At 45.7% G+C, this 143,052-nt stretch overlaps 4 protein-coding genes across 5 annotated transcripts; 2 read left to right on the top strand and 2 right to left on the bottom strand.

Annotated features, from left to right (window-relative positions):
• Positions 1 to 22,715: 22,715 nt before the first annotated feature.
• Positions 22,716 to 33,489, bottom strand: CHCHD4 (coiled-coil-helix-coiled-coil-helix domain containing 4). Its single transcript, XM_077763712.1, has 3 exons — positions 33,295 to 33,489; positions 26,380 to 26,478; positions 22,716 to 23,837 (listed from the first exon to the last, which is right to left on the bottom strand). Exons 1-3 carry the CDS (start codon positions 33,314 to 33,316, stop codon positions 23,539 to 23,541), a joined length of 420 nt encoding a protein of 139 aa, XP_077619838.1. The 5' UTR covers positions 33,317 to 33,489; the 3' UTR covers positions 22,716 to 23,538.
• Positions 33,490 to 33,698: 209 nt separating this feature from the next.
• On the top strand, positions 33,699 to 50,129 carry TMEM43 (transmembrane protein 43). The gene is made up of 12 exons (XM_077763732.1): positions 33,699 to 33,868; positions 38,116 to 38,265; positions 39,189 to 39,323; positions 39,933 to 40,027; positions 41,041 to 41,090; positions 41,359 to 41,428; positions 42,239 to 42,309; positions 43,168 to 43,289; positions 43,565 to 43,639; positions 44,154 to 44,255; positions 46,845 to 46,962; positions 48,255 to 50,129. Exons 1-12 carry the CDS (start codon positions 33,857 to 33,859, stop codon positions 48,455 to 48,457), a joined length of 1,203 nt encoding a protein of 400 aa, XP_077619858.1. The 5' UTR covers positions 33,699 to 33,856; the 3' UTR covers positions 48,458 to 50,129.
• A 1,156-nt stretch (positions 50,130 to 51,285) lies between these two features.
• Positions 51,286 to 82,344, bottom strand: XPC (XPC complex subunit, DNA damage recognition and repair factor). Of its 2 annotated transcripts, XM_077763731.1 has the most exons (17): positions 82,130 to 82,343; positions 78,119 to 78,311; positions 75,668 to 75,786; positions 72,661 to 72,784; positions 71,564 to 71,648; positions 69,916 to 70,073; positions 69,313 to 69,433; positions 66,519 to 66,608; positions 65,271 to 65,388; positions 64,504 to 64,883; positions 58,674 to 58,834; positions 55,741 to 55,822; positions 55,107 to 55,241; positions 54,856 to 55,025; positions 54,319 to 54,412; positions 53,310 to 53,399; positions 51,290 to 52,241 (listed from the first exon to the last, which is right to left on the bottom strand). In XM_077763731.1, exons 1-17 carry the CDS (start codon positions 82,230 to 82,232, stop codon positions 52,026 to 52,028), a joined length of 2,439 nt encoding a protein of 812 aa, XP_077619857.1. In that variant the 5' UTR covers positions 82,233 to 82,343; the 3' UTR covers positions 51,290 to 52,025. The 2 variants fall into 2 exon arrangements, with proteins under 2 accessions (XP_077619856.1, XP_077619857.1); XM_077763730.1 differs by having other exon boundaries at positions 51,286 to 52,241; positions 64,504 to 65,388; positions 82,130 to 82,344.
• Positions 82,345 to 82,495: 151 nt separating this feature from the next.
• Positions 82,496 to 95,587, top strand: LSM3 (LSM3 homolog, U6 small nuclear RNA and mRNA degradation associated). The gene is made up of 4 exons (XM_077763711.1): positions 82,496 to 82,560; positions 84,470 to 84,580; positions 87,719 to 87,814; positions 95,202 to 95,587. Exons 1-4 carry the CDS (start codon positions 82,540 to 82,542, stop codon positions 95,280 to 95,282), a joined length of 309 nt encoding a protein of 102 aa, XP_077619837.1. The 5' UTR covers positions 82,496 to 82,539; the 3' UTR covers positions 95,283 to 95,587.
• The last annotated feature ends 47,465 nt before the right edge of the window (positions 95,588 to 143,052 follow it).

Genomic DNA, 143,052 nt, shown 5'->3' with positions numbered 1-143,052 from the left:
CTAGGATTTTTATGGTTTTGGATCTCAGATTTACGTCTTTAATCCATTGTGAGTTAATTTTTATGTATGGTGTAAGAGAGTGGTCCAGTTTCAATCAGGACTGCATTACATGTGTAGATTTCTTTGGGTTGTATAGACATTTTAACAATATTTGTTCCTCTAATCCATGAGGATGGAATGTCTTTCCATTTCTTTGTGCCATCTTCAATTTGTGTCATCAGTGTTTTATAGTTTTCAGAGTACAGGTCTTTCACCTCTTTGGTTAGGTGTACTCCTAGGTATCTTATTGTTTTTGGTGCAATTGTAAATTATAATGATTCCTTAATTTCTCTTTTTGCTGCTTTATTATTTGTGTATAGAAATGCAACAGCTTTATGTATATTGATTTGTATCCTGCAACTTTACTGAATTTCTTATCAGTTCTAGCAGTTTTTTGGTGGAGTCTTTCAGGTTTTTATATAAGTATCATGTCATCTGCAGTTAGTGAAAATTTGACTTCTTCCTTGCTGATTTGGATGTCTTTTATTTCTTTGTATTGTATGATTGCTGGGGCTAGGACTTCCAGTACTATGCTAAATAGCAACGGTAAGAGTGGGCATCCCTGTCTTCTTTCTGACGGTAGAAGAAAAGCTCTCTGTTTTTTCCCATTAAAGATGCTATTAGTTATGTGTCTTTTGAATTTGGCTTTTATGATGTTGAGGTATGTTCTATCTATACCTACTTTGTTGAGGGCTATTATCAAGAATGGATGCTGTACTTTGTCAAATGCTCTTTCTGCATCTATTGAAAAGATTATATGGTTCTCATCCTTTCTTTTACTAATGTGATGTATCATGTTGATTGATTTGCAAATATTGAGCTACCTTTGCAACCCATGAATAAAGCCCACTTGATTATGGTGAATGGGTCTTTTAATATACTGTTGGATTCAATTTGCTAGTTTCTAATGAGAATTTTTGCATCCATGTTCATGAGGGATACTGGCCTGTAGTTCTCTTTGTTAGTGGGGGTCTTTGTCTGGTTTTGGAATGAAGGTAATGTTGGCCTCTTAGAATGCATTTGGAAGTTTTCCTTCCATTTATATTTTTTCAAACAGTTTGAGAAGAATAGATATTAACTCTTCTTTTAATGTCTGGTAGAATTCTACTGGGAAGCCATCTGGCCACTCTGACCGGTGTGACGTGGTATCTCAGAGTGGTTTTGAGTGACATTGAGCATTATTTTGTGTGTCTGTTTGCCATATGGATGTCCTCTTTGGAGAAGTGTCAGTTCATGTCTTCTGCCCATTTCTTCACTGGGTTATTTGTTTTTTGTGTGTTGAGTTTGGTAAGTTCTTTATAGATTTTGGATAGTAGCCCATTATCTGATGTGTCATTTGCAAATCTCTTTTTCCATTCTGTCGGTTGCCTTTTAGCTTTGTTGATTGTTTCCTTTGCAGTGCAGAAGCTTTTAATCTTGATGAGGTCCCAATAGTTCACTTTTGCTTTTAATTCCCTTGGCTTTGGAGATGTGTCGAGCAAGAAATTTCTGCAGCTGAGGTCAAAGAGGTTGTTGCCTCTTTTCTCCTCTAGGGTTTTGATGGTTTCTTGTCTCACATTTAGATCTTTCATCCATTTTGAGTTTATTGTTGTGTATGGTGTAAGAAAGTGGTCTAGTTTCATTCTTGTGCATGTTGCTGTCCAGTTCTCCCAGCATCATTTGCTAAAGAGACTATCTTTTTTCCATTGGATGCTCTTTCCTGCTTTGTCAAAGATTCATTGGCTATACATTTGCGGCTCCACTTCTGGGTTCTCTATTCTCTTCCATTGGTCTATGTGTCTGTTTTTGTGCCAATACCATACTGTCTTGATGATGACAGCCTTGTAGTACAGGCTAAAGTCTGGGATTATTATGCCTCCCACTTTGGTTTCCTTCTTTGGTAGTACTTTGGCTATTCGGGGTCTTTTGAGGCTGTTTATAAATTTTAGGATTGTTTGTTCTAGCTTTGAGAAGGATGCCAGTGCAATTTTGATAGGTATTGCATTGAATGTTTAGATTGCTTTGGGTAGTATTGCCATGTTAGCAATATTTATTCTTCCAATCCATGAGCATGGAATGTTTCTCCATTTCTTTGTGTCTCCAATTTTCTTTATAAATTTTCTCTAGTTTTGAGCATACAGATCTTTTATATCTTTGGTTAGGTTTATTCCTAGGTATTTTGTGGTTTTTGGTGCAATTGTGAATGGGATCAGTTTCTTGATTTCTCTTTCTGTTGCTTCATTATCGGTGTATAAAAATTCAACCAATTTCTGTATGTTGATTTTGTACCCTGCGACTTTGCTGAATTCATGGATCAGTTCTAGTATGCTTCTGGTGGAGTCTGTCGGGTCTTCCATGTAGAGTATCATGCCGTCTGCGAAAAGTGAAAGCTTGACTTCATCTTTGCCAATTCTGTTGCCTTTTATTTCATTTTGTTGTCTGATTGCTGATGCTAGGACTTCCAGCACTATGTTAAACAACAGTGGTGAAAGTGGCCATCCCTGTCGTGCTCCTTATCTCAGGGGGAAAGTCTCAGTTTTTCCCCATTGAGGATGATATTAGCTGTGGGCTTTTCATAAATGGCTTTTATGATGCTTAAGTAAGTTCCTTCTATCCCAACTTTTTTGAGGGTTTTTATTGAGAAAGGATGCTGTATTTTGTCAAATGCTTTTCCTGCATCTATTGACAGGATCATATAGTTCTTATCCTTTCTTTTGTTAATGTGATGTATCACATTGATTGATTTATGAATATTAAACCAACCCTCCACCCCAGAAATGAATCCCACTTGATCATGCTGGATAATTCTTTTTATATGCTGTCAAATTCAATTTGCTAGTATCTTGTTGAGGATTTTTGCATCCATATTCATCAGGGATATTGGCCTGTAGTTCTCTCTTTTTGCTGGGTCTCTGTCTGGTTTGGGAATCAAACTGGCTTCATAGAATGAGTCTGGAAGTTTTCCTTTCATTTCTGTTTTTTGGGACAGTTTGAAAAGAATGGTATTAACTCTGATTTAAATGTCTGTTAGAATTCCCCAGTGAAGCTATCTGGTTAGGGCTCTTATTTATTGGGAGATTTTGGATAACTGATTCAATCTAGTTAGACCCAATCTAGTTATGGATCTGTTCAGATTTTCTGTCTCTTCCTGTTTGAGTTTTGGTAGTGTGTGTGTTTAGGGATTTGTCCATTTCTTCTAGGTTGTCCAGTTTGTTGGCATATAATTTTTCATAGTATTCCCTGATAATTGCTTGTATTTCTGAGGGATTGGTTGTAATAAATCCATTTTCATTCATGATTTTCTCTATTTGGGTGATTAACCTCTTCTTTTTGAGAAGCCTGGCTAGAGGTTTATCAATTTTGTTTATTTTTTCAAAAAACCGACTCTTGGTTTCATTGATCTGTTCAAATACTTTTTTGGATTCTATATTGTTTATTTTTGCCTTGATCTTTATTATTTCTCTTCTGCTAGGTTTGGCGTGCTCTTGCTGCTCTGCTTCTAGTTCCTTTAGGTGTGCTATTAGATTTTGAATTTGTGCTTATTCTAGTTTCTTGAGATAGGCCGGGATTGCAATGTATTTTCCTCTTAGGACTGCCTTTGCTGCATCCCATAGAGTTTGGATTGTTGTATTTTTATTTTCATTTGTTTCCATATATTTTTTAATTTCTTCTCTAATTGCCTGGTTGACCCATTTGTTCTTTAGTAGAGTGTTCTTTAATCTCCATGTTTTTGGGGGTTTTCCAGACTTTTTCCTGTGGTTGATTTCAAGTTTCATAGCATTGTGATCTGAAAGTGTGCATGGTATGATCTCAATTCTTTTATATTTATTGAGGGTCACTTTGTGACCCAGTATGTGGTCTATCTTGGAGAATGTGCCATGTGCACTCGAGAAGAAAGTGAATTCCATAGCTTCAGGATGTAGAGTTCTAAATATATCTGTCAAGTCCATCTGGTCCAATGTGTCATTCAAGTCCATTGTTTCTTTAGTAATTTTCTGTCTAGTTGATCTATCCATTGCTGTAAGTGGAGTATTAAAATCCTCTGCAATTATCACATTCTTATCAATAAGATTGTTTATGTTTGTGATTAATTGTTTCGTATATTTGGGTGCTTCTGAATTCGGTGCATAGACATTTATAATTGTTAGCTCTTCCTGATGGATAGACCCTGTAATTATTATATAATGCCCTTCTTCATCTCTTGTTACAGCCTTTACTTTAAAGTCTAGTTTGTCTGATATAAGTCAGGAAATTGTAGTGCCAGGACTTTTAAATCTGTTTGGAGAAAAATCAGAAGAAAAAATAGTTTTCCAAAGTATAGAACTCAGAAAGCCTAGAGCCCTTCATCACGAACACTAGACTGTCAGTCCTGGTAAGCCCACCAGTCCTGTCTGTGAATCTGTTTTCCAGTCAACCAAATAAGGAAACAAAAGCAACGTCTGGCTTTCTTGCTAAATAGTTTTCACTTTGTCTTTAACACTAGTCTTTGTTACTTACTAATAAGAAAGTATAATTGATGCATATTTGTTCACCATAAGTGCATAAGATACAGATTGGGAGAAATATTCTAAAACCTATGAACAGATATCAGAGCCAGATGTGGTTCACCTGGTCCTAAATTCTGCCCCCACCTAAATGGGTTCTGGCACATCCATTATCAATGAAAAGGGAAAGCATATTTTACAATGAATTATATATAAAAAGTAATAGTTTATTTCTCCTTCTCCTTGCCAGTTTCCATGAGATTGTATTCATATGTCCTAGACACCAGACAGAAAAGTCACTCACTTTATTTTATTTTTAGTGTAATTACAGACTCATTGTCACTGTCCTCTTTAAAAAATTCTTGTTAGAATTGCAAGCTTAAGTACTGACATCATTAATGTGAAATTTTTGAAATTAAAGCTATGACAAGGGAGGTCTCCATAAGCAAATACTTCTGGATATTTTTGGAATCTAGGATTAAACTCCTTTTTAAGGTGAGTGTATAAAAAATTCCTCATTTCTTTGTAAACAATTAGAGGTCATTTTGTTTGTATTAATTTATTTTTAATTACACAAAGTACTAAAAAGTACATTAAAAATTAATAGCTCTAATTGTTTTCTGAAGACAAAACAAGCAGCCATTAGTATATTTAATTAAAACTTGGAGTTAAAACTTACCATCCAATCTGATGAATGTCAGTGTGAATACAAATTGGCAGTGTTTTAGTCAAAATAACTAGATATACAACATGTACTTAAGAATGGACAGCAAGTAAATGAAATACATTTTATTCTGAGATATAAATGGGTACCTAAAGTTAATTATTTCACATTTAAAAAACCAACAAATTTTTAATAATATTTCCCAGTGCATGGCAGAGAAAACTGTCCTCTGAGCCATGGGAGGTGGTTAGAGCTGGATGGTTCACCAGAGGCTACCAGAAACTTCACTATCATTAGACCCAATTTGCCTGCTTCCACCACCTGCCTATGACCCTGCCCGGGCACTGATTCTGAGTCTGGGGAACAAAGAGGCACTTACCTGGGTGGACACGTAGGTCGATCTGTGCACATCAGGAGAATCTGCACAATTTAAAGGTGAGGATGTCATTAGCTCATCTCTCCACAGGCCTGTAATTTTCATGTCTGTAGAAAGGTGACAGGGACAGGCTGGGGAGAGTACCATGGTGTCCCCAGTGGGAGCATTTTACCTGTCTCTTCAGTTTACTTGATTCTCTCCTGGAAAATAACAACCCGAGAAGAGCTGAGCTCAAGACTTTTCTAATCACTTCCCTTGCCACATCTGCATGGAGGGATCAGAAGGGTCATGATCATGGTGACAATACTAATGGGATCAAATTAATACAATCCCATTTCAGACTTTGTAATGCCACTACGCCGGTGAGGGAGTCTTGGTGCCTATATGAGTTCAGTGTGACTCTGAGCATCCTTCCTCTACAGTGTGTGCTGGACACCCTCATCTTTAGGTCAGTTCTCAAATGGAGTGCACGCTTTCCAGGTTTTATAGTCATGTATGCCATGATTTCCAAGTTCACATCTCCCTCCAAGCTCTCTTTCAGGTTAAATAAGATATAAAATACTCCAGATATAAAATATACCTGCCAGGTGAAGGCAGAAAAACCATTTGGAGCCAGTTTCTTTTCATTTTCGCCCTTAGAGTGGCCTTAAATGTGATATAAATGTGTACCCCTGCACACTGGTGGCCCCAGCCCTTTCTGAGATAGGACGCAAATGTGTGCAAAGAGCTAGGAACCTTTGGCATTTCATGACTCATACTGGGAAATCTAATCTTTGAGCCTCCAGGGCACCAAATGAGCAGCACATCATAATGGACCAGTGTGGTGCTGACTAAAAGGATTTCCCCAGCAACAGAGGAATCAAATGTCAACACTCCATGAAAGGAAGAATGTCACATATCGTCATATTGAACAACTCTCAACTTTTGTTTTTATTACATTCATTAGGAAGGGAAGCTGAAAGACAAAATTTCTACCCATTCAAAGAAATAAAGAGAAATTAAAGATAAATTTCCTGTTTTAAATGATCAGGAAAATAAATGATTACATGTCTAACTAGACTATTGACTACTAGGAATATTGGCTTAATAAAAAGTGCTACAGGGGCGCCTGGGTGGCTTAGTCGGTTAAGCGTCCGACTTTTGCTTAGGTCATGATCTCGCGGTTCGTGGGTTCAAGCCCCGCATCGGGCTCTGTGCTGACTGCCAGCTCAGTGCCTGGAGCCTATTTCAGAGCCTGTATCTCCCTCTCTCTCTGACCCTCCCCTGCTCACGCTGTCTCTCTCTCTCTCTCCTAGAAATAAATAAAAATATTAAAAAAAAAAAAGTGCTACAAATCATTGTGTTCCTTGTGGGCCAGGAATCGACTTTCTACATGGAAAGTAGAACTTCTACAGGCCACAGAGTAGCTGTCATACATTTCACAATTTGAGTAATTTTCAATTGTTGATTACCTATATAAAATATAGTCTCCGTATCTCAAGGATAAGGCTGTGATACCTGAATATATTTTCTATATAAACATCTTTTCTAGTTAACCATAGATTCCCATGCAGTTGTAAAAGTTAATACAGAGGGATCCCATGCACGATTTATCCAGATTCTCCCAATGGTCACATCTAGCAAATTATAGGACATTACAACCACGGTATTGGCGTTGACTCTGTCAAGATACAGAAAATTTTCATCACCACAGGGATCCCTCATGTGGCTATTTTATAGCCAAACTCATTTACCTTCTGCCCCCACACACTCCTTAACCTCGGGAATCACTAATCTGTGCTCCATTTCTCAAACTTTCTCATTTCAAAAGTGTTAATAGAAAGTGAGTCTTCTCGGGGCACCTGGGTGGCTCAGTTGGTTAAGCATCTAACTTCGCTCAGGTCGTCATCTCACTGCCTGTGAGTTCAAGCCCCATGTCGGCCCCTGGGCTGACAGCTTAGACACTGGAGCCTGCTTCAGGGTCTGTCTCCTTCTCTCTCTCTCCCTCCCCGGTTCTCTCTCATCTCTGTCTCTCTCTCTCAAAAATAAATAAACATTAAAAAACTTAAAAAAAAAAAGATTCACTGTCTCCCTCTGCCTCTCTCCCCTGNCGTTCCTCTTCTCCTAGTCATGTGTCATTTGTGTATTTCACAGAGGGGTTATCTGGCCTTCCTTCACCATGCCCATTGTTTTTCTGTATTTCTGTCACGGGTTTGGCATTGATTTCGTGAGCATTATGTCAAGGACACAGACTCCCATTACCTCTGGCTTCCATTAGAAATGCATACTGATAGGGGCACCTGCTCAGTCGGTTGAACATCAGACTTTGGCTCAGGTCATGATCTCATGGTTCGTGAGTTCAAGCCCCTACATCCGGCTCTCTGTGGTCAGCACGGAGCCCCCTTCAGATCCTCTGTCCCCTTCTTTCTCTACCACTCACATGCTCATGCTGTCTCTCTCAAAAATGAATAAACATTAAAAAATTGCATATTGATAAAATTATATGGTTATAGTAGATATTTAGAATAATTTATTCCATCATTCTTACTATTCACATGGAGATTCTGAGGGGAAATATGACTATATGTTCACTGCACATATTATATATAATATGCATATACATACATTATATATAATGTATAATGTGTGTATATGTATATATAAAACTCTCTCAAGCCAAAGTTAGGTGGTGATAAATAATGAATCAATTCTGTAGTGCTTCATATATGTCACACATTTTCTAAATGCTTTTCATATAGGGGCACCTGGGTGGCTCAGTTGGTTAAGTGTCTGACTTCAGCTCAGGTCATGATCTCACAGTTTGTGAGTTCAAGCCCTGCATCGGGCTCTGTGCTGACAGATCAGAGCCTGGACCCTGCTTTGGATTCTGGGTCTCCCTCTCTCTCTCTGCCCCTCCCCCGTTCATGTAAATAAACATTTAAAAAATTTTAAAGATTTTAAATGCTTTTCATATACTGACCTATACATTCCTTCAACAGTGCTATGATGAAGGTACTGTTACTTGTGATGTTAACTGAGACAAAAGTAGTTAACTGAGCAGATAATGTTCACCCAGCTGGTCAGGGGTGGAATCTGGGTTTAAACAAAGGCCATGTGGTTCTAGGGTACAAACTACTAAATCCTCCACGACTCTGCACTTCTATAAATAAACAGGGAGAACGGTCCTGTTGGGACTGCTTACTCGGAAGGAAGATTCTTATTTCCCCTTGTCCAAAACTTGCATCAACAAGCTTTAGAGAACAATTGTTATGTAAGCGGCAGTGTTCCAGGTGCTGTGGGTCCAAAGACAAAGAAGACAGCATCTCTGCCCTTGAGGAATTTGCAGGACAGATAGAAAAGTAAACAGAAGCTCTCCGTTTAGTAGGGTAATGTGTGCTGTAAAGGAGAGGCTGGGCAGGCTCACAGAGCAGGGTGTGAGGTTAGTGCCACCGTGAGGTGAAGGGGAGATCTGCAAAAATGATTGCCTGGGAGGAATGAGTGTTTGAGGTGACCCTCAAATGCTTGAATAAGAGCAAGTCGTATAGAATTATTTTGGTTAAAATGATGATCCTAGAGATTGAAAATGTGTATGTGATGATTCACAGAATGTCAGTGAAAGCGCTACTGTCACAGAGTCTCTTGTTTTTCCTTCCAGAAATAACATTATTTGCTTTAACATTCCCATGAAGATGAACAGACGTTCCGGTTATGTTTTACCCTCAAGCTGGTATCGAGGTCTCAGAAAGCATCTTACTTCTTTTCCTCCACATTTCAGCTTTCCTTGTGGGACCCAAGGCCAGGCTCACTGACCCGACTATTACCTACTTAGCTATAATAGTTATTAATGGTATTCCTCACCATGGGGTTCGTGTCTGCAGACATTTAGGGGACACGGAATATCCAAAGTGACTTCAAATGTGAAGTGACTGTCTTCCTGAACAAGGTACCGAGGGGACTCTCCATTTGTACCACCTGCCTCTTGAGTGTGCCTCAGGCCATCACCTTCATCCTCAGCACCTCCTGCTTCACCAAATTCAAACTTCAGTCTCCAAATCCCATCCTGTGTTTCTTTCTCCTCTTATGGGTCCTGAACATACCCATCTGTAGCAGCCTGCTCCTCCGTACTGTGGCCATGCCCAGTGAGACCCAGGCTAGTCTTCGGCTCCTCACTGAGCGCTGTCCCTTTTGTCCCATGAGCTGCCTCCACAGGGGCTGTTTTTCATGCTGATGGCATTCAGAGAGACCTTCAGGGGTCATATGGTCCCATCAAGTGGATGCATGATCATTCTCTGACGCAGACATAAGCGGCAGACGTAGAATCTTCACAGCAAGAGTCTCTCTCCAAGAAGCTTTCCAGAAGAAAGGACCACTCAGATGATTCTGCTGTTGGGGAGTTGTTTTGTGATCATACACTGTGTGGACTTCATAATTTCATTTTCCATGGACAGGACATGGATAAATGGCCCAATCCTGGTATATATGCAGATGCTCGTGGCCAGAGGCTGGCCAGTCCTTCGGTGCTAATCACTGCTGAAACAAATAAAAATTATGCAAAGCATGTGGGAGAGAAAAGGTCGGTGTTTAACAAAACAGCAATACTAATATCTTAAAGAAAAAGGTTTCCACTCTCATTAGAACAAGCTTATATTTCACAGAATTATCTCTCTGAAAAAAAGTGATTAAATATGGGATTATAAATTTTCTGTCATAACATGGGAATCTTAATACATATATATGGCTATAAAGCACACTGTAAATAATTTTGGCACTTTTTTGAGGATTAAGTTGTCTTCATGAAAATTATTTTTAGGAAAGATTGTTTCTTTTTCTTTTCAGGAAAATTCCCTCCACTCTTGGTAGTTTTCATTTCTTGTATTAAAATATTCTATATTTTCACTAAAATGTACCTACATTCCTTTTCTACATTCATATTGTGTCTTAATATGCTATTGCTATATGTATCTTATTGAGCCTCAATCCATGTATGTGATTATCCTCTCTGGGAAGTTCTATGTCTTCATTGCTTCAGATACTTGTCCTTTTCCCTACTCATGATTTGTGAAGTTCCAATTCAGTGTGCATTAAACCTTATTGTTTTATTCTCTGTATCCCCTAATATTTTTCATATTTTCCATCTCTACACTCTATGAACTATACCCTGAACAAGCTCTTCAGTCCAGTATTCTAGTCTACTAATTCTCTGTTCAGGTGTGTTTAAACTGCTGTTTCACACATCCATTAATAGTGTATTATATTTAGTTTATTTATTTTTTGTTCCTAAGAGTTTTATTTTAATCTGCCTGGTAGTATTTTATAGTTACATATTTTGTTCATATTTTATTAACTTTTATATGTCCTTAAGCATTTTTAAATGTTTTATTCTACCTAATAAACAATATCTGATATCCATGCAAATATAATTCCACTTAGTTCTTGAGGGCTATTCTTAGCATTTTTAAAATTTAAATTATAGTTTTATATTTGGCAACGTGTAATTCATAGGGAAACTGAACATCTTAGTTGAGATATACTTATCCAGAGAGCATTTAAATTTTCTTCCTCCAATATATGGAAAAAAGTCTGGGGAATTTTCAGGTTCATCTGTTTAGATTTTTCTGGACTCTATACATGGGGATAAATTTGAACCCCAAGCCAACATGAAAGCAAGATTTTGTTCCCAAAAAGAAGCCAATGAAGTGGCTGAGTAATTTCATTGTTAAATTCCTTTACGAGATTCTCTTAGCTCAAATTTTTGCTAAACGGCAATCCTTCTGAAGCCAGGCTTCATGTAGGAGTCCTTCTTCCTCCTTTCTGCCTTATGTGGATTCGTGATATTGTCTCCTGTCTCTGCATAGCTGTTGAGATCCATGTTTCCAGGTTCAGTAAATGACTCAAGAGGAACCCCAGCTTCTCAATTTCAGGTCCCTCTTCATTTTAGCCCCCTGAGGATTTCCCATACTATTTTGTAAACTGTTCTACATTTTTTGAAACGTTGCTTTATACATGGCTGATAAAATTTTAGGAGTGGAAAGTTCTTCTGTATTTCTAGTCTGTTAAATTACCAGAGGAACCACTACTTGCATATGAAAGAAAAACTTTTTAGACTAATTATATAATACTTTGTTAGGCCATAGTATCTCATGAGAAATATCAATTTTGTGATGTCCTTACAAATGTTCTAAAGTAAATTCCAAGGGATCTCTGTTTCCATTTTTATTTCTTAATTTGGGAAATAATATGTTAAAGAATAATAATTATTATTATATTAAATAGAATTAACCCTATTAAAACCACCTCTCAGCCTATAAAAGAAAATAGGAGTCTATTCATATATTTGAATGTATCTTTCTCTAAATGCATTGAACCAAAAAACAAAAAACAAACAAAATAAAATTTTAAAACCAAAAAGCTTCTCCCAAATGAATTGCTATCTTGATTATTATAATTATTTCCTTGCTTTTCATTTTAAAGTTGTTGCCACATATGTATATGAATATATCATTAAGATATTTAGTTCCCTTCACAGCTTATATATGTAAATAATTCTTGATGATGTCCCAAGAGTTCATTATGCTTTTGTTTCCCTGACTCTGGTGATGTGTCTAGTAAGAAGTTGCTCTGGCCAAGGTCAAAGAGGTTGCCGCCTATGTTCTCCTCTAGGATTTTGATGGTTACCTGTCTCACATTTAGGTATTTCATCCATTTTGAACTTATTTTTTGTGTGTGGTGTAAGAAGTGGTCCAGGTTCATTTTTCTGCATGTTGCTGTCCAGTTTTCCCAGCACCATTTGTTGAAGAGACTGTCTTTTTTTCTATTGGATACTTCTTTTCTGCTTTGTCAAGATTAGTTGACCCTATAGTTGTGGGTCAATTTCTGGGTTTTCTATTATGCTCCTTTGATCTAAGTGTCTGTTTTTGTGTCAGTACCATATTGCCTTGATGACTATGGCTTCATAATATGGCTTGAAGTCTGAAATTGTGATGTCTCCAGCTTTGCTTTTCTTTCTCAAGATTGCTGTAGATAATTCTATATTCATTTTTGGTGGTTGGTTCCTCTGCTAAGTCTTCTGTTTTGAGAATATCCTTGATACATGAAGCTATAGTTCATCAGTATTTCCAGAGAATGGCATCATATGAATATAACAAAATGTCTTTATCCTATCTCCTGACCATGTGCATGTAACAAGTCTCCTCTGAATATTACTCTAGGTGTTTCCTGGTCACATATGTAATATTTTCTCTAGGGTGTATACCATTGAAAGAATTTGCTTATTCCTAAATTATGCCTGTGTTTATCTATATTAGTTTATACTAAATTGTTTTTCAAATTGTTCTAGACATTTACTTCCTGCACTTGCAGTGTGTAAGAGTTTTCATTCTAGCCAACACTATGATCAATGTTTAAAAATTCTCCAATCTGGTGAAGAAATTGTACTTTATTTTATTTTTAACTTTGTATTTCCTTGATTAATAATGAGGACAAATATATTTTCAAATGCACATTTAAGATTCTTGTTTCTTTTTCTCTGAATAGTCTGTTCATATCTTTTGCCCATTTTCCTATTGGATTGTTTGTAGTTTTATTATTAGGAGTCCATTTGGTATTCTGTATATTAATCACTTGCCAGTTACATATACTACAAATATTTTTTCCCAGCTTGCAGCTTGTTTTTTACCCTGTTCATGGTATCTTTCTCCAACTTTTAAGCTTCTTATTATATAAACCAAAATAAAAGGGATAGTCATATATCGGCTATGTACTCATTACCCTACTCCAGAAATCATCAATTCATGACTAATCTCACTTCATTTATACCCACTACTTTCCCATCTTATGCTGAAACAAGTATCATTGATAAGTTACTTCATCAGGGGCACTGGGATGGCTCAGTCTGTTAAGTGTCCAACTTTGGCTGAGGTCATGATCTCATGGTTCATGAGTTCGAGCCCTGCATCAGTCCCCACACTGGCAGTATAGATCCTGCTTGGAATTCTCGTTCTCTTCTCTCTGTCCCTCCCTTGCTCACACTTTCTCTCTCAAAATAAATAAGTAGATAAATAAATAAATAAATAAATAGTTTACTTCATCAGTAAAAGTCAATGTTTCCATTCAATATAGGAATTTTCCCTTTTAAACATAATCACATTTATCACACCCAAAAATTTAACATTAATTAGATATATCATAAAGTATCAAATGGTCGTATTTTCCAGATTGTTGTATATATTTCCAACTTGTCTGTTTGAATCTGGCCCAGAGTAAAGCACCTACATTGTGACTGACTGATAATGCCTTTTAAAAGGGTGTCCATACATCCCTAGCAAGTAGTCTGGGACACTTTTGGTTTTCATCTTTTATTTTGTTTCCTAGCACTATCCAAAGTGACTAAAGAGTTATTTTTGTATCCTTATGAATTCATAGACTTAAACATATTTAATGTATTTTAATATATTACATTTTTCTATCCTTCCTGATGATCAAACTATCCTGTCTCTGGTATATAGAAGTCTATTTATTTTGGTTTCTGGGTCCTTTGACATGACCCTCATAGTATTTGATAGCATAGCATCCACACTTCTTTGCATAAGAAGTTCCAAGTTCATCTACTTTTCCTGCCCCAGACTTGCAGTCAGTCATTTCACCAAGAAGCCTTGGGTCCATTTAGTAAAAATGGTTTTGTACGGACCACAGTCCGGGTGCTAGAAAAATTCAATACTACTGGGTTTGTAATTTTTTCAAAGCATTCTTTATCAAAAAACAAAAAAAAAATCTTCTTAAAAATACATATGAGTTTATACTGACAATTCAAATTCAAATTAGAACTAAGGGTTTTCGGAGTGCCTGGGTGGCTCAGTCAGTTAAGCGTCTGACTCTTAATTTTGGCTTAGGTCAAGATCTCACAGTCATGAGACAAAGCCCCGCATCAGGCTCCAAGCTGAGTGGGGAGCCTGCTTAAGATTCTCTCTCTCTCTGCCCCTCCCCGACTCGTGTGTGTGAGCAAGTGCTCTCCCTTTCTCTCTCTCTAAAAACAAACAAACAAGAACTAAGGATTTTCATTATATTTTATCAATTTATATCTTTATTTCTTTCTGATATTACACCATCCTTTCTGATTTTGTTTATATTTCACATTTTCTATAATGTTTAAAAGTTGATAAAAGATACCATAAACAGGGTCAAAAAACAAAAAAACAAAACAAAACAAGTTGCAAACCAGGAGAAGATATTTGTAGGACATATAATTGACCAAGAATTAATACTTCTCAAAATTTCCAAAATTCCTAGTTCTCAAAGGCACAAACATCATTTCTCATTTGCATTATCCTACATCACAATCTTGCCATTTACAGTATGACTAGTTACATCATGAAGTCAGAAAGGCAAGGAAGGGATTTTCTACCTTTCTGGTTCCACCATGAGAATCCAAGAGCTGCTCTTGGCTGTAGCCAGTCTACTCCTGTCTGAGGAGCTCTGAGCTATGTCACCCTCCTTTGGATTATTTCTCTGAGCTACATGCCTTGATATTGTAATTTGTAGAACCTGATAATTCATCTGTTTCCTTGCATTTCTTTCTTAATTCCTGACTCATTCTAAATATATGTCTTTCTCAACCTTTCATATTATTTTACTTCTGTATGTATTCATCTAAAAATATTCTTGGGGTGCCTGGGTGGCTCAGTTGGTTAAGCATCTGACTCTTGATCTCAGCTCAAGTCTCAGGGTTGTGAGTTCGAGCCCAGTATGTGCTCCATGCTGGGTGAAGGTGGAGCCTACTTAAAACTATATACTGTATATATATTCTTGAGCCCTTAATATGACCCAGCTATTTCCAAGGCTTTCAAAGGTAAATGTTTTCATTTTTATTTTTTAACAGCTTTATTGGGGTATAATTAATATACAAAAGCCACATGTATTTAATGGGTTTGAACATATGCAGTCCCCTGTAGAGACAGGATTAATTTGTGAACAAAACATATGCAGTCACTGGCCTCATAAAGCTCACAGCCTAACAGAGGAGCCAGACATTAATAAAATATTCACACAAATAAATATAAAAGATAAATTTGAATGCCATGAAGTACAGATGCAATATTTAAAGGACAGAGTATGTCAAAGGTATTATAGGAATTTTGAGCTATGGCCTATGAAGATTAGAAATATGTGTAGAAGTGTAGAATGAACATTCCAGAAAGCACGTTGCTCATGTAGCTAGACACAGCACCTAGAAATAGATGATTTGAAGAGGGGACCATAGGTGGTGTCATTTTGTAGGAATTAAAAGTGAGTCAGAGACTAGAGTAGGTACCTACAGGTGGAAGGCATCTCAGCTACTCACTGAAAAATGATCCTTCTCCATTTCTCACACCATGTAATTCTGCAGAGTTGACTCGAGCAATGGATTCATGACGAATATCATCTGTAAATAGGTCAAAGCCAGAAAGTCAATCTCATCTACACTGACCTATTGGTAGATAACCATGTGAACCATGACAAGCCTATCAGGGAAATGAGAACTTTGTGTTCAGTTCTGAAAAAGACATTATTTCTTCTTTCATCCAGACGTACCTCTAACAAGGGTGTAGGAATTGTACCAGCTGCCCCGATCTGAAGCCTGATTCTCAAGCCAATACAGAGGCACCAAGACCTCCAAACCCACCAAGAAAAAACAGGAAACAAAAATTCTGCAAGTGGATTCTATATGTAGTCATGAAAGGGGCCTACCTTTTGCCTCAGGTTCCCAGATCTGTGCACTCCAGCTTTGAGGTAAGCAGCTCTGTTTATTGAAGATACAACACTGTGTGTGGCAACATCCCAAACCCATAAGGTTTGGATGTTCACAAATGGTTGTGCTGGGAGAAGATCTGTGGGCAGGGAAGTCAAATCCATGCTCAGATCATGTCTACCCCAGTGAATAAGGTAGCACCTTCCCTCCCCTCTCCCACCCACCATGATAGGAGAGGTCCAATACAGTCAGCCTGTCGCCATGGAATATTTTCATATCAAAGACCCAATGTCAACCTCTACTGCTGGAAGGTTGGGCGCACTGCAGAGGTGGTAGCCAGATCGGCCTTGGTGAGCAGAATGTCCTGATGTTTACTCCACGCAGAGCCGTCTCTCCTGCCATAGCCATTCTGTGCATGGTCACAATGAATATGGAGGAGGCTGGGCAAGAAGCTGAGTAACATCCACAGGATTATGATTATGGAGAATTCCCTCTGATGTAGCTGCCTCTGCTGGGCATTTGCGTGATGATGACTGTCTTCATAGTCTGCCTACCCCGTGAGATTGATCCTCATACCACCGCCCCAACTCCACGACCGCAACCTACTAGCCAACAACTTTTCAAGTCTGTTTTTTCCAAGGCCTTGATCAGCAGAGGCAAATTCTTAGCCACTGCCCACGAATCACTGTAGATCTGTGTATATCAGGCCACCTCTCCTTCACACAAGGTGTCCAATAAGATGTCCCACACAAGTTCTGTCCACTAGGGGTGCTTCTTTTCAGTACTCTTGTTTCAGAGACCATCCAACTGACCACTGCAGCTGGTGCTGGCAAATCCTGGAGATTGGTCTATAAATCAGGTCCTGAATTTTTTTTCCTTTACTCTTGGCTGGTCATAGGGAAACTTCCCCCATGAGGCTGTAGGTGTGAACTGAGGGAGAGAAGGTAAAGGAGTAGGAGAGGGAACCATGATTAACTGAGCTCCCAGTCCATGAACTTCACTTGTGTGTTTCAGAACTGCTTTGGCCCAAACTTTTATATGTCAAATCAACTTATACTTATTTCATATGCAATTTTGTGATTCACTGAATCACATTATACCTAATTCATAAGAAGTTCAGTTTACTTGTTCCATGACCAGGGATCTAGTCTCTTGCAGTGTTCATAGAAAGCAGAAACAACTTTTATTTTTTCAATTTTATTGTTAATTTATGTTTTAAGTGATCTCCACACCCAGTGTGGGGCTTGAATTCACAACCCCGAGATCAAGAGTCACACACTCCACCAACTAAGCCAGCCAGGCACTTCCAGGAGCAACTTTTAAAGTGGAAAGTGGTGGACAGCAGAAAAGGAGAAAGGTGGGGTGCCTGGGTGGCTCAGTTGGTTAAGTATCTGACTTTAGCTCAGGTCATGATCTCATGGTTTGTGAGTTCAAGCCCTGCATGCTGACAGCTCAGAGCCTGGAGCCTGCTTCAGATTCTACATCTCTCTCTCTTTCTCTGCCCTCCCCCCTGCTCATACTCTGTTTCTCTATCTCAAAAAAAAAAAAAATATATATATATATATATATAAGAAATATTAAAAAAGAAAGAAAGAAAAGGAGAAAGGCATAATCTTACTCCATATGGTCGGCACGGACTCTCCTGTACATTTTACCAGTGGACACAGCACTTGTCTGTGACAGGCACCCCTGATATGCTGGGGCTGTACTGGGGCATAAGGACCAAGAAACAGGGCAGTTCACTCCTTTTGCAGAGACCTTTCTTACCTTGAGTTCCATTCCAAACTGGGAGCCTTATGGATTACCTAGTAAGTGGATGAGCACTGCATGTCCCCAGGTGAAACATGTTGTCTCCAAATCCTGAGACGCTCGCCCTAACGTCTCTTCCCTTGTGGATAGTAAAAAATGCAGCACCTTATCTCTCGCTTTCCCATGGCCTCCCCACATGCTCCAGAATGTTGGACTCCTAGGCACTCCCAACTATTTGACAGTGCTGCTGAACTTTAATTTATCTCCCACTGTCTGGAAAACTTGCTTGTCTTAATAAGACGGTAATCTAGAGTGCTTCCTATTGCCCGATCACCAGATCCCATTAGCAGGGCGTCGTGAACCAACATGATGATCTGGAGCATTTAAGGATGAACAGCCTCCCTCAGACTTTGTTACAATAGACAGGAGGGGGTGGGTATAGCACCAGGGCAGGATTGTAAAGGTAATTGTGTCTTTGCCATCTAAATGCAAACTTTTCTTGTTTTGTCACCAGTGGGAGTGGAAAATAAAGCACATGCCTGGGTCCAACCCCCATGTGTCCCGCACTGCAGTCGTCTCAGCTCCACTGGCTGTCACCTGTGCGTGAGCCCCAGGTACCTAGAATCATAGCTACAGTAACCGTCAGTCATTCTCCATCACCCACTGTCAAGCAGTCCCCAACAAGCAGCTTAGTGGCTCACAGGGCCACCGGGATCACTTATGCAGGTGCAAGGCTGGCTTGTCATACTTCCACAGAATAAGCAGAAAGGATGCGACGAGCCCAAAGGGATTCAGAGAAGATGTGCTTGTTGTCAGGTCCCCATGCACCTGGTCCCATGGGACGGCAAGGAAATGGAGGGCCACATGACAAATAGCACAAGTGGTCGCTTGCTCTGCCATCTGAGGGCCAACCCTAAATCCTGCCAAGTAATGTTCAGACTTCGCAGATATTGGGAACCTGTTTCCGACTAAATGAGTTTTTCTTCTTGTTGAAACAATGCTGTTTAGAATTTTTAAATTTTCAACAAGCCTCTGTAAGTACTAAGATTTCATATTATATGTAGATGTGCAAATATTCTTGTGCTTTTCCCCCCTAAGAGTTTTACTTGTATATAGAATCTACTGGGAGCTACCAATTACCATGATCTCTCTGCATTTTGAAGGCATTTACTCATGATATTACTCCTCCGTTTTGCTGATGAGAGATCTACTGTCATTTTTATTAATTTTTTTGAAAAATTGTCTCTTTCCCTGGTAGATATTTAAGATTTTTTTTTCTTTATCCTTGATTTATCAGTAGTTTCTCTACTTGTGTGCAACTTCTACCTGAGGGCAAAGTCTTTCTGCGTCTCTGGATATTTCTCCCAATTATTTTTACTCTCGTTTATATCTATGTCAGATTTATTTTGGAATTGGCTAATTTATTTTCAGTATTTAATAGTTGTTCTTAAAAAAAAATCTCTGTATATAACTGTGCTCTCTTCTGGTAGAAGCTTTCCAAGCCCCGTAAATTGTGTGATTTTGCAAAGTTTCCATTATGTGGCCAAGATTGATTAAATCACTGGGTGCTGGAGATGAAACTAGTTTAAACTTGAACTCAGCTTTTTGAAGAATTTTTCCTCTCAATGATCTTCTATTTCTAAGTTTTCTATTTTTTTCATATCTACTTGTGTTTATTTCTGCTTTTTAAAAAAGTTTTAATCTAAATTCCTGTTAGTTAACATACAGTGTAATATCAGTGTGTAATATAGTGATTCAACAATTCTATACATCACTTCATACTCATCATAAGTGTACTCTTAATCTCTTCACCTGTTTCATTCCTCCCCCTCCCCTGCCCCCCACTTCCCTTCTGGTAACCACCAATGTGGTCTCCATAGTTAAGAGTCTCTTTCTTGGTTTGCTTATAACAGCAGTATCTACAATAGCCAATATATATATTTCTTAGTTTATTTATTTATTTTGAGAGAGAGAGAAAGCATGAGCAGGGGAGGGGCAGAAAGAGAGTGAGACTCTGAAGCCGGCTCCCCACTGCCAGAGAGGAGCCTGATGCGGGACTCAAACTCACAAACTGTGAGATCATGACCTGAGCTTGTCAGACTATTAACTGACTGAGCCACCCAGATGTCCCTACAATAGCAAACAGCCCAAGTGTCCATCAACTGATGAATGGATAAAGATATGGTATATAGACATAATGGAGTATTACTCTGCTGAGTTTCTTCCCCCACCTGGGATAAAATTTTTTTTTTTAAGTTTTACTGATGTATAACTGATACACTTTGAACTATTTAAAGCATGCAATTGTATGAGCATGCAATGAGTATGCACCCATGAAAACCATCACCATAATTAAAATAATATATCATGATCCGCAAAATCTCCTGAATTACTTCTTCCCTCCTGATCCAGCCCCATCCCCAGGCAACCACTGATCTATTTTCTATCATGTTCACACTTTGTAGAGTTTTTATAAAGACGGAACCACACAGAATGTAGTTTTTATCTGGTTTCCTTAATTAAGATTCATTCATATTGTATCAACGTTTCATTTCTTTTTATTGCTGAGTATTCCATTGTATAGAATACACCATGATTTGTTTAACCATTCACCTGTTAATGGACTTTTTCATGGTTTCCACTTTTCTGTTTTTACAAATAAACCTACCATTAACACACATGCATGCATTTTGATGTGGATATATGCCTTTATTTCTCTTGGATAAATAGGTAGGCATGAAATCCCTGGGTCATGTAGTGGGTGTATGTTTAACTTTCCAAAAACTGCCAAACTTTTTTCCAAAATGGTTGTACCATTTTGTATTTCCACCATTTGTACCTGATCCCTTTTTCCCTGTAATTGAGATCTCAGTTTTTAAAAACACTGAGGTGAAATTCACAGAACATACAGTTGTTTCAAAGTGTACAACTTGGTGTTTAGTGCAATCACCCCATTGTGCAACCAGAACTTTTCCATCACCCCCAAATATCCAGTACCCATGAAGTAATCACTCCCATTTCCTCCTACTCCCTGGCAACCACTAATCTACTTTCTACTGCTTTGGATTTGGCTATTCTAGAAATTTCATATAAATGGAATCGCACAATAAGTGACCTTTTGTGTCTGGCTTCTTTCACTTAGCATGTTGTTCAAGTTTGTCCAGCGTAGTATGTAACCTTCACACCTTATGGCTGAACGTATCCCATTGCATGTACATACCACCATTTGCTTATCCATTCATCCACTGATGGATATTTAGGTGGTTTCCACCTTTATGTTACTGTAAAGAGTGCTGCTATGAACACAAATGAACAGGTGACTAAATACCTGTTTCCAATTTGGGGGCATATACCTGAGAATGGAATTGTGGGGTCATACGCTCATTCTATGTTTAACTTTTTGAGGAAACTCCAAGGTTCTGGTGTTTCCATATGCTTATCAACACTTTTCTTTTTTTAATCATAGCCATCCTAACAGGTATGAGGTAATAACTCATGGTGGTCTTGATTTGCATTTCCCCAATGACCAATGCTGTTGAATGCCTTTTCATGTTGGCCATTTGCATATCTTCTTTAGAGAAATATCTGCAGGGCCATTTGTGTGGGACAGTAATTCTCTGGCTATGACTTGAGGTAATGAGATGTGCTTAAACCACTCTCAGGCTTTTTCATTTTTTGTATGGAGGATTTCAAACATATATGAAATTAGAGTGATTCAATTAATAGTTCATTAGAAGTGGAAGCACTGACAATGTCTGTTTGTTTGTTCCTTTTTTAAAAGGTTAGGTGCCTGGTTGGAGCTTTGATTGCCTAAGCATCCACTTTAAAGATGGTGATCTCCTCTGATGGCTGGTGTAGTGCCAGTCACACCACAAAGAGCCAGGCTGTCCTCCCTTCTGTCCCAGGCATCACAAAGTAACAAAACACAGAATGCACTGTGTGTGTAGGTACTTGGTGCAAATCACTGTGATTGTGAGTTGCCGCTTCCATCTTGCTCTCTCGCTTCCTCTGATGGAAGCCACCTGCCATGTTATGAGCTCACCTCAGCAGAGGCCTATGTGACCAGGAACTGAGGGAGGATTCTGGCCAACAGGCAGTGAGGAACTGAGGCCCTCAGCCCAACAACCCACAAGGAACTGAATTCATCCCCAAACCACCTGAGTGATTTTGGAAGGTCTGTCAGGCCCTGAGATGGTCACAGCCCTGGCTGACACCTTGATCACAGCCTTGTAAGACTCCCAGCCCCAGGCCCCAGGTAAGCTGTGCCCAGACCCCTGACCAACAGAAACTATTAGTTAATAAATGTTTGTTTCAAGCTGCTGAGTTTTAAGGTAACTTTTTCCACGGCAATAGACGACTAAGACACCTGGGACAAACAAGACCTTACTACATCAAGGCCTGGAATTTGTCCTACAGTTGTCTTTGACTAGTTACTTAACTTGCAAGGGCAGCAGCTCCTTACCTTCAACAAGGGAACAGCCTTCCCTACCTCACATGTTAACTGCAGAATCTGTGTGAAGGATCTGCTCACTGACAAACACAGCCGGCTTGCTATGAATTCAACACAGAAAATTTTAACAGACTCCAGCTGGAGGAGTTTCAATGAACTTTCAAGGAGTTTCAGTCTTCAAGGAGGAGTTTCAATGAACTTTTCATATTTGTATTTCCTTACATCAAAAACATTTTTAGTTAGTAAAAACAAAGGACACACTCAACACCAGGTAAAAATCATGTTTTCTTTTTAATTGACTACTTACTTCACACCATTTCTTCTCTTGGCTGCTACTTTGGTAACAATTAGGTCCCCACCTCTCAAGAACATTGCATTGAACAGGCTGACACAGAGCCAGTGTGAAAACAGGGCCCAAACCAGGGCTTATGGAAGAACAACAACAGCAAAACCAGCCTTTCTCTTCACTTAGAAAGGGATTATGAATCAGAGGGTCCAAAGCTCCAGTTTCTGGAGCTCAAAATGAACACGGGAAATCTGGAGCTCAAAATGAAAATTGAAACCAAAATGCATCAGTAATGAAATACAGTACCTCCTCATATACTCAAGGTCAAGGTGGTTCATGAGAAATAACTATCTGATCATCTGGCCTTGTATTGGGAATGGCCCCACTCCAGCATTTTTAAAGGAAGATGGTTTTGTTTCTATTTCACTTCCCACAGGGGTATAAAATCTAAAAGGGAATATAATCAATCAGAATAAATCGGCTCACACACAAGACACTCCCAGATAATGATTTTTAGTTGCTGAGCATAGTCAGCACGTTATTTCAAAGAGGCAAAATTCAGGATAATCTGAGACTTCAAAAGTGACAGCTACATTTGCTGATAGGTTTATGTGAGACACACGTACATTTTTTCCAGTGTATATGTCAAAGGACCAAGACCCCTGATCATCAAAATAAGTTATTTTGTACGTTATAGTGCACAGAACAACAGAGGGAGAGACACTTTCTCAGAGAATGACCAGAAGGCATCTTACGAAGGTTCATATCACTCTGAAGGAGGACTGGAGCCCAGCACCTTGTGGCTTTCATTAGCTTGACCCCTCTTCTTCTTTGGTTGCAGTGGCCTCAGTGGGAGTTGTCTCTTCTAAGCGTTCCGGGGGCTTCTTCTCTTCCTCTTCCTCATCCTCCTGGGGATAGAGGTCGGGGTATTTCTGCATGCATTCCTGCATGGCCCGGAACTGGTCTACACAGTCTGACCCCTTGACATCCTCTGTGCTATAATGGAAGCAGGAAAAGGCCGACTTGAACTGTTCCCCACAGGGGCCACTGGCCATTCCCCCAAGGCACGGGCAGTTCCAGTTAATGTCTCCATTTGGCAGGATCAATCCTAGAACAGGAAGATGAGCAAGGACAATGTGAGACAGACTCTCTATGGTTTCTCAAAAAGTAAAATCAAGTGCAGTCTTTGAAAGCTACTCAGGAGGTCAGGACTGTAGAAACTGTTGCCTGCTAGGCCCTTGTCTGTGGACCTACCTCTCGATCTGGATTGGGTTCAAACGCAGCATCAGCTGGAGAGAAGCCACCGTCGGCAGCTTTCTCCATGCACAGCACTGATCTGTATTCTAAGTCGCCTCCCAGTGTGATGGCTGTGGCTGTGCTCCGAGAACTAAAAATTGGAAATCATTTAATCCAAAGTAGAAGCCATCGTTGAGTTGGTTAGCGAGAAGCTTTTTCAAAGCCCCAACACCTTAAGAAGCTGAGGTATTGATCTCTTTCTTCTGCTCTCTGGTCCCCTTACATTCAAATTCTTAAGGGCCCTAGAATTTTTGGAACGTAAGTGAGCGCTGGCTTCAACTTAACATTCCCACTGCATTAGCATCCTAACAAGAGAGTCAGCCTGTCCTTTGAAGCCAGGCACTGACTTCTGTCTAACTATGAAAGTCCCAGATGGCATCTACCTCCAACAGAAGTCAGTTTCATCTACATTGAAAATCTGTTGTCTCGTTCCTGCACCGTCATTAATGATCTCAGCTAGATCTTCTGGACAACTTGCTGCAGCTTCTACATGAGCACTAGCTGCCTCACCTTGCACTTATGTCATGAAGATGGCTTTTACATCATGAAATCATGAACCAACCTTAGCTAGGTTCCTACTCTTCTGCAGTTTTCTCACCTTGCCCAGCCTTCACAGAATGGAAGAGAGTCAGGACCTCGTTCTCGACTAGGCTTTGGCTTAATGGCTGGTGTGATCTATCCAGACCATTAAAACTTTCTTCATATTAGCAAAAAGGCTGTTAGCTTTTTTACCACTTGTGTTCACTGGAGTAGCACTTTTCATTTCCTTTAAGAGCTTTTCCTTTGCATTCACAACTTGGCTAACTGTTTGGTTTAAGAAACCTAGTTTTTAGCCTATCTTGGCTCTTGACATGCCTTCCTCACTAACTCAATCATTTTCTAATTTTTGATGTGACATGAGAGACTGCACAACTAGAGGCTATAGTCGGATTATTACCTGGCCTGTTTTCATACTGTCTAGCCAGGGAATGGGGAGACAGATCCACCGAGAGGGAGAGGAGGAGGAGCCAGCTGGTGGAGCGGTCACAACACACACAACACTTATCGGTTAAATTTCCTTTCTTACGTGGACATGGTTCATGGCACCCCAGAAAATTACAATAGTAGCATCAAAGATCACTGATCACAGAATCACCCTAACAAATATAATAACGAAAAGGTTTGAACTATTTGCTAAAATTACCAAAATGTGACACGGAGACATGAAGTGAGCAAATGCTGTGGAAGAAATGGCACCAAAAGACATGCTTGAAGCAAGGTCTCCACAAACCTTCAATTTGTGAAAAACGCACTGTCTACAAAGCACGATAAAATAAGGTGCCTATATTCAAATGCTGCCTCTGAAGGCTCAAAACTGGGAAACCTGCTAGAGCATCTGTCCCTCCCAGCATCCCCGGCAGGGTGCTGGACACACAGCCTCAGCTCTACTCTACTCTAACCCCCAGGAGCAGCAAGGGTAACACGTCAGGTGTCCCACCCAAGAACTTACACTTCAGTCAGCGTCTGAAAAATTCCCATCAGGAGCCCAAACTCCGCAGGCTGCTGTCGCAAGCTTTTCAACTGTGTTTATCACTAGTCAGCACTGGGAGCTTTGTTAGTTAGCATCACAGGTGTCAGACACGGCTTTAGGCTGGCACACTGAGGACTATTTACGATATGACTGTCAGCCTTACATACGCTGGGCAAGTTCCAGTGAGCCCAGCAGTCTAAAGCCTTCAGAGTGGCACCCGAGGGCCAAATGACCAAATGACCATTAACTAAACTGTGTGCAATGGTTCTGACTAGGTGAGCTGGACCCTGCTGCTGGAAGGCTGTACCTCTATCTCGAGTGAGCTTTCTGGGAAAGGTGCTTCCTGGAGCATGTACAAGGAGAGAGCAGACCTTGCCACCTTGCGGATCAAGGTGTTGGGACTCTTACACGCTTGCTTGCGTATAGTCTGCAGAGGCGGCATAGTTCAGCCTGGCAGCCCGACTGAGCAGGAAGGTCCATCACCATGACCTGCCCGCAACAGTGGAATCCATGACTGCCCGCACCCCTGCCTAAAACTTTGTCATCCGGACACATCTAGCCAGTGTTAGTCGGCGTAAAACCTCAGAAGAAAACGAGGCAGAAGGCTTCAGGAGAGACTCGGGCTCTGGCCTAATAGCCAGGGACGTGCATCAGCACGAGGGCTAGACAGCACTCAGGACAGCCTCTCGTACCTCTGACGAGGTGCCTCACTGTCCCAGGAGACAGTCCTCGGCTGAGAGGGGCACCCAAACACTCAAGCTTGGCCAGGACAAAATGGGAAAGGAATTGTGAACACTTCCCCCAGGGAGGGTCTGTGGGTCCCCGGGAGGCCCGTGTCGCTCACCGTGCTCCTCGTATGGGTCGTTGGGGTCATCAGCCACCAGCTCTGCATTGCTTGGAGTTTCATGGTCTTCTTTGGTCACGAATATGATTCGATCCTTCCCTAGCATTGGGAGAACAGAGGAAAAAATGCTTCACTCGAGATCAGCCACACAGCCCCAAACCCAAGGAAGCCAAACAAACCATGTTTTAAGGCTTCCCATGCAAAACCCCAAAGCAAAGCATGACCATCCAAATGCCCTCCCTGGGCTGCATCACTGAGTCTGTACGACAGTCTAGCAGCCACTGCTACTGAGTGCCCACAACTGAAACAAAAACTCCACCAAGGTTACGGGTGAGGAAGGTGAGGAAGAAGATGCCATACGCACCCTCCGGGCAAGGGACGAAATGCCCGATCCAACCAAATGCACACTGCTTTTCCTCCCCAGATCTGCTGATCATTCAGTGGTGCAACAACTCCTTTCTTCCCATCAAGAAAGGAGCAGTCCCTTCTCAGATCTTCTGTGGCACTCTGACTGTCCCCGTTATGTCCCATCCACCTAGGATGCCCTCATCAACCTGCTAGGTCTCCCCACTTCCCCAGGCCCGGCGGGAGCCACAAGCTCTAGTGGAACGAAGAGACTCACTAGGGCCACCTCACCTAATCCCATTAGGGCTCAAATGAATGTGGGTGGGGAAGGGGTGGAAGGGACAGGAAAAGGCTTGCTTCTAGCCCCCTAGGGGTTTACCCACAGTGTTCAGAATGCAGACAAAGTCTAAGGAGACCGAAAATTTGACAAGAGGAGAGGGCAGTGATGTGGGTGCCCGGCCAGCAGCCCACTGGCTGATGTAGCCACTTAAGGGTGTCCAAGAAGACTCCTTGTGGGAAAATATCCTGGTCACCTACCTCTGAAAGGCTGGAGACACAGGTGATCTGAGAGTGACCACAGTCAAGACTCCCTCTAGCCTCTTGGCCCCTAACTGTGGCCAGAAAGAAGGGGTCATGATGGTGGGGAACACTGCGGCAGTTCCCCACAGCCCACGAGGCCTGGGGCGATGCCCCAGCAAGGGGGAGGAGAAGCCATCTCCCGAAGTGCTGATGTTATCCACTTCTGTGATAACACTGTCAACAATTTGCAGTGTGTTATTTTTCAGAACAATCACCCAAACTACACATAGCAGACTGGGTCAGGACTGAGGCCTCACAGGGACCGGCATCAGGAAGCCAGCTCTTCATGTGAACAGGGCCTTGGTCAGGCCAGAGCCCCTGGCCCTACGTGCCTGGCTTGCCAGAGGGTCCTGAACTTTCAGACCCATGGGAGCCAAAGGCATGCTCTAGGAGGGGCTTCTCCTCAAGGGATGCTGGGTAAGCATAGAAAAGGGAATCAACATCGACTGAACCAGGATGGGTGTGACCCAGGGCTTTTTATACAGCAGAAAACCCAGCCTAGAGCAGATACTCAAAACCATCCAGCTGGAATGGGCAGGCAGGCCCCTCAGCTGCCCGCCCCCCTCCCAGCTCTCCCCTGTACCTTCCAGCTGCCAATACTACCTCACCTCCCTAAAAACCCCTGGCTATCAGCTAACCACCAGCAGGTGTCTGCCTGATAGTCCTGGTGTGCGTAGGAGGACCTTGTCTTCAGCACTCCACGCATGTGTGGTGATCAGTGTGCCCTGCAGTCCCTGTTGTTGGCAGACTGGGGCCGGCCCCTGTCTGGGTCCTGTGCGTCAGCTCCCTCTTGCCATCCCGTCAGCACTGTGACAGGAGGCAGCAGGAGCCTAAGGCTCTGGGAAGTGATGTACCCGGGCTCACGCACAACTGGAATTTGAACCCAGCTCTGAGTGTCTCCAAAGACCGCGCTGTGGAGATCCTTTGCACAGACCCACACTGCCCCCATCCCCAACACACACAGGAATACAAACAACAGCCAAACTGAGTACTCGGTATGACCTGGACACTGTCCCGAGAGCTCTGTGTGCTTTGGGCAGGAATAACTGTTTTGTACAGTAAATACCAATTCAATTCCTGCCCCAAGAATCAAAAACATGTTTTCTGAGTACATTAACAGGAACTTTCTTCTAAGCTACTGGGTACCCACTTGCTGAAGGGCAAGGACAAATTCAACAACCCTAGTGACTCCCCATTCTGATGCATGAAATATGGGAAGGGGACGGGAGGTGCCTGGCATTTAAGGAGACTTCAGGTCCCACCCAAACGGGGCCCTGGACAGGGCCTCGGTCAGTGGCCTGAAGGGTGAGCTACAATGGGGGCAGAGGCTGGGCCTGCAGAAATGTGGCTCTCTGAGAGCTGCTGGCACTTTCTCTGATTATTTCAGTTGTTTTCCCCTTACATTTAGGCTTGCTAAGAGAAGCCAAGGAACAAGGTTTGGGCCCACATTGAGCTTGAGTATTTAAGGAAGATGCTTGGGGAAGGTTATTGGGGCTAAAACCAGAGCAACACCTCCAGTGAGGACAGTTCAGGGGACAGAGTCCCGTGCTTCCCCAGGATCCCTCACATGGGGTAACGAACAGTAAGGACGGACGAGCCTTGGCACGCACGGGGTCCGGACCTCCAGCCCACCTGAGGTTTCTGCTCTCATGCTTGTTAAACTGTAGCTGTCCCTACACAGGCTGAACTGCGGTCCTGTCCCTGACAGTGAACTTCTGGGTTGGAGCCCTCAACATTACTACCAGGCCAAGGCCACACAGCTGGGAAGTGTGCAAGATGGTCAGGGCCTCTCTGCCTGCTTTTCTCACCAGAGCACAGCAGAGCCCCTCTGGGTCCTTCACTGAGTGAGGTTTGGTTCCCTAGAATTTGTCCTTGCCCTTCAGCAGGTGGTTACCCAGTCGCCTAGAAGAAAGTTCCTGTTTATGCACTCAGCAACCACATGAGCAAAATTAGCTTCCTCTGGACCATCTTGCAGATTCCAAGTGCCTTGAGAGAAAAGTACTGGATCTTGCTGCTCCTTGCCTCTTCCCCTACTCTCTTTACTTAGTGGATTTTTATTTAGATGTTTTAAATTAAATTTCGTGATACCTTTAGTTGAATTTGGTGGCTGAACCTGTCTTAGAGGCTTCATGGACAGAGATGAAGTGCTGGGGTGGGGGTGGGGGGATGGTCCTGCTGAGCTCTGTCCAGCAGACAGTGTAAGGATTCTGAGCCTCACGGAGTGGCACTTTTCCTACCCTGATGGGTGTCTTGGTCCGCTCAGGCTGCTCTAACAAAATACTACCACCGAGGTAGTTCACAAATAACACAGGAGAGCTGGTCCCCTGGGCGATCCGACTGCTTTCTGGGCAGGGACATTTCTTTGCATCCCCAGTCCTGGTATCCAGATGAGGCTCCTTTTGTTGCGTGGACTGTTGTAAGGGCTGGAAACCATGCGTGGAAGGAACAGAAGCATAGCTCTGAGCCTGAGACAGAAGCCCAGCTTCGGAAGGTCTGGCCAAGTGGCATCAATATCACATTGTTTTAGGACTGGAGTTCAAATCTGGGCTTAAGCACCTAACAGCTGTGATCTAGGCACATTCTCGGGGCCTAAGGAAACAGGTCCCCCAGCAGCTCAGCCTGTCGTCTTCCTGTGGTCAGGGCAAGAGTCTCAGGACTTTACTTAAACAAAAGGGGTGAAATGAGTTTCTGCTCTCACCTGAAATCCCACTCAAAAGACAGTAATTTTTAAAACAGCATCAAATGACAAGGATAAAATGGCCAAGAAAAGAGACCATCACAGGCCAGAGAGATCAGTAGAGTTCTGGAAGTGGGAAAGCTGACAGAGAAGTGCTCTCTGACGTCACAGGAAGCTGACCCCAAAGTCACAAGAAGGGAAAGGGCACCTGGATGGCTCAGTCAGTTAAGCGTCTGACTCTTGGTTTCAGCTCGGGTCATGGTCTTGCAGTTTCGCAGGTTTGAGCCCCGCATTGGGCATCAGACTCTGCGCTGACGTTGCAGGGCCTGGTTGGGATTCTGTCTCCCTCTCTCTCTGCCCCCCCCCGTGTGCTGTCTCTGCCTCTGTCAAAATAAGTAAATTTGGGAGAAAAAAACCAAAGTCACAAGAAGGGAAAGTCGGTTAGAAGAAAGTCTGTTCCCACTCCAGGACCCCAGTAAAGGCAGGAATTGGGGGTCCCAGGACCCACTCTGGAAAACAGGACTTAAGGGTGAGGTTGAGGACAGAAAGCCTGATTGAGCAGCTGGATACTAAGACACCCCCAATTCAGTAGTTTTACTCTCTGAACGGCCATCCTGGACTCCTTTCTCTCAACCTCCATCATTAAATCTGATTGGCTCTACCTTCAAATACATCCAGAAAGATCTGCAATCCGTCACCGCCAAGACCCCATCTCCCACCAATGGCTCCCTCCACTACTGTACCGTACCTCCTTGCCTTTACTGGACGTGCTGGGTGCACACCTACCTCTGGCCTGTGCATAGGCTGCTCTCACCCTCTGGGAGCACTTTCCAGATACCCTTATAGCCACCTCTCCCTGCCTTTATACCTCCTCCTCCTGCTCAGAGGCTGCCTTCCCTGACCACCTCCCCCCACCCCCCAGCCTGCCTTCTTTTTCTCCAAAGTGCTTTTCCTCACCGACCATAACACCTGTCTCCCCTGCTGAAATATCAGCTCTTCTGGAGCAGGGATTTGGGTATCCCATCCACTGCAGTATTCCCAGAGCCTAGAACGGTATCCAGAATGTGGCGGGTAATCAATAGTTGTTGACACGACATGAGTGGAGAAACCAGACACTGAAGACCCCAGCCCCACCACAGGGCACGAAGACAGAATGGTTGTCACCATTAACCATTACAATTAACCAGATTACAAAACCAAAACCCCAGGATGGGCGGTCTCATTCCCCCCAGAACGGGCACACACAAACACAGGACCCTTACACATCAGAATCTCAACCCAGAAGGAGCGCCCACCTCTTCTGGCACACCACAAATCAGACTGTCACCTGTGATCACCACCACGTGCTCGGAGCCTGGTACACCATAGGTGCCCGATAAACGTTTGTTGAGGAATAGGAGAGGGCAGGCGGCATTTGAAAAGGAGGGAACTAAAGAAAGGAATCGCATGGCACTGGTGCGGAAAAGTGTGGGTGGTCTGAGGCCTGGGAGCAGGGCTGAGTCCAGGCTGTGGAATACCTCGAATGTGAGTGGTAGGTGGACCCCTGAGTAAATTCGCATCAGCACGTGACTCACTCAGAGCACAGAACGGGGAGCCAGCCCAGCCTGGGAAGAGCTGGAGAAGAGATGTACCCGACAAAGGAACCACCAAAAGGCCAGTGTGGCTCAGCAGTGACGGGGTAGATAGAAATCAGTCTGGAACCAGAGGGGGCCAGGGCTTTCAACTCTCGTCCCCAAACTCAGAGAGAGAGATCTTCGACCCAAGAAAAGATGCGGACCCATGCTTTGGTGGGGGATGGAAACCTCCTTTCCTTCCCAGACAACCTGCAACTCTTTATCTCCTCACAGGCAAGGATCTTCTTCATCTGCATGGCCTCATTCTACCTAAAAAACTCAAAGTTATTTGCTAAATGAAGTACATTAGAGACTCAGAGAAAGAAAATTAAAAACAAGGGACCTACTGTCGAACAAAGTGGTGAGGGCTGAGGACTTTTGTTCATGGTGCAGTTATTAATCAATAAAAGTAGCACTCAGCAGAGATATCAGTGAGGATTATGGCTTTATGACCCAGGAAAGGGGTAGGTCTAGAAGCAGAATGAGGTGCTGGGAAGAAGGCTTGACATTTTAGACTGAACTACTCTCCTAACTGGATGTGTGACCTGGGGTAGGACATCTCCTTCTCTGGTCTTCAGTTCCCTGAGTTAAACTGAGGGAACCAGACTGACTGTTCACCAAAGGATTTCTGGGTGAGTGCCAACTCTCTCCGTAGCTTTGCGTCCTTGTGTGTCCACCATACCTATCTCCAGGCACAGAGAAGATGCCCAGGAGTATCTGCTGAATGAATGAATGAATGAAGACCAAGGTCTCATTTTAGAAGACTGGAAGCTGGGTCCTGCAGAGGTCAGGTGACAGCTCAGGGAGGAACAGCCAGTTAGGGGCAGTGTGTGAGGAGGCCCTGGGACTCCAGCCAGAGACTCCTGGGCTCTTCAGTAGAGATAAGAACAGAGAAGCAGAGAGGAGACAGGTGGAGGAGATGGGCACTTTATTGGAGAGGGGAGGGGAGGGGAGGGGAGGGGAGGAGGGTCCCAGCAGACAGCCCCCTAGAATCCAGTGGGCACCAAACTGGGGAAGTGCAGCTGTGTGATCAGACGCTCGAACCCCAGCTTCCAGGACTTAATGTCACCTCTCTAAATTAAGGTCTACTCTTGGGTAAAATAAGAATAATACAGCCTCACTTACAATGATAAAAATCGCTGCGAGATCCATGAGAAAAGCCATATAAAGGCTCTTGAACAGTGCCTGGTACATAATAGGGGCTCAATAAACGTCCCCGCCGGTGGCACGTCTACCACTCCAGCACAGCCCCTAACCCGAGTGGCAACTTTTCTTTCGGGACAGTTAGAAAGCGGGTACAAATGGAAACGCGTGGTGTGCAGATAAGAGCGACGGTAACAATAAATTCCCGACCGCGAGGCAGGGGAAGCATGCTCCGCACTTCCTTCGCCCCCTCAGCCTAGTGTATGAAATCTCCCACGTGCTGGTCCTTTTGAGGTCAGGGTTCGAGTCTCACCGTGACCTTGGACCAGCCTCGTTTCTCTCGGTCTCGGTTTTCTCATCTGCAAAACGGAGGTGGCGACCCCACCGCCCGGCCCTCCCAAGGGTCCCGAAGAGGGTACCCCGGGCCGCGCCTCGCGTCGCCCGCGCCTGCAGTGGGGTCGTGGGGCGCCGGGGCCTGTGGGGCTGCGCGAGTGGCAAAACCGCGTGTCCCCTGCAGGCCCTCGTAGGCCGGTCTCCATGGCAGCCCGCTCTCCCTACCTTCCTGCCGGCAGTAGGCCATGGCTCAGCCCCTGCACTCAGACCTCGCAGCGATAGCGGTGGCGTCGGCAAGGCGGCAGCAGGCTCCCGCTGTGACCTCTCCTCCGGCTGGGCGGGAGCCTCCGAGGCCCACGCGGAGCCGCCCCCTCCAGGCCTGCCCGCCGCGCGCCTGCCTCCGCGCCCTCCCAGCCCTAAACTCTGTTCCCCCTCAGCCGGGAACTACATTTCCCAGAAAGCCGCGCGCGGCCCGCCCTCAGGCAGTAGGAACTACACATCCCAGAATGGCTTGCAGTGCGCAGGCGCATCAATGAGGTACGGGGCGTGTTGCAATTTAGTGGCTAAAGCACCTAATCCCAGACTACATTTACCAGGAAGGCTTGCGGCGCGCATGAGCAGAAAAGCTGTGGCTCACGGGGCGGTAACTGCGCTTCCAGATTTCTGGCGTCCACGCGGATTTTCGCAGCTGTGGGGTAAGGCTGTAGGCCGCTGCGTCCTGCACTCGGGCCGTCAGCCCCGTCCGCAGCTGAGCAGAGCGAGCGTGAGTGGCGAGGCGGGTCTCACCATGGCCGCGAACGTGAGTGTCTCGGGTTTGCCAGACCCCACCCAGACTTTCCCATCTCCCCGGGCGTCCTCCGCGAAGGGGCCGCCCAGGTCCATCTTGCCTGCCTGACCCTCGGCCGTGCGGCCCGTCCGTCTCTTGCCCCAGCCTTCGCATGCTCTTGCCCCCGCCGTCGGGCAGCTAACCCGGTCTGCTCATCTCTGTCTGTCCGGACCTCGACGTCGGGCTGTGCGTGTGCGGGGAGAGAGACTCGGGAGCCGTTGCTCCCGGCTTTGGGTCTCCTGGTGCGCGGCGCCTTCCCTCAGCCCCTCCTTCCATTCCCGGCGCCCACCTGGGCCCTCGGGCTTGTCTTTCCCTACGGGTTTTGAGAGCTGGACGGGACGCCCGAGGGAGCCGGTCCGCGGGAAGGGTGGGGAAGACGATACGGCTCAGGTGAAGCTGCCCATCAACGGAGGGACTGGGCTGCGCGGGCGGGCATTGAGCTCCGCGCCCTAGGGGAAGTGCGTAAACCGAGGCTGCGAAGGGGTGCGGGCGAGACTGAGAGCAGAGGAGGTAAGATGGCTGTTGGGAAGGAGCACTTCCCCTCTGCCGGGCCCCTTGTCCTTCTAGGGTGTGTTTGGTCAGAAATGTCCTGGCTGAAGGTGGTTCCTTGCAAAAAGGCTGCTGGCCCTTTCTGCCTGCAGCCAGCCTGTCTCGGAAACCTTTCGATTGAAGCTCAACATTGATTCAACAAACCGACCATCGCCTCCAACCGGAGTGCTGGGTGTGGGAGAAGCCCGGTGACTCACCAGTCCCCTCCTCTGTGAAAGTGCTTCTGGAGCCAGCCCTGGTTCCCCGCCAGCCCAGGCACTCCCTCCCTCCTGCTCTGCTGGAATGTCCTCGCCACTCCCCCCTGGCCTGTTACACCCTCTTCCCAGGCCCCTGGGGCCTCTCTGCGCCCCACGTCCCTGAAGACGCAGGGTTAGGGTTGTATCACCCACAGAGCTTGTGCCCTCTGCCTCAGCCGGAGTTGTCGGGAGGTGTAGAAACCATGAATGCTGCACCTAGAGACGCCTCAGGGCTAGTCTGAGGCCCAGGGTCTGCCAGGGAGATGGCAGTCAGGAGACCAGAGGTAGATTTCTGTCCACCCCCATACCAGCAGCAGCAGCAGCACTATGTTTACAGATGGAGCTTTTCCCCAGCAGGGGAAGGCACTTGCTCAGGGTCTGACAGCCAGCTTGGCCAGCCAGACACTTCAGGAGAAAACGCGGTCCACAGACCGCAGGCTTTGGAGTCCAGCAGACCTGGGAGCACAGATCCAGTTTCTTCCAAACAGAAGCGGTGTGGCCTTCACCGCTCTGGGTCTGTGTGTCTTCATGGGATCTGTTACTGTGACATTCAGGGGAGTCAGTCTGTGGTTAGTTAGCACAGCACCTGGTACCTACAGGGTGCCTAATACATGACAAAAATCCGTCTTCACAATCTGGCACGCATGGCCCTGGTGGGCAGAGCCTATCTTGGGTATACTGGCACCTGACCTTGTCCAAGGAATGTGGCTGAGTTTGGGTATGATCTGCTGCCAAACCTTTGTTGAGTCATCCAGTAGCTGGGTGCACATTTAGGAGCCACCAGGCCCAGTGCGGAGAAAGATCTGAAGATGGTGGGGTGGAGCAGGGAGGTGACACAATTTCTTCATCAACAAAACTGCCCTGTGACAGAGGTACTGTTAACCATCTCCTTTTATAAGTGAGTAAACAGGATCAGAGAGGTAGAGTGACTAAGGCAACAGGTAATTCTCAGGGCCTCTGTGTCAACCACTGTTCCATCTCTTTGCTTCTGAGCCTTGAGTGCTCACTGAGGATACACGTATGTATTCAACACATATCAAGGAGCCAGCATCAACATAAGGGGCTCAAAGGTGGCCTTGAAGGGGAGGAAGAGAGGCACCAGAGGGTGCCCCGCGGCTAGGGAAAGGGCCAAGTGGGTAGCGAGGTGTGGCTGGAGGAAGTCACCATCGTCCTCTACTACAGGCCCTCCGTGTTTACTGGCATTTTGGTTTGGAATATGGGCTGAGTGTGTCATGTCACTACCCAGCCTACGCCTCCTGTGGGTTGAGATGTGCCCTCCTGTGCCTTTGTTTCTTCCCTTCAAGGCCTTCTACGAGCTCCCCTCCTTGATGCTGGCTCCTATATGTATGCTGAGGAGAGGCCCAGGAGGAAGTCATGCCTTCTGGCTTCCAGGTTTGGGGCCATGCTGCTAATAGTGGGATTGCCTCCCTTCCCTGACCTTCTCCACAGTGGTCCCCCAGTGTTCAACTCTTCTTACAGCCCAAGAAGCCAGAATGCAGCGTGGAACAAAGTGGTAGGATAGTGGCCTCTGGCCTGTCCAGATATGAAACCAAATTCTCCCTCATAGAGGCTGAGTAATCTGGGCTGATGACCTAACTGCTGAGCCTCGATTTTCTCATCTGTGAAATGGGATAGCAATAGCTTGCCGGTGCCTGGCCTGTAATAGACTGGCATGCTGGCTGTTGTCATCATTATGACGGACGATGGCCACCGCCTGCCTGCATTGAACCGCTCCACTGATGTTTCCCAGTGCTGGGGAAAGTTAAGACCATCTCTGGATGTAATGGACATCTGGTGTCTCGCAGGCAGGGGCTGGGGGCATTTGGGGACAATCAAAGAATGTAGCATCAGCCTTGTTCCAGCAAAAACTGACCGGAGTCTCTCTTCTGGCCCCCTGTGCCAGGGGCCTGGCTCACTCTGATCACTCACCTCAGAACCACTTTACATCTTTGTGACTTTGGTCACAAAGTCACTGACCCCAGCTGTGGCACCCATCCTTGGTGTCAGTTACGGAGAAAGCTGGCACCTGTACGTTCCTTCCTGTGCCCTAGTCATTGAGCTGCCTGATAATGTAGTCCTTTGGTCTCGGCAGCCCTATGGATTGGATTATTATCCCCATTTTACATATGAGGGAATGGAGAGCAAGGGGTTAATTGCTCACACAAGGTCACATCACTGGTACAAGGCAGGGCCCAGATTCAAACCCAGTTCTTCTGGTTCCGGTGTTCTGCCCTTGACGATGGCAGTCGGCAGTGGACACTTCAAACCCTGCTGCTCTTCTTGGCTGCACAAAACTGGACACACTGACTCTGGAGTTTGAAGCCTATCATGAAGCCTCCTGGATGTGTCCGGCTGCCCTCATCTCCCCCCCAGCCCGTGCCTCCCCAGACCCAGCCAGAGCAGATAGACAGCTGTGTGCCCAGGACTGCTTCCTGCTTCCCCACCATCACTCACATGGTTCCCCCTGCTGGGGATGCCCTTTCCCCAGGGTCCACCTCTCTGATCCCAATCAAATGCCCCTCTTCTGGGGAGCCTGCCATGATCCCCCAGCTGGAAGGGGTCACTCCTTTTGTACCTGATCTGCTCCTCACCAGACACTCAGCATGGCCTAGTACTGTTTGTGCCCGCAACTCGACCACCCTGCAGCATGTCTTCCCCTTCCCTCGCCGCTACAAGGCCCAGTGTGGCCCTTGGGAAGCTGAGCCACCGTTTCTTGAATTGAAAATAATATATCTCTGATAACCTCTTTGTAAAAACAGTCTGGCAGTTTCTTAAAAGCATATATACCTTCTCTGTGATCAGCAATTTCACCCCTGTGTGGGGATTTGTTACCCACTCCCCAAGGATGAGGAAAGCACCGTATCTGCATAAAGACTTCTGTGTGCATATCCACAGAGGCGTTGTTCATAACAGCTGGAAACTGGAAACAACCACCATATCCATCCACGGGTGACTGAGTTGACAAACGTGGTGTATTTGGGAATTTAATACTGCATAAATTCCATATTAAAAGAATGAGGTGCTGATACATACCACAGTGCTGCTGAACCTCAAAAGCATTATGTTGAGTCAGTATACTGACAGATAAGCAATTTGTGCTGTAGGATGGTCCCCTTTCTATCAGGCTCTCTAAGAGGCAAGACTAATCTGTGATGATACAAATTCAAATACTTGTTACCACTAGGGACTTGGGGGAGGGAGGAGTATTGGCAGGAAAGAGGCACAAAGTAACTCTCTGAGATGATGGAAACATTCTTACCTTGATCTGGGTGTTGGTCAAATGGGATGTGCCCATCAAACTATACATTTCGTACCCTGTACATTTTTACTGTATATCATTTCACTGAAAACTGAATATGAACAAATAGCAAAATTCAACTTGTTTTTTAAAAAACTAATCTTCATTTTGACTTTTAAAAATATTTTCCCCCTCAGTATTCCAGTACGAGCAACAGGAGAGAACATGTCAAAACTACGACCAGCCCCCAGCCAGGCTTCTTGGAGCGGCTCAGCGAGACCTCTGGTGGGATGTTTGTGGGGCTTATGACCTTCCTGCTCTCCTTCTACTTAATTTTCGTCAATGAGGTAAAATGTTTGGGGTCCCCCTATGCAGTATGGGAGAGCAAAGTCCAGAGGCTGGGTGTGGTAACAAGGGCCTAGATTTTACCACAGGTGGGGTTGGCGGAAGAGGTTGGGGGAGGTAGTGCTAAATTAGTCAGAATGCTCTCTCTTGTGACCCATCTGTCATATGTAGGAAGACAAACGAAGACACTTATGACCTACTATCATAAGTAGGAAGACAAATGAAGGTCCAGAGGTTCACAGGCCTGAAATCCTGGGGTAGCATCAGCTTCAGGCATGGTTGGATCCAAGTGTTCATGTTGGCTCACTAGGAATCTCCATTTTTCCATGCTTGCCTGTTTTTCTCTTTATGGAGTTTTCTTTGGCAGGCTTTTCCTTTGTGGTGGTGAAGGTGGCCAGCAACTCCAGGGTAACATCCAACCAGCTTAGCAGCCCTATCCCTTCCAAAACCAACTTAGCAAACATTGCAGGGAGAGGGCTCAGGGTCCTGGCTCATCTCAGTCCTCTCTCTGAACAAATCCCCATGGACAATGAACCCATGTTCTGATTGGCTAGGCATGGTCACATGACTCAGACAGCACTACAGACAGGCCATCTAAACCACGCGGACTGGGAGGTGACAGCGAGGGAGAAGGCAGAGAAAGATGGGGAAAAGGGCACATAGCAGACAGAAGCACAGGGCAGTGAGGAGACTGGGCCAGGGGACGGGGGAGAGGGGACAGGAAGAGGACTTCCTGGGAAGTCTGGGAAAACAGGAGTCTGGGCTTCTGGTTCCAACTGTGCCCCTTGCTAGGCCTCGGTTTTCTGGCTGTAACATAGGGAGATAAGCTCCGTGCTTCCCACGACCCCTTCCTGACACGATATACTGTGGTAGGCACGTGTTGAACCACGCCTGAGGTGAGATCCCCACTCACTTTTGCTCCCAGGGCCGTGCGCTGAAGACGGCCACATCCCTGGCCGAGGGGCTCTCGCTCGTGGTGTCCCCTGACAGCATCCACAGTGTGGCTCCCGAGAACGAGGGAAGGCTGGTGCACATCGTTGGGGCCCTGCGCACATCCAAGGTAGGTCAGGCGAGGCTTTCTGACCCTCTGGGGGCCGGGGCACGTCGCTGGTCATTGTCTGGCTGTGGACTTTCAGCACTGGTGCTTTGCAGGGGGACACCCGGGCGTGGTTCCCGGCTGCCCCCTCCGCAGCTGCGCGGGCCTGCCAGTCCCGGGTCTCGGCATCTTCATCTGCAGAGGATAACTGTAACACACTGGGGGCCAGCTTGGAAGAGGTGGTGGGATTAGACACCCCTTGGCACAGTGAAGCACGCGGCAGGCGCTTTAGTGACTGTGAGCAGCTCATGCATCTAGTGCCGGGCTGAGAGGTGCTCTGGTTATTGGACCTGCCTCTCTCATTCGAGCCCTAAACACAAGGTTGTTGGCGCCGTGGCACTGGGTCGTGCAGCCCAAGCCAGAGCTGCGAGGCTCCAGCCCCCGACGTTGGGTGTCCCAGCAGCTTCACCCCGTTCCCCACCTGGAGCGGCTGTGGCACCACCGTCCTGGCCCTGTCCCCTCTACCTGGCTTTCATCCAGTCCAGCTTCCTCTGGCATCCTGGGCGGATGGGAGTCTTGTCCTGTATTTTATTGGTGTGTGTGTGTATTTGATCTGTTTGATTCTTTTTGAAGCTCTTGTCAGATCCAAACTACGGGGTCCACCTTCCGGCTGTGAAGCTGCGGCGGCAGGTGGAGATGTACCAGTGGGTGGAAACGGAAGAGTCCAGGTGAGCTGGCAGCAAGGAGAACCTCGGAGGAGGGCGGGACAGATGTCAGGACCAGGCACAGGTGGCTTTTTATTTTGACACTTCTGAAGTCTAAAGTATTGTACCTTCCTATCAGAGGGGCGCCTGGGTGGCTCAGTCTGTTAAACGTCCAACTTGGGCTCAGGTCATGACCTCGCAGTTTGTGGGTTTGAGCCCTGCAGCGGGCTCTGTGCCGGCAGCTCAGAGCCTGGAGCCTGCTTCAGATTCTGTCTCCCTCTCTCTTTGCCCCTCCCCTGCTCACGCTATGTCTCTCTTGCTCTCAAAAATAAACAAACATTAAAAAAAACTTTTTTTAAATCTTCCTATCAGAAATGTTGAATTACATCCACGTTATTAGCCAGTACTCTTTTGTTTGGAGGTGGCAGAAATCTAATGCAAGTGGAAGGGTGGTCAGCTCTGTCCCGTCTAGGATGTTATACGGGGTGCCCGGGCCTAAGGCACAACGGGACCCGGGCGGCAAACAGTGCTTTCCCACGCATGGGCTCCATGCCCTCTCCCGTGACGGGGCAGAGGTGGCCCCCAGTTCTGTCCTCTCCTTTCTAACTGAAGTCTGAGGGCAGCTGTCATTAGGCAGACTTCAATCACTTGGAGCCGAGCGGCATGGACTGTGAGGGTGAGAGGAGGCTGGGGGGCCGGGGCAGCTGCGAGGGGGCCTCTGTGGGACTGGCCTGGAGCAGAGGCTGCAGCCAGGTGTCTGAGTTCAGACAGCAGGCCTCCAGCCCTTGGTGTGAGCCAAGTGGGGGCACATTTCAGCCCAGGATGAGAAAGCTGTCTTCTCCAGGGTGGGCCTTTGAGGGCCGGAGCCGGCTGTCAGGCAGGGAGCAAGCCCTGTCTGTTGGCCGGTATGGACAAGGGCGGCTGCATTGGGAGATTCTGACCTCATGGCCCCAAGTTGCATCCAGTTGGAGATATGTAGAGATGGGACTGCTCAGGGGTGACAGGCTAACTCCGGGGTGCCTCTGCTTTCCCCACAGGGAGTACACCGAGGATGGGCAGGTGAAGACAGAGACAAGGTACTCCTACAGTGAGTACCGGGCCCCCACCGTCCTGCACACATGTGGTCTCTGCCCTTAGCAGAGGCTGATGGCAGTGGGGAAGGCATGGGGCCAGGTGTCGGTATCCCTTGGCGTCAGCCCTCAGAGTCCAGCTCTGTCATGTGTCCACTGAGGCTCCAGGAGCTGTCCCTCGGCCCTGGAGTGGCCATGGGCTTGCATAAAAGGACACAGAGCCAGTGGGCCTCAGACATGTGGCCACTCTTACCATGGTTCCTGAGTTCCCTCTCCCTGTGACAGACACCGAATGGAGGTCCGAAATTGTCAACAGCAGAAACTTTGACCGAGAGATTGGCCACAAAAACCCCAGGTGAGAGCTGGGTCCCCAGGCCTGAGCATAGCCTTGCTGGCCACTGGCAGGTCCCCAGCCTCAGCTTCCTCCACTGAGTGATGGGATTGAGTTGCTCCTGGCGCATGAGTTGGTGCAAGTCTGGGCCATGGTTGAGAGGCCAATTCCTGTACTGGGCACCAGGAACACGGAGACAAAACCTGACTTCTGACCCCCCACGGGCTCCCCTCAAACAAATTGTGAATGTAAGGCACGGAATGAGTGCTGAAAGGGACTTGCACCAAGAAGGCATTTTGTTAACACCTGTGGGTGTGGGAAGACAATCAGGAAGGGCTTTCAGGAGGCAGCGGCATTTGATCTGGGCCTTTGTAGGATTTTGGCAGAAGGCCGAGAAACGGGGGATGGGGAGATGGCCTTGGTGCTGGGGCCTGGCTGGAGCCCTGAGCAGGCCCGTGTTGGGACGGGTCTTGAATGCACAGTGGGGCTTGGGAGCCGCCTGGGGCCAGGCAGGTGGGGAAAGGTCAGGGAGGATGTAAAGAACCACAGAGGGCCCATTTGACAACTGGTAGCCGTGGTGAGACAAGTTGGTGGGGGTCTGGGCAGGAGGTATGAAGCGCTGGGGGACAGGAGGCAGGACGAGGGCGCTCCAGCAGCCGAGGGGGACAGCAGCATCCGGGGGTAGATCGGGGGTAAAGATGAGACGTGCGCAGTGCCTGGGCTAGTCTGGACTTGCAGAAGCCCATGGGTGGGAACCTGGCCCCACACAGCCCACAGATGGGACAGCCTCCGGCCAGCGCCCCACCCCTTCTCTTCAGCTCCTTCTCTTCACAGTGCGATGGCAGTGGAGTCATTCACAGCAACAGCCCCCTTTGTCCAGATTGGCAGGTTCTTCCTCTCAGCGGGTAAGTTTCAGGCCCCTTCAGGTGAGCCGGTGGCACCTGGAGGCCTATGCTTGTACTCAGCCACCTCCCTGGAGCTGGCTGTGGGCTCAGCCCGCACTTTCCCAGCAGCACACTTCGGGCTGGGGACAGAGGGAAGGCAGATAGATGCCCAGGAAGTGGTGACTTGTGGGGGCGGCCCCACCTGAGCCAGGTTCCTCTGAACCATGGTCCCTCCCAGAGAATGAGTTCCAGGCACTGCTGTCACCAGACAGCTGAGAGCCCTTCCCCATGCAGCCGCAGAGCCAGCTGTAGAGAAAAGGCTGCCCCCGAGGCCGCCATCTCTGAGCCCCAGCCGGCACCCTGCCCTGTGTGAGCAAGGGGGTGGTTCATTGCAGGCCCCCTGGGTGACACCAAAGAGAGGCTTTCCAGGGACAGGGTGGCACCACCAGCCCCAGTAAATCCTGGGGTGCTATCCCTGGGCCTGCCCCAGTAGGGTGGGAGAGAAGGCACTCGGGCCCCATATTGCACCCGGGTGAGGGAGAGAGGCTGTGCCCTGGGCCCTGACTTGTGTACCATCTGCCCTATTGCTCAGGTAGCAGCTTGCGCCTCTAGTGCAGTGCATGCAGGGAGTGGGCAGGGTGTGGGGGGCGGGACCTGAGGCAGGATGGGTGTGAGGGGTGGGCTGTTTCTAGAGCTGCTGCCACTCCTGCTGGCCCAGAAGGGGCACAGGGAGGCCTTCCTGGAGGAGATAGAGACTAAAAGCGGCCTTTGGTGCAGAAGGCAGGGTTGGAGAGGGTGCTCCCGGGAGGCGGTCAGGTGAGGAGTGTGCAGATCAGGGGTGTTTGCACACTGCTGTTGTAACCGCTGTGCGCTCCTCAGGCCTCATTGACCAAGTTGACAACTTCAAGCCGCTGAGCCTCTCCAAGCTGGAGGACCCGCATGTGGACATCATTCGCCGGGGGGACTATTTCTACCACAGCGAAAACCCTAAGTATCCAGAGGTACACAGGGGCTTGGGCTGTTCACACAGCAGACATCGGGGCCCTCAGAGTGTCCACCCCTGGACAACACCCAGGAGCCACATTCCTGCTTGGGACTCTGATTCGGTTCAGTTGAATCTGCTTGGCCCACTGAGATCGGAGGGAAGAGCCTTGAGATGGGAGTACCTGGGCCGAGGTGTGGAGGCAGGAAAAGAGCTTGGGCTTTGGGTGCTGGGGACATGGGCCCAGGCTGGCTGCTCCTGGCCTCACTCTGCCCACTTCTCTTCCACCCCCAGGTTGGAGACCTGCGTGTATCCTTTTCCTACGCGGGGCTGAGCAGCGATGACCCCGACCTGGGCCCGGCTCACGTGGTAATCGGCTTCCCCAGGGCAGACCCAGACTCCTGACCTTCCAGCGCGCAGGCATCACGTATGATGCCATGAACACTTTGGACCCTTCCTCTAGGAAGTGCGTGCACGTGCTCAGCCCAGCGCACGGGCAGGGGGCCTTGGAGCAGTGTCAGAGCTCTGTGTGCTCCACAGCCATCCGGGGACATCGGTGGCCCCGGGATAAGAACTGCCATTGTAGGGGGACCTCCTAATCACGCTCACACAAGTTCTTCCAATCGCATGCAGCTCGTCCTCCCCCAGCCCCCAGTTTCTGCTCTGTAAATACTCAGTCCCCAGTTCCTGACCCTGTCACATGCTTCTTTCTGTCAGGGTCTCCCTGGAGCTTGAAGTGAGGCAGCTCGGCTGAGCTCTGGGGGCCGATCGGTGGAGAGAGGGGCCCCAGGCTGGCACGGGTCTTCTCACAGTCTCCCCCAGTCTCCCTCCAGTGCGGAGGGGTGCCAGTCCCCTTAGCTCTAACACTGAGTTCTCCGATCAGGTCACTGTGATCGCCCGGCAACGGGGTGACCAGCTGCTCCCCTACTCCACCAAGTCTGGGGACACCTTGCTTCTCCTGCACCACGGGGACTTCTCGGCAGAGGTGAGTTGCTGCTGCCTGCCTGTGTGATGGAGGGGCAGGCATCTCCCTCCACCCCTCTCCCCTCCCGTGGTTATTTAATAAGCTCCCACACCAGACGCCGTAGCTAGTTTAATGAGGCAAGAAAATTGAAAGGAGGAGGAATCTCCCCGTATGTGCAGCGGACTGTGTGCAACACTGAGGATGGAACAGAGGCCTAGCAGACCTCTCCTCACATCAGAAGAAGAAGCAAGTGAGGACAGCGGGTGCTGAGAGCCATACAGGGGAGGCAGGCGCTCTGAAAAATGGACAGGATGATAGGAGATGGACTGACAGTGGTCAGGGGAAGCCTCTCTGAGTTTGGTGGAACCATAAGTGAAGAGAGGGGTCAGAGCTAGAAGAATCCAGGGTCAGACCAGAGGAGTTGAGGCCAAGAGTGGGAGCACCTAGATTGGCATATAGCTGCTGCCCAGAGAGGAGGGTGAACTGGGAAGGCAGGGCTGCTGCCGAATGGGCGAAGGCTCCTGAGGGGTGTGGCTTAAGAGTATTAGTGAGGGGATTAGAGTTGCGGAGTCCCCATCTGTAAAATGGGGAGGGTCATGCCTCACCTAAGTCCCTAATCTCTCATTAGTTCGACTGCATGCCTTAAAGGTCATCCTCTCTCTTCCAGGTGGAAACCCTTCTCTTTAACAGAAAAACTGTTTTTACATTGTTGACGAACACAGTGTGTCCCTGGTGGGAAATCCTGTGGGGCTTTGAGAAGGAAAGGTGGGTGGGGGTCCAGGCACCTCTGTGGCCCATTTCCATTATCTGGCCCCCAGCCCCAGGTGGTGAGGGGCCTCACCTTGTCCTCACTCCACCCAGGACCAGGGTGTGGGCTGGCTGCGGCCCCGGAGCCAGTTGCCAGCCTCGGAGCGAGGCTGCCACCTCCCAGTGGGCAGTGGGCGGGCATGAGTCACCCTTTCTGTGGCAGCTCTCAGGGAGTCTCCAGAGTTAGGAGGCCCTGCCCAGGCTTCTCTGTCTCCTGTGGCTCCAGCGCCGTCCCACACTTCAGTCTCCTGCAGGTGGGGGCCCAGGTCTCAGAGCTGTTGCCCCCAGAGGGGAGTTGGGAGGATGGGGCTCGTGGCCTGATGACTCCCAGGAAGGAAGGCTCAGGCAGTGCTGAGCACCCCAGGGCCTGGGGTCTCTGCCAAGCAGGGAGAGAAGGCCCTGAGCCAATGAGGTGGCCCAGCCCTGAGGAGAAAACCAGACCCTGCGAGTCAGGGTGCCCAGATTCTGGCCGTGGGGGCAGGAGGGCCCAGTGTGGACAAGCATGGCCACGAGCTGGCCCAGCTCAGGCCCTGCTCTGCCTTCCACCTCAGGGTCCACTACAGGACCCTGAGCCTGTTGTCGATCCTCTTGGATGATAATAACTATGATCTTTATTTTATTTGGTATTGTTAAGATCATTCACTGATTTATTCAGAGCCTTGGTTTCCTAATCTGTAAAATGGAGATAAGTGTGTCTACCTTGTGAAGTTTTTTGAGGATTAAGTAAAGCCGTACTTGTAAAGGCCTGAGGACGGCAGCTGGTAAGGGGCAAGCAGTAAATGTTCGCTGCCCTCATTGTGATTGTCGTAGACGGGGGCGCTCTCTAACGAAATGCCAGTGAGGCTGGCACTGGAAGAATGCATAGGAGCTGGCTGGGCAGGACTGTGTGCAAACCTGCTCCAGGTGGAGCAAGCACATGTGCAAAGGCCCTGGGACAGAAGGACACTTGACCTGGTCCCTGGACAGGCAGCAGCTGTGGGGAGAAGGTGGTGGCAGTGGGGAGGCTAGAGGGGAGGAGGCCACTGCAGGGGTCCTGGTGCAGGTGACTGTGGGGAGAGATTTGGGGAAACATGGGCACAGCCTTGACAGGACTTGCTGACGGGCCGGATGGGAGGCGGCACTTGCTGGGAGCAGCGAGCCCAGGTGACACTCTGGGCTTGTGCAGGTGGTGGGCAGTGGTAGCACGTGCTGAGATGGAGACGACAGGAATAGGTTGGGGGGTTTGGGGGCGGGGGTAGGCAGCAGCATTGGTGTGGGATGTCACGGGAACAGTAGGCGGGCAGGGCTGTGCCTAGAGACGGCGGGTGGGGGGCGGGCAGGGTGGTGGTTCTGGAATGGAGGTGCCGGGAAGGTGGTGGGACTGGTGCAGAGGGTGCACCTTGGGACTCCCCCATGCAGAGGGCAGTCAGAGGGTGTGGTGGCCACGGAGACGGTGAAGCAGGGGGGCAACAGAGTGGGGTGCCCAGAACCCCAAGAAGAGCGGCCAAGGTGTAGCATGACACAGGACACACGGTGGGGGGGGGGGAGGTAAATGACCCTGGAAAGGAACCGCCGTCGGATGGAGGTTGGGGCTCATTCTGGACTCTCCACCTTCCAGAGGTCTCCTGCTCCACCCCACGCTGAGCGCAACAGGCACGCACTTAGGCCTGAGTAGGAGATGTGCCCTCACCTCCCCTGGTCTCAGAAAAATGGCCAACAGCTCCTGGGTCAGCATGGACCCTGGCGCCCACCCTGCTAGCTGGGGAGGCTGCTGGCCCTTCAGAGACCTGAGATGTGACGCCCCTCCCCCCCCTTGCCCTGCAGGAGGTGTTTCAGAGAGAACAAAAGAGCAACTCCCTGAAGACATGGGGCCTACGGGCCGCCGGCTGGATGGCCATGTTTATGGGCCTCAACCTCATGACCCGGATCCTCTACACTCTGGGTAGGTATGCGGGGACAGATGGGGGATCTTGCACACCCTCAAGCCTGTGTGCTTCCCCTGCACTTCTTGCACTGTCCATCAGCCTCTGTGGCCCACTGTGCCACTCTCTGGGGCAGAGTCCAGGCATCCGGCCCATGTCTGGGTCCCACTGTGCAGCTTGGGAGGAATGAGCGGAGGAAGACAGATGGACAGGTGCTTTCGGGGGTGGGGGTGGGCCGGGGTGCCAGCTCCCGGAGGGAGTGTGTGGGAGGGTTCCCTGTGGCTCCTGTGACATGTCCCCAGCTGATCCACTCTTTCCTTCACCTTCACCCCATAAGCAAGCAGCCCCGGCGGGGAGAGTGGCCAGACTGCAGTGGGCCAGGCCTCAGATCTGTTACGTCAGAGAGCTGGGTACTGGGCCTTGCCCCTTCCTGTCTCAGCGTCCGTCATCTCACACATCACCTCACACCTAATATGCATTTTTGTGAGATGTTTGGCAAATAGGAAACACCCCAGAATTGTTACGCTTCCCCCTGCCCGCCATGAGCTGGGCTAGATTTGGGGCAGCCAGCAAGCTAGAGTGCAAGGCAGAGCGCTGGGCCCAGCAGGACTGAGGCCCCGGGTGACTGAGGAAGCACCCGCTCTGCGCTGCCGATCTAGGGGGATGGGGCTTCCCAGGGGACTTGCCTCCATGCCTTTACCCCAGTGTGTCCGGGACCAGCCCTCGCCGGGCCCCATGTACCCTTTCCAGTGGGGGAGAGGTCTGGCCGCAGTACATCCCGGCCCAGGAGGTAAAAGGACACATCTCCCTCCAAGCTGTCACCTCTAGACAGCTGAGTTGTGCTCACAGCCGCCAGGCACATCTTGCGCCATTTAGGAGATCAGAGTCCTCCATCTGACGATCCTTTGCACTGAGCCCCAGTGTGACCTCGGGCAGGCCGTTTCCCCTCTCAGAGCCTCAGATCCCCCATCGCCAGAGGTGGGAATCTGTCTCAGAGGGCCCTTGGATTCTCTGGAATCAAAGGCTGGATTCGCTGGATCCTAGACTGTACCCCACCAGACCAGTGGCCTGTGACATCCTTAAGGTGGGAGCCGCCCGACTTAAGCTAATTTCCGTCCTGTGGCACAGAGCTGTGTGCACAGAGGTAACTGGTAATGACTTGAATGGCTGAGAAGCCCAAATCGGCACCCGCAGAAGGTTCTTTGTGGTGCGAAGCAAAGGTAATTTGGCACCATCATGGGCACGTCTTCTGTTGGTCTCAGACCGACTGCACCATGGCCTCGGCATCTCACCACCTCTCTCCTCCTCACAGTGGACTGGTTCCCCGTCTTCCGAGACCTGGTTGCCATTGGCCTGAAGGCCTTCGCCTTCTGCGCAGCCACCTCGCTCACCTTGCTGACCGTGGCTGCTGGCTGGCTCTTCTACCGGCCCCTGTGGGCCCTCGGCATCGGCTGCCTGGCCCTGGTGCCCATCGTCCTTGCTCGGACGCGGGTGCCAGCCAAAAAGCTGGAGTGACACAGACCCTGGCACCCGCCCAACGCCCACGTGACCCTCAGGACCCAGCTCACTCCGCCCCTCGTGACCCGCCGCTTGCCCCCACATGAGTCCATGTTGGTTTTGGATTCTGCACCTGCTCCTCAAGGGTCCAGACTCAGCGGAGCGCATGGACATCAGGTTTGGTGCCACCAGCTTGTGTCGTCCCCGCTTTTCTTCTTGCCACTGGGCAGCTCCAGGATCTGGTGAGCAGGGAAGGCAGCTCCTGACTGGCAGGGCGACAGGCGTCCGTTGTGCTTGCTTCCTTCCCTTCTTGGGACTGTGTGCGGCCCCTTCCCGTTTTGCTTTGCTCGTGTCTGCAGACGGGGAGGTGGGGACACCCTGCACAGAGCTGCTGCCGCAACACTCCCCCCCTCGTCCTTGGAGATAAGTGCCAGGGCTCTGCCCAGCCGCCCCTGCCTGTGATCCCCTGGGCAGCACTGCTGGACAGACCGCGCACGGGGCCCCAAAAGCCAGTCACAGTGAAGACAACTGGGACATTTGTTGGGCTCTATTTACGTGTATTTGATGGTTTGGCTGAAATTTCTTAGTGTATAGGATTTCCAGAGGTCTCACTTGGTATGTTTCTTTGCTACACTTCATGTGTGTTTTCCTTCCCTGAGAGGCTGGAGTTGTTTCCAATAAGATGTAAAAACACAGAACTGCTTGAATGCTGAACACTTCAGACTGTTTGAGAAAAACACCTTCTCATCTGCCAGCTGAAGTTAACGCAGGGCACGGAGAGGTGTCACCAGGGGCGTGCCTTGCTGCTTAGAAAGTAGCTCCGTCGGTACTCTGGTCACTGGGGGGTTGAGGGTGCTTTTGGAGCCAGCGTTGGTGAAGGGATCCCGCTCTGGGAGGAGAGGGAAGTTTGTGGGAGGTGGAGAAAGGCACTGCCATTTATCCTCTGGCGTCAGAAACTACCGATTCACTTGAAGAGGATTTTGAGCTTTTAGTCAGCCATTCAAGAAGGCTGGAAGCTTTCCTATCTTAAGCGGGCTCCCTTGTGCCCCCTTCACCCCAAACCAGAAATCCGAGCTGAGGCTTGTGCGGGGCCCACGAGGCTTTTCCGTTTGCGGCCGCCCTGGGCGCTGCCTCTGGGTGGCTCCTGTTCTCCCATGTCCCCACCTTCACGGAGTGAGACCTCCCCGCACTCCGCTCCGCTCCCGTTTGCCAGCTCCTCTCACCCTCTGAAACACGTATGTTGTCACCTTGATGTCTTAAAAGAGCCTTTGTGTATCGTTTATCTTTTTATTCCTTGGAAACTGTCTGCCCTGCTGGGAGCGGTCGCTCTGGCAGATGAGTTGGTAGTTGAGTAAGTGATCAGACTTCATCTCTCCGTGGCCTGGGAGGTCTGTGGTGTGACTTCAGATTCAGAAGACAGCCGGCCCCAAAGAGGCCTGAACTAGATTTAAGAATCGAAACCGTGTTCACCACTGCTTATTACATGAGCGCGTGTCGAGTCTCTCTCCTCTTGAAGGATGCTTTTGGAAGACAGCACAACCATTTTAAATCACTGCAAATTTCAATAGTGTTCTTAAACAGCAAAGTCACGTTAAGAAATATTTGGAGTCTTTGGGAAATCATGAAATTTGTATCCTATTTGTATTTTTGATAAAAATTCAAAATAAATTTCAAAATAGCTTTTATAAGACCTTGTTGTTACTCTCTTTTTGAAATTTCTGTCTTCAGCAGTTGAGCTGCAGAACTAAAGAACTGTAGGAGTTTGTAGAACGCCATTCTAAGTAGCTTCTCATGGTTAAAATGGATTTCAGTTTTTTAAAAGGGCAACTTGTTATTTTTAACGCATACTTTGTTTTGGATCGACTCGAAGTAAATGACTCACCCAGCTTCGGAATGCAGCAGAAGCGCGGGACGGAGGCACGGTATAACACGGTGCCGAAGGGCCCCAGACGCTAGGCTGGCACAGACCAGGGTTCTGGCCGTGTGACGCCGGCCAAGTCCATGACCAGAGTCTCCGGTCCCTCATCTGTGACATGGCCACAGTGCCCTTCTCCCTTCCTGCAGCAAGGGCCGCAGGAGATGAAGCCCTGCCATGGGGCACATTAGTTTTCCCCCTGTGCCTGTTTTTTTCCTTCCATGTTTGTTTACTTTGAGAGTGCGTGCACGGGATGGGCAGAAAGAAAGAATGGGGAGGGAGAACCCCAGCAGGCTCCACACTCCGTGCAGAGCCTGATGCGGGGCTCAATCTTGTGACCATGAGGTCATGACTTGAGCCGAAATCAAGAGGATGTTGAGTCTACGGGGCCACCCAGGTGCCTCCCTGCCCCCTGCCTCCTGCTCTGAGCCCATGGACTGACTGCTGACGGTCATGCCCGAGCTGGCAGCGTGTGTGCTTTCTGTCACAAGATGTGACGCAGGTGAGTTACTTCCCCAAACCTACTCTTCTCATGTGTGATCTGACGCTTCAGTTCCTTCCCATCTCCCTGGAGCTGACTCTGCAGACACTGTAGTTCAGCTCCCACTCACCCCTGTGCTTACCTCTCGGAGGGCGCGCAGGAGCGGGAGGCCCCGCTGTGGCCATGGCAACCCTGCTCTGTTTGTCAGCACCAGCCCTCCAGCCAGGCTCTTGCTGCATGAGTCACACCCCAAGTGTTTTGTTTGTTTCCCGTGGACAGAACTGCCTCCAAGTTTTAGTGGCTCCTCCTGTCAAGGGGTCAGTAACCTGTCTCCTGTAGGAAGAGGGGCAGTTTGTATGAGGAGTGCCCAGTGCCCCGGAGAGCGAGAACTGACCTGCAGCGTCAGCACATGGCCAGACCCTCTGCCTCACACATGGTCGCAGCTGACGTGAAATCTGCAAGAAAATGCAGAGCCAAGTCTGCATTTTACATAAATGCTTTATTTTCTTCCTCAACATGATACAAAAGGTGTTTCTCCTGAGTATCTACAACGCATAGAGCTTTTATAAATTTACCCCAGAATGAATAAAACGCAGTTTAACACCGATCCACATCATACTAACATTTAACTCTCAGTGTTTTTCCTTTTCTTTCCTGATTTCAGCTCTGTGTTCCAGACGACTGCCACCCTGAAATGTCACTTTGCAAAGGAGATCCGACAACCCACCATCTGAGCTGAGCACACCTCCCCCTGCTCTCTCCCATGTCACAGAGGGTGGCTGTAGGCAGTGGTAGTAAACCTGACGGAGGGAAGGTCAGTGGCCTGCAGAGAAGGGGTCCCAGGTCTGCAAGAGACGCAAAAGCGCAGCACGGGGGTCTGACAGAAATCCACCTGGAAGGACCGGTACGTTCCTCAACTGCCCAGAGGTGGCTGTACAAGAGTGACTCACATTTCCAGAGATGCGTGAAGCGACGTCTGTGTGGCGGAGTCTCCCGGGAGGTGCTCCGGAGCTCCAAGCGCAGGGCCGGGGCGCAGAAAGCGTGGGAGGCGTGCCCCTGGGGACTCTGACCAGGACCGGGGCCAGACCAGACACCTGAACTTGACCGTCTGTCCCTGGCCCTCAGCTGCAGCGCTGCTTCTGTTCCTTCACAGGAGACGCCCCCGGGGCAGGCGGGTGGCCCAGGATGCGTCACAGCCTCTCAAATGGAAACAGGTGGGAGGCTGCCGCCCTCCGCTCCCTCTTGGTCTTCTTGGGGCTCTGCAGCTTCTGTTCCTCCTCGGCCTCTCGGTTTTGGGGCCAGGAGGCAGCCAGGATCCTGGACACCTGTGCCTGAGAGCTGGTCCCCTCCTCCTCGTCAGAAGAGAGTCCGCCTCCCGCGTCTACTTGGGCAGCTACAGCCTCACTCTGCAGGGGGAAGGATGGGGCAGGCCCCGGGTCAGCTCAGAAGGCAGGGAGCACCGTTGGGGCAGGAGAGCCCCCGTAGCAGCCTACCCAGAGCCAGTGGTTCTGGGAATACAAGGCCCCACTGGGGCTGGGGAAGAGCCCTCCTCAGACTGGGACTCCTCCACACGAGTCCTGGAGAACATGCTCTGGGCATGTTGCTGGGGTCACAAAGATGTCTATACAGAAAGCTGCCCTGGCGGAGTGGACGACCGCACCTAGACCTCTTAGTGCCACCTCGCTTGGGAAAAGGTGCATTAATGTCTCTAACTCCAGAGGACCACTCTCAGTGCCAAGCGCTCCAAGGAGGCACCTCCGTGGGAATGGGTGGGCTGGGGAGCTGGGCAGGGAGGGCTGGGAGGCAGAAGGTGACAGCACACAGGTGGATGGTGTCAACATAAAGCCTGGTGAAAGGTCACCAAAGGGATTTGAGGGAGAAGCATGACAAAATATTTTTTAAAGGCAAATTGGCAGCAAATTGGAGACGGGGAAGAAAATAGGTGTGGCCACAGCTATTCCCAGAGCACATTCTGTGTCTGACCCAGTACTGGCCACACCGCATAACCCTGTGGAGGGGCCTCTCCACCCCCTACAGAAGCTCCTTGAGGGCTGTGTCATGTCAGCTTCACACCTGTGCCCAGAGGCTGGCCCAGCCCGGAATGTGAATTACACGAGCAGCCCTGGGCCCGGAGGATGGTCAAAGGCACAGGGTGCACTGCAGTGTAAGGGTGACATGTCAAATGCAGGATGCTTGTCCCTCCCTGGATGGCTTTAGCACGAGATCAGACCCAGAGCAGGCACTGGCTCGTGCAGAAAACAGGCAAGTGGTGGCAGGGTAGTACTGGGGGGCTGGACGAGCCAGCCGAGGCTCATTTCAGGGACACCTCTCCCAACGAGATAAGGACCTGGGGCCTGAGACACACAGAACCATGGTGTCAAGACAGAAGCCACCTCTGGGCAGAATCTGGGCCCGTGGTTCGCAGTCGCCCTCTCCCACTCGGGCTCATCTCCTCCCAAAGAAGCCACACTGACCTTGTTGCCGTAGCGAAGCTTCAGCCTCTCCCTGATGAGCAATCCTCTGGCCAGGAGCTTCCAGTTCCCCAGGGCCCGCTTCTCCCTTTTCTGCAGGCAAGACGAAACAAGAGCACAAAATGTTGAGTTCCGCCATTTTCAGGAGAAATGTCAAGATGGACCCTGTGAACGTATAAAGATCCAAAATAAAATTTTAAGCTAAAGTGTTTCCCGAGCATATGCCTAAGCTGTTTAAATCAGGGTGATGGGGTGCCAGGGGCTCAGGCGGTTCAGCGGCTGACTCGCCTCAGGTCATGATCTCGCAGACCGTGAGTTCGAGCCCCATGTCGGACTCTGTGCTGACAGCTCGGAGCCTGGAGCCTGCTTTGGATTCTGTGTCTCCCTCTCTCTCTGCCCCTCCCTTACTCACCCGCACGCACGCGCTCTCTCTCAAAAATAAAGATTAAAAGAAAAACATTTAAAATCAATGGGACTGGGGTGCCTGGGTAGCTCAGTCAGTTAAGCATCCAACTTCAGCTCGGGTCATGATCTCACGGTTCCTCAGTTCAAGCTCTGCATCAGGCTCTGTACTGCTAATGCAGAGCCGGCTTTGGGTCCTCTGCCCCTCCCCGTAGGCATTCCTTTCTTAAACGTTAAAAACAAAATTGGCGTGATTTATAAAATGAGACACATAAAAGGCAGCACAACAGAAGCATCTCATGAACTATTAGCAACCCTAACACCCTCAAGGAGGGGGCTACACAGAATTGGACCACGGGCCATTCCTTCCCGCAGGGGCAGGTGCAGGGGTCCCCGGAGCCAGGAGTCAGGCAGACTGTGGGCAAGGATGGTGGACTGTGAGGTGCACACAGGACTCTGTTTATCTGGGGCAGGCTCCTTGGGGTGCTGGAAAGAGCTTTCAAGCGCATGTACTCTCCTCTCCATGGTGCAAGAGGGCCCTGCCCCACTGGGGGCTTGTGTCCCCTGCCATTCCAACACCTCAGGCCCCCACCCAGGCCCGGCCACTCACCTCCTTCTCCTTCTTTTCGATGAGTGCCTGCTCATTTTCCCAGGCAGCCAGGAGCACGTCTTTGTATTCCTCACAGACAATGTACCCATCAGTTCTGTGGGGGATGCAACACGGATGGTCCTGCCTCCTACTCCGGCCTCTCCTCCCCTGTGTGGAGGCCAGCAGGCAGCTCCTAGGCACTCAGTGCCCTGAAGGATTCCCTGCATCAGCCACCCAGTCCCAGCCACAGCTGCCAACTGACGCTGCCCATGCAGAGGAAGAGGGCCCCCCACCCAGGCCCCCTGGGAGGACAGAGGCCACCAAGCAGGAAGCATGCTGCCCTTGTCTGGTCACCTGTCACCACCCCCAGCAAACCGTTTTCATCCAACATCATTAATTTTGCTCCCTCTGGATGGAAGCCAGAGTAGAAGTGTGAAAGTAAAAGGTCAAGTGCTAAGGCTGATTTTGCAGATACAGAGTAAAACCTGGAAAATGGCCTCCACCCTCATGTGGACTTCCCGCCCCTCCTCCTGGCCTCCCTGGAAAGCCCCCACACACATGGGATGGGAGTAGCCCTTATGGAAGTCGAAGCCAGTAATGGCCTGCGCACAGTCGATGTCCAGCTTGCGGGCTATGCGGTGCAGGTTGGGCAGGTTCAGCTGGACACAGCCGACCGGCATCATGCTGGGCAGGAAGAGGTACACGTTCCCAAATTCATTCCGGGGGACCTGCAGGGGGGTGGCACACCAGGTCTAGCCGGCTGCAGAATGAAGCGGCCTGGTCTGGGCCCCATTGTGCACCGCCCTTACCTTGCCGTCCACGGCCACGGGCGGCTGGTACTCCTCCGTCTGCCACCTGCCAAACAGGCCCAGGTCATTTTGGTCCTGCAGCTGGGGCTCGGCGAGGCGGGCTTTCCGGGCCCGGTTGGAATAGCCCTTCACCATCTACACCAGAGGGATCAGCCAGGTTGCGGCACAGACTACCACTTCTGAAGCACTGACTGCATACTGGCCGTTGTGCTGAGTGCTTTACACCCGTGGCGCCAGTAAACCTTCCCAACACACCCGTGCTCCCCGATGATGTCTAGCGGCCAAAATTTTCCCTCGGAGGGATTGGCTAGAAGGCCACATAACTTCTACGAGGAGGAGTGGTATGGGCGAAGGGAGCAGGGCCAAGGACTGGCACCTGCACACTGGCTGCCTCCAGGACAGGGGTTCGGCAAAGGCTTTCCGTAAAGAGTCATGTGCAGCCTGTTTTCCGACCCTTACAAAATATGAAACTTCCTGCATGCTCTCAATAATTTGTACCTTACAAATTCCTCATTAAAGGAAGCCATATTTGAATGTGCTTCCCTTCCTCCGATCTTTCTCCAGCCAGAAGGGCCCGCACTCAGCAGCCCTTAGTGCCCATGCCTCGGCCCTCAGCGCGCCCCCTAGCGGTTACCTTGTAGGGCACTTCTCCCAGCCGCACCACTCTCGCCTGTTTCAGCCACGTGTCCCGGGAATGCAGGGTATGCACGCAATCCCTGTAGGAGCCCACAGGGGGAGACACAGAACAAACCCAGGTCACACCAGCCCGAAAGGAGCGTGGTGTGCACAGAGGCACGGCTCACACCTCCTCCCAGAAGGATGTGCTCAGCCCTCAATTCTCTCCTAAGGCCCTGCTCCTGAGGGAACCGGGGCACCTGCGTTACACAAACAGCTAACCTGGACTTCCTATCTTCTGGGGGAGGCATCCACTTACGAACCCTGACCTGCTGGAGTACTCTGTCTCTTAGGCTTCATGCCAAAGCTTCGCCCCTTCTCCCACTGAGAGAGGCAGCTTGCGGAGGGCAAGGTAGCTGAGTGCATGGCTGCAGAAGGCCTAGTCTGCTGCTGAACACAAGGGGCGGGGGGATGAGTGTCCAAAGACGGCAGTGAACCCCAAGGAAGATTAACTACAAGAAGCTAATGAACGACCACGGAATTAAGATTCATGCCTGTGAGAAAGTCATTAATTCCCAGCAGCCTGATTAGAGATAGATCCTCTGGTTTTGCTCTCCTTCCAGAGCTAGGAGCTATACCCTTACAAGGCTACTTTCCAACAAGTTCCAGTTGCCTTCCTTGATGAGCCTCCTTTGACGGGGCATGCCTGTCTCTTCCTCAGCTGGCAGCCCTGACCTCTGCCCAGGGAGCAGCTCCAGTGAGCACGGGCACTAAGTAAGTGCTCTTCCAGTGCAGCAATCAGGTCCTTCCACGACCGCCCCATCTCAGGCAGACCTTCAGCACAGCACAGTGCACGAGGGGTGCACCGCTTTCCCCTGCGCCACTGCCTAACGGAGTGACCCCGGACAACCCCCTTCCCCTTCCTGATCCTCAGCACCCTCCTCAATCAGTCAGGGGGTAATGAGCTCTATGTGCTCCGCTTTGCCAGGTTGCTGGACGATCAGGCGCACTCGAGGCCCCGGAGCAACGCTCCTCAGTCCGCAGCGCCCCTGTCCCAACTGGGAGCTGCACCCACACTCCCACTAAAGGCCGCATGTCTCCGACTGCCTGCAGGGATAAAGTCACAGTCGTGGTCTTCACGCAGGACAGGCAGCGAGGCAGGTGGGCACTATCTGGACGTTCCCAAAGAGAACAGCCCTGTTAGAATAAATCTCAGCCTCTAACTACTTCATACCCACGAGGGCAGCTATTATGAAACACACCAGAACGTAAGTGTCAGCAAGGGTGTGGAAATACTGGGGTCTTGCACTCTGCTGGCGGGACTGTGAGACGACGCACCCTTGGTGGAAAACCGTAATGGCGGGTCTTCACAACGTGAAACACCTAATTCCCGTACGACCAGCAACACCACTGCTGGGCAGATGCCCCAAAGAACTGGAAGCAGTCACTCAGAGACAGCTGTACACCCCTGCCCATAGAGGCAGGAGTCACAGTAGCCAAGCACAAAAGTGACAAGTGTCCACCACTGAATGCCAGCCATAAAAGGACAAACCCTGCATGGTCCCACTTGTGTGAGGTCCTGAAAGATGTCAGATGCACGGAGGTGGAGAGTAGGCGAGTGGGTGCCAGGGGCTGTGGGAACGGGGATGGGGAGTTAGTGTTCAATGGGGACAGAGATTCAGGTTGGGAAGATGAAAAAGATCTGGAGATGCTGGGTGGGGATGGCTGTATGATCACGTCAATGACTGACACCACCGGACTGTACACTCACAAACGGTTAAATGGCACTCTGGTATATTTTACCACCTGAAAAATTGTCTACCTCTAATGCTTTCTCCTCTGGCGGACATGGTGGTCCCCGCACTGGCACCTTCTTCCTACCAGACCTCCTGTCCCCCAACCATGTGAAGAAGCCTGTGCCTTACCACCACGGTCAGGGTGGCCTGCCCCGAGGACCTCTGACGTCGTAGCTGAGGCCCTGAGCAGGAACAGGCTGGGACAGAAGCCGAGGCCTGGGCAGGAATAGGCTGGGACAGAAGCCGAGGCCCTGAGCAGGAACAGGCTGGGACAGAAGCTGAGGCCCTGAGCAGGAACAGGCTGGGACAGAAGCCAAGACCCTGAGCACGCTGGAACAGAAAACTCCAGCCCAGACCCTGAACAGGGTGGTGGCTGCCTCCCTGTGGGGTTGCCATGCGGACGGAGTCCCCGCTCAGAGGACTCACCCCACCCACTCGTGTGATTTCCCTGTTTTCTCTTTCTTCTCCCATATGTGAAGAACATCCTCTATACTACCTTTGGTCTTGCATTCCAATGTTTAAAAAAAAATTACTTTTAGTTATTATTTCTCTCAATTGCTATTTCTTAAAAGTTCTGTTTCTATTTTTCTTTTTTCGGAATGCTAAAATGATCTGTTTTAATTTTGTGTATATTTAATGTTCATTTTCTCTTATTCCTTTCCTCCCTTATTTGGCGTGTGTGTGTGTGTGTGTGTGTGTGTGTAGAAAATATACATAAAATGCATCATGCTCACCATGATTAAGTGTGCAATTCAGCGTACAATTAAGTACACAGTGTTGAGTAGCCATCCTCACCATCCATCTCCAGAACGTTTTCATCTTCCCAGAGAGAAGCTCTGTCCCCATTAAAATATCCACTCACTTTGTCATGATCAAATCTTTTATTCTCTTTATTCCTTATAGTTTATAGGTGTGCTTTTTACTCTTATATAAACTTTGTACTTTTAATTTTCCCCATAACCTTTTTTTATCTTTCAATCCTGTTGTTCTCATCTTTAAGCTATAATCCCCTCTACACATGTCCCACATGGGACAGCACGCACACACCAGAAAGCTCAATCCATTTGACAAAGGGCCAACGTTAGCAGCCCCTTCCCCAGAAGGTCACTAGTCCCAGGCCATCAGGAAGACAAAGCCACCGGGCCGCCTCACGCACCTGGAGTAGACAGCCTCTCCACGACAATACCCAAGAATGGCGGCTGTCTCGGGGTAGATGGCCTCGTATTTCAGGAGATGCCTCTTCAGGGCGTACAGAGGGTGGTTCTTGTATGTGCCAATGACAGTTGGCAAAGGCTGGCCCAGGTGCTTTGCCTGAAACTGCAAAGGCCAGAGAGACAACACTGAGCATGTCTGGAAGAGGTGAGGTCTGAGGTGGGCGATGCTTAGACCACCTTGTTCAGAGCAGTGGAGCAGAGGTTTAACAAGCACCAGTATCAGGAACATCCCATTTGTAGGTCAGGGATATAAGTAGGTTTTAGATAAAAGGAAAGCTACAGAAGCATGTAATTCTGTGGCTCACAACACCTTGAAGGGTCACCTAACCTTCTCATTCTTAGCACGCAGACCCCTGGGCCAGCCCTGCAGAACAGTGCCTACTCTGGTCCTTGGGGAAGACACATGGCTTTCTTCAGGAAGGCGGCCCTACCCGGAAGTGACACCACTGCTATGCAGTGAGCGTGTACCTGACCCTGCTCTCCTGGGAAACTCAAATGTACCTGGGCGTAGTCTGCAGTAACTAGTACTTGTTCTCCTAGCGCTCCTTCAAGGATGCGATTTCTCAGGGGGCACTGAGAAACTGCACTGCTGCAGTTCACATCCCATTCCCCAGGGGCCGGGGGGCGGGGGTCCCTGGCCCCTTTCCCAATGGCACTTGCAAATTAGCAAAGTGGGAGCACCATCAGCGTCACAAATACTTTTCAGGACACCACATGTGCAACCCTCACCCATCCCATCACTTCTAAGTAAAATGAGCCCCAATACCACCGGAGCTAACTCAGGGCAGAGAGAACTGCAATGCTACAAGGAATGCCCCATAAACACGGCCTCACCCATCCTGATATGTGGGGGGAACTTGTCAGCAAATCTGGACAAATGCCGAGCTCCACCCAACACAACTGCCACGCACAAGGGGCTGGGGTCAAGGAGTGGTCCTAGAACACACTGTACTCTCTCTTAGCAGTCAGTTTCCTAGAGTGCCTTCCCAGGAGAGGACTGTTCTAGACCCGAGGAGGGGCCTCTGTGTGTACGCTTGGTGGGGGGGGAGGGGGGGAACAGAAGACCATCGCATTAGTGACTTTTTCTTCTTTCACTCAGTGCAATTTATAGGACTTGCATAAATTATTATATCCAAGTTTACAACTACAGAAGAAAGAAAGCACCCGGTATATGGCTTCAAAGCCAGAGAGACACTAGTTCAAATACTAAGGCAATTAATCACATCGTATTTTAACTGATAAAATTTAGGCAATAATCATTCCACCTCTTTAATACTGTTGTCATAATTACAGGAGACCACAAACAGATACCCGACGTGGGGCTGGTCGGACTTAATGTGCATGAAGATGGGCCTCAAACTCATGGCAGGTGAGGTCCTACCTCCTCCTTCTCTAGCAGCGTTACTCTGAGTCCTCCTCCTCCCTCGCCACCACCCTTACCTCCGGGCCCTCCTCCTCCCTTACCACCAGCCTTACCTCAGGGCCCTCCTCCTTCCTCCCTCGCCACCAGCCTTACCACTGAGTCCTCCTCCTCCCTCTCCACCAGCCTTACCTCAGGGCCCTCCTCCTCCCTCTCCACCAGCCTTACCTCAGGGCCCTCCTCCTTCCTCTCCACCAGCCTTACCTCTAAGTCCTCCTCCAACTCACCACCAGCCTTACCTCTGAGTCCTCCTCCTCCTCACTCTATCAGCCTTACCGCTGAGTCCTCCTCCTACTCCCACTTCACCAGCCTTAGCTCTGAGTTCTCCTCCTCCTCCCTCTCCACCAGCCTTTCCTGAGTCATCCTCCTCTTCCACTCTACCAGCCTTATATCTGAGTCTTCCTCCTCCCTCTCCAATATCTTTACTCTGAGTCCTCCTCCTCACTCACCACCAGTCTTACTTCTGACTCTCCCTCCTCCGTCTCCCCCACCCTTACCTCTGATTACTGCTCCTCCCTCTGGAGCATCCTTACTTCTGGGTCCTCCACCTCCTTCTCCACCAGCTTTGCCTGTGAGTCCTCCTCCTCCTCATTCTCCACCAACCTTGCTTCTGAGTCCTCTCCCTCCTCCCTGTCCACTTCTTCCCCCTTCTTCAACAGCATTACTGCTGAGTCTTTTTCCTCCCTTTCCATGAGCCTTGCCTCTTTTTCCTCCTCTTCCTCCCTCTCTACCAGCCTTGCCTGAGGCCTCCTCCTCATGCTCTCCACCAGTCTTACCTGAGGCTAGTCCTCGTCCCTCTCCGTGCCTTACCTGTGTCCTCCTCTTCCCTCTCCACCAGTCTTACCTGAGGCTAGTCCTCCTCCCTCTCCAACAGCCTTGCCTCAGGGTCCTCCTCTCCACCAGTCTTAACTGAGTCCTCTCTTCCTACCTCTCCACCATCCTTACCTGAGTCCTCCTCATCCCTCTCCACTAGCCTTACCTCTGAGTCCTCCTCATCCCTGTCCACCCACCTTACTTTGTGTCCTCCTCCTCCAGCAACCTTGCCTATGAGTCCTCCTCATCCCTCTCCACCAGCCTTACCTGAGTCCTCCTCCTCTTCCATTTCCACCAGCTCTCCCTTTTTCTCCTCCTCCCTAACCGCCAGCCTTAACCGAGCCCTTTCCTCCTTCCTCTCTACCAGCCTTACCTCCTCCTCCTCCCTCATCATCAGCCTTACCTGAGTCCTAGTCCACCTCTCTATCAGCCTTACCTGAGTCCTCCTCATCCCTCTCCACCAGCCTTGACTATGATTCCTCCACCTCCTTCCTCTCCACCAGCCTTGCCTATGAGTCCTCTTCCACCTCTCTCTTCAACAGCCTTACCTCTAAGTCCTTCTCCTCCCCCCTCTCCAACAGCCTAACGTCTGAATCCCCCCCCCATCTCCACCAGCCTTGCCTCTGAGTCCTCCTCTTCCTCCGTCTCCACCAGTATTACTTGTGTCCTCTTCCTCCTTCCTCTCCATCAACCTTACTTATTGAGTCTTCCTCCTCTCTCTCAACCAAAATTATCTCAATCCTCCTCATCCTCCCTCTCCATCAGACTTTCCTGAAACCTCCTCCTCTTCCCTCTCCACCACATTTACCCAAGTCCTCCTCCTCCTACCTCTCTACCAGCCTTTCCTCTGAGGACTCCTTCTCCTCACTGCCCACCAGCCTTCTTCTGATACATCCTCCTCCCTCTCCACCAACATTACCTCAGACCTCCTCATCCTCTCTCTCCATTAGACTTTCCTGAGTCCTCCTCCCTCTCCACCAGCTTTCCCTGAGTTCTCCTCCTCACTCTCTACCAGCCTTGAGTCCTCCTCCTACCTGAGCCAACATTACTTCAGTTCTCCGCCTCCTCCCGCTCCACCAGCCTTAACTGAGTCCTCTTCCACCCTCTCCACCAGCCTTACCTCTGAGTCCTCCTCCTCCTCCCTACCAGTCTTGAGTCCTCCTCCTGCGCCTCCTCCAGCCTTACCTCTGAATCTTCCTCCTCCCACTCCACCAGCCTTACCACTGAGACCTACTCTTCCTTCTCTACCAGTCTCACCTCTGATACCTCCTCATTCTTCCTCTCTACCAACCTTCCTCCTCCCTCTCCACTAGCCTTACCTCTGAGTCCTCCTCCCTTCTCTCCACCAACCTTACTTCTGAGTCTCCCTCCTCCCTCTCCACCACCCTTACCTCGAACTGCTCCTCCCCCCTCTGGAACAGTGTTACTTCTGGGTCTTCCTCCTCCCTCTCTACCTGCCTTACCTTGTGTCCTCCTCCTCCTTCTCCACCAACCTTGCCTCTGAGTCTTCCTCCTCCCTGTCCACCAGCCTTACTTCTGACCCTCACCTTGGATTGCTCCTCCCCCCTCTGGAGCATCCTTACTTCTGGGTCCCCCTCCTCCCTCTCCATCTGCTTTGCCTGTGAGTCCTCCTCATTCTCCACCAGACTTGCTTGAGTCCTCTTCCTCCTGTCTATCCACCAGCCTTACCTCCGTGTCCTCTTCCTCTCCCTTCAACAGCTTTACACGAGTCGTCCTCCTCCCTCTCCACCAGCCTTGCCTGAGGCTTCCTCCTCCCTCTCCACCTGCCTTACCTTGAGTCTTACTCCTCCTTCTACAACCTTGCCTCTGAGTCCTCCTTCATCTCCCTCTCCACCAGCCTTGCCTCTGGGTCCCCCTACTCTCCCCTCTTCACCAGACTTACCTCAGAGGCCTCCTCCTTGTTCTCCGCCAAAATTACCTCAGTCCTCCTCCTCCCTTCTCCACCTGCCTTACCACTAAGTCCCCCTCCTCCCTCTCTGCCAACATTACCTCAGTCCGACTCCTCCTCCCTCTCCATGAGCTTTTATCTGAGTCCTCCTCCTCCCTCCCACCAGCCTTGCCTGTGATTCCTCCTCTTCCTCCCACTCCACCAGCCATGCCACTGTGTCCTCCTCCTCCTCCTCCCTCTCCATCAGCCTTGCCTGAGTCCTCTGCCTCCTCCCTCTTCTGCAGCCTTACCTCTGAGTCCTCTTCCTCCCTCTCCCCCAGCCCTAAATCTGAGACCTCCTCCTCCCTCTCCATGATCCTTACCTTGAGTCCTCCTCCTCTGTCTCCACCAGGCTTGCCTGACTCCTCCTCCTCCCTCTTCATCAGCCTTACCTGAGTCCTCCTCCTCCCTCTCCACCAGCCTTACCTGAGTCCACCACCTCCCTCTCCACCATTACCTGAGTCCTCCTCCACTCCAGCTTTACCTCTGAGTAAAACCTTCTCATTCTCCAACAGCCTTGCCTCTGAGTCCTCTCCCTCCTCACTAACCACCAGCCTTGCCTGAGTCCTCCTCTTCCTCCCTCTCAACTACCTTAACCTCCTCCTCCTCCTCCACCAGCCTTACCTCTGTGTCCTCTTCCTCCTCCCTCTCCAAGAGCACTGCCTGAGTCCTCCCCCTCCACCAGCCTTCCCTCTGAATCCTCCCTCTTCACCCTCTCCACCAGCCTTATCTCTGAGTCCTCCTCTTCCTTCCTCTCCACCAGCCTTACCTGAGTCCTCCGCCTCCTGCCTCTTCAGCAGCCTTACCTCTGAGTCTTCTTCCTCCCTCTCCCCAGCCATAAATCTGAGACCTCCTCCTCCCTCTCCATGATCCTTACCTTGAGTCCTCCTCCTCCGTCTCCACCAGGCTTGCCTGAGTCTTCCTCCTCCTCTATCTCCACCAGTATTCCTTGAGTCCTCCTCCTTCCTCTCTATCAACCTAACCTCTGAGTCCTCATCTCTCTCCACCAACATTACCACAGTCCTCCTCATACTCCCTCTCCATCAGACCTTCTTCTGAGTCCTCCTCCTCTTCCCTCTCCACTACAATACCTCTGAGTCTTCCTCTTCCTCACTGCCCACCAGCCTTACTCTCAGACATCCTCCTCCGTCTCCGCCAACATTACCTCAGTCCTCCTCCTCCTCCCTCTCCACCAGCTTTACATCTGAGTCCTCCTCCTCCTCTCTCCCCAATATCTTTACTCTGAGTCCTTCTCCTCCCTTTCTACCAGCCCTAGCTCTGAGTCCTCCTCTTCTGTCCTTTCCACCAGTCTTACCTCTGGGTCCTCCTCCTATCCACCAGTCTTCCTGGAGTCCGCCTCCTCCTCCATCTCCTCCAGCCTTATGTCTGAATCTGCCTCCTCCCTCTCCACCAGCCTTGTCTGAGTCCTCCTCCTCCCCTCTCCACCAGCCTTACCTGATTCCTCCTCTTCCCACTCCACCAGCCTTACCCGAGGCCTCGTCCTCCCTCCCCACCAGCCTTGTCTGAGTCCTCCTCCTCCCTCTCCACCAGCCTTGTCTGAGTCCTCCTGCTCCCTCTCCAGCAGCCTTACCTCGGAGTCCTCCTTCTTCTCCCTCTCCACCAGCGGGCTCCGGTAGGGTCTCAAGGTTTCAGCCCACCACTTGGCGTCGATTCGGCACTTGCGGGTTGTGGTCATCCAGGCTGGGTCGTACCTCTGGGTGACATCCCGGATCCAGCCGTCACCGTCAATGCCAACCACGTAGGTCACAGGCTTGCTGGCATACTTATAACAGGCCACAGCCTGGCCCACCACACCGTGCACACAGTCCACACACACCCACTTCTCCTCCTGCTCGCAGAACACTTCCAGCCACTGGTCGATTCCAGCTGCTTTCCCTCTTTGTGCCCCTTCACCATCACTGGAGAGTTCCTTGCCTCGGTTGATCTTCCTGCTCGAAGAGCTCGTGGACGCTGCCGGAAGGCCAGAGCACTTAGGGTGCCTTCCACGTTGGGGCCTGGAGTCACTCTTGGACCCTGCCTTTGTCCTCTGGGGGCCCGGGGCCCTCCGGTGCTTGGGACGGCCAGGCTCAGAATCCTCACCGGATGAATGACAGGCTTCCCCACTGGAGAGCTCGAAGTCAGAGCCACTGCCATCCTTCTCACTCCCACTCTCCTCTTTATAGGACACCCTGGAGGCCGCCTGTCGCTCCGGGCCCTGCCGACGTGCCCGGGGGCCTCCCTCCTGCCCCCTTGCCTTGTGCTCTTCTTCCTCCCCAGAAGAGGGCCCGCTCCGTTTCTTCCCAGCCGCAGCCACCTTCCTCCCCTTCCCTCTGGCGCCAGTGCCCGCAGAAGACGTACTCTCTTGTCTGGTCCCCTTGCTGCTCTCAGGTTTGGCTTGGTTTTCTAGAACTGGGCTTGAAGTTTCCAAGGAGCCTCCAGGACCCTCTGTAGACCTCTCCTTGGCAGCTTTCTTTCCCTTAAACAGAAGAGGAAATTTCATTTTTTCTTTTTTTCTAATTATAGGAGATCCTATAATCTTCCAGGCCTAAGTCACTGGCTTATAGGATAAGCATACACAGGATGTCCCCAGCTCGGACAGTGACAGAGTGACTATCCTTTAGGACCATAAGTCTGCGTTCACTAACCTCCATGGCAACTCAGATGGGCCACAGTGCAGCTCTTTCCACTCTAGAGCGTGGCCTGGGGAACCTGGGCTCCAATTCCAGCTCTGCTTCTTATATCTTACACGGTGCCGGCAAATTATGTAGACATTGATTTACATGTTTTCAAATGTTATGTAGACATCGATTTACATGTTTTCAAATGGTTTTTTTACATATAGACCTATTATATGTAAATACCTATGAACGTCTCCGTATGTACCCATGAACATATCATTAAGTATGTGTGACCCTCTAAATCTCAGTGTCCTTGGCAGTAACACCCATCTTGCATACAATGTATCTATTTTTGGCACATACTGTGCCTGCAAACAAATACTGACAGACTTAATAAAGTTGCTGCATTAAGAATACAGAATTTCAGGGGCACCTGGGGGGCTCAGTCGACTGAGCAGCTGACTTTGGCTCAGGTCATGATCTCATGGTTTTTGAGTTCAAGGCCCGCATCTGAGCTGTCAGCACACAGCCCACTTTGGATCCTCCATCCCCCCCCCACCTCCACTTCTCTGCTCCTCTCCTGCTCATTCTCCCTGTCTCTCTCTCAAAATAAATAAACTAAAAAAAAAAAAAAAAAGAATCTGGACCACTAAGTTTCAGACAGGGCCAAGAGCGCAGTAAGTATAGCGCTGAGCCTCCTCTTTAAATCACGGCAGAATGAGGAGACCTTCACCTGCCATCACTCCACACCGACAAGGAGCCAAGGGCTCTCTCAGGCCCTTCTACACATCCAGCTCCACCAGGCTCAGGCTGCTGGAGGCCCGCTGCTGTCCTGTCCTCCCCACACAGGGCATGTGCAAGGCAGGCTTCAAGAGGCCCAGGCCCCATGAAAACCAACCCTTCAAACTAGTCCAATGAGCAATTATCTTGCGAAGTCTGAGAATTTCTCCCTCCCCATAGATACAGCTACCCTCTGGGAGAACCCCACCTTTGCTGCAGGTAACTTCAGGGGAATCGGCTGCAGAGACAATACCAGTCTGGTGGAGAGATGCAGGGCCCGGAGAATCAGTAAAAATATCTACAACAAAAAAGAATGACACATTTATTCTAAGAAAAAAAACGAGGATGTAACTAATTCCATGTTGTTTCTCATGGCTAGCTCTTTTTAACAGGGAAAAGTTAGAAACAAGCAATCAAGAGAGTCTGGAAAACTTATCACTATTAAAAACAACACTGGAGAGATTTATCTTTGTAGAAAAATCGTTTTTTATGTGTAATGTTAATTTTTGTAAAAAAAAAAAAAAGAAAGAAAGACAAGTTACTATAAATACATATGTGTGTCTGGAAAAGAACCCATTTTGGGGCTTGGGTGTTCACAGTGATTAGTTTCCAGTCTACCTGTCTTCTGATTGTTCTGGATTCAATATATGTCGTGCTTGTGATTAAAAGAAAATAACTAAATGACATATCACTTTGAAAAGAAAAAACAGGAAACATTATTATCCCCAGATCCCCAAAGTCTATTCCAATTTCCATTCTCTGCACAAGGGGTCTTTCAACTGGAGGCTGCAGCTGTAAGAATTCTGTCACCCTGTAAGGACGGAGCCTCCAAAACAGCAACCATGACAAAGCTCCTGAGCAAGACCTTCCCATGCAGGCCTTGGGGGCCTGTTTCTCCTGAGTTACTGGAACGCCCAGCCAAGACAGCCAGAAACAGGAGGACGAGTTTTCTATGAAAAGCCGTGTTATGTCAGAAAAAAAAATAATTACTTTCGCCTGTTTCTTCTGAAGTTAAAAGCATAGGGGATGAGAAAACATCAAAGAAACCCAAATTGAGGGACACTCCACAAAATTCCTAAACAGTAGTCTTCAAAAATGTCAAGATAGCAAGGACCAGGGAAGACTGAGAAACTGTCAGACGGTAGGGAGACAAGGAATCTGTACAGATACACGGAATTAGAATTAACCCGTCCATCCTCGGGCAACTGAGTTTTGATGAGAGTGAGTGCGAAGGCCACGCAATCCCCACAGAAAACCTGGTCTCTTGGGCCAAGAGTGAAGATAACATAGCAAACAGTTGGGAGAACGGTCTCCTCAACCAAGGGGCTGGGACGGCTGGGTCTCCACATGCAGAAGAATGAAGGTGAACTCACTTATAAACAGTAACCTGAGAAGGATGAAAGACCCACGTGTGAGAGGTCAGCAAGTATAAAACTCTTAGAAGAAGATAGAGAAAGAAACCTTCATGAGGTTGGATCTGGCAATGGATTCTTAGGTATGACACCAAAAGTATGAGGTACAAAGGAAAAATAGAAAAATTGCACTTCGACAAAATGAAAACTTTAGTTTCTTTATCAAGAAAGGGAAGAGACAACCAACAGGAGAAAATAGGTGCCTAGAATGTAGAATACATAAAGAACTCTCACAACAGAACAATGAAAAGACAAAGAACCCAATTAAAAAACAGGCATAGGATTTATACAGGTATTTCTCTGAAGAAGAAACACAAATGGCCAATAGGCACATGGAGACACTAACCACGAGTCACCAGGGAAATATAAATCAAAACTACAATGAGATACCACTTCACATCTTTTAGGAGGAGTATAATAAAAAAAAAATTTTTTTTTTTTAAGGAAAGTAACAAGTGCTGGCAAAGATGTGGAAAAAGTGGAGTCCTTGCCCCCTGCTGGTGATAAGGTGCAACGGCACAGCCACTGTGGAAAAGTCTCACAGTTCCTCAAAAAGTTAAACACTGAATGACCCAGCGACTCCACTCCTCGGTACGTACTCAAAAAAAGTGAAAACCAGAATTCAAATAAGTACACGCACACACACATTTGTGGCAGTGCTCTTTACAACAACCAAGCAATGGGGCAAACCTAAATGCCCACAAACATGTGGTCGATCCAGTCACAGGTCACAGGTTGTATTTCTTCCACATGAAACATCCAGGACACGTAAATCTAGAGACGGAACCCAGACCAGTGGCTGCCAGGTGCCTGAGGCAGAGGGAGGAGGAAGCCGACTGCAGGTAACTGTTTCACAGTATCATTTTGGGAGGGTAAAATATTTTGGAAATACACATAGGAACAAAGTCAGGGAGGATGGTACCCAAATATTAATGTGTGTCCCTGGGAGGTGGCAGGATTACTGGCTGTCAGATATCTGAGAGTTTTTCAAGCCAAATTGAAGACAGGTAAAGATGCCTATCATATGGGCTCTTAAGGTCCAAGAAGTCTGGTCTCTTGGCCTAAACAAACAGAAAAGCTGGAGCTTAGATACAAGCATATGTGATTCATAGGAACTTGTCAGGGAGAAAACTGTATTTCTACTTCTATTTTTCAGGCACAAAAATATCTTTGGTGGACAGAACTTGCCTCACTGCACAGCTGCCGGCCAATGTCACTGCTCAAGTTGGAAGGCCGGGAAACGCTTTCTGAAGGATTTCAGCAGCCAATGTTTGAAAAACCATTTCCTTGGGGTGTCTGAACGTAAGTTCTGAATATTTTAATGGAAACAGTTTGAGGGCAACGTGACCAAACCTGAAGCGCTCTGCACACCAAACAGTAGGCTGTGTCCCAATCTGGACTCCAGCGCTTACCAACAACATAGCCCTGAGAGAGTTATTTGGCCTCTCTGAGCTTCAGAACATTTTTTTTTTTTTTACCTTACGAAGACTGAATAGGAACATGGAAAACACCGAAACGGTATCTGGCAAGTGACGGCCACAGTCATTTGCTAACAGTTCAAAAAACAGTGCCACCAGGAGGATCACTTACATGGACCAACTCTTCATCATCGCGTGCAGAGTAAATAGCAAATCTCCTTTCCAGCATGGTCTGTAGGCAATCTTGCTCGTTGGTTGAAAGGTCTGCATTAACTGTAAATGTTCCAATGAACCTGGAGAGAAACCAGGCATTCCCGTGTCACAGGTCATGGCAAAGAGGAATGCTCGTGCCCCTTTTATAGCCAAGAGAATCAGAAGAGACGGTCTTAGAAGAGAACTGTGAGCTTTGCCTGCCTATACCCTGCTTTTCCCAGTCTGAGCGGCTTGACCACTGCTCACCACCGAAGACCTTGTCCCCACATCCCTGGTTCCCTTCCTAGACCCCAGTTGCTCTGTGCACCCAGAGACCCCAGCGCACCCCCTCCCGAGCAGTCCTCACGCTACCCTGATTGACTGGGTGCACCTGTCTCCCCAAGCAGCCTGGGAGCTCCTCTAGGGCAGAGATCATGCCCAACATTTCTTTACCTTCAGTGCGGTGCCTAAGGCCCCGGCATACAGGGTTCCCTCAGGGAAGGTGTGTGGAACTGACCAACCCCTGGGCTCAGGGACAGAAGTCCTATACGAGGGCTCTGCAGGGTGGGCTGGAGGGCCATACCATTTCACCAGGTTTGACAGGTAGCAGATGTCCACGTCCTGAGGTGGCACTTTAGTAAAGCGAGCTGGGACGATGGACAGGCCGATAGCAAGCAGATCTGGCTGGCTGCAGACGTTACTACGATACAAACCGTTTGCCAGCAGGCACAGCAGATGAACCTGGGAAGATGAGGAAGACGGGTGGCTGAGAACTGGAGGGGTGTTTGCTGCCAAACCGAGAGGCATTTTGTGGGCAGGGGTTATCTGTTGTTCTATCTACATACGAGAAAGTGGCCCAGGAGAGGGCAGCAGTAGACGGGAGTGTGAGGAAGCAGGTCACTTTTGCACTCAATTCATCTCTCCTTTTCCCTGAGGCTTTTCCTGAGACTATCTCTGAGCTTCCTGCTTCCTGGCTGCCTCTCCCCCACTAGCTGAATTCTTTCTCCAGTGAAATCCACATACAGAAAGACCAGGATACTGTCAGTTAAAGCTCTGGGAGCTTAGCCTTTCCCTCTCTGTTGAGTCGACTGCAGTCAAACCCACAGTGCATGGACATTTTCGTTACATTTACTCTAAGGAGAGATTTTTCTGTTTCTGTGGCCTTGAGAGAGAGAGGCTCCCTGTCAGCCATTTCTCAAGACTTTGTCACCCTGTCCTCTTCCCTAGATACTTATTCCCTCACAGTAATAATCCAATCTCAAAGTTGCATACCACAAATATTTTTTCCTTCTTTTAGAGGCCTTGTTTTCTAGATAGATACTGTAGGATTGATGGATGACGTTCTACAATGTCTGGGGTTTGCTCCAGAAAGATTGGGAGGACAAGTGTTGGGGAAGAGAAGGTAGAGATTCGCAAGTGCCTGTAGCCGTCCAAGCCGGGGTTGGCACGGGTTCATCACACTGCCAGGCCCCCACCCCTGCTCTAGAAGGGAAGAACCCAGCCCCTCGCACCGCAGACCCCACGTCTGCCCCCTCACCTGAGCTCCAACTGCTCCTCCACCTAATGAGATAATCACAGACTCCTCCCCATCCCTCCCACAGCTTTACATCATTCCCCCTTCAAAACCGTCTTCCTTCTCCTCACCTATAATCTCCCCATTTCAGTCAACGGCTCCACCCTCCTCTCCTCACTGAAGCTTTCAATCTGGGAGCCAGATGAACTCTTCCCTTTCTTTCATCTCCACCAAAAGGTACAAGCAGCACGGCTATCTCACATAACCCCCCAAGGCTCCGGAGAGGTGGGTGTGTCTTATCTCCTCACTGTCCTTGCTCTGCACTCGTCTCGCCTCCATATTTCTGCAGCTGCTGCAGACACAGGGTCTCTGCTACCTCTTACATCTCTCCCTGCTCTGGCTCTCGGCTGACGATCAGAGGGATGTCAAAGTGCCCTTCCCTCACTCTCCAGGGGCCTCCGACGCACATACCCTCCAAGATGCAGACACACCGGTCATCCAGCCACACCCTCTCAGCTCTGCCTGGGCAGTCTCCCCAGCCTCTGTCCTCGGCCCACTCCTCCCTGCCGCCCTTTCTCTTAAATAAAGCCCTCCTCCGCTGCTCAACCTACAGCAATCCCTTTCCTTATTCCCAGGCTTGACTAAGAACCGACGTTCCGTGCACCACACCGCCCTGCCTTGACAGAGAGGACACTGTCCCTTCACCCCCTGCCCTTACCTTGTGTGTGTCCTCGTGGACTTCTTTACTGAAACGGTTCATCATCCTCCGAAGATACGTCTCAAACTCCATTTTTATCCTTTCACTGCCATGCATATCGAAAAATCCAAGAGTGAAGTAGGAGATGGATGATACCTGGCCCCAGCACCCGGTCACTTCCGTTCCCTCGTAATGGCTCATGAGTAGCTCTCCTTGGTTTCCTGCACACGGCTGTGCAGGCAACTCTGAAAGCTGGCTATTCTCCGTAGACTTTTCTGGTCCTTCTCACCTGAAGGCCCAGGACTTTCTCTACCAACACGCCTCATGGACAGGCTTTGAAGCGCACATTCTCCAAGCGGCCCTCTCTGCCTGTCTGACCTCCTGACTACAGATTCCCTCCTTAGCACAAGCACCTTTGTGTTACACTGGTGCACTCCTTTGTTGGTGCGGTTCTGCTGTAAAAATCTCTCTCCTGCCCGTGTCCCCTGCATCTGTAAGCCAACTTAACACTTCTTGAATGACTCCTATCATCTCCTTTCTTCGTGCCTAACGATATGCCCATTACAGAGCGAGACTCATTAGCCATTAACTACCAGGTATTGTGTTACACATTCCCAAGCCACCAGGGGATACAGTGGTCCGGGAACCTTGAGACGGAACGGGGGCTCCCTACCATAGTGGGGCACTGCCTCAAGTCGTGCAGTGTGATGTGGTGCGAAAAACATGAGTGTCAAGTTAGATGGAGAGTGTCAAGATTGGATCTTGGCTCATCCACTTCCTGCCTGAGTGACTTCTAAAATGCGACTCAATTACTCTGGGCCTGCAGGTCCTCATTCACACATTAACTTAAGTTTAAGTTAATGTACAACCCACAGAGTCCTTGGCACATAACAGATGTTTGGTAACTGAGAGTTTCCTCTCTCCATGCCCTGCCCCAGCCAGAGAACAAAGTTTCCCGTTCGAGTCCTCATGGTGAACCCAGGGCTCTCCCACCTCAGGCTCCCAACCACTTTGGTGCTCAGCCCTGGTCTCCTACATGTTTCTCAAAAGCTTTCGTTGTATAGCAGCTCTTGCTGATGATACATGACAGGGGTCTAGAAGCAAATGCCCAACCTTACCTTCTTTCTCTTGCTTTTGCCTGCTGGGGTGTTTCAATCTCTATCTCCACTGGCTTCACAGGCAGGACAGATTTAGAGAAGGCTGTGTTTTCTCCTGCATCACCCGGCACAGGCTCACTAAGTTCTATCAATGATAATTTTCAAAAATCAGTGACATTATAATAGCTATCACACTGAACAAAACTGAGTTCTGCTGAGATGGAAGGAGTAAGCAACAGGACTCCCCTACTCCTACCACGTTTTGAGTGCCTCAAAAACACCACAGACTGTGCTGTTTTACATTTATTGCTCATGGAACTTCATGGAACAGCAACCCAGAGACATAGGAAACTAAGGCACAGAAATACTGAGTTGAATTAAATACAGATCTCTGGGATCAGAGCTGACGCTCAAATGTGTACTTTAGCAGAGACTTAGTCTTTATCCAAGGAAAAAATAAAGCCAAAAAGAACAATTTCCTCTTCTCTATTTTACTACAGTAAACATATATCACAATTTTGCTTTGTATAGAGGCCTGATTGAAGGGTCTTCCAGCCCCAATTGCAAACTTGTAATGACAAGGAATCTTTTTTTACCTCTTCTTTTTTTACCTCGTTTTTTTTTAAACCCCCCCCCCTTTTTTTTAACCTCTTTATCCCCTACATCACTTGTAAACACTGGCTGAAATAAACAAAATTCAATGAACTGGACCTGTGAATTTCATTAGCAAAGGCCCTTCTAAAGGGACTCTGGGTCCAGAGGCAGTGACATCCCGCTGGTAATGAACACACCTAATGCCAAGATCTGGTTTATATATACAGGTCCTGACTGAAATGAGCCAGGCCTTCCTGCAGAAACAAAAGTCTAGAGGTCTGGAGCAAGAAACATAGAGGGTGGGCCTGGAACATCTTCTCATGACAGAAACCAAAAATGTTCCCAGAAACCAATGAGGCCATGTCAAAAGGACATGGAAGGGTAGCTGGCTTAAAGGGGCTCCCATGAGCCAAATCTGGGACAATCTGAAGATTGAAAAGTATAACAATAATAACTGATAACATATTTGAACTTTTAAAATATCTGAGTCCCTACTGATACTCAACATAAATACAATTCTTAAAAGAGAAAGCTCTCCTTTACAGATCAAAGTCACCTGATGAATGTATATAAAATGATAGAATCAGAATATTCTGTTTTGCAATGCTCAATGTAATAATCTTTGACTCTGGAAAGATCAATGCATACAAAACCATTAAGTAGGGGCGCCTGGGGAACTCAGTGAGCTAAGTGTTTGACTTCAGATCACAATCTCACTGTTTGTGAGTTTGAGCCCCGCATCACGCTCTCTGTTGACAATGCAGAGTCTGCTTCGGATCCTCTGTCTCCCTCCGCCTCCCTCCCTCCCTCTCTCACACACACAAAAAGAAATATTAAAAAAAACTCTTTAGTACCACCCAAGACAGTTAACTACAAAGGAAAAATGTACCTTTTCATTGTTACAATCTGGCAGGACCACCTTAGATAATCAAACTTAGCATCTCTAGTAGGACAACCTGATACTAGGTGCCTCTTAGTGGATGCAGTATTTTTTTTTAATTTTTAAAAAATGTTTTATTTATTTCTGAGAGAGAAAGAGAGACCGTGTGAGCAGGGGAGGGTCAGAGAGAGAGACAGACACAGAACCTGAAACAGGCTCCAGGCTCTGAGCTAGCTGTTAGCACAGAGCCCGACGCGGGGCTCAAACCCACGAACCGTGATATCATGACCTGAGCCAAAGCTGGACGCTTAACCAACTGAGCCACCCAGGTGCCCCTTAATGGATGCAGTATTAAGTACAAAGCTCTGAAGTATTTTGCCAAGAAAATGAAAGTTTAACCTGAATTCAAGTAAACCTTACCTTGTAGTTTACAAGAAATCAGGAGACACTGAAACACATTACCACCACCCTGAAATGTCTGTTTATCAAACAAAACAAAAGAAGAGGCCAGGACTCTTCAAAAACAGCAGTGCTACAAAAAGTAAAAAAAGGGGCTGCGCAGGGTGTGCCATTCTAGACTAAAGGAGACTAAAGCGGTATAACCAAATACATGGTTCACACCTTAGATCCTGGATTAGCAACAAACACAAAATAGCCAGGAAGGATATTTTTATAACATTGGGGGACTTTTCATCTTCTTAGGTGTAAAAACATTTTATCATGTAGGAAAATGTCTTACTCTTGAAATACATGAAGTATTTACAAGCAAAGTGTCTGCAACTTACTTTCTTNGGGGGGCAGAGGGAGAGAGGGTCTCAGCTCAGAGACCCACCCAGGCACCCTTGCAAATTACTTTCAAATGGTTCTACAATGTATATTTACAGAGAGAAAGACACGCTCAATATGACAAATGTTACAGTTAGTGAGCTCATTATGACAAATGCTACAGTTAGTGAATTTAGGTGGCATCTATGTACTACATTAACAAAAATTAAAAAAAACTTTTTTGTAGTTTTCAAAAATCATTTTCAAAATCAAAAGCTGGGACAGAATCAAGCAGACAGAAGGAATCAGGGATGGTAACATTAGCTGCCACTTACTGTGAATATACGATGCTCTACACACACTGTATTTGCCAACCTTTCCTCCACCAATACCATTCTGGAGCCTAGCTTGTGCACAGCTCACAGGGAGCATTCAATGCTTGCTGAATATTATCAGGGAAAAAAACTCAGCTCTGACAGGTGGATTTACTCACTCACTCCGTTATAGGTGGCAAACCTGGGCTCTGAACCCAGATCTCACTACTCTCAAAACCTGTGCACTTTCTACAAGATGACATTGCCTCTCTGTCTCACAATCTACTCCTGACAGCCACCAGAGGAAGACCATACCCTTTTGGTGACCTGGTCATGAATTTTTCCTTGCATCAAAAGCAAGTCCCTACTGTAACCTTCTCAGGTCTTACTTAGCTTCAAAAGGAAACAATGGGATTGCAACTATGTGACATGCCTTCAACAGGAAAACATGATCACACAGCTCTGATGTTTTTACCTTCTACCTCTTCCCAATCATCTTCACTTTCTTCTTCATCGCTTCCTTCACAGCCACCTTTGTCCACAGCAGCCTCTCTCCTTGGATGGGGTGCCTTCTTGGGGGCGCTTGCAAAGTCCCTGTGTAAAGATCACAGGAGGGAAGGTGAAGAAGTCTCCCATATCCTAGCGCTATATTTAAGCTGAACGGCATTGTAAGGACTCCTTCTATTTACTGAATTAATTTACTGTTCCAATTATTGAAAGATGACATGTGAGCTGAACCTTGTATCCTCCATCAGTGTGAGCCTCAAGGGCTTCTCAAGATGTGCTCTGATCATCAGTCTAACACTAGATGTGCTGCCAGACAGAAAGAACACAAGGACCCTACAACCTAGAGCTGTGTGAGGGGAAACACAGCTGTGCCTGCAGGTTGCTGGTACAGGGACAGTCAGAAGGAACCCCAACAAGAACGGGAGTCCTGAAAGTAAGAGCCGTGCTATCATACATGTGCAGGTGGACACCACAATGAAGGAGAGGGAATTTCCATTTGCTGATCCTACCATGAGCCACCTCAGAATATTATTTCTCCCCACTTTAAGAATTATGATGTAAGGGGACAGAAACTGGTAGAATTCTAACTTGAGTATGCAGGGATGTGACTATTTGCAGGTATGTCATAAATAACAACAAAAGCACAGACAGCTGGCTAGTTGAGTAGTAAGTACATAGGTAAGTAGCTAGCTGACTACTGGCCCAGGATGAAATGGTTAATATGTACATAACCTACATTTTGCAATTTCACATATAAAATATGTTTAGAACTGAGTTGCTTTTTAGCTTTCTTGTAATGTTCAACAGTGGTAGCAAGTGAGAACATCATCTCAGATTTTAGCGCAGACACTTAAAGTAACCAATCCTGAGTCTTCAGCTCTAAAAATACACATTTTGCCTTTTTAGCCTGCCTCTCTCTCTCAAGGCCACAGAAACAGAAAAATCTCTCCTTAGAGTAAATGTAACGAAAATGTCCATGCACTGTGGGTTTGACTGCAGTCGACTCAACAGAGAGGGAAAGGCTAAGCTCCCAGAGCTTTAACTGACAGTATCCTGGTCTTTCTGTATGTGGATTTCACTGGAGAAAGAATTCAGCTAGTGGGGGAAAGGCAGCCAGGAAGCAGGAAGCTCAGAGATAATCTCAGGAAAAGCCTCAGGGAAAAGGAGAGATGAACTGAGTGCAAAAGTGACCTGCTTCCTCACACTCCCATCTACTGCTGCCCTCTCCTGGGCCACTTTCCTGTCAGGACTGGAGGTTGCTGGAAAAGCCAACACCAAGATTGAAGATTTGTTCTTAAAGGGACCACTGCCTCTATCTTTCCTCTTTCTCTCTTCCCCACAACTTTCCTGGGAGGTAGATGATCAAGTGTTCACTGGGCTTATAACCCCTGTTCACCACGTATCATTAAGAATGTTCATTCACTGCAAAAATCTTGCTCCATTTCTGCCAAACAAAAGGTCCTTCCCCAGATGCCACAGGGCACACGAAAACAAACCAGGAGTGGTCTAGAACCTCTAGAAGCCTCAGAGAGCTTATAGGGGAGCAAGCCACAGTACGTGGCATGGGCACAAATAAGCGCAACACGAGGTAGACAAGCTACACTCTTAAGGGAAACTGCAAGAAATCGCAGGAAAAGGGGGAAGAATCAACAAAGACTGTCAAGTGAATGGATTCTGATCCACACCTTCAAGGTGGAAGAAAACATTCCAGGTACAAGGAAGAATGAGCACAACTCAGGTGGGAAAGCAGGAGTGACAAGAAGTCCAGTTGGGTGGGAGCAGAGTGTGTTTGAGAACAGCACGAGAGAGCGCTGGAAGTGCAGCCAGCATTTCGGGCATCTAGTACCATGATGCAGTACAAAGAGCACTGGACCGCGAGTCAGAAGACCTGAGTCTCATCTGGTTTTTGCCACCATCTATCTAGCTGTGGGACCACAGATAAATGACTTTCTGCAAGTTGTCCTTGTCATCTGAAAGGTTTGAGAGGTAAATGATATACCCTTGAATAACACAGGGGGTGGTGCATAGTTGAAAATCTGCACAGAACTTCTGACTCCCCAAAACTACGACTCAGCTTCTGTTGACTCACCGATAATATAAACAGTCAATTAACACATATTTTGTATGTTACACGTCTCATATGCTGTAGTCTTACAATGAAGTCAGCTAGAGAAAAGAAAATGTTATTTGAAAAAAATCCACATCTAAGTGGACCTCTGCATTTCAAGCCTGGCTGTTGAACGGCCAACTGTAATTGCTAAGAAGAATCATACTAGCGGTCTGGGCTCTAGCTGGAAGAGTTTGAAGATCCCATCTTGTGCCCAGATCCTAGTGACAAGCAAGAAGGAGAGGTTTTATTACTCACACTTCCCTGATGGAAGCAATCAAGCCCTGGCTGGAAGCTTTTCAGCCATCTCACCTGAGATCCTCCCCATCACTGAGGGCTTCATCCTTCACCTCGGCAGTTTCTGATTTAACAGTCACCTTGGCCGCTTTCTTCCTGGCTGGACTGTGTGTGGGGCTCCCGGGATCACCGCAGCCTCTCTTCCTCGTTTCTCGTGAAACTTTTGAGAGAAGGCTCCTCTTTAGAGGTTTCTCATCTTCCGAGACATCTAGACAACCACATGGAACATGAGGTAAGGGGCACAGGAAAGGTGGAGGTGGTGTGCCTTCACAGGCAGGTGATGAAAAGCCCCTTTCTGCCACCTCCCTCTAGGGCACATCTCCATCACCGGTCACAGCCCTGTGTGTTCAACAACCAGTCTGCGGCCTCCTGTCTCCACCCCGCCTTACACCCGCACTCACAGTAAAAACCCACTTTCATCAGCATCTTACTTGACTCCTCCTGGGACTACAGAGCCTGCAGTGACTCAAAAATCTGGCTTCCAAATCTCAAACTGCAGCTAATATCCAGGAAGGAAAACACATCAATCTGCTATGAGCACCCTGCTTATTTACTAGCTGCCAAGACTAGTTATTTATTTTAAGGGTAACCCACTTCTATTAAGTGAAATGTGTGGAGTTCATTAACATGTCCAAGTTTTACCACAACACTACTGCTACTGATCCATGTTTTTGCCGCCTTTCAAAACCAAACCCTGCTCGATACATACTTATGAAACCGTTCCAATCTAACCCAAAGGCACTCATGTATCAACTGTCTTGGCAAACTTAGGGTTGGAATAAGGCAGTAGTAATTCAAAAATACCTTTATTTCCTTAAAATAATTAGTGTTGGCTTTTGTTAAAGGGAAATTTAAAAAATGCACAAGCTGTTGGCTTTAGTTAAATCAGGGTATCTAAAAGTATGGTCTGTTTCTTAACATGTTTCAATAAATCAACATTTAATAAGTAATAATATGAGAGGGGAAGATAACTTCTATTTTGCAAATATGCTCATAAAAATAAACAATCCTGAATCTGAAATAAAGCATCTTCCTTTGCCTTTGCATGGCTCTGCTTCAATTAATTTTGGAAAACAAAAATACTTTAGCCTTTACTGAGGTTGAGCAATATTAACCTAGTATCAGATTGATTGTTCTCATTTATGGTTTGTCTTACTGACTCTGTGGATACAGACCTATATTCCCCAAGAATATGCTTTTGCAGGGGGAAAACTCTCCCTTTTGATCTAAATCAAATCACAATTTTCATAAATTTCTCATTACAGAGGGGCATATGTTCTAATGCTAGATAAAATCACTGACTAGTTTCTTTAGAAAGTTTTATAAAGGGAATCCATGCATTCTCGTGTTTTGAACATTTTAATGGAAACATAAAAAATTTCAAAGTTATTTAAAATCTGGAGACACTTCTTATTCCATGGCCAGAAGCTGCTCGAGGGTTTATGACTCAACAGTTTGAGTAGGGTGTCCTTGAAATCGGAATTTCTGGGTCTTACAATGCTTCTTAGCCTTCTATGAGTAGATAGGAAACAGAGGTGTGAAACACTTCATTGTTACTAATCTGAAAATGCAGGTGGGAAGATACCTTAAAGGCACTGTTTCCTCGTCACCAAACGTGGTTGGTTAAAAAGCACAATTGTGTGCTCTGTGCTTTGAAGAGAGAGGTAGAGGAGTTAAAAGGGGGGCAAGAATGGAAACCAAAAAATACCTGTGAATCAAAAAAGAATGTCCATAGTTTCATCATTTCACACAGTAATCCCCCTTAGCCATAGTTCCAGTTACCCACTCAACCCACTGCTCAACTGTAGTGAGGCAGATGAGCCTTCTGACAAACCTACATCAGCTGAACCTATAGAAGCTAGCCCATCTGATTACCTGGCATGGACCGTGGCAGATGCTTCTAGCTCACTCACAATCATAACTACCCTGAAAGGTACTATTGTGTTTCAGTGATGAGGTTCAGAGAGGTACACTACTTGTCCAAAATAATTTACACAAGTGCACAGAACTACTAAGCAGCCCGAACCTGGAGTCCAGATCCAGGTTTTAGCTGGAAATGGTTCCCAAGCAGGCGGCATTTCCATCAGAGTAAGACTTTTTAACTTCTGAATTGCCACATATTCAGAATACATTCCCACTGACTGGAATAACAACCCTTTTCACAGCCACTTGCTGAAACGTACCCATTCTTAAAAGTCACAGATCAAACGTGACTCCTTCAGAGAGCATGTCCCCATCTCTCCAGTCAAACTTGATTGTTCTTTCAAAAGCCACAAAGCACACTACCTTCTTCCAAGATATCACGCTGTCTTGAACAATTTTCGTAAATGGCAACACTAACATACGCTAAGCTCCTCCAAGTAATGTCTGCCTCCCATGTCACCTCGCTTGTGTGCAGCACATATCGGTACTCAGAATGTTATCTGAATGAGTAAATGAATCAAATGGAACTCGCAATGTTAACTGTGAGGTAAATTACCTTCTAAGTTTAGAAATGACTTCCATTTGCCTATTTACTAATGGATAATGAACTTATATAAAAAGAATCATAAAATAGAACCTAGTGTCATAGGAGCCCTTGCTGATTACCTAAACTTCTCTTCAGATTATTTTAGGAACCCCAGAAATCCCTTTTACAGCATGCACTATGCAATTATTAAAAACGTTTATTGAGTACTCAGTATATGCAGGGAAGAGGGAGAGGAGAATACAGGACATAACAAAAAATAAAACACATTTGCATACACTTAAATAGTAGTAAGACACACCATCCAAAAAGGAAGCAAATAAATTAACAAGATCACTACATTATGGAACAGAGGCTGTGAGGGCCTGTGAGGACCTGGCAAAGATCCCCTTAGATCAGACACTCAAAGCAGTGTGCGTTCACATGTGAAGGTACCGAAGAAATCAGCCACCCTAGAGCCACGGAAAAACATTCCAGGCAGAAGGATCATCAAAGGCAAAGGCTCAAGGTGAGAAATAACATGGCATACTTGAGGAACAGAAAGGAAGCCAAGAAGCAGGTTATCTGGCAAAGAAATGAGTCGTAGAAGACAACAGAAGTAGCAGCAGCCAAATCATGTAAGGTCTTGCAGGCCATGGTAAGGAATTTGGATTTTAGGCCAAGAGCAATGGGAAGCTACAGGTTTGAAGTAGGAACATGGCATGATCTGATTTTTTTTAATCATTTGGGCTGCTGGGTGGAAAACCATTGCAGAGGGATAAAGGGAAGCAGGGAGACCAGTAAAGAAGCAACTGTGGTCCTTCAACTGAAAAGTAATGGTGGCTCAGGCAGGGACTGGCAAACGGAAATAAAGAGAAGTGGAGGGATCTGAGATACAACTGAGGTTGGGTTGGTGGAACTTGCTGATTAGATGGGTATGTGTAATGAAAGGGAGGGCTCTGCTTTAACAGGTGGTTGAAGGGATCATTTATTGAATGGGAAAAGGCGGGGGAAGAAAGAAGCTTAAAGGGGAAAATCAAGAGTTTTGCTATGCTCATGACGAATATAAGAAACCTATCCGATATCCAGGTGGAGAAGTCAGGCTGCATCTGAATCTGGAACTCTAGGTGAGATTTAACTGAAGATATTATTCTGGGGAGTCCGCACACTACAGCACTCTGGTCCATCCGACTTCTGGGGCCACAAAATAACTGTAATGCCTTTTCCCCTATTCAGCCGTTTGCATCTGCAGGAGGCTGGACAGTATCCTGTGGGCAACAGGGAGCAGGAAAGAGGCAACGCCGGCGAGCCAGTGGTCAGGTTGAGCTCCAGGGGAACCCCCAGAGCGCATCCGTCCTCCCGAGGACTAAAGCACAGCGATGTCGGTGAGGACCCGGGCGGCTCTACAACCGCCCGCCTCTCCCGGCCGCCGTAACGCCGGCTCTGCTCAGGGAAGACAGGATATTCTCCGCGCCCTACCTCCAGAAGTCTGCCACCCCCCCCCGCCCCGCGCTCCCCGGACCTTGTTTCCTGCCCTCTTCTAGCATCTTCCCCTAAGCCCAGCCCGGTGTTGCTCTCACCCGCTTCCTTCTCCTCACGCCGGGCCGTGCTCTTGCCCTTGGCCTTCCGCCCGCACGGTTCACGTCTCTGCTGCTTCCTCCCAGCCGCACGACGACGCACCATGTTGCCCGGGCAAGACTCCTGAGGAGACTGACGTACCAAGCCGCGGGAAAGGGAGCTCAAGCTCGGCTTCCAGCGGGGCGAGGCACGGCTAGCCGTTTCCTAATTGGCCAAGTCGACGCCGATGAAGCTCCGCCCCAGCCTCAAAAGACCAATGCAAACTGTACGAACCAAGAACCCAAAGCGAAATTCTCCCCACTTCCGGCTCATTTTAGTATCGCATTTCCGGAGGCAGTGGCCGGGAGGGCGGGCAGACGCGAGCGGCTCGCGTATTCTCGCGAGAGGCAGCAAAGAGCGCAGGGTTTGAAACATGGCGGACGACGTGGACCAGGTGAGTGTATTGAACCGCTCGCTCCAGAGCGGCTTTTCCGCTACTATCCCTCCCTCTGCTCAGCTTTGCGTCTCAGGGCTCGAAACTTTCTCCAGGCTCACCGGAAGGTGGTCTTCTTGCCGTCCTGTTTCTAGGTAATCACGGCTGTAAATCGACCCCTTGGTAACCGCGCCCCCTCCGAATTTTGTCTCGGGCCCTGAGACAGTTTCCCCTCCGAAGCCCGCCTGAAAACTAATTATTCTTCACGCTCGTCACTTCCTTTCCCTTGTATCTCATCTTCATCTGTAGTATGGAAATAGTTATCCCTGCCTGCCTCACGGAGCTGTCAGGATTCTAATAGGAAAAGTGATAGTAAAGTTAAATAATTATTATTACTGAGCGCGACGGTTGTTACTCGTTCAACAAGTGAGTAGTAAACATCAGATCGTGTGGTTAGACACCCCTCTAAGCACCGGGGACACCGGCATTGACAAACGTGATCCCTGTCCCCATTTGGAGCTTAGGTTCAAGCAGATAAGTAAACAAACGTGCAATTTGTAAGAATTGTGATGTGGTGTGAAGAAAACAAGCAAGGAAGTGGCATGTAAAGTAATTTGATGGTCCTCTAGGCTTCCTCATCTTCTCTTCGTTTCCTGCAAATGCTCTTCCTAAGATATATTTGTGGATCAGACCACAACTTAGCTTTCTCCTGAAATCTCCCCTCCTCAGTGAGGATTTATCTGGCCACCCGCAAAAATAGCACTCTTTCCCAGTCTGCTTCATTTTTCTTCATAACATGTTGTTTGTTCATATCATTTATACCCTTCGTTGTTCAATGTCTGTCTTTTTCCCCACTAGAGTGTGAGATCCTTGAGAGCAGGGTTTTGTTCACCTTTCTGTCCTCCAGGTTCAGAACACTGCTGGAAACACTGAACAAATATTTATTGAGCGAATGAGTAGGTTAATCAGAGAGGCTTCTTTGAAAAGGCAGACTTGAAGATACAGGATGAAAAGTATGAATAGTGGGCATTCTAGACTAAAGCCAGAGGAGCGGTATGGCTCTGTGGTGTGTATATGATTGTAGAATTACTATGTATCTATTTTTATACCTCTCCCCACTAGAATGAACTCCTTGAGGGAGTTCTGACCTCTCTATTGTGTTGTAGTAGGTGGTTAGCTGATCCTGGACAATCACCTGTTTTATTGGGGTTGGGGACCAGTCGAGGATAGGATTTTTTTCTTTTTTCAGTCTCCCTTTTTTAAAACCTTGGAGTCTGTAACATTCAGTCACATTCTGCCACTGGCCTGATGTGCTCACCGAGGAAAATCCTTGAATAATCTTACCAACTTTCCTGCCTTCACCCATCCCTTACGTTTGGATGACTCCAAATCATCCTAGCCCTGATCTCTCTGGGACCTATATTTCCAGCAGTTCTTTAATTGGAAATAACAGGAACCATTTATAAGTACTTTCAGTTTGTCAGGTACTGTGGGCAAGTTGAGTTTAGGGTGCCAACTGGCCAGGAGGATGAATATATTGAGCAGGCAGTATAGACTGCTGGTTGAAAGCACTAGTTTTGAAGTCAGGCAGTGTGGGTTCAACTCTTGAATCTGAAACTTATAAACTCAGATAAAACAAAATCATGGCATCTCTAACTATCAGCATCCTTGTTTGTAAAACGAGGAAGCCATAATCTTCACAATACTTGTGAGGACTGGATGAGCTAATGTATTAAATTAATGTAGTAAGTGTATTCACGATGGTACCTGGCAAACTGAAAGTACTTATAAATGGTTCCTGTTATTTCCAATTAAAGAACTGCTGGAAATATAGGTCCCAGAGAGATCAGGGCTAGGATGACAGTCACACAGGATAGCAATGACTTGAACACTCTCCAGTACTAATTACTAAGCCTGTTTCTTTAATCAGCAACAAACTACCAACACAGTAGAGGAGCCCCTGGATCTCATCAGGCTCAGCCTGGATGAGCGAATTTATGTGAAAATGAGAAATGACAGAGAGCTTCGAGGCAGGTTACACGTAAGTAAATTTATCAAATTACCTTGAAATCAGATTGTCTCTTTGTCATGCCTTCCTCCCACTACCCGCTTGAGGTATAAACACTGTCCAATGTAGAAGAGTATTTTGAGTGAAGATAAGAAGGTGAAGGTCACCCATATTTCTACAAGTTGAGTACAACTGCGTTTAATTCACGTATTTAATATTTTTTTAACAGAAATGATATGTTTATTAAAGAACATTTTCATTTCTTCTGTTTATTTGTAAATAGCATTTATTCTCCATTATTTAAATATTCTGTCAGTTACTGATATGTACATGGATTTGTGTTTTCTTGTAAGAAAAATTAAATAGCACAGAAGTACATAGAGTAAAGGTGAAATCCATTTTTTTCTTTTGCTACCCACTGAGAAGTTGAGTCTGTGGCCTTTTAGATCTTATCTATATATTTACACATATATACTTACAAATGTGATCACGTGAATGTATTTGCACTATATATACCACCTCTAAATAAAAATGGGATCTTGCTATATATATTTTGGAACAGCTTTCTTTTTCACTTAATCTTTCTTGGAAATTATTGATCATGAGTGCATATAAATCTCCCTTTTGTCTTTTTTTTTTTTTTTTTTTTTTTTTTTTTTTTTGGAGAGAGAGAATGAGCATGAGCCAGGGAGAGTGGCAGAGGAAAGGGAGAGAATCTTAAGCAGGCTCCATGCTCAGTGCAGAGCCTGATCCCAACACCTTGGGATCGTGACCTGAGCTGAAATCAAGAGTTGGACACTCAACTGACTGAGACACGCAGGCACGCCTCCTTTATTCTTTAAAACGACCACATAGAATTCTGTGTATTCTAAAAGTGGTTTTTAGATTGTTGTCCATTTCTTGCTGATATACATAAGTCTGCAGTATGTATTTTTATACATATTTCTTTGTGTATATCTGCACATATTTCTATAGGATTGGTCCCTTAAAGTGGTCCTATTTATTCATAAAGAGAGTATACTGAAGATTTTGTCTTTTCTTGACAACTTGTCACTCTGCTGTGTATATTGTTTTTATTACTGTCATTATAGCTAAAAGAGCTAATATTTATTGAGCATTAATTACATTCCAGGTGCTCTTATTATAAGTGTTTTTGTATGTATGTCTCATTTAACCTTTATAACAACTCTATGAAGGTAGATACTAATTAGACTGGTTATGCTAAGTTACTTGCTTAAGTTAACATAGCCAGTAAAGGAAGGTCCAGAATATGAACCGAGGCAATCTGACTGCAGCCCCATATTCTTTTTTTTTTTTTTACAAATAGTTTATTGTCAAATTGGTTTCCATATAACACCCAGTGCTCATCCCAACAAGTGCCCTCCTCCATGCCCATCTCCCCCCTCCCCCTCACGTCCATCAGTCCTGAGTTTGTTTCTCAGCATTCAAAAGTCTCTCATGGTTTGCCTCTCTCCCTTTCCCCCACCATTTCCCCCCTTCTTCTCCCCCATGGTCCTCACTTAAGTTCCTCCTAATCCTCCTATACGTGCATATGATATTTGTCCTTCTCTGCCTGACTTATTTCGCTAAGCATAACACCCTCAAGGTCCATCCATATTGCTACACATGGCCAGATTTCATTGTTTCTCATTGCCATGTAGTATCCCATGGTATAGATAAACCACATCTTCTTGATCCATTCGTCCATTGATGGACACTTAGGCTCTTTCCATGTTTTAGCTATTGTGGAGAGTGCTGCTATGAACATTGGGGTACATGTGCTCCTATGCATCAGCATTTCTGTATCCCTTGGGTAAATTCCTAGCAGTGCTATTGCTGGGTCATAGGGGAGTTCTATTGTTAGTTTCCTGAGGAACCTCCACACTGTTTTCCAGAGGGGCTGCACCAGTTTGCATTCCCACCAACAGTGTAGGAGTACAGCCCCATATTCTTAAGTACTTTGATTTTACCTTCCATAAAACCTAAAGGTAAAGAATGTCCTATACTTGAAAAGGAAGTAGAGACCTAGGGAGACAGTAATCTTTAAGGTACACCTACGTTTTTGAGAAGAGGAACCCCAGGAAATGGAAGAGTGGCAACTTTACCAAGAAAAATAGAATTGCACTTAATCCACTGGGCCAGTGGCACATGGAGAGACTTCCCAGGACAGATACGTTGCCTTAGTTCTTGGACGCTTTAGCTCCCTATTAGACTTGATTGCCTCTATACCAAATGGCCCCCAACATTTTGTTTGTTTTCTGACCTCATCTATAGATTTTTGCTCTTGTTGGTGTGCTTTGCTAGCAATGGCTGCTACGTGGGTGGTTGGCTGCTTATATTTTGATGTGAGATGGTAAACCATTTAATACTTTGTTACAAGTAAGCATGAGTGAGGGGCACCTGGGTGGCTCAGTCGGTTGAGCATCCAACTCTTGATTTCAGCTCAGGTCATGATCCCAGGGTGGTGGGATTGAGCCCCATATTGGGCTTTCACACTGAGCTTGGAGCCTCCTTAAGATTCTCTCCCTCTCCCTGCTTCCGTCCCTCAAATGAAAAATAAAATAAATTTTAAAAAAAGAAGTAAGCATAAGTGGGCCCCTGGACAAGGCCCCTGGAGATTCACTTTTTAGTAAAATACATGAACTTTAGAGTTTGGATTGAGGCTATCGCTGAATATCGGGATTGCAACATTTGTTGATTGAGCCCACAAGTGCCAAACACAGTTTATTTTGGCCAGGTTTTAAGTGGGCAGGGTGTTGCTTTACTGATGTTACATGGTGGTGTTTAGTTTAGGACAGGGCAGTGTGAATGGTAGTGTCTTGTCTTGTGCTTTGGGGAGGCTACAGTGCCATCTTTGCAGTTAAAGAATCTTACTTCCTTTTATTGTAAATGATGGGACTGCTGTGGATGACCAGCATGGTGGACACATTAAAAAATAATAAGTTCAAATTATTTTGAGTAAATTCATTTTGGGCTATATAAACAGCTTTGCATTTTTATCAGGTCAGTTAACTTGTCACTGGAAATAATTTGTAAAGAAACAGTGTATTAATACAGGAGAATTATTTTTTATTTGTGTGTAAAAGTTAGTGGTGTAAATATTGTGCATAAGCCCTGTTCGTTTCTTAATTTGATTACTAAATTTCCTGGTCCCTCACCTTTCCACTGCAGGCTTATGATCAGCATTTAAATATGATCTTGGGAGATGTGGAAGAGACTGTGACTACCATAGAAATTGATGAGGAAACATACGAAGAGATATATAAAGTAAGTCATGGAATTTTGTTCTTCACTTTTAAAATGTCAATTGTTCTCAACATCCAACAGCTTAACACTTATTTTATAAAAAGCCTGTCATGATTTAACATGATTTAACCTACTTGTGGACTTTGTAAAGTATAGCTATCAAAAGCAAAGACTTTAGGGTCATACGGACCTAATTTACAGTGCTGGTGTGGCCATGTCCCACTGGGGTATGTTGCCAGTGAATTAATGTGGCAGATTTAAGTTCCTCATTGTTAAACAAGAATATTACCACTTACATCTTCGGGTTGCCAGGATTCACTGATATATGTCAGTGTAAGATGCCCGTGTGTGTTAGTCTGTAAGTGTAGTGCTGGACAGTGTGCCTTGTTTGATGTGAATTTAAGGTGTTAATGATTAATAAAAACTAACTCAGAAATTTTAAAAATACGAACTCAGTAATAATGAGCCTATTACGTGTTGACTTGCTAAAACAAAATAGTTAGTGAGAAATGTCTTTGTTCAACTGTTTTGCAAAGTTCTTTAATGCCTGGCTTAATTGATGACACCTAGATTCTCACATCTTTTTCTGCATTTAATCTGTTATGGTACGTCATAGTTGAAGAAAATCCATCCTCACAGGTAGTTAGAAAAGGGAGGAGAATTTTTTGTGGGTATTTGCCTCTGATGCTACATTAAAACTCAACAAGTGGTAGTTTCTTAAAGGTTAGTTGCAGTGTGGAATCTGAGACCACATCAGTGAACTTTTCATACTCTTCCTATATGCGAATTCATTGGTCTACTTTGTCCTTTGAATGGATCGTTTACATTGCGTGATTTTGTAACATCAAGCACTGGTCATTTGGAAAATATTAGTTCGTGCAGCCATGCAGATCTTCTGAATGTCGGCACATTTCATTGTTCAATGTTAAAAAAAAAGGAAATCACGTACGTCTTTTATTGGGAATCCAGTCTTTGACCCTTCTAGAGTATAGTGGTTTAAAATGTAGATTAAGATTGCAGGACTGGATTTAAGTCTTGACTCCCTTGCTTACCAGCTATTGTATCAAAATACGGAACCTGTCTGTGACTAAGTCTCCTTGTCTGTAAAATGGGGATGGTAATAGGACCCACTTTATACAGTTATTACGATTCACTGAGAGGTTTCACGGAAAGCCTTCAGATTAGTGACAGGCACATAGTAAGTGTTCAATCTGTTAGCCTTTTTTGGTTTTTGTATTTCTGCTTTATGCTGCCTTGCCTTCTGTCTTCAACGACTACTGACTCCTTTGCGAATTTTCTTTCTCCCTCAGAACATGGGTTTTTACATTTTTAACCTACATGTCTTGTTTTCCTCTCAGAGATGTCATTTAGTGACTCGGAGTCCATAACAGTAATCAGTACAGCACCAAAGCTTGAGTTCTTCACAGATCTGGGCTCAAATTTTTGCTGCTGGTGATTAGTTTCGTGACCTTGAGCAAGTTAGAGAAACTACCTAAGCCTTAGGGGGACCTCTTTTGAAAATGACAGTAACCATGCCTGCCTCCCAGGGCTATAACAAGATGCACTAAATTTGGTATATGTAAAGCTGTGGCATGTGGTATTGGTAGCTAATATGATTGTGGATCAGTCTGTGTCTCCAGTTTCTTTTCTGAGCTTCACTCTTTCATATCCAATATTCTAATTAAAAATGTTTTCACTGTGGATGTTATCCTGAACTCAGTACATCCATAAGTAAATTCTTTTGAAGCTGCTCTTCACCTTCAAAATGAGGTCATTCTTGGGGCGCCTGGGTGGCTTAGTCGGTTAAGCGTCCGACTTTCTCTTAGGTCATGATCTTGCGGTTCGTGGGTTCGAGCCCCGCGTCGGGCTCTGTGCTGACTGCCAGCTCAGAGCCTGGAGCCTGTTTCAGTCTGTGACTCCCTCTCTCTCTGACCCTCCCCTGCTCACGCTGTCTCTCTCTCTCTCCTAGAAATAAATAAAACATAAAAAAAATTTTTTTAATAAAACAAAATGAAGTCATTCTCCATTCCCTGTTTCTATTCATGATTCGCAAATCTCAGAATTTTCTTGGACTTCTCTCTTTCAGTCACATTGATCAATAGCTAATTCAGTTGATTCTTCACATTGCTTTAAATGTGTCCTTCCTTCTCTTTCCCATCGCCATGGCGGTAGCTCAGGCACTTCTCATGCCCCCTCCATTTCAGCCCATGCACAACTGATTGCCAAAGTAATTGTCCTCAAATAATGCTTTCATTTGTTACAGTCATGCTTAGAGACATTTAAGGCATTCTGTGGCCTGTAGAGCAAAGCACAAGTTCATACTAGGTTAAGACTGATTGGAACTTTCCAGTCTCCTCTCAGATGACTTCTCTGGCCAAGTTGGTCCACTTACTGTCATCAGAGTGCGCCCTCTATAGTTCTGTTTCTGTCTTTACCATAATATGCCCCCTAGCTGGAATGTCTACCCTTGTCCCTTTCTTGCAAAGCCTTTTTCAAGAACTGCCTTAGTGGTTACTCTTCAGTGACACTTTCTCTGACCATCTGGACCTTCTTTCTTCCTTTGTTCATTTCCTCTTTTGGTTGGATTTTCTAACTTTTGGCACTCAGCTGACACTGATCTTACACACTCCTCATTTCTGTATTTCTTTTCATCTTGTGAGCTGTTCAATAGCAGAGCCCAGGACATTTTTCATTCTATTGCCCATAGTTCCATGTTAGCTATAGACAGTAAGTGTATGCACAGGTTGTTAGAGGAATATGGGGTAGGGGCGGGAGTAGAGATGACAAAGTACAGATCTTCCTGGACTTACCATGAGGTTACAGACTGACAAACCCACTATAAGTTGAGAATGCATTTGAAATACCTACCAAACATCATAGCTTAGACTAGCCTGCCTTAAACGTGCTCAGAACACTTAGATTAGCTTACAGTTGCCCAGAATCACCTACTGCAAAGCCTATTTTATAAAGTATTGAATAATCCACATAGTACTGAAAGTGAAAAACAGAGTGGTTGTGAGTGTATTGGTTGTTCACTCTCAATCACATGGCTGACTGGGAGCTGGGCTGCTGTCATCGCCCAGCATCATGAGAGAGTATCAGACTGTATATTATTAAGTCCAGGAAAAGATCAAAATTCAGTTTTGAAGTACAGTTACTAGTGAATGCTTTTTGCTTTTGTACCATAGTAAAGTCAAAAATTAAAGAGATAAAAGCAGAGAGAAAACATCCAGGAAGAGAATAGATAGGGAAAAGGGAACTAATACATGTGGAATAACTGTTGTATGCCAAAGATTTGCATGTTTTATTACATTTAATTAGGTAACACTGAGGTCAGTGGTGTTACTCCCATTTTCTAGCTGAGGTGACTACGTTCAGCTAGGAAGGGATCTCATAGGGATTTCCAACTCCAGCCTAACTGGCTTTGAAGCCTGGAGGGTTCGTTCCTCTGTATTAGGGACTGAAGCTCAGAGTAATTGATGATGGAATTGATGGACAGTGAAACCTTAAGTTAGCAGGATAGCACTTAGTTCTTCCCGATAGCTCAGCAGCAGCTGAGCTAACATAGGAAGACTGCCTATCATAAATCTCTAGGATCTGGCATGCCACGCTTGGTCCCTGCCACTGTGGGCTTTAAAACTAATTTAGAAAGTGCCCAGTATACAGAAAAATTGTGGGTGCCTTGAATATGAGCAATCATGCAAAATATCTTCAGAGAGATAACACCAGATGTAAAAAAGTGTTCTATCATAATATTAACTTACTCTAATAGACAAGTGGAAATGGGAGAGGTTGAGAACTAACCTTTGGTGAATGCCCGCTGTATGTCAAGCACTGTGCTGTCCATTTTGTATACATCGTATTTATTTCTAATAGTTTAGTAAAATAGACCCAGGTTAAAGCTAATGAACATTGCTGTCTCTCAGCAAGTGTATAATTTGCAGCATTTCCCAAACTTCTATAACCATAGTACTCCGTCGTAAGAATACACATTGCTACATCTCAAATTACTCAAACTTAGAGGCTTAAAAGCACATACATTTATTAGTTCACCGTTTCTGTAGGTCAGGTATCCAGGCATAGCTTAGCTGGATCTTCTGCTTCAAGGGTCTTTGATGAGGCTACATGAGGGCTAGAGTCTCATCTGAAGGCTCAGCTGGGGAAGAATCTGCTTCTGATCTCACATGGTTGTTGGGAAGATTCACTTCCTCAAGGGTTGTTGGCCTGAGAGCCTCAGTTCTTTGCTATGTAGATCTCTACTACCTGGAAGCTAGCTTCATCAAAGCTAGCAAGAGAGTTGGCTAACAGGACGGCACTCACTATCTTATGTGACCTAATCATGATAGTGATATCCCATGACCTTTGCAGTATTCTGTTGGTTAGAAGCAAGGCATAAGTTTCACCCACAGTCAGAGAGAGATACACAATGGTGTGGTGTGAACATCAAGAGGCACAAGTCCATTAAGGGCAGTCATAGAAGCTACTTGCCTTGGAGAATGCTGCCATATCATTTCTGTTCACTGAATCTCCAGAAAAACATAATTGAATTAATGAAGAATCATCACAGGTGAAGTGGATTCCATCTGAAGGTAAGGAAAGAAGCTTTTTAGTTCAGAAATGTGACCACCAAGTAAGGTATTTGAATAAAATATATCAGTTATTTTGATGAGCACAGGCTCCTTCACTAAACTTGCTGTCCTAGAATAAGATGCACCTTTTGCATCTAGCAATCCAGAAGGAAGTATTGCTTCGTTATAGATAGCAGTCCTATGACACTTGTTTCTTGGAGACTGATTCTGAGTGTGCTCCTTCAAGCAGTATTGGCATCACCCTTGAACGTGCTTGAAATGCAAACTGATGGGCCACACCCTGACCTACTAAATAAGACTCTGGGCTTGGAGCCTAGGAAACTGTCATAAGGAGCTGTTAAAGAGGTGATTCTTTATGCACATTATAATTTGAGAGCCACTGCCTGAGAGAGTGTTATCTAGGAAAGAGTTAGATCACTTCTTGGATGACAGATAAGTATACTTGAGTTTAGTATGTTAAACTTATAAGTATTACTTGAACTTATTCTTAGGGGTTCTCCTTGTAGGTTTAGTTCAGTACCCAAGAAGCCCATAAAACATGAGTTTTACATTTTAAAGCAAGTTATAAAAACACAGCTGTCTTGAGCACACTATGAAGACACATAAGTTGTGTCTCTCCACGATGTCAGTTTAATTCAGTCATAAAGCAGGGTTAACATAATTCTAAAGCAGGCTCAGGATTCCCAACACAGTGACACTGCACCACATGATCCACCTGGCTTCTTACGTGGCATACAAAGCAGAACACAAGACAGGTCACACAGCAAACAAGGCAACACACAGGGGCAGGACATTAAGGAACCAAATGCAAGGTCAGCATGTGCGTGCACAGTGAGATGAGGCCTTGGTCCCATTCGGGTCATCTCTCGGCACTCACTGCTCATTCTGTTCAAGTGGAGCCTTTGGCAGCCGCCACCTTTCTGAAGTGGTCACACAGGGGTCAGTGTCTGTGACAGCTTGCTGCAAAAATCCTCCTTTTTAAAGGGATTTAATCAGCGTTGGGCCCCTGCAGACCTCCTCTGCTTCTGCGGGGTGCTGGTCTCAGGGATATCTGGCAGCCGCAGTACCCGTGGCTGCTTGCGTCATTGCTTGACACAGGTCCCTGCTTGATATGAGTGACTCCATCTTGCTCTCTATGGCAACTATTATTAATATTTTTGTTCTCTCTGTCAAATCCACATGTGGCCACTTGTGATATAGAGTCCTAGAACCTAAAAAGGATGAATTAATTACTGTTGCCCCTCCCATGGCCATTATAGCAGAGCAGGGACAGAATTTTCAGCAAAAAGGAAGGAAGGAAGGAAGGAGGGAGGGAGGGAGGAAGGAAGGAAGGAAGGAAGGAAAGGCAGGCCTGCCTTTAGAAAAGAGAAGAATGGATATTTGGGACGTACTTAGACAAAAAAAATTATTTTCTGTTTATCTAGAATTGAAATTTAATTGAGCACTCTATTTTTATTTGCTGAATCTGGCAACCCTAAATGGGGGCTGCAGAGTTTTCACAGCCAAGTACTCACTTATGCTGGAAGACTGAAAAATAGTCAAAGCCTTTGTAGCCAGACTATGGCTTCTTTGAATGCAATTTCTTTAAAAGCTTAGGACTTTGTATGCATCTGATCTGTTCATTTCCAATCAATTCTATGGGCCAGTAACCTCAACGTTCTTGCCTACATATAACCTGTAGATGCCTCTTTTTATTTCTTGAGTTCCTTCCCACCGTTCTTCTCCCCTTAATTAATGTTGACCCTTAGGGTATTTGCTAAAGTAAATTTGGGTGGGAAAGCAGCACCTTTAATCTGATCCTTGCCTCAGGGCTGAGTCTGTTTAACTGAGAAGATTTGCTGGGCTTCAGTCCACAAAGCTTTTATTCCTGTTTATTGTCTATAGTTTGGAATCTAAAAACTGTTGGCTCTTCAAACCCTATGAATCCTATGTCTTGTAATTTCTGCTTGAAAACCAGCTAGTTCTTGCCTTGGGCTCATCTCTTATACTGCCTTTCTAAATGTATCAGGTTAACAGCAACTAACATTTGGCTTGTTCTAACCTCTTTCCCTACAACCTGTAGGTTAGAGGGGCCCTTGGGCTACCTTCCAAGCCATTGCAGGCAACAGTTTTACCTAATGTTTTGCCAAGGTGTAAAAGGAAGTCAAATACTGTATTCCAAATCTGTCTCCTCACTTAGGCTTAGGTTCCCCTGTAGGCTAGTGCTCCAAGGTGTTCATTCCACAGACGTGAGTGCAGTAGTAGCACATAGGAGCAACATGTAATGGCTCAGTACAGCACGATTTTATTTCTCACCCACGTAACAGTCCTGAGTGGAGTTCTAGTTCAGCATGATAGCTTTCTTCCAGGTACATAATCAAGGACCCAGTCTTCCTCTGCCTTATGGCTCTTCCATCTCCTGAGTTCCTTATCTGAGTCCACCTAGTCATGTGAGGAAGACCACAGAGGGGCATTCATGGGAGATTGGTGGGGCAGCCTAGTAACTTTGTGTACTTCCCACTGGTTAAAACCCAATCTCATGGCTGTACCTGGCTGTAAGGGAGTGTGAGTAATGTAGTCTAGCTCTGTGCTAGGAAGAGGAGGAAAGTGGATATTAGTGAATGCTCCAATCTTTGCTTCAATTATTGACATCCTGGAAAAGTAAACAGCTAATAAAGTGGTTCTTTGTGCTACAAAGGTAAGTAAGTGATCAGGTTTTTAAATCAATTTGTGTTATAATGTGTCTATGTGGGGTTTTTTGTTTTCAATCTCTCTCTCAAAAAATAAATAATACAACTACATGTTTGTGTAAATATTGTTGTTGTTTTTCCCTTTTCCAGTCAACAAAACGGAATATTCCGATGCTCTTTGTCCGGGGAGATGGTGTCGTACTAGTTGCCCCTCCATTAAGAGTTGGCTGAAACAAAGAATTTATCGTGTTGTGGAATATAGGAGACTTTGTATGATTCCCTCTTTAAATGTAGAAGACATTCCAAAGAGGAACCCACGTTAATTTCGACATTAAGAAATGACCATGGATTCTTCCACTCCTGAAATGAGTTGATTTGCAGATATTTCAAAAATTCTTAAGCTAAAGAGTATTTTTATTTTTTTCCAACCCTTTCAATAAATGTGATCACCAAGATGCAGAACTTTTTCAGGAGTTGATTTGCTTTGTTGTTTTCTCAGGCAGTCTCTGTTTTTTTTCCCTTAAAATTGAATTTGATGTTTCCTGTCGATTTCTTTTTTTAATGCAATGTCCTGTCTTGAGAACTCTTTAAAAAGTAAGCACACATCTTACATTGACTTTATTTGTATACATTCATCTGTACATCTACTAGGTTTGAGGCACCAGGTAGACCCCTGAAAACTAGAATTTTCCAGTATGCATTCTTTCTTCCTTCCAATCCTCTGGGAAGGACAGTTCTTGAAACCAGTAATTGCAGGGCAGAGAAAAGATAGAATAATGCACGTACAGGATGCCATAAGAGCACAAAGAAGAGTGTTCAAAGAAGAACAGGTTGGGTGGGTGGGTGTGTGTGATGGTGGTGGTACTGTGACATGGTAGATACTAACATTGCTATGAAATATGAAGCATGATTTTGTTACTTCTGCTTGGTCTGATTTATGTCCTAGGTCAGGCTTCAGAGGTTATATGCCTGTGTGGTTCAGCTTTGTCATTTCTACCAATGCTGCACATATTTAATGACTCAAAGAACAAATTTCCACTCTTGGATCACGGGCCATTAATGATGAGAGGTCTACAGCAATATATCTCAGTGGCACAATGAAACACCGTGGCTAAAAAGCAAAGTTCTTTTTATTTCTAGCTTGAGTCAGTCAGCACTTAATACTTAAAAGCGAAAGAGGAAAGTATATATATATATATATATGTATGTAGGGGGCAGTCTTTAAAACTTTATTTAGACAGAACTTAGTACCTGACATCCTCTCCTAAGTAGGTTGTACCATTTTGAAGTGTAGAAAATCTGATGTGTGGATGGCTTGCCTGTGAATATGCCAAATGTGTTTGTTAATCCATCATCAAGCACAGTATGCTAACTTATGCACAGCATTTTCAGCTATACTTCGAGCAAACACTGTCAAAAGCTTTCATCTCCATTATTTATTGTACCTGTCCCTGCAAGTTAATGGAGAAGAGGAAGACAAGTGTGGGCAAGCTGACAGAGGTTTTATCTTCTGTGAGGAGACAAGAGAGAACCTTCCTTTACTTCCGCCTACCCCCACACTTTGTCCTTAGGCCTCAGTAGTCCCAGAAGGTAACCTGTTTACCTCAACCTGTTCAGCACTGAGAAAGTGGGACCTGTGGTTCTGGCAGTGGCCAGCAGCGGATGCTTTGGATCACCGGTTCCAAGAGGAACTCTTGCCTAGATGCTGCTGCAGATGATACTGCACAATAATGATTGTTGTAATTTATTGAACAAAGGGCATCAGGCAAAAGCAGTTTGAATGTATATCCCTCTTCGATCCCTACAGCAACTCTTCTGCAGAGTGTCACACAAACCAAGAGCTTGCGTTGCTTGCCTGTGGCCCCATAGCCTGCATGACACAGTGGGATGTGAGTCTGCTGGACTCCTCTACCTGTGTGTGCGGGGACGGGCACGCTGTGCAGACCCTGGCTCAGGGTAGTACACTGCTCCGTGGCGCCTGGGCTATCTGGCCCTCTTGCTCTGCCACGCCCTCCAGTTCCTTCCAGCCTTGTGTTATTTTTAGTGGCTTATGATATCCGTGCTTAGTTCCTGGATACTACTTCTCCATTCTTGGCCATCTTTCTCCTTTTTCTCTTAGAAGTGATAGATTACACTAGAACTCTTGGCTGTGAAGGCTATTGTTTACACACATAGGTTTCTAAAAACCATGGTCTTTAAAATCTGACAGTTGATTTCATGTGCGACATACAAATTTCCACTTACCTCCTAGCTTTTGAGATATAGGAAGAGGGGCAATAAAAGATTAGCTGCAGGATAAGCATTCACATGTTACCCGACAGAGGAGGAGGAAGCGCTGTGGGTATTGTGAGCCCTTCTGTGGTGTAGGCTGCCTGCCCGGAGGGTTGGAGCTGGGCCTCAGGTCTGCAGTGGGGCAGCTCAGGCAGCCTCCTGCCACAGCCCTCCGCATCAAGGCTTCCTCTGCTGAGCTGCACGGGGCTGCCATCAGGGGCCACCCAGAGCCACGCCTTGGACCCCTAGGCTGCACAGCGCTCGGAGCTCCGTCCTGCTGGACGGCCGTGGTCATTGGAGCTAGTGGTGAGGTTTCTGCACCGTGGTGTCACATAGCTCAAGGGGAGCCTTTGACCATCTCCCTTGGAAGCCTCTCCAGCAGATGCCATACCTAGAACCTTGTCATGGTGGTTTCCTGAAGGAGATTGTCCTGAATGACTGCTTCCCACAAAGGAAGATGGACCGATGAAATGTAGGACCACACATTTCTCTTTGAGACAAAATTTGCCCAAACTGAAACCCAAGTAACTTGAGTATCTCGATTTAGACTAAAAATATTAGCTACAAATTTTCACACATTTCAAATAGTGACTTTTAAAGATCTCCATAAACTCAAGGTGTTAACCTTTCTGTATGCAGAGAGAGAAACTGGCTCCATACACCGTTTTGTTACAGATAATATCTACTGTGCACAGTGCTTTTAGCCTGTAGTCAGAATGAGAGGAATGTTTCACTGTGAGCATTGCCACCCCTAGGCCAGTACTCTTCTGTGTGGGACACAGAAGGGAACCAAAAATTCTGGGATTCATCCTGGCAGGATCAAGAGGTTTGGCTGGTGTTTCTGTCACCCAGCTCCACTCAAGCATGCAGGCAGGCCTTCCCCTGTAGCAGATCAGGCTTACAACCCACCTGCCATTGGCAGTGTTTGTGCGTTGGTCCACGGCCACTCATGAGGGCCATGAGAACATAGGGCTCTGATTGGCCAGGCCTGAGCCACATGTCCATCCTGAAACTAAGCCAGATTTTCCCCACCTAAGCCGTATGGTCCACGTGTGGAGGGAGTCATTCTTTAAAGGGAACCAGAGTGGGAGCTGCAGACAAAAAATGCCTGAGATAGAACTTGGAATCTCCTGGTTGATAGAAAACTCCTTTGATTTACTTGATTAGCGGTAAAGCTTCTTGAAACACACTTTATAGTGGAGACTTATTTAAAGCCGTCACTCTGGAATCTAGTTGGACGCCCTGGAGAGTCCCAAGGAAGAGTCAGTGTGGGGGAAGCTTAGATTTGTTCTGTGACGGGGCCTGATGGTAGCTGGAGTCTTCTCTGGGGGTTTGGTATGAGACCTGCCACATAGGAAGGGATGAGGCTGAGAATGGGTATTGGGGTCTGTGGAGCTCAGAGGCAGACAGGTTACGTCCATGAGGTGAGTGAAGAACACCGAGCCCCACCAGACAAGTTCCTGCTTATAAGCAGGGATTGGGTGCTCACCACCCCTGGCATGGGGCCTGGCCAAGAGTTTGTCCTCAGTAAACGCTGAATGAGTCATTGAGCCACAGGAAAACCAATGACAACAGTTAGTGGAGGGACATGTAGTACCTTTTTCCTCCAGCTTTATGAAAATGTAATTGAAAAAAATTACAAGATATTTAAAATGTGCATTGTGAATTATGTATACATTGTGAAAGGATTCTCACCTCCTAGATAAGTAATACATCCATTACCTAATATATTTATCCTTTCTTTCTCTTTCTTTCTTTCTTTTTTTTTTTTGTAAGAACATTTAAGTTTCACTCTCTGAGCCATGTCTCAGTTATACAATGTCATGTTACCAACTGTAGCCACCATGTTTTACATTAGATCCTCTTTGCTTATTCATCTTATACCTGAAAGTTTGTATGCTTTTACCAACCTCTCCCTATTTCCCCCACCCCCAGTGCCTGCAACCACTTTCTATTATCTAAAGGTTTGACTTCTTTTTTTCTTCCTTTTTTGTTTCTCTTTCTTTCTTTCTTTCTGTCTTTCTTTCTTTCTTTCTTTCTTTCTTTCTTTCTTTCAGGTTCCACATATAAGTGGTACCCATGGAGTGTTTGTCTTTGGTGTATTTCACTTAGCATTACTCCCTCAAGGTCCATCATGTTGCAAATGATCAGATTTCCTTCTTATGGCTGAATAATAAACAAATAACACACATACGCACACACAACTTCTTTATCCAAATGAAAGTTCCAAGGTGTGCTCGCTTTGGCAGCACATATACCAAATGATACTTCCAAGGTGAATTTTGCACATTGTTTTCCAGATACTTGTGACGTCCTCCTCATAACTGGACAATGCTTCCCATTTCTGCCCTTCTAGCCGTCTTGTCTCCATTACCATTTACATGTGCCAGCTGTAGATACCTAACTTGTTATCACTTTACATGGAAAACTAACACCAAGAAATGAGGAAGCCAAATCCAAGTGCTTTAAATTCCTTTTAGATCCATTGCTTGCTCTTAATACGCAGAGCATGTAGATTCTTCTTTTCTTGGCTGCTTCTAGAAGCTTGCTGGATGTGGAAGCAACATGCCCCCCTGCAGTTCCTGATATTGATTACTCCAGAGGAATTTTCTTTCTTGGCTCCCCTCCCACCCACCTACAGGACTGTGGGGATCTGGGCCCCGGGTGTTGACAGGACCTCACAGTGTTGCCCTTGGTCACTTGGAAAACTGACCATAAAGTCTGGAAGTCTGGTGGAGTCATAAACCTGGCTTCAAATCCCAGCTGTGCCATGTACCCGCTGGGCAACTTACATCTGCCCTAAGGTCAGCAGTAAGGATTGGAAAGTATTTGTATAAACAGCCTAGGGTAGTGCCTGGAATGTTCCTGACACATCATAGGCACCAATGGCAGAAGTCATAGGAGTGGATGCAGTATTGGAGGCCAGTTCATCACTCATTCATCTTATTCCAAGTATCCCTGCTCTTTTTCTCCCTAGATAGTTTTCAGGAGATGTTAAATAATTTAATTCAATCAATTAAAAAGAATAATCAAACATCTACTGAGTGCCAGGCCCTGTCAATAGAACAAAACAAGGGGAAGCCACAGTGCTAAGTGCTATGGGCATGGATGGTAAGGTGAAGGGGCATGACAGCAGCAGGAGAGAAGGAAGAACATCCGAGGGGCTCAGCGGAAGTGTGTCCAAAGAAGTCACATTTGAGCAGACATCTAAAGAGCCAGAGGGAGCCGGCCCTATTGGGAATTGGCAAAATTGCACTTGTCCCGGCATTTGGAACTTGTGCAGAGGCTCTGAGGCAGGAACAGTTTCACCCAGTCAAGGGTCAGCAAGGAGGCCGGTGGGCTGAGGGGAGTGAGCCAAGGAGAGGAGGCCAGAGGGCCACCAGATCCCAGAGACCTCAGCAGTCCAGGTGTAAGTCAGCATCTTCGTTGTACACGTGGGGAGGAAAAGGCCAGGACTTCAAGAGACTTGCCCAAGGCCACAAGCAATTCACCCCAATCTAGTTCTAAAACCTAAATTGGAGGCACTGTGTGGCTCACTCCAGCAAGTACTGCTCACACCGTAGTCCCTGGAGCTATGCAAGGTGTAGTTTGTGCAGCTACACAGCCCCTTACTTCTGATCACATGCTATTTCCCTCCTCTTTTCTCTTACTTTTTTTCTTGTGAAAACAAAACATGTTTATTGGGATGTTTTTCCACTCTTGGCTCAGAGTGCGGCCTCTGTCTGCAGCAGCCACCGTCTGCAAGTGTTGCTTTTCCTCCTGTGGGCTGGCAGAGGACAGTAGGGCACTGCTGCCTGTGCCTGGTGACAGAAGGCGGTGATGTATAGGCTGCTGGAGTGCAGGAATGGGGCCTGAGCATGGGGCCCTTCTTGTGCTTCTTCTCTCCTGCAGACGGATGGAGATCTTTGCAAGAGGCAAGTTCTAGAGGGAGGTCATCCCTGCCAGGAAGGTCACTCCCCTTTGCAGAGGAAGGGTCTTCCTTCTGAGTACCAGCTGCCTTCTAGACCCAGCATGAGCTAGTAGCCCATGTTCACCAACGGCAAAAGGACTGCGCTTTCTCCCCCTCAGTTGGGCCGGGTGAAATGACACAAAGAAATGACACAGAAACCAAATAGTCAGGATCATCTTTCTCATCTCATGTTTGTGAATTTTAGGAAGCCTCTCAGCCCTTCGGGGCTCAGTTCCTCACCTGAAGGGAAATGCAGGGGTAAGTTTTACCCCTGCCAGGCTCCTGCTAATAAAGCTGCTTCTAGCTCAGCAAGGGCACCTCAGTTTAACGTGTCTTGATTCTCAACACCAGGTGGTGCTGTGCTCTATGCTTTTCAGCCTGAAACTTTCCTTGGGTTCCCATGTGTATTAATATTGGCCAGCAAAGCCTGTATCATTTATTTTCTTAAATCTAAACAGTTTGTGGAATTCCAGCCCAACAGTATCTGTTGCTGCCAGGAGCAAAGAAGGAAAGAAAACAACATGCTGTTTCGGCCCCAGGGAGCAAGTTGTAAGGTAAAATGCCCTCCTAATTGTGCCCACATCCTGTCGAGCTAAAAGGAGATTGTCAACAAGGCCACATTCCAGACAAGATGGCTTTTGTCAGCACTCCTTCGCGTGCAGTTGACTGGTGGTTGGGAGCGCTTTGGTCAGGATTTAAGGCCAGATGCCGCCACTCTATAGAGCAGATCCATTTACCTGCTCAAAGCCTCAGTGCCTTCATCTGTGTGATGTCCTTTCAGTTCAGACCTTTTGTGGCGGGGCAAGGCCTGGGGTAACAGAGTTCTGGAAGGGTCCTGGCGACAGTATCTGGAAGTCAACACTTGTGTGTGCTAGGGAAAGAATACAGATTTGGAGTCAAGAAGCTTTGTGTTCATATTCCAGCACCAGCACTTATTCATTGGATAACAGACTCGGCCTCTCTGATTCTATTTTCTCCTCCATGAAATGGTGGGCAACGCCCACCTCCTGCAGAAGGGCTCAGGGCCTGGCATGCAGGAGTTCACAGTATCATTGTTTCCTTTATCTAAACCAGTGGCTCCCCATAATGTGCTTCCTTTCTCCTAACCGCCTCTGTGGTTGGTCCGTGGTGCAAAAAGACACCTTGACAATACTTATCTGTCTTTATTACAAAGGATCAAAGTCATTCTTTATGAGTCCATAGTTTCTGCCTTGCTCAGTCCATTACATTGAAAAACTAATCTCCTCAATCTCTTCTCACATTGTTTTTCCTTTATGACTTTTCCAGGCTGAGGATTGCTGGAAACTGGGTCAAATAAAAGCTAATCATGATAACGGTTTGGAAATCAGGTGCGAAGGACCAGGGGCTCCCCTTTTGCAACCCTCCTCATCTTTGGTTCCCAGGAATGTTTTTCACAGTTCAACTTTAGGGTAGAAGAGAAAAGAGTGGAACCAGCTCTGCGAACAAGGTCACCCAACAACATCACGAGATGATGACATCACTGTCAGCTCCTGCCCAGGAAAAACCCAGGGCTCACATAACCGAGGGAAAGGGCAGGTCATCTCCATGGCAGGCTGACAAGGCTAGTTGCAGGCCACCACCAAATATCAGGCCTGGAAGTGTTGCTAAAAATCACACAGGGGCCACAGCGGCCTCTGCTCAGTTGGCCCCGGGCAGCCTCATTGCCCTCACACGCTCAGGACAGCAGAATGTCACCAACAGGTTTTTTCCATTTCCTAGAAGAAAGGTTACCAGCTGCCAGAATCAAAATAGAATGTGAATCGTGTCACAGGAATCCTGTCCAATCCCAGCACACTCATGTTGTGCAATGGCCTTGAGGGGATAGAGCAGATAAGCAGAATCTCAAAGTTATTATCACTTTGTTGGAATTGACATCTCGGAAGGCCTCTCGCCATCCTCTCTCTCTCGAGGCTGGTTCTGTCTCTGCAAATGCTACATGTCAAGTGAATCATGTTTTTAGTGCCCTAGAGGGTCAACCTGATGCAAATGCTCACATCAAGAATCTTTGCGTTAAAATGAGTAGTTGTTCCCAACTTTGTCCATCTCTCAAAATCATGGTTTTTTACATTTTTCTTCTATCTTTTTTCATTCTTGGCTTAAACTCTTTATTATTCTTAATGGTATGATATAGTTTTCCTTATGGTAATGAAATACAGTAACTTTACTGGTGTACAAATGAAAAATTAACAAATTGAAGAATTCAGTGCTTTGCAGATTTGTCTTCCACATGTATGATAAATATCTTTTTTAAAAATTGTGATAAGAACACATAATATAAAATTTACTATCTTCACTTTAAAGCAGTAGTGTTAGATATATATTCACATTATTGTGCAACATACATTAGTTTTCTTACAGCACTCTTACATGTCTTTATCAATAATTAGAGATGTCCTGTATCCACCAAGTCCTTTCCCCCTTATTACTGTGCTTAAACTTAACTTCCAAGGATTTCAAAGCCTTGGACAGTAATTCTAAACAAAATCCATGTGGGGAAGGGTCACTTAGAGAAACCTGTGAATCCATTTCATACTATACTTTAGTCACCATCCAAACTCCTTTGGGTAGAAAGACCTGGCAGAAGATCTGTTCTCAAGACTGTTGGATGAGGGTCATAATTAAGGCATTCAGGTCACATCACCCTTCCTACATCTTGTATTCCAAATACCATTTAATATCAATGGGAACTGGGCACATTGAAGAGAAATTCCAGGGCTAGTGCCAGGGAAGTGCAAGAAGGCCTGAAATATCTTGTGTCAGAAAGCAAGGGTATTCTTTTTTCTTTTTTTAATTTATTTATTTGGTGGAGGGGGAAGGGAGGGGCAGAGAGAGAGGGAGACACAAAATGGAAGCAGTCTCCAGGCTTGGAGCTGTTAGCACAGAGCCTGACATGGGGCTCGAACTCACGGACATCGAGATCATGACCTGAGCCGAAGCCAGACGCCCAACCGACTGAGCCCCCCAGGTGTCCGGGATGATGGAACATGTCAGAAAGACACAGGGGTCCATTTAAAAGGGCTCTCACTGGCCAAATCTGAAAGAATCTGATAGTAGTGGAATAAAATGAAAACCAATGAGTTCATAGTATTAAAGAGATAGATTATCATATAAATAAATGAGAGAAGAAAAGTCTTCCTTACAATAGAATGTTAGCTAATAAGTAGAGAAGGAAAGATGGAGTAAGAAAATCATCCATGAATGCAGAAACTAATAGGTTGAAGTTTGAGGAACAGAATGTTTATGCTTTAAAAGTAACCTCCCCACAAATGACTTACAGAGGGGAACACAGTAACTTTATGTGGAGAAACCTGGCAGAGACCTCTTTCACCCAACAGTCAAAGTTAACATCACCCATATTGAGACAGTCTGACACCACATGCCTCCTGCTACAATGCACTGAGGAGAACATGATGTTGCTTCTGTGGCATTCCTGCCAAAAGGCGTTACCTCTGTCTGCTCCTCAAGAATCACTAGGACACCCAAGAGGAATGTTCCACAAAATAGCTGGCCTGCACTGTTAAGGAATGTCAAGGTCAAGAAAGACAGCAGCTAAGGAATTGTTCCAGATTAAAGGAGAGCTACATGCAAGCAGGTGATCCTGGACCCAGAAAAATGTATGTAATTTCAAAAGGATGGAGCAGCCAACAAGATTTATACAGATGGTGGGTATGTAAGAGAATGTTCTTATTTTAGGAAATACACACTGAAGTGTAGGGTAATGGGGCTGTATGTTTGCATTAGATGCTCTCAAACACTTCTGAAAAAGTATATGTGTATGTGTAAAAGTATGGGTATATATTTACATACAGAAAGAGAAGAGAGAGAGTGGGGCAAATGTAAACAATTGGTCAATCTAGAAGATGAGAGTTCCTTGTACTATTCAACTTTTCAATTTCTGTAAGTTTGAAACTATATCAAAATGAAAGTCCTTCCCACCCCCCAAAAAAAAAGACCTGGGGGAGCAAAGACCAAAATAAACCAGGGAAGAAGCAGTGTTCCAGAACACTTGCTTCCAAATTTAGTACGACTCTGTCCTTCCCGTCATTCAAGTCTCTGTTCCTCCATTACGTCGTCAGAGAGGCCCCAGCTGGTCACCTCATCTAACCAAAACCCCCCCCACCACTGTCACACCCTGTCTATCACATTACCTGCTTTCTTATTCTCATAGCATTTTGTTAACTGTAAAATTATCCCAGTTTATGGATTTGCCCTCTCCTTTCCTGTCTCCTCCCACTAGAATGTAAACTTTTTAAGTATAGAGATTTTTGTTTCTGTCCTCATACATCCTCCAGTACAGCGCCTAACATCTAGAGGGGTGGGGGGTTTGTGTTACATTCATGAACAAGCAAACAGAGCTATGTATCTGGGTCCCAGGTTTCACATCTGCAGGACAAGGGGCTCCACAACTCAACACCCAGCTCCTTCCCAGCCCTGACACTCACAGTGTCGGGCAACATAAGAGCTACTGCTTAAAGAACATCCAACATGTCCTAGGCTTTTACTTACAATCTGTCATTTAATCTCCACAACGATCCTGCCACACTGGTGACAGTACCCTTGTTCCATCCGCAAATGTGGACTGAGTGCCAGTTGTCTAAAAGGCACAGAGAAAAACTGACATGACAATTACCACCTCTACTCCCATTGAGCTTGCTGCATTAGCCAGGGCTGACTGAGAAAACCCCAAGGCTCAGAGAGGTTGCCTGAGCTGCTGCCGTCACGCAGCCAGCACAGGGACAGCTGGGAAGATGACAAGCATCTCCGGCCAAAGCCCAAGCTCTCCTAGGGCTGCTGACGGGCTGCCTCAAGGGAGGGAAGCCGCCGTGAGTCCGTCCACTCCTGGGCTGGTTCCTTCAGAGCTGTCACACCACCTGTGTCCCCTGACCTCACCACTAGTTCTCCCTGTGCTCCATTTGCCGGCACGGAAACAGAGCGTGCTGTATCTCAGCTATTTCTGATTATGGTTTTGATTATTCCATGGCCTCCTGGTCCCATTTACTTCCGATAAGCTAAAGCCGGTTCTGCCTCACTGGACAAAGGTCAAGTTAAATTCAGCCTGAGAAATAAATCTACGTTGGAGATGCGATCAAATAACCTTGCCAGAAAAATAACTGAAAAAGCAAAAACTGAGAATCAAAATGAAAACCCACTTCAAAAAATGTTTAATGAAGAGACTGAGCATGAAGAATTAAAACAATGTAAGGGAGTTGGGACAACTTCCTAAAGGATGTTTAATTTTTCCTCAGCTCATTGATCCTTTCCTCCCCTTGAAAGCCTTCTCTGCCAATTAATCACTCAACTTATTACCAGGGCCTGTTTCCCTGTTTATGATTTTGAGCCTCAAGAATCCCTCTGTAAGACCACAGTAAATTTCCCTGGTTAGCAAGACAAACATTTATCTTAGGGGATCAATTACGATGCTGGGAGGTCTCAGATTCCTGGGATTTAGTGCATGCCTTTGCCCTTGGTTTGTTGGGCGACCTTCGCTTCTCTGCCTTGGTTTCTGAAGTTATACAAGGAAAACAATGCTACCCCCTGAGTCGTGTCCTGAAATTGCTCTGGGTTCCCTACTGGAAAGTAGAAGAGGGTATTAGCCAAGGGTATGCCCATAAATGCTTCTCCTTCTGGAAGTTAGCTAATTATGTTGAGAATTGAAAATACATTCTCTGTGGGCATCCAAGTAGATTCCTTACGGGAATGTCTAGCGGGTGGGTGAATAAAAGAGACACATTAACAGACTTTTGTTATTCTAGAGGAAAATGTCATATCTCCATTTTTTTTTTTTTTTTTTTTGTGGCCACAAAGTTCAGAGTTGGGGAGAGGGGTGGACAAGAAAACAGTATTGTTCTTTGGAACTACGACTCACAGATTACTTACCCATGAGAAGCTTTTTTGTTGCTGTTAAGTGACCTTTTTTCCAAGTGAGCCAGGCAGCTAACTGACCAGTGGGTGGATGATAAAATTACCCACTTTTGCATTTAGTGAGTTCCCCATCATTGGAGGTAAGTAAGGATAAGCTGGACATACTGTCAGCAAAGAGTAGAGTAGAGAGTAGAGAAAGCTCTCAAGCACCAGAAGAGAGATTCAACTAAGTAACATTCGTTCCCCTCCAGCCCTGAGACTCAGGGATTCGATTCCTTGTCTGTGTCACATGCTCTTCTGAATAGGCCGTTGGAGCTGTGCAGCAGCACTTGGGGATGAAGGTGATGACAGGTGAGCTAATGGGTAAACTTGAGATTCAAATCATGCAAAGAAAGGATGGCTTTATACTCGCTACAAAGCATGAACCAGAATTAAGATCCCAGGAGAAGAGGGTAAGTAGGGTATTGTGTATTTGAGGACACACCTTTCAATAGGGAATACTGCATGGACCATGGACTCCAGCCTAAGAGGAATTGGTGTGGCCACTGAACTCCCTCTGCATGTAAGTTTCAGCCAGAGAGGCCCTGTCACTGATTAGAGATAGAGGAACCCCAGCATCAAAGACCTAGAGAGGGTGAGCATGGGTAGAAATTGGGGCCAGTATCAGCTTTTAATCAGGCACTTATTTCTGGAGTAAATAACATCCATAGTAACAGTAAGAGCTGCCAATTATTGGTCATCTGCCATGTGCAGGCATGATGCATCATTTGCTTCACCTGTACAATTCTTCAAGCTAGGTGCTTGAAAATATGCCTATTTTCCAGATGAGGAAACTGAGGCATCTAGAGAGAGGAAGTGCTGTGCCTTGCAGGTGGCAGTGCCAGTGTTCTAACTCAAGCCAGTCTGACCCAAGATTCATATTCTTTCCGTTGTGGAAAGCTCAGAGAGCAGAGGTAATACTGGACAGGCTGAAACTTGACTGGACCCAAATCTCGGCCAGATGTCCCATGAGAGGAATAGCTGTGCTGTGCAGAATGCCCAAACTGGGGGACTGCGCTGGGGGTGTCTGATCTCATCCCTTCAGTATGTGAAGGAGAACCTGACTCAGGGGTGGGAAATGAGCAGCTCAGGAGCACGAAGGAAGACAGGCAGGCAGGACAAAAGGCCCCTGTCTCCAGACTCTTGGGGCGTGCTGAGTGGACTGCTTTCAGGTAGATCTGTGCTGACTACCCTCTGGGTGTCTTTGGGCTTAGTAGGGTTGGCCTGCCCCAAGGCTGGAATAGAGCCATGGGTGTTACCTTGGAGGATATCCAAGGGGCTAGGGTAGTGGGGGCTGAATGTGTGACAGGGACTCTGGCTCCCTGTGTGAGGATGTGGACCGGCAGGCAGAGCCCTGGGGTCAAGGTCACCAGCCCAGCAGCTGCCCACACTGGTGAAGCTGGGAAGGCTCAGGGGAATCAGGTAAGGGGCAGGCAAAAAAGCAGGACTTTATTTGGGGGAAGAAAGCCATTATTCTCAGATGCTCCTGCTCCTCCTGCATCTTCTTTAAAGGCTGTGCCTGTGGGGCAAAGCCTCCCTGAATCTAACTGAACTCCCTTCTCCCCTTCTGGCTGCAAGATCCATAATACGGAGTGCTGTTTCTGGAAGCCACTTGAGCACCAGACCCTAGGCTTGATGCTCTCCCTGCAAAATCTGACATTTAGTTTTCTGGCACATCTGGAATTATGTGCAATCCTGTGACCATGTTGTAATGAGCTAAGGCTCAGAGAGGTTACAAGACTTGCCCAAGCAGACACAACTGATAAGTAACAGAACCAGGATGGCAGCACTACTAGGGTAGGGACTTCTGACCCCTTTGTTTGCTGCTGTAGTCCCAATGCTTGGCACCTAGGGCCACCCAATACGCATTCATTGATGAAATGTCTGCCTCTAATGCCACATACCTCACTTCCTCTTGAAAACCCCCATGATGGGAAACTTCAGCATGAGTGAAAATAGACTTGGAAGGGGGCACCTGGGTAGCTCAGTCGGTTAGGCATCCGACTTACAGCTTAGGTCATGATCTCACTGTTCATGAGTTCAAGCCCTGCATTGGGCTCTGTGCTGACAGCTCAGAGCCTGGAGCCTGCTTCAGATTCTGTGTCTCCCTCTCTCTGCTCATCCCTCACTCATGCTCTGTCTCTGTCTCTCAAAAATAAATAAACATTAAAAAAAATTAAAAAAAAAATAGACGTGGAGGATTTCAGTGAAGAATGAATCCATGAGGGGGGACCCAGGTGGCTCAGTCATTTGAGCATCTGACTTCAGCTCAGGTCATGATCTCCTGGCTCAAGAGTTTGAGCCCTGCATCAGGCTCTGAGCTAATAGCTCAAAGCCTGGAGCCTACTTCGGATTCTTTGTCTCCCTCTCTGCCCCTCCCCTGCTCATGCTCGCTCTCGCTCTCGCTCTCTCTCTCTTTCTCTCTCTNCTGACAAAAAAAAAAAAAAAAAAAAAAAAAAAAAAAAAAAAAAGACTTTTTCCATGAAGTCCTTTTCTATGGGTACTTTTTATACTCACCAAAAACATGAAAATAAAGCTCCCTGAAGAGAATGTCAATTGCATTGTGTGCAGTAATAAGGGCTGCTGTGGAATCCATTTCTTCTCTAGGCAGGTTCAGTGAGTTGCTTGTTAGCTCATTTTTGTTTGCTCTCCTGCAGACAACATGCATACCACCAGACATTTGTTTTTCCTCTCTCCAAAAGCCCAAAGCCATTTTGGTTTTACATCTCAGAGTCTCTAGGTCACTGTCCTCCAGCCATGCAGTTTACGACTTTATATTCAACCCAGAATTTGGTGGTACAGAAAGGGTAATCTATGCATCCTGGAATTTCCAAAAAGGAAACACCTAGCAGGATCAGCTTTTGATACAGCTCCTTCTATTGCCCAGCCTGGTCCAAGTTCATGAATGTTCTGTTTATTGGATCATTACTATCCATTCTGCTCACAAACTCTCATTTTCAGCAGCTGGAATTCCACAAATTACAGCAGAACTCCACCTAGACTTGACTGACCATAATTGTTTGTTTGTTTGTTTATTTTGCTTTCATGATTCAGGATGTAGTTTAGCATCTCACAGAGCCCTAAGTCAAAATAATGAATTTTGAATTACAACTTCTCAGAGCTGAAGGGGATCCTTTCAGATCCCCTAATCTAACTTTTCCCAAATTCTGTTTCACAAAACAACCCCCCCACAAATAGTGCACCCAGAATCATTTCCTTTGTCAAGTAAATTTGGGAACTCTAGTGCTTTTACCTCCCTGTTTGGGAGGAATTGCAAAGCACAGAAGTAGAATGAAGTTTCTGAGAAGTCCTGTGGTAAATATACTTCTGTTTAAGTTTGTCCTACCTAGTGTTCCCCAAATTCCTAGACCAGGAAAGTGTGGGAGGTGGTGTCTCCTTTTTTTAAACTTCTGAAAAATACCTACTAGAAAACACTTTTGGGATCTATCACTCTAGTCAGACACCCCCTAACACACCTACCCATTTTGTAGGTGCAGAAGGTGAGGTCCAGAGAGGGGGAGAAAATGACCTTAAGTTGTACATAGTTAATCCACAGCTAGGCCTGGACCCCCTCCATTTCTTCACTCCTCAGCTCACAGTTCTTATCAGCCACAGTGCCCAGGTTAAACTGGCTGGAACAGAGACAACCAGGTAATAATTTATGGATTGACCTAGCTTCTATTGTACCAAATAAACTGGTTCTGAAGCTTCTTGTATTGAAAAAGATAACTATGGAACAAGACAGCTTTGAGTCCATCCTAAGTGACTCTCTCCACTTGGAAGTCTTAACACAGCTAGTTTACCTCTCATCCAGCCATAGATTACTTTTTTAAAGTGTATTTATTTATTCTGAGAGAGAGGGAGAGAGCAGGGCAGGGACAGAGAGTGAAGAAGAGGGAGAATCCCAAGCAGAGTCTGCGCTGTCATCTCAGAGATCAATGCAGGGCTTGAACTCACAAACTGTGAGATCATGACCTGAGCCGAAATCAAGAGTCTGACACTCAACTGACTGAGCCTGACTGAGCCACCCACGTGCCCCCAGCTATAGATCACTTTTTATAAAGCAAATTTGGAGTCACTGGAAGATGGGGAAGGGCCAGTGATCAGGGATAAGAAAACCATCAGGCCATCAGCCTTGCTGGAGTCGATTATTATTGTTAATAACAGCAATTGTAGCCACTTACTGAATGTGGACAGTCTACTTCAGTGTAGACAGTGAGCTCAGGAGTCGCAGGCCATCATGGATTAACTGTGTGATCTTGGACAAGAAACTTAGTCTCTAAGGGTCCCTGTTCATCGCTGTGAAAAGGCGATGATAATAATAGCACCTACATTTTCCTGACACACTGCACAGAGGGTTTTATGTCATGATTTCTTCACAGGGAACATTAGGCAACAAACACCATAGTTCCTGTCTTAGAAAAAGAGGTTTTCCAAAAAACACTCAGAGGCTTGCCTGGCAGCTAATCTCTCATAAACCTTGGAGGAGTTTGAGCAAATAACCCAGGAATTGCCTGTAGGTTGGCATGTAGCATTAATAGTGGGGAGGGGGGTAAATAAATTAGGGCAAAGATAAGTGAAGACATGCTTACTCCTCATAGAAGATTAAGAGCATATTTTTAAATGATAACTGAGGCAGAGAGCAGTTACAGAAAACAAGTAGATTATGTTAACCAAGATTTTTTCATTGGAAATTGGCAGAAGAAAAGAAAAACCCACGCCTCTAACTGGCTCAGGAGGAAAAATGAGCAAGGGAACTGACTGCAGATATGGCTGCATCCAGGAGTTAAAATGATAGCACCAGGGATCTGCCCTGCCCCATCGCTGGCTCCGCTTTACTTGCCCTTCACTCTGCTCTCAGAGCACTCTGCTCTCACCAGGTGCTCCTCTCATGGTGGCAAAATGGCCACAACAACACCAAGTGGACACTCTACAGTTTAGCAATCCTGCCTCTTCGCCCAAACGTCAACCCAGCTCCCAGGGCCTTGCCCAGCTCACGTGCCCATTTCACTCGGGCCTGCACCGAGTGCCTAAATCATTTGGGGTGGTATAGATGTTTTAACAATATTTGTCCTTCCAATCCATGAGCATGGAGTGTTTTTCCATTCCTTTGTGTCCTCTTCAATTCCTTTCATAAGTATTCTACAGTTCTCATAGTACAGATCTTTTACCTCTTTGATTAGGTTTATTCCTTGGTATGTTATGGTTTTGAGTGCCATTGTAAACGGGATCGATTCCTTGGTTTCTCTTTCTGCCGTTTTATTACTGATGCATAGAAATGCAACAGACTTCTGTACATTGATTTTATATCCTGCAACTTTGCTGAATTCATGTATCAGTTCTAGCAATTTTTTTGGTGGAGTCTTTTAGGTTTTCTACACAGAATATCATGTCATCTGTGAAAAGTGAGTTTGATTTCTTCCTAATCGAGTTGGATGCCTTTTGTTTCTTTTTGTTGTATGATTGCTGAGGCTAGGACTTCCCAACATTTATATAAGCAACACTATTAACAATAGACAAATTATGGAAAGAGCCCAAATGTCCATGGATAAAGAAGATGTGGTACACACACACACACACACACACACACTGAAATATTATTCAACCATCAAAAAGAATGAAATCTTGCCATGTGCAATGATGTGGATGGAGCTAAGATGCATAATGCTAAGCGAAATAAGCCAGAGAAAAACAAATATCATATGAATCCACTCATACATTGAATTTATGAGACAAAACAGATGAACATAGGGGAAGGGAAAGAAAAAATAAGATAAAAACAGGGAGGCAAGCCATGAGAGACTTCAATACAGAGAGCAAACAGGCTTGCTGGAGGGGCAGTGGGTAGGAAGATGGGCTAACTGAGTGATAGGCATTAAGGAGGGCACTCGTTGGAAGGAGTACTGAGTGTAATATGTAAGTGATAAATCGCTGGTTCTACTCCTGAAACCAATCCTATGCTATATGTTAACTTGGTTGAATTTAAAGAAAATCTTGGAAAAAAATTACTGGGCCTGACTGACCATGCCTGAATCACTTGCTTCATTCTGGAAATGAAGCAGATATGGGGCTGGGACCTTGGACATATGTCTTTAGTTCCTCCTATTTCTTTCAGTTTCTTGACCCTTTTCTCTGTCTTCAGTTGGTGCCCAGCTTCCCAGGCTTAACAACCACACCTCATTCTGGCCCCAGGTAAGAAATGGCCACGTTCTCTAGAGGGGTTGACTTGGACTTCACTGCTGGCTCAAAAGTAGATTCAGGAGATGCCAGTTCAGATAGAGGGAGTCAGTGTTCTGTGTGAGGCTAGAATGGCAAAGGAGTTTTTCTCTTAGGTGCCATTTATGAATGATAATGGCTGTCTTGCAGAGGATGGTAAAGCTGAATCCAGACTCCGAGGGAAAGGAAGCCATGATTGATTAATAATGTTTGCCAGGAGCACTAAAGTAGGTAATTGTGACTACGTGGGTGCCATGTCTTTGCCATCTCATTAAAGAAACGTCATGAATCACAGAGTGCAGCAGCCCTGTTCACAGTCACCTTTACCTTTTAGTCCCGTGATCACGCTGCAGTGACTTAGCCTGTTAGGCAATAATTCCCATATTTGCACAGTGAGTATATTTATCTTGAAGAGCCTCTAAAAGAATCAGTGGAGTTTAATGGCAGAAGATGCTAATCGTGTTACACCACAAATGGAGGCTCTGGTTTTTAATAAAGGCAGAAAGTCATCTCATTTTTCCAGGGGTCCTCTCGGTAAAGTGTTAGCATTGCTTAGGACATCTCAGGAAGATTTTCATCGGTTTGAACTTCTTTTCTGAAAGATGCATCGTTGGTGCCTCATCCTTTTCTCAGTGGGCCTTGATAGTTCATTGTATGCAGGCACAACTTCCAGCAGCTTCTCATTGACTTTCCTGTCAATGCTGCCTCAGCCAGCAGAACCATATGAGATCTTACAGAGGGTCTGGCTTATCTTCCTAAGATCCCACATTGTCTTCTACCAAGGGACCCACTTGATGGCAGAGGATGTATGACAGGGGAACCTGGGTGGCACAGTTGGTTAAGCAACCAATTCTTGATTTCAGCTCATGATCTCATGGCCTATGAGGCTGAGGCCTGCATAAGGCTCAGTATGGAGCACAGAGCATGCTTGGGATTCTCTTCTTCTCTCTCTCTCTCTCTGCCCCTTCCACCACTTGTAGGCTGGCTTCTTAAAATGCATTAGAAGTGTTTCCTCTTTAGTCGTTTGGAGGAGTTTAGAAGAATTGGTGTTAATCCTTCTTCAAATACTTGGTAGAATTCACCAATGAAGTCATCTAGTCCTGAGCTTTTCTTTGTTGGAAGCTTTTAATTATAGATTTAATTTTTTATTTGTTATGGATCTACTGAGAGTTTCTGTTTCTTCTTGAGTTAGCTTTGGTGGTTTGTGTGTTTCTAGGAGTATATAGCATATAGTATATAGCGTATACTTAGGAGTATGTCCATTTCATTTATATTATCTACTTTGTTGTCATGTAAATGTTCATAATTTTCTCTTATCATCCTTTTTAAATTTCTGTAAAGTTGTTAGTAATGTCCCTGCTTTCATTCCTGCTTTTGGCAATTTGGCTCCACAGTCCAGACTCTTAACCTCCATGCTATGTTTCTGTTTCTCTATATTGTCTCCACCGGCTTTTGGTAATTTGTCTCTCTCTTTCTGTCTCTCTCTCTTTGCTTAGTCTTACTAAAATTTTGACAGTTTATAATTTTTTCAAGGAACCAACTTTTGATTTCATTAATTCCATTTTTCTATTCTTGAGTTCATGCATTTTTGCTCATTTTTTTTTCTTCTGCTTGCTTTGGTTTAGTTTCTCTTCTTTTTCTAGTTGGTTTATAGTATTGTTCAAGTCTTCTGTTTCTATTTTTCTATTTTGTCTAGTTGTTCTATCCATTATGGAAAGTGAAGTATTGAAATCTCCAATTATTGTCCAACAGTCTACTTCTCCCTTTACTTCTGTCAGTTTCTGCTTCCTATATTTTGGGGTTATGTTGTTAGGTGCATATATGTTTATAATTGTTTTATCGTCTCAATATATATGCTCTTTTATCATTATGTAATGTCCTTCTCTGTCTCTAGTTACAATTTATGTCTTAAAGTCTATTTTGTCCAATATCAGTATAGCTATTCCAATTCTTTTTTGGTTATTGTTTACATAGAATACCATTTTCCATTCTTTCACTTTCAGCCTATTTATATCTTTGGATCTAAAGTGGGTCTCTTGTAGGCAGCATATTGTTAGATCATTTTTAAAAATCCTCTATGCTAAAGTCTCTCTTTTAATTGTAGAGTTTGAACCATTTACATTTATTGTAATGACTGAGGAGGACAGCCTTACTTCTGCCATTTTGCTATTTTTTATATGTCATACCTTTTTTATTCCTCAAATTCCTCCATTGCATTACTGCCTTCTTTTGTGGTAGACATTTTCTTCTTTACCATTTTGATTCCTTTCTTATTTATTTTACTATTTGTATTTTTTAGTTATTGTCTTGGTAGTTGCCTGAGAATGACAATTGACATCCTATTTCATAACAATCTATTTTGAGTTAATACTAATTTCAATAGTACTTAACATTGCTCTTATATAGCTCTGTCCCCCACCCCCACACTGATGTTGTTATTGTCACAAGTTGCATCTTTATACATTCTGTGCCCATCGATATAGTACTTATAATTGTTGTTGTATGTAGTTGCTCTTTAAATTATATAGGAAAAAAGAGGAGTTACAAACTACAAATACCTTAATACTGACTTTTATATTTATCTATGTAATTACCTTTACTAGTGTTTATTTCTTCTTGCTGATGCAAGTTGCTATTTAGTGTTTTCTCATTTCAGCCTGAAGGATCTCCTTGAGCATTTCTTGTAGAGTAGATCTACAAGCAATAGATTCCCCATTTTTGTTTATATGAGAAAGTCTTAATTTCTCTTTGCCTTTTGAATTATAAGCTTCTTGGATATAGACTTCTTGGTTGACCATTTTATTCTTTTAGTTCTTTGAATATGTCATATCACCACCTTCCGGCCTGCATGGTTTCTGAGGAGAAATTAGCAGGTAATCTTATTGAGGATGACTTCTATGTGAAAAGTCATCTCTCTCTTGGTACTTGTGGGATTCTACCTTTAACTTTCATCAGTTTGATTATAATGTGTCTCAGTGAGGATCTTGAGTTTTATTAAGATTCTTGAATATGTATATTCATGTTTTGCATCAAATTTACAAAGTTATGGCCATTATTCAAATATTTTTTCTGCTTATTTCTCTCTGATTGCCTTCTGGGACTCCCATTATACATATGTTGGTATATTTGATGGTATACCACAGGTCTCTTAGGCTCTGTTCATTTTTCTTTAGTTTTTTTTTTTCAGCTCCTTAGACTGGAAATCTCAACTGACCTATTTTCAAGTTTGCTGATTCTTTCTTTTGCCTGTTCAAACATCCTGTTTATTCTCTTCCATGAATTTTTCATTTTAGTTATTTTATTTTTCAGCTGCAAAATTTCTCTTTAGTTTCTCTTATAATTTCTATTTTTGTATTGATATTCTCTTCTTGTTGAATCATGGTTTCCTTTAGCTCTTTGAGGATATTTTATTTATTTTCTTTTTGGTTTTTTAATTTTGTTAATGTTTAATTTATTTCTGAGAGAGAGAGAGAGAGAGCATGAACAAGGGAGGGTCAGAGAGAGAGGGAGATACAGAATCTGAAGTAGGCTCCAGGCTCTGAGCTAGCTGTTAGCACAGAGCCCGATGTGGAGCTTGAACCCACAATCTGTGAGATCATGACCTGAGCCGAAGTTGGACGCTCAACCGACTGAGCCACCCAGACACCCCTCTTTGAGGATATTTTAAATAGTTAATTTATAGACTTTTTAAAGTAAGGACAATGAATAGTGATACAAGGAAATGATGAACACCAATTATAACTTTAGAAACACTTGCAGAAGTGGGTCCTGTGGCTGGTCCCACAAACCCTTTTGTGTTCTTTGTAGAAGATGTAACTGGTAACCACCTCAAAGAATAAATATCAACAAGGAGTGGAACTCAGTGTAGGGCATCAGTGCCCCACCAATATCTTTAGTGCAAGCTGCCCTGACTTTCATCTGCCAGCTTCTGCATCTCTATCTGGAGGATTTCTCTGGCTCCTGCAGCCTGCTTTAATCACAAGCATGGACATCTGTAAGTACCAGAGTATAAATACCCTACCCCCAATAGCAGCCCTCAGATACTTCCCCTCTTGGGGTAGGATATCACAGAAGATATCAGGATGTCACTGTACTCTATGCTGGCTCCCGGACTTCCCAGTGGAATTAACCTCCAGTTGCTCACAGTGGTAACTTGTTGATATCACCTAGTTTATTGGCTCCTTCCCTCTCTCAGTTCCTACTCCTGCAAGTGCTTCCTGGCATGAAATAAACTGCTTGCACTCAAATCCTTGGCTCAAGATCTGCTTCTTGGGGAACCCAGGCTAAGATACACCATGTCTGTCCTCCTTCCCTCAAGGAAGCTTAGTCTCTTTCTTCTGACTACTTTCCTTCCCTTTCAAGCATAAAAACAGTTGGCACTTAGATGGACATAATGTTTTGCTCATTGAGTGGCTGCCTATTGCCCTTGGAATAAAAAACCAAAACCAAAAGCCTCTTTAACACAGTCCACACACAATCCCCACCACAATCTGACCTCAGCCTCCTTCTAGTCTCCCTTAGGCCCCTGTCCACCTCACTCACTGGACCCAGCCCCACAGGCCTTCTTCTAGTTTTAGAATATGCTGTGCCATATCCTACCTCAGAGCCTTTGCACATGTTTTTCCACCTGCAATGATCTTTCCGTCATTTGCTATTTGGTGAATCATTACTTATCCTTCAGATTTTAGCTTTAAAGCCACTTAAAAAAAAAAAAAAGGCTGCCTCTAAACCCCTAATATAAACTATTTCCTTCCATTATTCTTTTTCAGAGGGCATTTTGCCTTTCTAATTTCTGTTTATATTAAATTGTCTTCGTATATTTTTGGTGTACTTATCTGATTAATATCTTTCTTTTAACCAAAGCACACAGAACTGTTGAGATGGGCCAAAAAGTCTCCAAAGCAGATGGGTGGCAGTGATGAGGCCCTGAGTGTTCAGAAGGAGGGAGGAGGATCTGCCAGGGGAACACAGAGCTCTGGGGCATGGCCTTGACTCCTGGTGATGGGGACAGTGGGATGAGGGTAGGATCAGCTTTTCCCAGAACTTTGAGAGGTATCTTCTGTCTTGACCCTACAACCTCCTCTAGCTTGTGCCTCATTTCTCTCATTTCTCTGCTCCTCTTGACAGAAAAAGTCTTCAAAATTATTCTCTTCCCCTCCTGTCTCTAATTGCTCTCTTGTCAGTTTCAAAATCAGGCTTTTGTACCCATCACTTCACTGAAAATGCCCATCAAGGCCAGCAATGACTTCCACATTGCTATATCCCATGGTCAGTGGTCACTCCTCATTCTTTCTTGACTGATCAGCAGCAGTGGACAATGTTGCTAACTTCCTCCTTCCTGAAGCACTCTCTTCCTCTTCCAGAGCACTCCTCCTTCTCTGACCACGCTTACTCCCTCCTCCTGCCTCTTGTAGGTTTAAAATGCTTCGTGTAGGGCACCTGGGTGGCTCAGTCAGTAAAGTGTCCAACTCTTGGTTTTGGCTCAGGTCATGTCTCACGGTTCGTGAGTTCAAGTCCCATATCGGGCTCTGTGCTGACAGCACCAAGCCTACTTGAGAGTCTCTCTCTGTCTCTCTCTCTGCCCCTCCCTGTTCATTCTCTCTCTCTCAAAATAAATAAATAAGCTAAAAAAATATATATACAATACAATACAATACAATACAATACAATATAATACGATACGATACGATACAATACAATACAATACAATACAATACAATACAATACAATACAATATAATGCTTCTTGTAGGTTGACAATGCACAAATCACTATCACTATCACTACCTTGGGGCTCTTCCCTGGACTCCACACTCCATGTTTAGCTGCCTGCTTGCCATCCCACTTGGATAATTGTAGATATGTCAACTTCAACATGTCCCAAACCAAACTCCCAATTCTCTATCCCCCCTACCTGCTCATCCTATATTTTCTCTACTTCAGCAGTGACAACCTCATCTGTCCACTAGCTAAGGCCAAATCCTTGGGGTGCCTCTTGATTTCTCCCTATATCCAGTCCCTCAGCGCTTAGAGTTGCTCCTGCTATTGCCTTCCTACAGTCCTCTCTCAACCTTGCAGCCTGAGTGACCTTTGAAAAGGTGAATCCAGTCATGTCAGTTCTTTGCTCAAAAACTCCAGGTACTCCCATCTACTCAGAATAAACCCAAGGTCCAAATAAGAGTGTACAAAGCCCCGCATGATCTGCCCTCATCTCCTACCCGTCTTCATTTCTCTCCCTTGGCTACAGCCCCACTGGTTTCCCTGATGGTCCTAATATATAGCAAACACATTCCTGCCTTAGGGGCTTTGCACTGTTTCTTTCCTGCCTGCAGTCTTCCCCAAAGATACTTCCAAGTCTTGCTCCTTTATTTCTTCAGATTTCTGCCCAAATGACACCTTCTCTGCAACACCTTCATCAACAACCTGATCTTGACAGCAACCCCATGTCCTCAGAATTTCTGATGCCTTTAATCTACTTTGGTTTTTTAAGGCACTTATCACCATTTAACATTTTCTATATTCAACATTCTATTTTCTCTATATTTAATAAGTTCTAAGTTCTCTACATTCTATATTCCTGTTTATTTTCCATCCTCTTTATCGAGTACAATAGGAGCTCCATGAAGATGGAAGCTAGATGTCTGGTTCACCTCTGTGGCCCTCTGGAACAGGGCCTGCAAAAGGAGTGAATGAGACTGCAAATTTTTATAGAGTAAATCAATGAGTAAGTGGATTTATTGTCATTTCTGTGCGGACCTCAGGAATATATTAAGGAACTCATCTAGTAATTAGAGTTGTGAACTGGGATTCTTTTTTTTTTTATCATTTGTTTTGTAATGAAAATATTTTGTATTTCATATGTAGCAGAGCAGCTCCCTCACTCCGATCTATTGAAAGTCCTCCCTTGACACAAGGGTTTATAAAAGAAAGAAAGAGAAAGAGAGAGAAAGGAAAGAAGAAAGGAAGGAAGGAAAGAAGGATAGACAGAAGGAAGGAAAAGAGGAAGGAAGGAAAGGAGGAAGGAAGGAAGAAAAAAAGAAAAAAGAAAGAGAGAAAAAAGTTTTGTTACTCTAACTATGGGGATGTACAAACTTTTGTATATTTACTATTGCAGGTTGTTTTGGAGACAACTATGAAGTATGTGTGTGCCAAAATTAATTCTAAGTACACTTTTCCTTAGGCTTTTTATTTTACTTATTTTTGTTAAGTAAGAACATGGCTGTATCATGGTGCTGTGCTCCAGTTAAATTTTTATGTGTCTTATTACCTGAAAAAGAAATGATGTTTTCTTTAAGAGCTGAATTTTAAGCTAAATTTACAATGGCCTTCACAAAAATGTCAGACATCGTACCTTGGGCAAAAAGAACTTGAAAGAATTGAATTTTAAAAAGCCAACATCATTGGAACCAAAGACTTTTCTATTTGAATCATTAATGCCAGTAATATAAAACTATCATCACGTAATAGTTCACAATGTTTCTTTTTTTTAAAGAATTTTTTGAAAGTAATCCCTATATCTAATGTGGGACTCAAACTCACAACCCTGAGATCAAGAGTCATCCATTCCACGGATTGAGCCAGCCAAGCTTCCCACTGTGTTCTCATGGAACCAATAGCAATCATTGTCATTTTCTTTTTCATGTGTACAGACACCCTGAAACTGAAAATGGGTGACATTATTTTTAAAAATACAGACATTTGATGTAAATAAAAAGTCATGTTTCAACTGGGATTCTAAAGAAAGCTCATCTCTGGCTCCTTGCTTACCCCTTTATATGTTTAAAGGCAGAAAAGCAAAACATTCACATCCTCGAAGATTTTATTCCTCCTCAAAGCCTGGTCTTTACTGAAGAGGGCAAAGGGGCCCTTGTTTTTCTTGCAGACATGAGTCTCTGACACTGTCTCCCTGTAGAATCTTGTAGACAGGACAGCAAGTCCTGTCCACTTGCTACTGTCCATTTTCTCCCTCTGCAAAGCCTCCAAGGTCTCCCAGCTCTGGTGTTCTATGGTTTGTTTCCGCCTGGGAAGATGGCCATGGCACTGATATTTGACCTCACTGGGAAAATATGTCAGATAAGAAGGCCCTGCTATCTCAGCAACCTTCATCTTCACCTCCATTCCCTCACACAAAACCCAATGCCAGAGTTTTGGGACAGCCTCCCTCATTGATAAAGTGTCCCGAAACTTCTCAATGAGCCCACACACTGTAACTGCAATGATAATGGGCTATATCTGGCTCACCCGGAATCATGCCCATGTTCCACAGAGTGCTATGGCTATCGGTTATCTGCTGTGCATGAATGACCAGAGGCAGAAAAAGCACAAGGAGCCTGTGCTGTCGAGAAGTGGAAGTGATTAATTTATGTCGCATGCCCCCTGGGCCGGTCTTAGCAAGTGTAAGCAGAATGTATGTTGACAGCTGCCTTGGAGTTCACACCACACCGTCAGCACTCTGCAGGAAACAGATGACTTTAGGACAGCTCTCAAGCTTGTTGACAGCTCAAGCTTTCTGATAAGGTTGTCAGAAAATGAAAAGGACAGTCCTAGGGAGTTGAGAGCTTCCTGGCCATGAATGGGATGCACCAAGTGGAGAGATGATGTCTGTCTTGTTCTCATGATGTCATCACAACCTAACACAGCACCTCTCCTCCCTGCTCAGGGATTTGGGGCCAAGGCTTATCTACAGGCATCAGTTAGGGCCACAGGAGGCAGTGGAACAAAGAGGAGGTAGGAGAGCAGCAAGGCTAACCCTTAGAAGGAGAGCCAGGACCCAAGTGTCAGAGATGATCAGAAAGAGGGAGGAATTCAGGGCAGAGAGAGAAAAATTAACAAGAAGAGATAAGATAAAGTTAAAACACGTCAAGATCAAGTAAGATTGGAGGACAGAGATACTAACTGGTCACTTTTATAAGGCTGACAATGTGATGCCTGGTGCATTAGCCTGGCTTTAAAAATGCCCAGAAGTGGAGTGCTTTCTGTGTCTTGCTGTTCACACTGCACTGTAGGCACCAGTGAGCACCTGCTTGGGAAGGCCCATTCAGAAAAACAGAGATGTTTAAGGGCCATGCTCCTCCCACCCCCACCACACATATACTGAAAATTAAAATACCTCTGTTAACATCCATGAAAAAAAAAATGAATATTCTCCTAACTTCAGTTACCTACTTTATACAACATCAGCTGGAGAATCAGAACTACTTTTAGCCGCTTTGATGTTGCTCTCTAGGCCCATTTGAGAAGAAGCCATAAAGTGTCAGCTCTCCAGTCTTTCATCTCAATATAGCCCAAGCAGTAAGCTGTATCAGGCCCATGTGGGCCCTCCACATGATCCTGTCTCTCCCGTAGAATTCAACTAGTTGAATTGCAGCAGTGGAGAAAGCCTTGTAAACTGGCTGGTTGTATAAGAAGCCCACAACTCCAATATTGCCCACTCAGCTTGCATATTCTCTTGATGGCTCCACCCCTAATCTTTTGTACTTTGATTTGAATATAGTTTTCAGTCCAACCAGAAAGAGCACTAAAAGCTCTATGTTTCCCAGTCTTCCCCTTCCTGCCCCAAAGCTCGAGACCCATTGGGCTTTGGCATCTGTCTGAAAAGATCACGTTCTCTCTACCCAGAGCGCAACACAAGAGGGAGCCTGACCTGGGTGGGGTGATTGGAGGAAACTGGATGACTTCCCAGCCTCTCATGAGTCAGGTGTTCATGGCCTCATTCTTTTGTTCAAAGTGAATTCCTGGAACATAACCCATTTTCTGATATCAATGCAAAAACACCTTCAGTGCCAAATGATGTCTTTTGGGGTCACATCCATGGACCCTCCAGCAGCCTGCTCTTCACAGTGGGAGAGGTGAGTGAGCAAAGGCAGCCGGGAGTCTGTTTCTGCAGGGCCTTCAGGGCAATGGTGAAGAGTTTTGATTTTGGGCAATGGGAAGTTATTTGTGAGTTTAAAGCAGTGACAGGCCCTGATCTGGACACTCATTTTTAAAAGGTGTTTCTGTCAGATGAGTGGCTAAGGGACTGGAGGGAATGCGCAGATGAGGGAACCTGGTGAGGAGGTGATTCATTCATTCTTTAAGTCTGTGCTGCACTCCAACTCTATGGGTGAAAGGCAGTGGGGATAAGGCTCTCTACCCTCCTGGAGCTCAAGGGGCAGAAGGAAAACAAACAAACAAAAGTAAGCACTCAAAGAAAAGAGATCAGCTCAAACTGGGATAAATGCTGTGCAGAAAATAAACCCCGTGCTATGACAGAGTGACTGAGGGGGGAGGTGATGGTCACGTGGGGAGGTTGAAGGGATGGCCTTTCTGAGGAAGTGTTGTTTTTGCCGACACCTAAATAAGGGGAATGAGTGAGTCATGTGGAAATGTGAAGTGGGGATGGGGGAGGGGTGTTCTAGGCAGGGGAAACAATGAGTGCAAAGGCCCATGTGCAACTGGGGGATGGTGAGTGAGGACTGGGGCCCAAATAAGGGTAGAGAGGTCGGCAGGGGCCATTCTTCTATGGGGATGAGGAGCCATTATAGACTTTCAAACAGAGGCACCAAGCTGCAACAAACTACAGTTCTGCGGGCCAAATCCAGGCTGGTGCCTGTTTTTTGTAAATAAAGTTTTATTGGAACCCAGTCTCACCCATTCATTTCCACATTGTCCATGGCTGCTTTCATGCTTCAAAGGCAGAGCTGTGTGTGGGGCAGAGACCACCTGGCCCACAAACCATAAAATACCTATTCTCTGGCCTTTTACAGACTAATTTGCTGACTCCTGTTCTAACTGATATTTTCAGAAGGTTATTCTGGCTGCCCTGTGAGGCACCACCATGGAGTAAGGTTATAAAATACTGCAGGACGCAGAGGAAGGTGGGGCCTTTTCTTAGCATCCGTCCTTGTTGACTGATGTTTTCTCCGACATCAGAGAGAGGGAGGATGGTGGACTCATCTCTCTGGGCGTGCATTGCCCTAAAGACAGAGACGATGCATGTGCAGAAAGTGCTGTCCGGAGTCCTCTGAACAGCCGAGCAGACTCTGCTTCGCCTGGTGAACCTTGGCAGGAGGAGTTAATCACTGCTTGTGGGGCCTCCACCCAAACCATAGCTGCCTGTCTTTTGTCTGCGGCACCTCGTCACCAATTTGGGTCTTAGAGACAGCACAAGCCAAGCAGCTGTTTCCCATTACCTGCTTGTCGCATTTCAGCAGCCCGTCATGACTGCCAAGCATGCCCACACCACTCCCAATAGAGAGCAAGAGACACTGTGAGAAAGGGATCTCATTTCCAAATTTTAGGGCAGATTGGTTTTGTTTTATTTGTTGAGAAAAAACATCAAATAAGTAAAATAGTTGAGCATTGTGTTAAAAAACTAACCCCAAACATCTGGGTTCTTTGTACCATGGGAGCTTATTTTCATTCTTTTGGTTGTAACTGATAAATATTCACAGAATAATTGAGTTAGTACATTTTTTAGAAGGAAAACCATCCGTGTTATATAAAGAAATGGTGAAGAGGAAGGCAGGGATGAGAGAAGATTCTGGGTGACACAGCAGCAGTCTCTTGTAGCTCACTATAGGTGGGAGGTCAGAATGTACTTCAAATTTATTTTGACAAGCATTTACTAATTTTTATGCTTTAAGTTTATTTATTTATTTTGAGAGAGGGAGAGAGACCGCAGGAAGGGAAAGGGGCAGAGAAAGAGGGAGAGAGAATCCCAAGCAGGCTCCACACTGTCAGCACAGAGCACGATGCAGGGCTTGATGCCATAATGTGAGATCATGACCTGAGCTGATATCAACAGTTGGTTGCTCAACCGACTGAGTTACCCAGGTGCCCCTCAACAAGCATTTATTGAGCACCTATTCTTTGCCAACTGCTGCCAAGTGCTGGGGAATCTGAGTTAAATAAAATGAGGTTTCTGCTGTCTGGGGCCTCACAATCTGGCAACAAACAAAACAGTGGCAATATGATAACAAAAATGAAGCACTTACAATAGCCCTTTCATCCCTACAACATCCCTCTCACATGAGTATCATCATTCCAATTTTAAATTGAGATTTGAAGCATAAATGCTGGAGTTGGGATTTGAAACCATATCTGTCTGCCATTAGAGTCTTTTGCTGCCTCTCAGATTGGTAGGACTAGACCAGTCAGTGTAACATCTGGAAAGGTAGGTTTCAGCATAGGAACAAAAGGGGCTACTTTGGAAGGTGATGAGCTGTGTGTGAAGGGCAGTGTGCAAATAGAAGCATATGGAGGCATGGCTAGATCCAGAGCCTCAGAGGATATTGTCAGAAATTAGTCCTTCTCCACATTTTGTCTCCACTTTCCCCTAGTTTGGCTTCCATATCCAGTAGGCCTTTCCCCATGGAGTGGCCAGGGTGCCCCTAGGAGCTCTATCTGCTTAGAAGCCTCAACAGAGAGAGGGCAATTTTTCCCAATAGTTCCAGAAAAAGTCCCAGGATGAACTCTGGCCTGGCACACGTCACATGACCATCTCTGAGCCAATCCCTGCAGCCATGAATGTAGGGCTCTTACTAAGTAAACTTATCCAGTCATATGGACTGAGGGCAGTCCCAATCCCCATCTTCTGAGGTCCCCCATTGCAGCTCCTCCCAATGATACAAAGGTACTGGCTCTTTGGGACCTTCTGATGGGAGGTCATGGTTGTTCAACAGGCTTGGTTAGTCACTCACTATGTGACTTTGAGTAAATACCACCCACTCTTTGAGCCTCATCCATAGGTAGGTATTCATCACACCTTCCTTGCTGGCTGAAGGCATGCTCACCACAGTGCTTGGCCACGAAATGATGCTCAAAAAGCCCAGGGAGGGACTTATATGAGAAGAGATAGGGGGCAGAGTGGGTTGGAGCAGGATAATCTTAGGACCAGGATGCAGGGATGGGTAAGATATGGGTGGATGGCCAGTGATTTGGCCAAGCTGGCAGTCATTAGGCCAGGTCTGAATGCACGATAGATGCTGGGTTTCCATATTGAGCTCCTGGACTAGAAGCCACTCAGACAAGGTTGTTTGTAAAGGCCAAGCCAAGCCTGTTTCCCTCTTTGGCTTCTCAAGCTCCAGCCAGATCATCAGAAAGCAGCGTTCCCAGAATGAATTGGCCCAGCTCCTTACAGAAATGCTGCCAGAAAAGGACAATTAGCTACGGGCCTTTGGCTTTCATAGGGGTCTGCATTAGACACAGCTGGAGTGGGAAGACAGGCACACTCAGGGTCTGCTTTGTGGCCCCTTAGAGGGAAGGTGGGGCTGTGTGGCAGAGCAAGCATGAGACTGCAGCCAGCCTGTGTGCTGGCTCTGCCCATCCAGCCTCTGCCCATCACAGGCTCTGTGACCCTGGGCAGGACCTCACTCTTCTCATCTGTAGTTCAAGGGGGATGACAATAAAAATTGTATCTGCCTCAAAGGTTTGTTGTAAGGATCACACATATTAGTTCAAGCCATTTTTACAGGTCAAAAAATGTTGCTGTCAGCAATTTCATATGGTTCAGCCTAAAATTCTTGACCCAGATTATGTGTTAACCATTGACCTATTCCTAAAATTCTTGACCCAGAGCATGTGTTAACCATTGACCTATGCTATCCATGGCTCTCACAACCATCATATGGGGAGGGTACTGCCAGGCCTGCATTACAGGCCAGAGAGGGGAAGAGCAGCCTAGGCAGTGTCATGGGCACCATCATGAAGCCTGTGCTCCATGCCAGCCAGTAGGAAAATCGAATGTCAGAGAGGGAGCTCCCCCTCAGGGGTCATGCAGACAGAGCTGGGCCTACAACCCAGGGCCATCAAGTTTTCTTTCTTATACATTGCTGGCGCCTGCAGCGGGATCGTTTCTAGAAGACAGGATCCTTCATTCTGACCAGCATCCCTTAGATGAGGATCTAGGTGACAAATGTCTCTCAGAAGTCAGTGCCAAGGAACACAAATCTGTCCCTTCTAATGAATCGGTATGTTTCCTTTAATCAGAGAAGCCTATGAGGACAGGGCAAGATAGCTGGGTTGGGTTTCTGGAGCAGGTGAACTTTTATTATCTTTATTGTGGGGTATATATGTATTACTTAACATTGCATAAAGTGCATCATGTGAACCACTCCCTTGCTACTCAAAATGTGGCCTGTGGACCAGCAGCAGTGGCATCCCCTGGGAGCGTGTCAGACATGTAGAATCTCCAGCTCCTCTTGAGATCTGCTGAGTCCAAATCTGCATTTTAGCAAGATGGCCAGGTAACTCGTAGGCACATTTCACACTGAGGTGTCCTGCACCTTGGCATTTAGCCTCCACCACATCCAGTGAGATAAAGATTCTTTTCCCCATTTTTAAGTAGTCAGTTTATCAAGGTGAAGCCACCTGACTCATGCCACACAGCTAGGGTTCTGACTGGGTCTGGAGCCTGCACTGTTACCACTGCCCAGCCTCTGGAAAGTAGGAAGAAATGTCGTGAGCAAAGGCCTAGGGCAAGAATGAAAACCTTGGGACAAACAGATTATCAACAGTGTTTCTTGGCCAACTTAAAGCTCTGGGCACCTTTCCTAGAGATTCAAGGAACTTAGACTCCTAGATGCTCAAGTTCAGATGACAGTCTGCAGCCTCAGAATCAAATGCTATTGTAGGGACAGGCTTTGGGGTCAAAGCAAAACCACCAGCTGAACATCTTCAAGCTGATATAAACTTGCTGAGCCTCAGTTTCCTCACTTGTAAACAGGGCCAAGGGTATCCACTGTGTCAGATTCCTGGGAAGATAAAACAATCTCATGACATTAAATTCCTTCATCCAGTGCGTGACAAACACCATAATAAATGTTAACTAGAATTAATCAATGAACCCACGTGCACACACACACACACACACACACACACAGAAGGGAACCCTCTTAATCATAGCGTGGAGTTACCAAACTAGTCACAAGTAATTTGAAACTGATGTAATGTGCTGAAATTTCTCCCATGAAATGGAAACTGGGCAGCCAAATGGTCAGGTGAAAAATATGACCCTGCTCTTGAGGTCACTTGGTGGACGGAGTCCAACCCCATGGGGTTCCTGCTCTTCCCAGGACATTTTTGACTGTCTTTGCCTGGTTTGGTATCAGGATCATACTAGCTTTTAAAAATGAATTGGGAAGAGTTCTCTCCTTTTGATGATCAGTTTTATGTGTTAGCCTGGCTAGGCTGCAGTACCTAGTTATTTGATCAAACACTAGGTGTTGCTGTGAAGATATTTTTTAAAGTTTATTTATTTATTGTGGGAATGAGCGCTGGGTGTTATATGGAAACCAACTTGACAATAAACTATTTGTAAAAAAAAAATAGTTCATTTATTTATTTTGAGAGAAAGAGAGTTCAAGAGCCCAGGGGAGGGTTAAGGTAGAGAAAGAGAAAGAGAGAGAGAATCCTAAGAAGCCTCCACACCATCATCCCAGAGGTGGGTGTGGGGTTCGAACTCATGAACTGTGAGATCGTGACTTGAGCTGAAGTCAAGAGTCGGATATTTAACCGACTGATTCACCCGGGTGCCCCATGCTGTGAAGATATTTTGTAGATCTGATTAACATTCATAATCAGATGGTTTTAAAGAAAGGAGATTATCCTAGATCATCTTTGACATCAGTTGAAAGGCAGAGCTGAGGTTTCTTTGAAGGAGAAGAAACTCTGCCTGTGGACTGCAGCTTCAGTTTGTGCCCAAATCCTGACAGCCTGCCCTACAGATTCCAGATTTGCCTAGACAGCCTCTACACACATGGAAGCCAATTCCCTGCAATAAATCCATATACATACAGAGAGACAGAAACATATGGTTCTGTTTCTCTGGTTGAAATCCTAACCGATACAAATTTTGGTACCAGAAGTAGTTCTGGGGGAATACAATCTGAAGGAAGAGTTATTTTCATTGGTTCTGGGTTTTCCAAAGTTGGTTCTCTAATGTGATTGTATTTAAGAACATGAACAACTGTTTTCAGTGGTAGAGGATACTGGTAGACCATGGTATGATGTGGCAATACAGATATGCAAAATATGACCGTTGCATAATACAAGGAAAAGTATGTCTGGAATACAAGAGATCCATTAGGCTGTCTCTTAATAATACCACACCATGTGATTAAAGTAAATGGAAAAATTACAAAAATCCAATTCAGGTAGAATTACCAGTGGCCCAAACCATTCAGGAATGAAGGTTTGGGTCACCCCACTTAATAAAGAACCATGACCAGCTAAGGGCAAATGGAATGTGGAATGTGTAGTAGAAGTACATCATTTAAACACCAGCTACAATTAGCTGACCAGTTGTGGAAATGGGAGCTATAATAGTTATGAGTATTTCTTCATCATTTTGTTATGAATATGTTTGTGTAGATCTATTATGCAAATATTTTTGTTTTAGCTATGGGTCCACCTCCTTTATCCACTTACCATCTAACATAAGATGTATTAATAATGGTTAACTTTATATCACAGTATTTAGGTGACAGGAAATCAAGGGGGAAAGAACATCACTCAGTGACTTTGCATTGTCTTCTGGGGAAACGGTTAGTATATTTTCAGTTGTATACAGAACAGTTATATCGGGGCACCTAGTGGCTGTGTCCATTAAGTGTCTGACTCTTGGTTTCAGCTCAGAGCATGATCTCATGGTTGTGAGATTGAGTCCTGTGTTGGACTCCACACTGACAGCATGAAGCCTGCTTGGGATTCTCTCTCCCTCTCCCTGCCCCTCCCCAGCTCGCGTGTGCATGCTCTCTCTCTCAAAATAAATAAATAAACATTAAAAAAAGGAGTAGTTACAATATGTTGTATGAAGCTATGATGTAGCTTTTTTTTTTTTTTTTTTTTGTAGATTGTGTATGGTTTAAGGAAATGTGTATGGGTGCCAAGCTGACGGGGTGATTGTGATGATGGTCAGTCCATCTGTCAGCTCGGCTAGGCTTTAGTCCCCAGTTGCTCCTTTAAACACAAATCTAAGTGTTGTCATGAAAGTGTTTTGTAGATTGATTATCATTCATGATTCATTCAGTTGACTTTAAGCGAAGGAGATTATTTTACATTATCTGGGTTGGCCTGATTCAATCAATAGAACTGTTATAGAAGCAGTACTATGGTTTCCCTGAAATTTCCCTGAGACTCTGCCTGTGGACTACAGCTTCATGTCATAGCCAAGAGCTCCAGCCAGCCCTTACTGACTACCATGCTCTGGGTGTCAGAGTGCCTATCCAGCCACCACAATAGCGTAGGCCAAGTCCTCGCAATAAATCCATACATTTATTGGATTCTATTTCACTGATTGAATTCTGGCTGATACACACCTCTTCTATTTTCAGGGAGGTTGTGTAGAATTGGTATTGCTCCTTCTTTGAATGTTTAGTAGTTTCTCCAATAAAACTATCTGAGCCTGGAGTTTTCTTTTTTGAGTTTTTAAAATTATATATTTGATTTCCATATAGTTATAGGGCTATTGAAATTATTTCATATTGAATGAGTTGTGGTAGTTTGTGTTTTTCAAGGAATTGGTCCATTGTCTAATTTATGTATGTAGATCGCACTATTCCCTTATTCTTTTGATGAGTGTGGGGAATGTAGTATTATCTTCTGTTTCCAAATGTTGATAATTTGTGTCTTCTTTTTCCTCTGTCAGTCTTGCTAGAGGCTTGGCAATTTTATTTATCTTGTTCATTTGTTTCATTGGTTTTCTCTATTTTTAAATACCTCCCCCCGCTGAGTTTTATTGAGATATAATTGACATATAACATTATATCCGTTTAAAGTGTTCAACATGATGATATGATGTATAGATATATGGTAAAATGACCCCCACGATAAGTTTAGTTAATGCCTATCATCTCACATAGTTTTAATTGTTTTCTTGTGATGAGAACTTAAGATCTGCTCCCTTAGCAACTTTCAAATATACAATACAATAATGTTAGCTATAGTCACTATGCCATATATTACATCCCCAAAACTTATTGATCTTAGGACTGGAAGTTTGTACCTTTTGACCATCTTCACCCATTTCCCTACTCTGTACGCTGGCAACTACCAATGTGTTCTGTTTCTGTGGGTTTGGTTTTTTATAAGATTCCAAATTCCACATATAAGTGAAATCATATGATATTTTTCTCTCTCTCTCTGACTTATTTCACATAGTATAATGCCCTCAAAGTCCATCTATGTTGTTGTAAATGACAATATTTCCTTCTTTTTTATAGCTAAACAATATTCCATTGTATGGGGTGTATATCACATTTTATACATATATATATACATATATCCTCTGTGTGTATGTGTGTATGTGTGTGTGTGTGTGTGTGTGTGTGTGTGTGTGTAAACCACATGTTCTTTATCCATTCATCCATTGACAGACACTTGGTTATTTCCATATCTTGGCTGTTGCATGTAATACTGTAATGAACATGGGAGTGGATATATTTCTTTGAGAGTGGTTTCATTTCTTTCGGATATATACTCAGAAGTGGAATTGCTGGATCATAGGGTAGTTCTATTTTTAATTTTTTGAAGAACCTCCATACTGTTTTCCACAGTGGCTGCACCAGTTGACATTCCCACCTATAGTGCATGAGGGTTCCCTTTTCTCCACATCCTCACCAACATTTGTTACTTCTTGTCTTTTTCATCCTAACCATTCTGACTAGTGTGAGGTGACATCTCATTGTGGTTTTAATTCGCATTTCTCTGATCATTAGTGATGTTGAGCACCTTTTCATGTTGTCTGTTGGTCATTTGTATGTCTTCTTTGGAAAAATGTCTGTCTGTTGAGGTCCTCTGCCCATTATGAAGCCAGATTGGTTGTTTGCTATTGACTTGTATGAGTTCTTTGTTTATTTTTCTTATGAACCCCTTATCATATAATATGATTTGCAAATATTTTTTCCCATTTGATAGGTTGCCTTTTTACTTTTTGATGGTTTCTTGTGCTGTGCAGAAGCTTTTTAGTTTGCAGTAGCTCTACTAGTTTATTTTTGCTTTTGGTGTCAAATATAAAACATCATTGTCAAGATTGATGCCAAGGAGCTTACCCCCTATTTTTTTTCCTATGAATTTTATAATTTCAGGTCTTACATTCAAGTCTTTAATTCATTTTGAGTTGAATTTTGTGTGTGATATAAAATGGGGGTCCTGTTTCACTCTTTTGCATATGGCTGTCCAGTTTTCCCATTTATAGAAGAAAGTGTCCTTTCCTCATTATATATTTTTGGCTTTGTCATAAATTAATTGACCATACATACATGGTCATTATTTCTTTGGCTCTCTATTCTGTTCCATTGACATATGTGTCTGTTTTTATGCTTACACCATACTATTTTGACACTATAATTTTGTAATATAGTTTGAAATCAAGAAGTGTGATATACATTTTCTCTATTTTTAATCTCTTTGATATCTGCTACTGATTAATTTATTCCTTTTTTTTTGCTTTACTTTGCTCTTTTTCCTAAGTTCTTGATATGAAAGCTTAGATTATTGATTTGAGAATTTTCCTCTTGTATAAATTGTGCATTTAATTCTACAAATTTCCTTCTCAGCACTGTGTTAGCTCTTTCCCATAAATTTTGATATGTTGTGTTTTTGCATTCAGTTCAATGTACTTTTATTACCCTAGAGACTTCTTCTTTAACCTATGGATTGCCTGGAAATGTGATTTTAGTTTCCAAGTGCCTGGAGCTGGTCGTGTTATTTTTCTGTTACAGATTTGTAGTTGATTCCATTGTGGTCAGGGAATATATTCTGTATGATGTCAGTTCTTTTAAATTTGTCGAGTTTATGGCCCAGGATATAGTCTATCTTGATATACATTGTATGGGCACTTGAAAATAATGTGTATTCTGCTGCTGGTGGTGGAGTGTTGGTTGGAGTAACGTTCTTCTACATCCTTGCTGAGTTTCTGTTTAGCTGTCTAGCCATCATTGAAAAGGGGATGTTGAATACTCCAACTATGATTATGAACTTGTTTACTTCTCTTTTCAATTCTATCATTTTTTGCTTTACATATTTTGCAGCTCTCGTTTGGTACATACACATTTAGGGTTGCTGTGCCTTCTAGGTGGATTGATTCTTTTATCATATAATGTCCCACTCCACTTCTGGTAATTTCCTTTCTCTTGGAGTCTACTTTACAAGACATTAATGTAGACACTCATGCTTTGGTTTAAGTAATGTTTTCATGTTGTATCTTTTACTTTCAACTTGTCTATATGATTATATTTGAAGTGAGTTTCTTACAGACAGCACAGCATTAGTTTCTGTTTTTTAATCTACTCTGTCAATCTCTTGTCTGTTAATTCATACAGTTAGGTCATTTAAATTTAATGTAAATGATGATATTATAGGCCTTAGGTCTGCCATTTTATTTTTTCTTTGCTTATTTATTTTCTGTTTTCAATTTATTTGTTTGCTCTTTTTGACCTGTCAGTGGCTTACTTAAACATTTTTTTAGAATTCCATTTTGATTTATCAATAGTGTTTTTGAGTGTATCCCTGTATAGATTTTTTATTGTTTGTTCTAAGTGTTGAACTGTACACACAAAACTTACCAGTCTATTGATGTCATCATTTTACTAGTTGAAGTATAGAAACCTTAGTGCCCTTTATGTCTCTTCACTCTCATTTATTTATGATATATATAACATATATAATATAACTTTCTAAAATGTTTCTTATGTAGACATATAGAACCAGAGGAACGAGTGTTATAATTTATGCCTCACCCACCAGATATAGTTTGAGAAACTCCAGAGAAGAAGGATAGACTATTTGATTTACTCATATTTTTGCTTACTGTGCTCTTTCTCTTTTTCCTGATGATTCAAAGTGATTTTTGTTATTATTTTTATTACCTTTCTGTTTAAAGGACTTCATTCAGCCATTCTTTTAGGGTAAATATGCTGGTGACAAATCTCTTAGTTTCCCTTCATCTGAGAATGACTTGATATCCTCTTCATTCCTAAAGAATACTATCACTGGTTATCAGATTCTAGGTTGCTGTTTTCTTTCAGCTTTTGAAAAATACTACACTGCTTGTCTGACTTCCATTGTTTCTGATGAGAAATATGTGGTCTTCAAATTCCTCTTTCTTTATAGGTAAAGTATGGTTTTCCTGTGATGGCTTTTAAGATGTTTTTCTTTGTTTTTAGTTTTCATAAGTTTGTGATGTGTCTTATTATGGATTTCTTTGGGTTTATCTTACTTGACATACCCTAAGCTTTTTAAATCTACAGGCTTACTTCTCTTGCCAAACTTGTGAAGTTTTCAGCTATTATTTCTTTTCTTTCCTTCCCACTTTATTTAGGCATAATTGGTATACAAAAACCCTGCACAAAATTAATGTGTATAATTTGGTGAGTTTGAACATATGTATACACTCACATTACCATCACCCTAATCAAGGTAATAAATATATTGATCACTTCTAAAAATTTCCTTCGGTACCTTTTTTGTCGATTTGTTTGTCTACCTACTTGTTTTGTGGTAAGAACACTTAGCATGAGACCTGCCCTCTTAACAAATGTTTGAGTGCATAATGTCCCCTCATTTCTTCTAGTGCTTATTCAGCCCATGCCCATTGCCCACCCCTTCTGGAACTCTGATGACACAAATGTTGGATCTTTTGTAATAGTCCCACAGATCCCTGATGCTCTGTCCTCTTCTTTCCCTGTTTATTTTCTCTCTACTGTTCAAATTGGGTAATTTCTGTGGTTCTATCTTCCAGTTCACTGATTCTTTCCTCTGTCTCCTCCATTCTCTGCCAAGTCCACCTGAGCTTCTTATTTAGTTTATTTTGGGTTATTTTATTGTATTCAGGACTTAAATTTCTAAAATTTCCATTGGTTTTCCTTTATATTCTCTATTGCTTTGTCAAGGCTTTCTATTTATTCAGTTATTTCAAGTTTATTCATAATTGCTTGTTGAAGCATTTTTAATCATGGCTATTTTAAGACCTTTGTCAGATAATTCTAACATCTTGGTGCTGGCATCGACTGATTTTTTTTCATTCATTCAATTTGAGATCATCCTGTTTCTCGGTATAAAGGGTGATTTTATTTTTGTATTTTTAAGCCTTCTGTTTAGCTGGATTTCTTTGACACCATTTCCACAGGAGAAGTGGGGGGCAAATCCTCATTACTGACAATAGGAGCTAGAAGTCCAGGTTTCCCACTCGCCTCTATTGAAACCCAAGAGGAAGGTTCCTCATTACTGCTGGGTTGAGATGAGAGTCCTGGCTCCCCATGGGTCTCTATTGACACTTTGTGGAAGTAGCCCCATTACTGCTGGAAGATGGTGAAAGCCTTGACTCCCCACTAGACCTCCTTTGACACCACCTCAGTGGAGAGTGGGGGGAATACCTTATTAGTCCCAGATGGAGGTAGAATTCCAGGCTCCCTACTGCAGTGGCAGCAGGGAGGCATTAATGGCCAGCAGAGATGAAAGTCCCAGATCCCTCCATGGCCTTCTCTGACATCACCCCAGCAGGGATGTTGGGATGCCTTGTTACAGCCTCACAAATGTCAAAGTCTAGCTCCCTTTTACCTTTTTCTGGCATGGTTTCTGTGATGTTTAACTAAGGTAGAGCAGTAATTGTCTAAAAGTTTTCTGTCTCGCTAAGCTTTCTTTTCCCTGGTCATGGGTCTAGAAAGAGCAGGCTTTTTTGTTGGGGCTTTTTTGTTTGTCCTGATTGGTGTTTCCAAGTCACCAGCTTCTTCTGCTCTAAGTTTCTTTCTCGGACATTTTGATTCCTGTCTGAACGTGGGTCATCTGTGCCCATGTCATAGCACAGCTATCTGTGCCCACACCATAGCAGCACTGTGAGGCCCCCTGGAAGACCACGTGGGTGCTGTCTGCCCCAGGGGGCCTCCTGAACGTGGACAGAGATAACCATGGTTTACAGACAGGAACACAACATGGATAATGGGGGTGGGGAGGCAGGGGATGAGTCATTTGTACTTTCTTCAGGTGTGTTTTTGGTGTTTAAAAAGTGATTTTTTTCATCATGTGTCCAACCTTTATTATTTCTTTTGTTGTTGTCATTATGAAGAGTTCACAACCATTCTATGAAAAACGAGAAACTAACATTGAGGAACAAGAAGAAATTAACCTAAATCTCACCACCAGAGAGAAGAACTATTAACTTTTTGGTTTATGTCTTGTGGTCATTTGTTTTGAATATGTATACACATGTGTAAATATATGTGCATCTATTTCTAAAGTAAAATAGAATAACATTGAGCATAGTTTTTCAGTTTAGTATTTTATTTTTTAAATATTTCTTTGTTTAGAGAGAGAGAGAGAGAGCACAAGCAGGGGAAGTGGCAGAGTGAGAGGAGAGAAAGAAACCCAAGCAGGTTCTGTGCTATCAGTGGGGAGCCCGACTCTGGCTAGAACCCACGAACCATGAGATCATGACCTGAGCCGAGATCCAGGGTTGAATGCTTAACTGACTGAGCCATCCAGGCACTCCCAGTTTTATATTTTAAAGTAATTTCATACTAACAAAAAGTTGCAAGAACAGTACAAGAAATTCCCATATTCCCTTCACCCATATTCACCAAATGTTTTCACGTTGCCCATTTCCTTCATCCCTCTTCTCTTTCTTCCAGTCCCTTTTCTCTTTAGTGCTAAATATTTCAGTGTCTATTTTCTAAGAAAAAGAGCATTCTTTTGCATAACCACAGTACAATTAACATGGTTTCAATAATATTATCCAGTCTACAAACCAATGTGCAAATAGTGCCAATTGTCCCAATAATATTTGTTTAGCATTTGTTTTTCTGGTCCAGTATCCATTCTGGAATCATACACTGTATTTAGTTTTCACATCTATTTAGCTTTCTTTAATCTGGAGCCACTCCTCAGCCTTTCTTTGTCTTTCCTGACTTCAACATTTTTAAACAGTACAGGCCAAGGTGTTTCACAAAATGTCACCCAATCTGGGTTTGTCTGATCTTTCCTCCTGGTCAGACTCAGATAATGCCTTTTAACAGGAATATCACCAAAGTGATATTGTGTCCTTCTCTATGCATCTTATCAAGAGGCACTTAATGTTAGTTGGTTCTATTATTGGCAATGTTAACTTTTATCTCTTGGTTAAAATGGTGTGTTCCAGGTTTCTCTTCTGTAAAGTTACTATCTTCTCCTCTGTATTAGTAGATAATTTGTGGTGTGATACTTTCAGATGATATAAATATCCTCCATCTCATCAAATATTCATCCATAAGTTTTATAATCCATTGCCTGAATCAGTTGCTACTGTGATGCTTGCAAAAAGGTTATTTTCTCATTTCAATACTGTATTTTACATTTATTAGTTGATATTCTATTATAAGGATGTGGTTTCTTTTTATGTACTTTTTTTCACTAAGAAATTTTAATGCCTGTTGGAATATCACAATGAATATCACAGTGTATTAACTACCTAGAGTTATCACAGACTCCACAGGTTAAGGGCACAACCTCCAACAAGACTGTCCTCACTTCAGATGGGTCCCCCCATCATCCATTATTTTGGCCAACTAACTGCAAATTTAGGAGGTTCACATGACCCCCCAAGGTTTGATCATTTGCTAGGAATACTCCCAGAATTCCATAAAGTGCTATATTTATGACTATGGTTGTGTTATGAAGGCTGTAGATCAGGACCAGCCAAAGAAAGAGACACACAGAGTGAGATCTGGGAGCACTTCTTTCCTACAAGTCTTGATGTTATCTGCCTGGTGCCAAGTCTTACGCTGAGTTAGGCGATAGAGGTACAAGTCAGATGTGAGGAGCAGACCTGCTGCTGGTCAATGAGAGGGAGGGAAGACCACCCAGGTAGAAGGAGTAGCATTGCAAAGATGCAGAGGCATGTGGTGGAATTCTTTGGCACGATCAGAACATCGGTTGGAACATTATATATAATGCTGGGTGAGAGTGTGATGAAGAATGAAGCTGTGCACTGAAGTTTGCACCTTGGTCTGTGGGCCAGGGAGGAGCAGAGTGTGTGAAAGAAAGCGAGCAGGGCAGTGACAGGATCATAGCTATGCGACATAATTAGCTCTCTGCACATCATGGAGGATGGATTGCAAGGAGAGGAGGCTCAGAGACCGCAGCAGGTTTGACGATAAAAGGCTGGAGGTGATGAAGAGCACAAACTAAGGTGGGAGCCATGGGCATGGAGAGCAAGGATGGGTCAAGGGGAGGGGAGGTGTTCCAGGAGGGACATCAAGGAAACCACACTGGGGTGTGTGAGCTCTCCCCTGGTTCTGGGTCCCTCTGGTTAGAAGCCTTCTCATTGGCATCCATCTTAGAAGCCAGTGTGCCTCCTCTTCCCATTTTACCTGCTTGATAATTTCCCCAAACAGATAAGCCTAAAGAAACCTACACAGAGGCACATTGTAATTAAATTTCTGAAAACCAAAGATAAAAATCTAGAAACTAGGTCAGATGCAGTGTAGCTGATTTACAGAGTTAATAATAACTCCACAAGTGTGCACAGAGCAGCAAACTCTTCATTAATGTGCTATTTTTGCCAGGTTTTTGGTATCAAAGTTATGCTGGTTTCATAAAAGGAACTTGGAAGCTTTCCTTTTTTCTCTGTGCACTGAAATGCTTTAAATAGCACTGAAGTTATCATTTCTCTAAGGATTTGGTTGAGTTCACTTATGGGGCTGGTAATTTTTTTTCTTTTTACATCTTTATTAATATGTGCCTATGAAACTGTCACCACAATCAACATGACCTTAGATCTTACACAAGTGACTTGACCAGGATCATATATCAGGTGGGTGACATCCCTTCCCCAAATTTCCTTGTGCCCATTTGTAATCCACTCCTCCTCCACTCTTGTCCCTAGGCAACCCTGACCTGCTTTCTCCTGTTATAAACTCCTATTTCCAATATTATAAACATAGTTTGCATGTTCTAGAATTTATGTAAATGGAACCAAACAGTATGTACTCTTTCTCCATTTGGCTTCCTTCACTCAGCCTACTTATTTTGAAATACACCCATGTTATGTGTATCAATAGTTCATTCATTTTTATTGCTGAGTAGAACTCCATTGTATGAATACACCACAATTTGTGGTGTATTTACCAGGTGAGTGGCATTTGGGTTGTTTTCAGTTGGGTGCTATTATAGATACAGGTGCTCTAGACATTCATATAAAAGTCTTTGTGTGGGCATATGTAACTTAGGAGTATATTGGGTCACATGATAAGTGTATATTTAACTTTATTCTTTAGAAATTCTGTTGAATTCTGTTTTCTTAAGTTTATTTATTTATTTTGAGAGAGAAAATGAGCAGGGGAGGGGCAGAGAGAGAGGGAGAAAGTGAGAATCCCAAACAGGCTCTGCACCATTAGTGCAGAGCCCAATGCAGGACTTGAACTCACAAACCATGATCTCATGACCTGAGCTGAAATTAAGAGTCAGATTCTTAACTGACTGAGCCACAAGGTGCCTCATAGGTGCATATTTAGCTTTTTAAGAAACTGCCAAGCTGTTCCCAAGTGACTGTTCCACTTAGAACATTGTGCAAGAGTCCAGCCACTCTGTATCCTCACCAACACCAATAATGAGTTTTGAGTGGTTACGGTTTGGCAACTTTCTCAATTTCTTCTCTTTATCTAAGGCTTGTATTGCCTAGACAAATGTGATGGAGGCATAACTCAGGTACTGATGTTTCATTGCAGAGTAGGGGTGGGGAGTACAGATTGAGGAAAAACTGAAAGGGAACCAGGGAAGGAGAGAAAACAAACACAAGGGGGTACATTGCTAAGCTAGTCACAAGCACAAGAAGACACAGCAAGTCACTCAGCCATGTAGTGTCTCTGGAGAAGCCATATGGAACTGGAACATCTTGGAAGGGTATATGGTTAAGGAAGGAGAGGATGATTTTCCATCTCCTGTCTTTCTTGGTTCAAAGTTACCCCCATGGAGCCTTAACTCCCCTGAATATGTAGTATAACCTATTTAGCCTTTAGACAGCTGCTGGGGAAACCATATCTGACACGCCACAGCATAAAATGGGCACCCTGGGGCACAGTGCTTCATCTGAGTCTAGAAACAAAAGCCTCTGAGTGTCCAGTCAGGCTGGACCAAGACATCTATAGTAGAAGATGAGGGGAGGCTGTGCTAAGGCCTCAACAGGACCCTGTGGGAGGCTGAGCCCACAGCAGTCAGGAGGTGAACTGGCAGCGGGGCCAGGGCTCCACTGAGCAAGCCATAAGGCTGAAGTGGTGCTGCAGCCAATGCAAACCTGGAGACATCTGTCAGCTGGGTGGGTACAATCTTTTGAGAGAGTTTATAGCTGTTAGCTCCTCTGATCGCTGACATAGCCTGGGGATGTAGGCAGGGATTTATAGCCCTGCATTTCAGATGAAGAAAGTTAGGTCTTATGCACGCAACTTGCCCGGGATTGTACATCAGGTGGGTGAGACACTTGGGCCTCTGTTTGGACACAGTGCTCTTTCCATGTGCTATACAGATGCCCGGTATTCTAAGTTGTACATTTTGGAGACTGTGTCTAATTTGGGGAACCTTCCAGAAGACAGAGAAGCACATTCCAAATCCTGTGTTTGGGTGGGGGTTTTTTGTTGTTTTGTTTTGGTTTTGAGGTGGGTTTTTTTGGCCACTTTGGGAGAGTGAAGGAGCAGTAGGTCCAGATAATGAGGCTGTCAGGGGAAAGAGGTTTGGGAATCTGGGAATCTAGTCCTAATTTGTGTGACCTTGGGCTAATGATTGTTCCCCTTGGACCTCTAAGTCAGCAAACATTTGGTGAGAGGATATGCACTGTGTGCTATACATCGTGCCAGTTGTGGGGAATATCAAAGTGAGTACCCCTTGTCCTAATGAAATTTCTACTCTGGACTCTGCCCTACATTCATGCCTCCTGTCAAGTGGGGGAGTCTCTTTCTCCTTTCCCTTGAATCTGGGATGATAGGGGAATATTGATCTGGTCTGTGACTATAACCTCTTACGCTGGGACCTTACCACTGCCGCATGAAGATGCTCAAGCTTACCTAAAGAATGATGAGAGATATAGGTCAGGCCATTCCTATCAGCCCAGCTGGTAGTCAGCCAATCCCTAGAAGCAGAGCCAGCCTACTGGCCTGCAGTTAACCACAGATACATGAGAGATCCAGTAAATACTAGAACTGCCTACCTGAGCCCACCCTATACTACCGACCCACAGAATTGTGAGCTAAATAAATTATTGTGGTACTAAGTCACTGATTTTAAGCTGTTTTATTATAAAGCAACAGCTATCCAATACAATGGGTAAAATGATTAGCACAGTAATCACAGTTTAATTAATGGAGATGATGATGATGATGATGGAGGGGGTGGCAGTATCCATGCTCAGGCCACTATTGAGAATAGAAGAAAAGGTGGCTTCATGACTTCCGCCCCAAAGGAGCTTATGGCATGACATTATTCACAAGAAAAAAAAGCAACTTCCAACAAATTCCTACTCACTTATTTATTCTTCAAGGTCTTGACCAATTATAAAGACCTCAAGCCCTGCTTAGAAGATTTGACTTTGTGTCCACTATGAAGATCCACCAACAGATTCTAGGCTGGGAGTATGGGATAAGGGCTATTTTAGAAAGATAGTGCAGTGATCAAAAAGGGTCAGGGAGAGATGGCCTGAGGGAGGGAAAAGGACAATGTCAACCTCCTCCTTCCGCCTTTTATAGCACCCATGACCCTTAGAATAACTCTGACTTCTCAGACTCCACAGAGCCTGATGCAATTGACCCTCCATCTACTTGAATCTTTCTCCCCCAATTCTCACTTTGCTCCACCCACTGGTTTCTCTTAGTCCTTTGAACATACCCTAATTCATCCTTCCTCAGTGCCTTTACACATGCTATTCTGTTGCCTTCCCTTCTTTCCTGGGTCACTTGTGCTCATCCTTCAAATTTCTGTAACTCAGATGTCTCTGAACCCTTAATCTAAACCAGGTCACCCTGAAATACCCACCAAAAACACTATGCTTTTCTTCTGTGGTGGTTGCCATGGTTTATACTTGCATGTGTAATATAGGAGTGATGATTTGATGGCTATCTGTCTCCTCCACCAGACCGTGAGCTCTTCTGGGTCTGTCTTGCTCATTGCTATGCCCAGAGCCTGGCCCAATGCCTGGTGTGTACCAGGCAAGAACAAAATGAATATAAAATGAATGGATGCCCTTGAGTGAAAACCCCTTGGGGCAGAATATCCATGCTTACTTAGAATCTCTCTGTCCTAAAGTGACAAAGAGAAAGGAGAGAGAGGCCACAATCCTTAGAGCTCTTCTTGGGGACAAATTGGTCTTGTCCTGGAAGTGTCACTCAGGACTCTGGCTCCAGTTTTATAGCCAGAGGACACATTTAATCCAGACAATAAATAATCCAACCCACCAGCCCGTATGGCTGAGCGGAAGGTCCTTAAGGAAAGACCAACATTGATGTGGAACATTGAGTTCCCCAACCTCAAGGACACAGAATTCTCCTGCAGGGTTTTAATCATCTATTTGAACAAGGAATGTTTCCCCAAGACTTGCTTCATAAACAAGTCTGTGATCAGAGGCAAACAAACAGCCCCTGTGTGGACATCTGACGTCTGGAGATTTCATCTGGGCAGCAGCAGAGAGACTTCACAGAGGAGCACACTGAGC

The sequence above is a fragment of the Crocuta crocuta genome, unplaced genomic scaffold (assembly GCF_008692635.1).
Source record: "Crocuta crocuta isolate KB4526 unplaced genomic scaffold, BGI_CrCroc_1.0 scaffold184, whole genome shotgun sequence".
Taxonomy (NCBI): Eukaryota; Metazoa; Chordata; class Mammalia; order Carnivora; family Hyaenidae; genus Crocuta; species Crocuta crocuta.
This window is presented reverse-complemented; position numbering and strand designations above follow the sequence as displayed.

Bases quoted from the DNA above. Each gene is read 5' to 3' on its own strand.
- CHCHD4 (XM_077763712.1), bottom strand. From the start codon at position 33,316: ATGGCCTACTGCCGGCAGGAAG. The intron at 26,479-33,294 runs GTAGGGAGAGCG...TCCCAATGCTAG, and splicing joins GGCCTACTGCCGGCAGGAAG to GGAAGGATCGAATCATATTC. The intron at 23,838-26,379 runs GTGAGCGACACG...TTCCTGTTCTAG, and splicing joins CGACCCATACGAGGAGCACG to GATTGATCCTGCCAAATGGA.
- TMEM43 (XM_077763732.1), top strand. The intron at 40,028-41,040 runs GTGAGCTGGCAG...CTTTCCCCACAG, and splicing joins GTGGAAACGGAAGAGTCCAG to GGAGTACACCGAGGATGGGC. The intron at 46,963-48,254 runs GTAGGTATGCGG...TCCTCCTCACAG, and splicing joins CCGGATCCTCTACACTCTGG to TGGACTGGTTCCCCGTCTTC.
- XPC (XM_077763730.1), bottom strand. From the start codon at position 82,232: ATGGTGCGTCGTCGTGCGGCTGGGAGGAAGCAGCAGAGACGTGAACCG. The intron at 75,787-78,118 runs GTGAGATGGCTG...ATCTTTACACAG, and splicing joins AGTGATGGGGAGGATCTCAG to GGACTTTGCAAGCGCCCCCA. The intron at 58,835-64,503 runs GTAAGGCTGCTG...TGGCCTTTGCAG, and splicing joins AGAAGAAGGAGGACTCCGAG to TTTCAGGCAAAGCACCTGGG.
- LSM3 (XM_077763711.1), top strand. From the start codon at position 82,540: ATGGCGGACGACGTGGACCAG. The intron at 82,561-84,469 runs GTGAGTGTATTG...TTCTTTAATCAG, and splicing joins TGGCGGACGACGTGGACCAG to CAACAAACTACCAACACAGT. The intron at 87,815-95,201 runs GTAAGTCATGGA...TCCCTTTTCCAG, and splicing joins CATACGAAGAGATATATAAA to TCAACAAAACGGAATATTCC.